The sequence below is a fragment of the Notamacropus eugenii genome, chromosome 2 (genome assembly GCF_028372415.1).
Source record: "Notamacropus eugenii isolate mMacEug1 chromosome 2, mMacEug1.pri_v2, whole genome shotgun sequence".
Classification (NCBI taxonomy): Eukaryota; Metazoa; Chordata; class Mammalia; order Diprotodontia; family Macropodidae; genus Notamacropus; species Notamacropus eugenii.
The window spans coordinates 425,359,809-425,503,987 of NC_092873.1; the positions used below are offsets into that span (position 1 = coordinate 425,359,809).

At 38.9% G+C, this 144,179-nt stretch overlaps 3 protein-coding genes across 5 annotated transcripts; 2 read left to right on the plus strand and 1 right to left on the minus strand.

Annotated features, from left to right (window-relative positions):
• Positions 1-14,709: 14,709 nt before the first annotated feature.
• Positions 14,710-31,160, minus strand: TATDN3 (TatD DNase domain containing 3). Of its 3 annotated transcripts, XM_072647876.1 has the most exons (10): positions 31,028-31,160; positions 28,546-28,578; positions 27,887-27,960; positions 27,444-27,528; positions 25,948-26,010; positions 22,164-22,273; positions 21,275-21,330; positions 19,671-19,783; positions 18,560-18,640; positions 14,710-15,788 (listed from the first exon to the last, which is right to left on the minus strand). In XM_072647876.1, exons 1-10 carry the CDS (start codon positions 31,091-31,093, stop codon positions 15,645-15,647), a joined length of 825 nt encoding a protein of 274 aa, XP_072503977.1. In that variant the 5' UTR covers positions 31,094-31,160; the 3' UTR covers positions 14,710-15,644. The 3 variants fall into 3 exon arrangements, with proteins under 3 accessions (XP_072503977.1, XP_072503979.1, XP_072503978.1); XM_072647878.1 differs by lacking the exon at positions 27,887-27,960 and having other exon boundaries at positions 31,028-31,138; XM_072647877.1 differs by lacking the exons at positions 27,887-27,960; positions 31,028-31,160 and adding an exon at positions 30,287-30,475.
• Positions 31,161-31,179: 19 nt separating this feature from the next.
• Positions 31,180-72,581, plus strand: NSL1 (NSL1 component of MIS12 kinetochore complex). Its single transcript, XM_072647875.1, has 6 exons — positions 31,180-31,477; positions 34,450-34,531; positions 41,175-41,305; positions 44,530-44,584; positions 69,712-69,779; positions 71,118-72,581. Exons 1-6 carry the CDS (start codon positions 31,220-31,222, stop codon positions 71,388-71,390), a joined length of 867 nt encoding a protein of 288 aa, XP_072503976.1. The 5' UTR covers positions 31,180-31,219; the 3' UTR covers positions 71,391-72,581.
• Positions 72,582-109,525: 36,944 nt separating this feature from the next.
• On the plus strand, positions 109,526-136,444 carry BATF3 (basic leucine zipper ATF-like transcription factor 3). Its single transcript, XM_072647879.1, has 3 exons — positions 109,526-109,824; positions 114,697-114,801; positions 134,976-136,444. Exons 1-3 carry the CDS (start codon positions 109,747-109,749, stop codon positions 135,159-135,161), a joined length of 369 nt encoding a protein of 122 aa, XP_072503980.1. The 5' UTR covers positions 109,526-109,746; the 3' UTR covers positions 135,162-136,444.
• The last annotated feature ends 7,735 nt before the right edge of the window (positions 136,445-144,179 follow it).

Sequence of the window (144,179 nt, forward strand, 5' to 3'; positions counted from 1 at the left end):
TCTACCTTTCTCCAAGGGAGAATATTTCCTGCTAGGAGGGGAAGTAAGAGGTAGAAGGCAGAAGATGACTATTCAGTTCTCCTTTGAGAGTGGGGATACCAGACTGGAATTGTGGTCTCAGAGAAAAAAAGTGATCTCAGCAAAAAAAGGCAGTTGTCAGAAGGACTATAGGAGAACATGCACACTAATACACTCCTGGTGGAGCTGTATAGGGGCCCAGCCATTTTGGAAAGTAATTTAGAACTTAGCCTCAAAAGTCACTAACATATGCTACCCTTTGACCCAACAATATCACTAGTGGGCTTATACCCTGAAGAGATTTTTTTTAAAGAGGCAAAGGACTCATATGTTCAGAAATACTCATAGAAGCATTTTTTTTAATAATAAAGAAGGAGAAGCAACATGCCTACCCATCAAGTGGCGAATGCCTGAATGTACGTGAATATAATGTAATATTACTAACTTACAAGAAATGATAAAAAAGACAGATTCAGAAAAGCCTGGAAGGGTTTGTACGAACTGATGCAGAATAAAGTGAGTAGAACCAGGATAATTAAAAAAAATTATTCAGTTTTATTTCTTTTTTAAATTCTCTTCTTCCCCTTTCTTCCTCCTTCACCCCTCAAGAAGATAAGAAAAATAAAATCTATCAAAATATGTATAGTCAAGTGAAATAAATTCGCACGTTAGTCATGTCCAGGAAAAAAAAGAAGCTTTACTTTGCACCCGGAAGCCATTGCTTCTTTCTCTGGAGGTGGGAAACATGTTTCATCATGAGTCCTCAGGAATTGTAGTTGGTCATTTCATTGATCAAAGTTCTTAAATCTTTCAAAGTTGCTTGTCCTTACAATATAGTTGCGATTGTGTAAATAGAAGAACAATTTATACAATTACTGTAACATTATAAAGGAAAACATTGTGAAAGACTTTAAGAACTATGATCAATACAATGGCCAATTACAACCTCAGGAGAGTAATGATGAATCATGCTTCCCATCATCTTTTGGTAGGGTGATGATGCGTGTAGCACCAATGCGATACCCACAACAGCATCTATGATATGCAGGCATATTTCCAGGGTAAATTTGCAAAATATAAACTCTCTTCCTCAAAGATGGAACCAAGATATTTATTCAGATACCAGAAAGCCAATTCACCATAGTAACAACGAAGTTTGTACACATTACCAGTAGAGGGAGGACCACTATCCCCAAGCCTTCCCTCTGTCAGGTCTCCCCACAAACAAGCTCCCTTAGACAAAATCACCCCCTTCTCACTCAGGCTAGCTACTCTGCTCTTCTCTGCCTGCTCTCTTGGCTCTGCCTTACTTTCTCTTCCTGTTTCACCCTTTCAGCAAGCTCCTCCCACCATGGGCTTCATGTGACTCAAGCTTCGGGCTGGGCCACAGCTCAAAGCAGGTCACATGGGCCTATTAAAGGACAGGGCAGATCTTCCAATTCCCTTAACATTTCAATGGGCCAGGGGGACAGAGATTTCTAGACACAGCTGCTGTTAGAGTAGCTTTATGAAACTATATTTGTTAGAAGAGTCAAAAGTTGAGGGGGACACAGAAGTAGTGACAGTGCTAATAAAAAAGGTAGAAAAGAACATTAATGAATCATTAAAAATAGAAGAGAGCAGAAGGAAGTTCATAAGGAATCATGAACAAACAGGGCAATGTTTGTATTACTATATTAAACTTGAAATATATATTTTTTAGAAAGATATTTGCCCCTTTTTTATAAAGGTAGAAAACTGAGGGTGTAGAGAACTTCACATATTATCAGACTTTTTCAAAGTATTGTATAATTTTGCTGAAATGGTTTTATATCTTACAGTCTCACGGAGTTATTCACTTTGGTTTGTACATTCTAATTTTCCAAGAGCCTGTTACTTGGGCAAACTTTTGTGTTTTTATTTCTTCTTTCTCTCTTATTCCTTGTAACAAGGGATGGCTTTCTGGGAGGGAGAGGCATATATTGGGAAATATAGGTCAAATAAAAACAAAAGATATAAATTAAAAATTATTTTAAATTAAAAAACAATAGATAGTCCAGTTCCATACCTGTAAAGAAGGCTAGAGGAAACAGGTGTAAAAGAGTTGAAATTTTGACCTAGGGTCAAAGGTCTTCCCCTGTGTTACTCCTCAGATCTCTCATGATGCAAAATTGATCTTGGCTTCTCTGAAAGCTATATAAAAGCACAAGATCCAGGAAGTCTTACCAGTCTTGAAAGGCTTCCAGTACTATTCTCATCCAGTTTATATACCCAGGAGAGGCCATGAGCACAACCTAGATTAGTTTATCAAATCATCTATATAATACTTTTGAAGCCCAGAGTTAAATTTTTTTTTGCACTGAAATGGACGGACCAAGACAAGCAAAGGCAAGAGTTAATTGAGAATTTGGGAGTGTCTTTATTAGCCAGCGCCTAACAAAGGTGTGTGTGCCTTTTAAGCATCTTGTCACTTCCCGGTACAGCCTCGAGGTTCCAATAGCACACATTTTTCACAGAACAGTTTTGACAGGGGTTCCTGGGTACTGCTAGGCAAGGGGGCACAACAGAGAGGGGGGCCCAGGCAGCTGCTAGGCAAAGGGGTACAACAGAGAGGGGGGCCCAGGCAACTTCTAGGCAAAGGGGTACAACAGAGATAGGGGCCCAGGCAGCTGCTAGGCAAAGGGGTACAACAGAGAGTGTAGCCACTAACAGAAAGTGGCTACTAGGCCCAAACCTGCCTAGAAACTCAACAGACATTTCTCAACCCAGGGGCTCTGGGGGGGAGGGGAAATAATGTCCACTTCAGCACTAACAATCCCAGGTTGCAGAGGTGGGAGTGTGAAAGCTGGAGCAGAAGGTTAAGAGTCCTAGAATTTGGAATTGGACTCAATATCAGATGCATACAGTAATGAAAATGGGGTTATAAAAATAAGAGTTGGCCTTTGTTGTCATCTACTCAGAATTTTCTCCAGGGTCTATTCTAGGTCACGGTTATTGTGAAATATGGCTTCATTGGTTCTATTTTTTTTATTGAATTCCAAAGGGAGCATTTTTTTCATATTTTTTTCTTTCCATTCTTGATCTTTCTTCTGAGCTTTTAAAAAAAGGACAATTAAAATCAAACTCTGCTTAAAAGGAAGTGAATTGTAGCCTCTCTTGTGGATACAGCAATCTTATCGGTAAGAAGAAATCAGTACCAACCCAAGGGAGTAGAAAAAAACAGGGAAATATCACCTCATGTTCCTTCTTCTACCTCAAACTTCTTGCATAGGTTTAAGGGCAGTACTGAAGGGAACAAGAAGATATAACACTCCCTCCTGTCCCTCCTCAAACTTGTATTTTCATTGGTAGATTGGGTCCCCAGAGAGAAAGCTAACTACTTGTAATGTTAATGGCAGTTAAAAGATCTTGCCCCAATCATTAAAGGGCCTCAAGTGGAGCCAATTAAGGAAAGCTTGATTAGGAGAGGTTTGATTTGTAGGAAGACCCACACCTTTTGTTAACTGCTAATGAGGCACTGGGTCATGAGGGTTGTGCCCTCATTTCTGAAAAGCTATATATACTCTGAGGTGAGTTTTTTGCTTTGGGGCTTACTTTTTGGAAGAAGGTTTGTGTGCCAAATGAGACTCTGAGTAGCCATTAAAGAGCCCCCTGGCTTTGAAAACCCAGATGTTGGTGCTTCTCTCTCTGGTAACTATGTATGTATGTAATGGTCAGACAATTGGATCTGTCTGCTGATCTGTGATGTATGTATTGCTTATGGTTAGACAGTTAGAAACCCCATCTCTTGGTCTTTATTCCTCTGCTTGTATTTTCTCTGTTGGTATTTGTGATTAAAGAAGATTGTTGGCCCCTCAAAAGTTGCTTTCCTTTTAGAAAAGCAGATCTAAGAACCTGTGCTAACAGGCCATCCTGGATGTGTCAGGGTGCTTGCTGCTACACTACTCTCAAGATTCTAAGAGCAAACCTGTGGGGCTGTGCTTCTGGTACTGTTACTCCTGAGCCCCTCCTAGTCCCATTAACAACCGGTATGAACCTGGGTAATTTTTAGGAAAGGCAAAATTAGAATAGCAAAAATCTGAAGGCATAAAACATTAACTCCCAAAGCCTAGGGCATTATTTTTGCAGAAATGAACACAAGTACATGGGCTCAAACTTGGAGTCAATGGTAGTGAGGCACTTGTTTAGGCCATATTCACGTGGTAAAGGGTAACTTCCAACTCTTGGAACTATTCTCTCTTGAGTCCACAGGCAGTACTTCTGGAGGTCATAAGTGGTCATGCTCTCTGCAGCTAATTCCTTTCTCATATAATTGACTTTCCATATCCATATCTATTCTGGATGTGTCTCTCCACTCCTGATATAGCTGCTTCCTCTGACATTTACCACTGCTCCCCAGGGACATTGCAATTACTACATCACAGGCTTTCCAGAATGCTTCCAGGGGTGGGGAGCCTGTGGCCTGGAGGTTATATGTAGCCCTCTTGGGTCTTCAAATATGGCCCTTTGACTGAATCCAAACTTCACAGAACAAATCCTGTTAATAAAAGGATTTGTGCTGTAAAACTTGGACTCAGTCAAAAGGCTGCACCTGAGGACCTAGAAGGCCACATGTGGCCTAGAGGCTGCAGATTCCCCACCCCTGGCTTAGAACCTTGTGAAACTCACAAGATCACAACCAGTCAATCTTATTAATCACAAAGAGAAAGAGGTAGCCATGTGCTCATAGCCACATGGAGGCCAGATGGTGGAATAGGCCAACTACTCCTTTCCCATCCAGCTCTTAGAAGGTGGATAAAAGTAGTCCTCCCTCATAGCCAGATTGGAAAGAATTTTTAAGAGTCCAGTAACTTGTTTCTGAATAATTCTTGAGTCACAAATTCTTCTGGCTCAACAGCTAGTTAGGGGTCTCTTTATTTTCTCATAGTGCAAGCCCCTTACTTACACATGGATAAAAGTGGGTTTTCCTAATCTTCCATGAAGTAGACTGGAACTAGGTAGAGAATATCTGTTCAAGCTTCAAGTAATGGCCCCTATGTGGTAAATTTTAACAACTGACCATCTAAAAAACAAAACAAAAATAAATAAACAAAAAAAGTATGCAACATAGATTTAAATTCAATCTGCATTATTATTTTCTTCATCATTTTAAATATAGAAATCAACAAAACAATCAAGCCCTAATTTGTAGTGTCTGTACATTTCTGAGGTATAAATACTCACATTGAAACTTTATCAATGGACTCTCATGAATTAGTCAGAACTGGCTTCAGGATATCCTTATCTACAGACAACTATCCCACATTACAAGGATAGAGGATATCTTAAGAGGTGGGTGAAGAAGAGGGGAGGAGAGTAGCATGTAACCATGAATAAATCACTTAATCTCTCAGTTTCAGTTTCCTCATCTCTATAACAATACTCGCACTAACAATACTTGCATAGGGTTATTGTGAGAAAACATTTTCATATATTAGCAAGGGTCAGGATTCTTTGACTCTGCATACAAATGTGAATTATTACGACTACTGTTGTTACTACTTTTGTTGGGATGATTGGTGGAAAAGAGGAAAGATAGATAGGGTTTGCTTATATGCTTGGAATCTCAGTTCTTCTGGTTAGCCATCTCTTTGTCCTCTCCCACCACCACCACCAATACCACTTCTAGGTCACAGCCTAGCCAACAGAGTCCCAAAAATGTGGAACCCCTGATCCAACCAGACTGTCATGTAGTCAAGCCATAGTTGCATGATACCTTAAACTAATTTTATGCCCATTGGGTTTACTGGATTCCAGTGACTTGGGAAATGAAATATTCCTTGAGTTGTAATATTATTCCCTTCATTATTAATTCCTGTAGGAATAACTACTGTTCAAAAATGCTTTCCCACTGCCCAAGTGTCACTGGATATAATGTGATAATATGTGAAAGTCCCTTTCTGACATTTTTGCTTCAAGCCCCATATTCAAACTTAGGACCCTGTTAATCCATGAATCATCTAGCTTCTTTAGAAGCTGGATAGTGATATCAAATTGAGTTTGAATATCAGAATAAACCAACAAAAAAGAGCAGGATGCGAATGCACAAAAGGCTCATATGTAATAGATGCTAATTCATAATTATGCTAAATGACTAAAATGTTTGTTCCCTTTGACTCAGAAATCCCACTGTTTAAGCACCTACCTCAAAAGAGGAAAAGGACAGAAAATCTACCCCCAAATACTGACAGTAACACTTTCTGCGGTAGTAAGAAACTCAAAACCAAATAGATCCACATTGATCCAAGAATAGCTAAACAAACTGTATTATGTGAACTTAAAAAGAATTATTTCTGAACTCTAAGAAACACTGAACCTGAAGAATACAGAAAAGGATGAGAAGACCAGGAGAAGAATAGTCAATGAGTAGAATAATGAAAATGGAAAAAACAACAAGAACAAAAATTAAGCTGAATGCTAGGTAATTATAGGGATCAAGCTTAAGGAGAAAATGTACTCCCTTTCCTTCTTTGCAGAGGTATAGAATTTTGCATATACCATCAGACTCAGTTAACCTGTTGGTTAATTTTGAGCTGCTTTTCCCATCCCTTTTCAAATTATTTTTCTTACAAGGGAAGGTGACAAAAAAACAAAATATATTTGATTAAAAAAACTTTTAAGTAAGAGCAGAAGAGGGAGATGGTAGCAGTGATCAGAAGAAGGCAGGGGTCAATAGAAGAGGCTACAATGATTGAGAAAAGGAAGAAAGAAGCAACAAAAAGGAAAGGGACAGCAACGGAAATAACTGAATATCTAACAAACACTCTCCGGCTTGAAATTGTGGAATAATTCAGTAAAAATTCATTGACACTGATTTTTCTTTTCATTCCTTTCATTTCATTCCATTTTACTTGTGGGGGTGGGGAAGGAGAAGGGATAAGAGGGAAAACCTATATGCCAGTATGATGCAAAGTGTGATGGGCAACAAAGAACAGGTTTAAATGAAGTGTGATGGGAATTTTTGGCTGGGGAGAGAGAGAGAGAACATTCTCAGTTGAACAGAAGAGCATTCCTGTGTATTGGAGGAACTTTTGTTGTTCTAACAGTTAGTGGAATTCAAAACCTTTATGTTTTGACCCTTTATCCTCTTGTGTTTAAGACTTGAACCTCCTGATGCTAGTGCTTTCTTTAGAATCCCTCTGAATCTAAGGGTAATGATTTGCCTGGTCTTAATTTGGCTCAGGAGAAGTTGAAGAGGAGAATGGCAATTGGGAAGATAATTGGAAAGGGTTTTTCCCCTCCAGTCTCAAAAAGACTCAGCAGGTGATGCTGACCATCTGAGTGGCACACTGCCTATTGCCTGGAAGGAGGAAGCAATTAATAGAATTCAGATGGCCTAGCCCTGCTAGCAGTAAGGAGTGGGGACCAATTTATTGAAAAACAAGTCAGCAGGGCTTCACAGATACCTGGGAGACTTTTGTTCAGGTGTGAGCCTAAGATAAATATTTTGGAAATATGTTGACTACTAGTTTTGGAATCTGACAACTTGAGTTTGAATATTGTCTCTGCTATTTGCTATTCTGTGTGACCTTGGCCAAGTCACTTAGCCTCAGTTTCCACATCTTTAAAATAAAGGTATTAGATGAGATGATCTCCCTCTGCCCCTCCCACTTTCCCTTCCACTCTCTGTATGTAACAAGATGTAATGAAGTGACTGTGTATCTGCATGTTGCTTCATCACACTCAGAGGATGTGATCACTTCCTGTATTGGAGTCATTTCCTTTTTCATTTCAAACATGGCTCTTACAGCACCCTCATTCACATAACCTTTCCTCTATCTATCTTGACTCCAAGAGCATCATCTAACTCTCAGTAATAATTTTACTGACATTATAGACATTGAATAAATTTTCAGTGGTATGATCTCAGACTGTATTAAAATGGTCAGGTGACCTGTGTAGATGCCATCCAAGGACCAGCCTTAGCTAAGTTCAAAGGGGTTCATGACTAGAAGTTTGGTCAGAGGCCATGAAATTTTTGGAATAGCAATCCATGATTATTATCTCCTAAGGTAAAAATAGGTTTGCAATGGTTGTCAGTGGTAAACATTGAATAAAGTTGTACTTTTTACATATTTCAGAGATCTATCCTTTCCTCAATATGACTATTTTCTCCAATGAAATAGACTTCAATGCCCTTATAATCCAGACAACGATATTCATGAGTTTTTGCAACCAAAAAATATATCACCCTATAGCCAACCCAATGATTAGTTTCACTGAACTCAGGCCAGTCCCTGATAGACATGCACAGTTCTTTGTTAGGCCAACACTTGGTGCCTTTCCAACTGGACAGGGCTGAATGAATAAAAAAAAAATTATTAAGTGTTTCCTATGTGCCAAGCACTAGGACTAGAAATAGGAAAGCAAGATGGTTTCTGCTCTCAAGGAACTCACCTTAAGGGAAGGAGTTCATTAATTAGAGAAAACTACACATAGAGAAGAGTTCAGAAGCAGAGTAGAGAAAAGGTCTGGTAATCCACAGAGGAATGGCTTAAAGGTAAGATAGAAGGGGTAAGGAGATAATAAGGGTCAAATTGGAAAGGAGGAAAAGAAATGATGTGTTGGTAGGAACATTGAGGGGAAGGGGAGATCCCACTAGGATCTAACGTCAGAGCAGGTTAGACTTGGGGGAAAGCGTTCTCCTCTAGGCCTTCTGGTATATGGTAGGATGGCGGCAGGCAGGCTGAAGCAAAGGAGGAAGGACTCTGGTGGGATCAGGGTGGAAGATATATAACTACTCTGTGTCAGAAGCAGGGCTTGAATTCATGTCTTCCTATCTCTGTGGCAGCCTTCTATAGACTGTGCATGTATGTATGATATATAAATGTATATAATATACATACCTATGTATATATATGCACACACATAAACGTATGTGTGTATATATATACACATATACCATAATGCAATGATGCCCTCATTATATACACTCTCAAGGTCCCTCTCAAGAACTTTGGATTTGATTGTACGACGTGGGAAACACTGGCACAGGACTGCTCAGCATGGTGTGCCCACATAAGAAAAGGTGCTGTGCTCTATAAGCAAAGCAGAATTGAAACAGCACAAAGGGAACGTAAAATGTGCGTATTTGGCGTAACCACCCCAAATGTTTACAAGGACTATCTGTGCCCAATCTGTGGTAGGGCATTCTGAGCTCATATTGGTCTGATCAGCCACATTTGGACACATTGAAACTTGACTTTATCATGGTGATGTCATTTTGGTCCTCGTTGAGAACGAAGGGCAACGACCAATCAACCAATATGTGTATATGTATATGTATACACACACATACACACACACACACATATATAGTATAATGCAATAATACCCTCATATACATAAATGTGTGCATATGTACATACATATACATGTGCATATACACACACACTATAATGCAATAATATCCTCATTATATACATAAAGTTTACTGTGGGAGTAGGATAGGGTCTCACTAGACATCTCCATTACCATCTCACTAATTCTCATCTCACTGATCCCTCTTCCATCCCTGATCCCATGCTGGTCCCAAATGACCTACTCTATGTGAGTCCCTAGGCTAGTTAGTGCCATGAAACTTTGAAAGGCAGTTCCCAGAGAGGGTGTGAAGGTCTTGGTTCTATGAAAAGTTTCAGCCTTGGCAAGGAGAGGGAGTTTCTGCATTGGGGTAGAAATGATATCCTTCTCCCCATATCCCTGCCTGTGGTATACCCCTAGTTATCCCATACTAGTTCTGGCTCTGGGGATATTTGCTGCCAATGATCCGTGAGTTCTTCTAATGGTACTACATGGTTGTAAATCTTAGAACACTACAAGCTTTGGGAAATCAAAGTTGTAGGTGATGTAAAGAGAGATGAAGAGATACAGGATGGGTATAATGAGGACCTGCATGTAAGAAATGGCCTGACCCACCGACACTTGGCAGATTTTAAACCTGACAATGCAAGTTGACAATCTACTCCTGCCTGGAACTGAAATGAAGTTGGGAAGATATTGGTTCCCTGCAATGTCCCTACTCTTAGTGACAATTTCCTATAGCCAAAAGGTTTGTAAGCGCAATACCAGATCTATCAAATTATAGATTGTTGGTAGGACATCCGAGGTTAAGTATAAAATTAAGCTATTAGGCTTAGGACTTTAGACCAACAACAATGTTAGGGTCCTGTAATACTTAGTAATACTGTGGAGACAATTAGGTCAAGGGCTTGTGAAGTTAGCATACATAGATATTATTTGTGTCTCAGTTGGTTAATGTTTAAAAAAAATTCTTTTGTGGTCTATATTGTAAATGCTTTAAAAAGTAGTATCACCTGACCAAAAACTGGGATTGTTTTATGTGATATGAACTGTGTTAAAAATGAAAAATAAAATAAAATTTAAAAAAATGATAATACCGATGGAGATAGATTTCAGAACACAGATCAGTGGAACATTTCCTAGAACCATCAATTAAAAGCTTCTTTAAAGTGAAAAAAAAAATGGCCTGAGAGATATCACTGAGAAGATGAATGATTTGTTACAGTGAACTGTTCTTCGGCTAGAGTAAAGCATAACAGACAGCCCAGTTTCTGCAAGAAATCTCCTTTAGGTAAAAAGACCTAAAGGAAAGATTTTAGTATGTTAAGTAGGTCCTCTTAGCAAATTTATGGAAGAATATGAATAATAATTACTCAGAATGCAAAGACTTGTATGGGTTGTAAACTGTCAATGGAAGGAATACTCAATGATGAAACTGCAAAGCCAGTCAGGCATTATTATCTGCTTCTGTAAGTTCTGTGATGGTAAGAGACCATAGCTTATCGAAACTTTATATCCATTCAGCACCATAACTGGATGCTTAATAAGTATTTAGCCACTAGAAGGCACTTCTGGTCACTTGCATACTTTTCAATAATAAAAACCAGGCACTGGCAATCCCATTCTCAATTCAGTGCCTATGTAGGTCTCCCATCACTGATGTTCTCCATGGTTCTCAGAGAAATGTTCACTTCTTTCCTCTGGGCCAGTTCTTTTTTTTAGGTAGCAGCACATTCTTATAGGGTAATCTATGGATGAAGTGTGTGGATTTAATTTATTGAACTCTTGAGTTTGCCCTCTTCTGTTAATATGTTTTAATAAAGTCACACTAGGACAATGATCAAGCAGGAATGGTTTAACTGTATATACTTCCTTATTTATAACCAAATACTCAAAAGGAATGCAGTCAAATATATTACAATAACCACCACATGAACTGCATGTCTATTGCTTCTCCCAAACCAAGGCAGCCCTTGAACCAGTTCATAGGCAGGAAGTTCTATGGTTCAGGTACTTTGAGTCAGACCTCATCGATGATAGTTACTCGCTGGTAACTAGTAAGTGTCCCTCAGATGCTTTCTCATTCATGACCTCCCAAAGGGCCAATATCCAGTCAGTGGGGAAAACTTGAGACTCAGGGTACTGATGACTCTCACAGCTGCTTTTCCTTAATCACTTCTCTGTTGGTGGGAAATACCTTCGATTCTGCTCTCTGACTGCTTCCTAGATTGACTCATGTCCTGCTATGAATAGGATTGCAATAGCTCCCCAGAGTTCCTTCCAAGTTAGTAGAATGGTAGAGTGGGCTCCAAGGCATATAGAGAGATATTTTCCTATTCCCCATTTCTCCATCTAATCATTGAATCTCATGTTTCTTGGTCACCTTAGATTGTGTCCTCTTCCCTCTTGAAATGTGCATACTCAACCACCTACCTGTGTGGTTCCCATTCACTTAAATGATGGGAAAAGGGCCCAAGGTTGAACTGTAGTAAACAAACATTTTATAACACGCAAGCTTGTTCATTTTCTGCAAAACTGTTTGATGCTGTATCCAGGGCCTTCCAACTTGCTTAAAGAAAGAAACTGACTAGTCTACCAATCTCTGGCCTCTTTCATTTCTTAATCTTGAACCATAGTCTTCCCCAGTGTCCACTTTCTTCTGGACCCTCCTGGTTTTAGAGTGATTATCAATAGTAACTGTTGCTGTTTCCTTCCCAGCCTGATGTGTTTCTTTTTCTTGGCCTCATTAAAGGGGCCATGCCCTAGCTGTTTCTTAAACAGGCCTATTCAATGAATGGGCGTTGCCTCACCCTAAGTGAGTCCCTGCAAAGACCTTGGCCTAAAGGGCCCAAAGTCTTCCAGTGCATCCTGGGTCATCTCCAGTCATCCTGACGAATATCTGGTCACTGGATTCAGATGGCTCTGGAGGAGAAGTGAGGCTGGTGACCTGCACCCTCCTTCACTCAAAACAAAGTCAAGTGCAAGTTACATCATCACTCCTCTGATGGCATGGTCTTCTTCAGCAATGAAGAACACAACAACAACAAAGTATCAATGTATACGTTGCCTTGATCTGAAGGATCTTGCCCAGCTTTTCACAGGTGAACCCCTTCATCCTCTGCAACAGCCAATGCTACAATTTTTTTCATGGTGGTTTTTTTGTTGATGCTTGTCCTAAGCAGTGCAAAACAAATGACTAAGTGTCCCATGAAATGATGCCTCTTGTTGCCTTCAGGAATATGATAAAACTAACTCCATCGAAGAACTTACTTTTGCCTCTTCAAGGAGGACATGAGTCAACCTTCTGTTTAGCTGCAATTTGTCTCTTGGTTTTTTCACTGAAAGCAAAGATGTCAATATCAATATAGTTAAGTTCCTCCTGTAATAGATTATCTATTTGATTGGTGAACAAGGTTATCTCACTTTCTGAAAATCAACATTAAATTAATGCTTATAGATGATCTAAAAACATGTAATTCGTAGCACTCTCTATTCCACCATTCCAACAATTTGCCACCATCCTTGAAGCAGAAGGGAGCTACACAGGAATGAAGGTAATATTGTATTTTCTCATGTCTTTTATAGGATGCCATGACTAAGAATTCATCCCTTAAGGGTTAAGTGATGAGCCTTTCTGTACTTTGCTAAGCAGATCTTCAGATAGCAGACAAATCTGATATTGAGACCATACTTTGCCTTTTTAGCTAGGTAGAGTCTGCCAATGCTTGCATTCTGCTGGCATCCATCAACAAACCTTTATTAAGCTCCTAGCCAGGTTCTGAGGCATCAAAGAATTAAAGTTCTTTCTCTCGAAGAGCCTACATGTTAAGGGGGAGGACAAATGTGTGTCTCTGTATGTACATACATATACACATACACATTTAGATATACTTATGCTATATTATATGTACTTAGAAATATAAAAAATGTTAACAAATGCAAAGCAAATACTAAGTAGTTTGGGATTGAAAGCACTAGTAGTTGGAGGGGATCATGTAGAAGGTAGTGCTGGAGTTGCAGCTTGGAGGAAGAGAAGCAAATTTTGAGGGGACTATGGAGGAATGTATCTTAGGTAGGCACAGGGGATGTCTAGTGAAAAGGCACAGAAACAGGAGATGCAGAGGCCCATGTGATGAAGACAGAGATTAGTTTGGAGAGTGAGCATGTTGGGCAGGGGGTGTGGGGGTATTGTGAGTAAAATGTCCAAAGAATTTGGAAAGACAAGTTGGGTCCAGGTTGTGAGGAGCCAAAGTTTATAATTTATCTTAGAATCACTAGAGAGGAGTCATTGGAAGTTACCGAGTAGGGGAATGAGATAGTCATATCTAAGCTCAAGGCAGCTATGTGGAGGCTAAATTGGAGTGATGGGTACTTGATGCAGTGAGGCCAACTGGAATGATCTGGGAGAGATGTAATGAGGACCTGGACTAAGGTAGTCACTGTGTCAAGTAGAGAAAAGATATGTTGTGGAAATACAGATGATAAGATCTGACAACTGATTGGATGTGTGGGGTGAGGGAGAGTGAGGAGTCTAAACATACTCTTCAGTGCCATGAAGCAGAAAGATGGATTAGTGTAAATCAGCATGTGATAAATGCTGTAAGGGTTTAGAGAAAGAAGTTATCAGTGGGATCTGGGATGTTCATAAAAGGCTTGAGCTGGACCATGAAGCACAAATGTAAACTGCAAGCTGTCTCTGAGCCAAATCTCCAAAAAAGATGTGATCTTATTCAATGAGGAATGAGGGAGGTCCATGATCCTTACTATTCTCTGTCCTAATGAAACCTCTGGAGTATTATGTTCAACTATGGATACCATATTTTAAAAAGTACTCTAATATATCCAGAGAAGGAAGGCCAGGATGGTAAAGAACTGGGGAACTTCCTATGTACTGGGCTGTTTATCCTGGAACAGAGAAAGCTTCTTGGAAACATTACAGCCATCTTTATCTGAAGGACTGCGTCATGTGGAAAGGGGATCACTCTTGTCTTAAGTCCTAGAAGGCAAAAGTAGAAGCAATGGGTACAGGCTGCAGAGACCAAATTTAGGCTTGACAAATGGGAAGAACTTCCTAACAATGAAAACTATCCAAAAGTGGAATGAACTACATCAAGAAGTGGTGGGTTTCCCTAAGAGGTGGTTATCTTTTTCCTCACTGGAATTCTTCATATATAAGCTAGATAATCTCTAGATCCTTCCCATTCTGAACATCCAGGATTCTATAAACACTGTCTTATGGGACTTTATGAGTGACAGTGACATCTAAAGGTTAACATAACCCATCAGGTTAATAAATAACTGATAATAAAGAACTGATGACAATTATCTTAGGAATAATCATAGTAGTAACATAAAATACAAAGACCAGAGATATCTTTTGCTCTATCAGTTTATATATAAATGTAAATTGAAATTTCTGTAGTGATTTACAAGTGGTTCACATACATATTACTTCCTCCCCGCCAGATCACTAAAAAATAAAGAGGCAGTTGAGATTACCAGAAGCAAAAAAACAGACCAAAAGGACACGATCATCTTATGTGTCCTGGTGCCAGATATGGGCAAGGCTCTCTGGTAGGCTTATTAGGAAATGGATATCTCTTATTTCTGGCACGCATTCTGTATAGAATGAGTACATATTTATATACCAATTTTATTGGTACTAGAATCAAATGGCAATTTGGCAATAATAATTTTGGTGATTACACAAATTTTGGAGGAAAAATATAAATTTGTATGTTCTACAACATATGTATATTTCATATTATAAATATGAAAATATATCATTGCTGTAGTTAATAAAAAAAGCATTGATATTTAAAATGAAACTTTTCTAAACCTACAAGAAACAAATGTGAAATGTGACAAAATTCAGACTGAAACAAAAAAGACATTTATGAGTTACCATTTGGGTATGGCACTTGCCAAGCACTAACCAAAGTAGGTTATACAGTGCCTGTCTCTCCCTGCATGAACTCCCTTACCCCGAATAAACGATACCACTCTTCCTTGAGGCACCGGGGAAAGCAGCAGCAGAAGCAACAGCAGCAGCATTTGTTTGTACCCGCTCCCTAAGCATCTCATTGACTTTTAAACAACAGACAGTAAACAATGCACAGCTGGAATTAAACCCAGGCTTCCAGCCAGTCACGTTTACTTTCCATAAAATAGACTGATATCAGTTTCAAGTTCTCAGGGCTCCATGCTGGTGGCCTCTAGCCAGACCATGGTCTTTGTTTGGTCAGAAGATCTATTTTCCTTCAATGCTGCCACCTGGTGGCATATTTTCCTGGAGGAAATCTAGTGGGTTATTTTGGAAGCATTTGCTGGAGTCTGGGAAACAGTTTCAAAGCATTCTGAGTTGTCACTTCTATAACTTCTTCCACTGAGATCCCTTTCACCTTGGCAATGAATTCTGCAGAAATGGAAATGTTCCTAGGTTCATTCCGCTCCTGTAACACAGCAAGAAAAGGCTTGATGAGCTAGGACACCTAACAGCCCCAGATTTTTGGGACCCGAGGAAAACAAGACAAGCAAAAGAAACTTCAGATATCAGTGTGCAAAAATCAAGTCATTGTCCTTTATTTTCAAACATGCTACTGCTCCTGGCAAAAGCATGCTCTGCTTGAAAACATCACTAGGGATCAGCCAGTACTTACTAGAGAATTTAAAAATAAAATGACAATGAAGATAATAACACAGTGGAAATACACTGAACCACTGTAATGTTGAGCTCTACAAAGTCCTACTTTGATGCTAGTAGAATGCAGGAACAAGCAGGTTCTACCAGACAAGCCAAGCTTTAAGTAGAGTCCCAGCAAGAGGCTGTATCTGCTTTTCAAAGGCCAGCCAAGCTAGGCACAGAGAGGCCCAACACCAGTGATCCTGGCCACTTAGCGATGAATTCTGAAGCTACGGCTATTTATGAAACAAAGTGCAAAACGACTCCTCTCCACTTCTGCAGTGATGGGGACATTTAAGACAAATTAAGATGTGGCTATTAAGAGTTATCAGATTTGTTTTTAACATATGCTCAAAGCCAACAAGAAATATCATTTCATGGAACACCTGATCATCTCATACTACAGTGTTCATGATGAGTATAAGGAAAAAATACCACATGAAGATAACTGCAGTTTTTGTACAACAGTTGTGGCAAAGAGTGAAGAGAAATTTGATCAAGAATCTAAGACGCCTTCTAATTAAATCAAAATATACTCAGTGGTTTCAATGTAAAGTTGGGTACAGGGAAGGACAGCAAAAAAACCTTGTTGGACTAAATAAGGTTCAAGGCTAAGAAATGAGAAATGTCAAAAGCTTGAAGATCACACAGAAGCTTCAAACATATATCTTTAACTATTTCTTTAAAAAGAGCTGGAAGTCATTAGACATGAGGAATATTCCTCCAACTCCCCTGTCCCCCCAAAACAACATTACCAAAAATATTCAACTCATTTTAACAGATATGAAACAACTTGTTTCTGGTTTGTGAGTCATTTATGAATCACCTATATATATATATTATACATATACATATATACAATATACAATCAGACCACTGACTTGATAAAGATTAAAATCAATACCAAATGAGAAGAAAAATGAGAAGACATATTATACAAATAAGGCTATTCTAACCCAACTTTCTGAACAAACTTTTGAAATTGCTGTTAATAAAATGGAAAAATAGATAAAAGGACATCAATATAGCCTATCATCAGTTCCTAAAGAAGTTTAACCAGTTTTTAAAAATCTATCTCAACAAGGAGGCTAAGAGACTCTAAAAGCTGGCCCATCAAGCAGGTAAATATAGAAACCAAATTAGAAAATAAATTTGTTTATAAAATTTAATGGAAGATGGTGGGAGATACAAGCAGCACTACCTCAGAACAATAAAAAGCAATGGAGAGAAAAACATAAAAAAATACAAAAAACTTGTCGATAAAACTAAATAAGCACATCATTACAGGGACACTTAAGGACAGTGGATAGATGAAAAATGAAAAACGTCTATAAATATTTCTATAGCTTTTCTTTATCACCAAAAAAGGTGACAGAGAAAATGATTCCCTATCCATAAGCTTATTTTTCCATTTTTATAAAATCTCTATGATAATAAATTACGCAGGCATCTAGAAGATCCCTGATGAGAGTATGAGAAGGGAGGTTTTCATAAATGACATTCTAAGAAGACTTAATGATCAGTCCCATAACTGACTAAAAGGTGCAGAGGCCACAAGATCCCAGAGTGTTTATGCACTGACCAAAATTAAAGCGTTTGATTCAAAAAAGTTCCACGTTGAAGGCTATTGTCTGACAAAGCATCTCCCATGTATACGTCAAAACCATACAACACTTCTCAAAAGATTTCACAGGATTTCCATGTTCCATGGCTTTCTAATTATTCATATCAAGCTCAATGTAAAAAGGGGAGCTGTATGCTTGTTCAAGGTGTTTGCCACGGACATAAAAGCTGGGCATACAGATGCTTCTAGATAGAGGGGTCATTAAATAGATGACGGCACAAATAGCCCCCATCCCCCTTGACTCTCTACCACTTCACTTAGTACACCTTGGAACTTACAAGTGCCCAGGGTCAGAATTGAGGGATGTAAACAGAAATACTCAGCAACCTTCTCGCAAGTACTTCTAGCATCCTCACCAAAAGAAACTCCACAAAGCACCATACATGAACAAATGAAGCACTGTCGGAGAACGTAAGGAGTGGCCAAAGCAGATGTGGCCTCTTTCCTGCTTCTTTGAGCCCAAAGCTGTGTTTCATCAGCTAGGGAGCACTCAGCAGAGACATGCTCTTCACCAAGGCACATCACTAACTGCTCTTGGATTTAGATTCTTAGGAGAGCTCCCTGGGACACAGAGGTGGGATGGCTTTTCCAGGGTCACAGTGCCAGGAATGTGTCGGATGTGGAACTTGAATTCAGGTCTTCCTGACTGAGCCGAGCTATCTCTCTCTTATTTCATCATGTCTCTACGGCCTTTTACAACAAGAAGGCAGAAATTCCACATGAATTAGTAAAAACCCCAGGTCATAGCAGAGCTCTCAGGGTATAATAACATGCAAAAAAAAAGGCCTAACATAACATAGAGAAACTCTAGGGTAAGTTTTGGTCCAATCTCCTCAATACTGTATTTAAACTATAATTTAAAAATACATGTGAATTGCAAATATCCCTGAGAATTTTAACATGGAAGTGTCATTTACCTGTTTTACTAGTCCAAGCACAGGTGAATCCGTTTCTAAGCATATAGAAGATAAAGGCAGCTGCTTTATAAGTTTCTGCTTCTAAAAGGAGAAACAAAAGCTAGTAACTATTAAAATATGAGAGAGTAAGGTAAATATAAGGTACACGGATCCTATGCCTGTATTGAAAATATTAGAATCCTAATATATTTATTATCCATTTTAACAGTTATTGCTGGGTAGCACTTTACTGTATGCAAAGCTCTTTTCATTAAGTTACTTCCTTTCATCCTTATTACAACTCTGAAGGAGCAGGGCAGGTGTTATATTTTACAGATGAAGAAACATGTCTAAGGTCATACAGCTATTCAGTAGTGGGGCCATGGCTAAAACCTCAATTTTCTGACCCTAAATCTAGTGTTCTTTCTGATATAGCCTAGCTCCTTGTACTAGATACTAAACAGTATTTCTCAAAGGAATAACAGGGCAGTAATAGGAAAGGGGCTCCCCTAGCGAGTCATCAAATATCACATTCCCACTGAAATATTATTTCTTCATTTACTGTCATCTCTCAGTGCTCTTTTCTTACTTACTGTATTCATAATATTCAAAGGCTTTGTGGTTTAGAAAACTACCATTCTATGGGTAACATCGGAATTGGGATTACATGGTTCCCAGGAATGATTTCTTTCTATTCGGCATCCAATTATGCTACCACAGCATGGAAAATATTATCATGTGATACACTGTTTGATAATGCTAAATTAATTACTTTTTTAAGGAATGCAATTTCCCTCTCATGGAATTTTTAACCAAAAAGAAAAAAATCATTTGATATCAAGTATTTGCTGGAAAAAAAAGACATGGAATTTTCTCCTTAAAATATGTCTAGCACTGTTAGACATAACTGCAAAATATGAATTCTCTTACAAATAATAAAAACAAGAAAATTCTTCTTTTTTCTTAATTTCTCTGTGCATTTATTTTTTAACATTAGACTCCAGATATTGGTAGACAAATATTATGCAATTTAAGCTTAACTTTCACACAGCACCTAACAATACCAGGAAAGTAAAATAAAGCTTGTTTGATAATTATAATCATCATGCTGAAGTTCAGTGAAAGAATTCACCTGTTCACTCTTTGCAGAAGAAGGAGGAATTGAAAAAAAGTATCCTGCCTTCACTCCTTCCATGGCTACAGATGGGCGGCCATCAAACGCATGGAGCAGTACCTTTTCAGCACCTATCAAAAGCAAAGATAGATACACATTCCATTCTGATTGCTTTGAAAGAGGGTTGTCCACTAATAAAACCAAAGAGATAGAGGTTTTAAGTAAAAGACGACCACAATGATAACAGGATGCTACTTTTTGATCTTTAAAACTCGAATGAAAGAATGTATAGTATTTCATCAATTATAAGAAGAGGTAATGTAGTCAATTCCTGAGTATCCCTGGCTTTGGAAAACAATGGTAGTAAGGAAAAAACCTCCAATTTTATGGCACTTTAAGTTTTACAAAATGTTTTTTTCAAGATAACCCTTTGAGGCAGCCTAAGTATAACACAAACTTTGAGCTACAGAATCACAGAATTTTAGAACTGAGGAGGTCCCAAGAGATCATCTAGCTCATGCTGTTCATTAGTTTTTTTTTTATTTAGAAAGACTTAATTACAGTTCACTGGTAACATACAACCACTTGGTGGATACACTCAGATGCAAAAAGGATACAAGGAGAATACTTTGCTTTACTCTTCCCCTGCATTTTGTCCTTGCCCTGTTCTTGAGAAGTGAAGCTGTGTGTACCATGACCGTAACCCAGGAAATCAGTCATGCCCAGACTGGAAGAACGAGTCAGAGTGGCTCAAGGTGGTTTGGGCTACCAGTGTTTTATATTCAGCAGTTTTAATCTTCTGTATTACCAGACCTTTTCCAGAGCTGCCTTCATATAACCAAATGGACAAGTATATTTACTCCAAGGGAAATGCTCTAAGTCATTAATTGAGAGATGGAGAACAAGAGAGCTAAGTGATTTAAAAACTATATTCTATTGATATAATAGAACCAAATTAACCTCATTAATGTTTGGCTGCTCTGATACACATTTCTTGCTTCCAAGCTTCCAGAGGGCTTCAAAACACACTGCTGAGAATTAGGAGAACATTGTATTCAGTAATAGCAACATTCTGTGATGATCAACTTTGACGGACTTGGCTCTTTTCAGTAATACAATGATCTAAGACAATTCCAAAAGACTCCTGATGGGAAATCATATCCATATCCAGAGTAAAAACCATGGAGTCTGAATCTGATCGAAGCAGACTATTTTCTCCATTTTTGTTTTTTCTTTCTCTTGGTTTTTCCCTTTTGTTCTGATTCTTCTTTCACATGATTAATGTGGAAATGTGTTTAATACATATAACCTATATCAGACTGCTTGCTGTCTTGGGAGAGGCGAGGGAAAGGAGAAATCAAAATCTTATACAAATGAATGTTGAAAACTTTCTTTACATGTAACTGGAAAAAAATACTATTCAAACCAAACCAAAACACTGTTAAGCCATGCTAGCTTTTGTATTATATACTTAAAGACAGATTCTTATTCTGGGGAAAGCAGGCCATACAGTACTCTGTGGTCAACAGATTAATCACCCCACTTAGTTTTGTGATGCTTGTACTGCAAATAGAAGGTATCCTTTGCTTAGAGAAACACATACTGCCCCACAACCCACTTACCTTCCTTAAGTAGGAGATTAATAGTTGGTCTGCCAGCTGAGCGTGAGTGAACATTCCTAGAAAATAAAATCACATTTCTCCTATGGCTAAAAGACTACAGAAAGCAGACTATTATATCTATTCTAGTTATACAGGCATACTTGAGAGAGGGAAAGTAAAAACTCTTTCTAAGGAGAATCCCGTTGATTACTGGTTCCTTAGCTTGCCAATCAAAGTCCTTACTGTCCATCTCTGCTCAACTTTTCCAGGCTTATTTTCTACAGCTCTAGCGCAGTGGAAAGAGCATCAGGCTTGGAGTCAGACAACCTGGTCTGAGATCTCATCTCTGTGTGACCTTGGACAAATCATTAATATCTTTAGGCCTCAATTTCTTCTTCTATAAAGTGAGGAAGTTGGATCTTTTAAGATTCCTTCCAGCTCCACATCTATGATCCTCTTCTCCTTACTGTCCTCTTCTTTCCAGCCCAACCTGCTCTCTTCTGCACATGTCCTAGGCTCTCCTGATGCTCGTGCCTTCTTTGATCAAGCTCTTCCTTGAACCTCGAATGCCCATTTTCCCTTCTACCTGCTGAAATCCTTGGAGGCCCAGCTATCACGTCATTTCTTTTACAAAGTCTTCTCTGAAGCCCCACCACAGGAGGCAGAGGTCTCTCTTTCATCTAAATTCAAAACATTTTGTTTGTACTCCTCTTGTACATTTATCACATTCTAATTTTTATTCAAGTTATTTGTGTATACATCCATCTTGGGACTTCTGCCAGACTTGTAAGCCTTTTAAAGAGGGACCATGCCTTATTTAGCTGTGAACCTAGCCCAGAATGCTGAGTGCATAGTAGCAGATGCTTAATAAATGTTGCATGCTAACATTTTAAAAACTTAATTAACATACAATGGCAAATTTAGTCTTTTAGCTAATTGGATTTGTTTACTAAAGACTTGTCTCTGCTCCTCCTTGTGCTCCTCAGTCCTGGCAAATCTGGGGGAGAAATCTAATCCCACCTGCAAACAGATAAAAGAAAAAAAATTGCAATTTTGGTGACTTAACTCTAAACAAATAAAGAAAGAAAAACCATCTCTTGTGTATAAATGGATTGCTATAATCTAGACTGCTTAAATATGAGTTCAAGAGTCAGAATCTATTATCTTCAATGCCACCAAATGATGTACATGCTTTACCCACTGTAAAATATTTATATCAGATCAGAGCTCTTCATCTGAGACTTTGAGTTTCTTTAAATTCAGTTTCAGTATTACTTATGCAGAAATCTAAAAACTGTTCTAAATTCAATAACTGACTTTTTTTTTAAAGGAAGCAAAAATGGTTAAGTATATAGAAGATGAAGACAAGTACCAGTGAAGTATTTTTTTCACCTACTGAAAGGTCTGTGGGGAGAACAGTAGTCTGCTTTCCCATCTCTCAGGTTTACTGAGGAGTTCTGCTTCACTCCTGTTCTTTCTACCAGGTGTAGGTACTACTAAAGGCTCTGTCTTTGGCCCACTACTCTTTCCATACTCTCTCTTGAATAGTCAGCTGTTTCAAGATCTCAGCTTCAACTACCACTTCAGACAGAAGAATCTCAACTGCGGCTTCCACATGTATAGTTTCTAACTCCATTCTAATCTCTTTTATGCTCTGCTCATGGGATATCACCATCTGGATATCTGACCAGGTCCTCAAACTGTGTTTATTATTATTACAGGAAGAAAGAGGTGAGGAGTTGGGAAACAGAGATATAACATAGTAGTGATGAGGGATTTCATCCAGAAATCAGATGGTGGTCCCTTTATGCCAAAAATAAGGCAGCTATAAGCTTCTTAATTTGCTTCAATGATAATTTCATTCTTCAAAGGGTAGAGGAAACAAAAAAGGGAAAATTCTATTCTGAATCTGATTCTCACTAACAGAGACAAACTATTTACTGGGAAGGAAATGATAGGAATCTTGGAAAAAAAAATGAATACTCACTCCATCCTAGAGTTTATAAAAGAAGAGAAAAACTGGTTGGAGCCTGGCAAGTACTCTCAGTTTTAGAAAAACAGAGCTCAGTGGATCCAAAAGAAAGATAGGTAAGATCTCACAAACTGAAATACTTGAGGGGAATTTACAGCAGGAGGGATGGGAGATACTCAATAATGAAATTCTGAAGATACAGTGGAAAAAAATTCCAATATTGGGAGGAAAAGAATTTGTCTGAAGATACTGGTATAAATTTATACTTACTCACTAACAAACTTTGATTTTAAAAATAAGTGGACAGAAAATGTAAGCAAGGAAAGTAACACATGATAAATGTAAAAGTTCTGTAAAAACAGTGTTAGGAATGCTAAAGTCTGAAAGAAGCTAAGACCAACGAGGGAAGCTAAGAACAATAAAAGGGCCTTTTTAGTTATGCCATATGAAAAAGGAAGATCACAGAAGGGCCAAGTCCTTTCTTGGAGTGCATAGAAAAATGACTGACAGGAGAGAAAAGGCAGACCTGCTCAATTTTTTTTTGTTTCTTTTCCCTGTAAGAGATGACCTTTACATTGAAAATAAAAGAACTAAATGACTAATGTGGAACTGATACAAAAGAGAAGTAATGAGATAGTAAGAGAGAATTTAGTTGCCCTTGATGAATTTAAGTCATCTAGTGCATAGCAACTACATCCTTGAGGTCTGAAGAGCTGGCAGATGAGATTCCAGAGCCACTGTTGATGATATCTGGAAGATCCCCAGAAAGGGGAGGTGTACCACAAGAATGGTGAAGGGCAAAGGTACTATTTTTTTTCAAAGAAGTTTTTGCAGAGTTTGCAAACTAAGGGCTAGTCAACTAAAGGGAAAACTGTTGAAAAGATCATTGATTTGAAGGTGGATGAATATCCTGAATAGGAGGCAACTTCATCAAGAACAAGCAATGGCAAGCCAACTCCATTTCCTTTTTTGACAATAATACTACACTAGTAGACCAGGGGAACGTTATGGATTAGGTTCATCTGGATTTTAGCAAGGTTTTTGTTAGAATATCTCATATTATTGTAATAGAAGAGATGGAGAGATATCAATTAGATAACAATACAGTCAGATGTATTCACAATTGGTTCAACGGATGTACTCAAAAAGATTTGGTGTTAAAGTGACAGGAGGTCTCTAGTATAGCATCTGTCCTAGGTTAACATTTTTATCAGTGACTTAGATAAAGTGATAGTTGGTATCACCACATCGGCAGATGAAGTAAAGCTGAGAGGGACAGCTAATATACCAGATAATAGAGTCAGGATCCAAAAGCATCTTCACAGGCTCAAACACTGCGCTGAAACTAATAAAATCAAATCCAGCAGGGATAAATGTAAAGTCTTGCACTTGAGTACAAAAAATCATCTCCACAAACAGAAGAGGAGGCACAGAGAGATACCAATTTTCTGAAGATCTGGAAATGCTAGTGACCTATAAGCTCAGACCATCCTAATGGGAGTCCTTTATATTCCCTTTATACTCCATATAACTCCTAGTAGGAGTCAGTTGTATGTTGTGCTGCAGCTTACTGAAACAACTGTGGGCTGCTTTAAGAGAAGCGTGGCTTCTGGGAACAGGGAAGAAGTCACACTATTCACAGTGCCCGAGCCAAACTTCATCTGGAGAACTACAATCAATTCTTGGTGCCATAGCTTTACAAGGACATTGATAAGCTGGAGAGTGTCCAGAGTAGGACAACTAGCATGGTGAAGGGCCGTGAGTTCATGCTATAGAAAGATCAGTTGAAGAAACTGGACACGTTGAGCCTGGAGAAGATTCAGGCGAGGATATAATAGCTCTCTTCAAATCTCTGAAGGGCTGTCATGTAGAGGAGGCATTAGACTTTTCTGTTCAGTTCTGCTCTTTCCAAAATGAGAAGCAGTGAGTGGAAGTTGCAAAGAGACAAATTTAGATGTGATACTAGGAAAAACTAGCAATTAGAACTATCCCAAAGCAGAACGACTTGTCTCAAGAGGTGGTGGAATCCCCCTCCTTTCAGTTCTTTCTTTAGGCTGGATGATCACTTGTCACTTATGTTACGGGGTGGCCTATGTGGTTGCTAAGCTTCCCTTCCAACTCTCAAATTCTGTGAAGACCCGACTTCCCTATTTTCTTAATGGTACCACCATTCTCCAGTCACCTATGACACAGAGTCATCTTTGATGCTTCTCTCTACCTGAATTCCCTATCCAATAAGGCCCATCAGTTCTGTCTCCAAAATATCTCTGCCATTTTAACTCTCTTTTTTATTTTTAATTATTCCGCTTTGCTTCAGGCCTAAATCAAATGCTACCTCCCTCCTTACATATTTTCCAATACTACAGCCAGAAATGCACTTTGCCTGCTATTAAATCTGATAAAGCACACACTTATACCTTGTAGATTCTTTAATTTAGTCTTTTTGTTAGTTACCTGTGTACATGTCTTAACTTCCCTCACCAACTACAAGGTCTCTGAGGGCAAACATCCTTTCCAACTTAACTCAATGCCTCTCGTGGTGCTCTGCAGTTAATAAGCATATATAGATATTTGCTGAATTGTTGAACATTGACTGGCACACCCCAAGCAAATCTGATGACTAGGACAGAAGTGAAGGAATGCATTCAGGCTAAAGATGAGTGTTTTCTGTAGGATGGGATGGTCTTGGTTAGTCTTCTTAACGAAGTTAAAGGGGTCTTACCTCTCCAATCGCCAACAAGCGATCTTTATAACCTTCTATAACTGGCAATGCTATCTCCAAATCCTAAAAAAAAGAAGACTGTCTTAAATAAAACAAATTAATAATTAAGTATTCCTATTTATCTTGAATTACTTTAATTATATCTAGTCTGCTGTTAAAGAAAACACTTCATGTCTCAGAACCTTTAGGTGTTCAAGGATTTAGCAGCTAATTTTTGCCTCTTAGAATTTTAACCTACAACCTTGACTTAATTTGTTTTTTAGTTACATGGAATTCTGCAAAATATCAAGCCAAAAGTTCCATATTCTACTCTAGCTGTTATTACGTATTAAAGATTTGTGTAATCTCAGGCAAATATTTTAATTTCTTGTAACTTACATTTTGTCCATGAATCAAATTACCATTCATTAAACACCTAGCACACGGCCAATATGGTACTGGGTACTGTAGAAATTTTACAAGAAACAGAAAGATGAAGTCTGTTTTTAAGGAACTTATGAATCAAGGGAGAGACAAAACGTATTTTGGAACAAATAAATATTAAACTCTGTGTTATTTGCATGATAAGAGCTCTGTAACTTCTATTAATACAAATCACCCGCCAGTCAGAGAGCAGTATCATTGTTTGATGAATTTTTGCTTTGAGAATCTAGGATTGTACTTATTGAATTCTTGTATTATAATTACCCGACTAAGTTAAACAGCTTTGAATTATACTTTGAATTTTAATCAGTCCATAATTGAGGGAGGTACTGTATAGCAATGATTCCTAACTTTGGGAGGAGTTGAAATATTGATTTCCCTGATAAAAACTTAAGCTTCTCAAGGGCAGGGACTGTTTGATTTTTGTCTTTGTATCCCTATGCCAAATGCTACCTGTTTCACCTCTAGCACAGTGTTTAGAATATAACAGGTACTTAATAAATACTTGTTAATGGAATATTGCAATTTAAGAACTGAGAATCACCACTGTAAAAAATAACAGCCTCAAATCTGACCTTATTCATGAAACCATTAAGAGCCTACTCAAAAATTTCCATTTCTTCACAACACTGGTTGCTGTTCAGTTTTTCAGTCATGTCTGACTCTTCATGACCCCATTTAGGGCTTTCTTGGCAAAGATACTAGAGAGGTTTGCCATTCTTTCTCCAGCTCATTTTAAAGATAAGGAAATGGAGGCAAACATGGTTAAATGACTTGCCCAGGATCACACAGCTAGTGAGTGTCTAGGGTCACATTTGAATTCAGGAAGACAAATCTTCCTGATTCTAGGTCCAGCACTCTTATCCACTATGCCAGCTAGCTGTCTCTTTTTAAATCAGAGTCAGCAACTATTTTAAAATATGGGTTGGGATCACATTTGTGGAAAAAAAATTCTAAACAATATAGAACACAAGACCTTTGGAAAAACTGTCATATCTTCATTGCATATACTGAGGAATAGATGTTACTTTACTAGCAGTCATCTGTGCATTACTCATTCCATCTGACAGTACCTGTAAAGTAACACTTCGCTGGTCTTCTGGTGGAAGTCCTTGAACAGGGTGAACACCTAGGCATGGCAGAACAAACCCCATATATCTAAAAATAGAGAAACAGGTAGTAGAGCAGGAAAAGTAAACTACCATCCTATTTTGGAGGGTACTGACAAAAAATATCGACAGTTCTCCATTTGTTCAAGATCATATTAATGTCAGTTTCACTGTTACCTTTCACTAAGCACTGATAGATTATAGATTTCATCCCTCTGCTATAACTGATCATACCTTCACTGGTTCTAGCACATCTACTTTTAATGCTAATATATATATATATATATTATATATGTATGTATGCATGTGCGCATATGTACATGAAAATTATCTATTTGTGTGTATATATAAACATATATACATGTATGTATGTACATATGAAGATATATAAATAAAAAAGGAGCTACCTTTCTGAAAGTTGTATGATCTTTTCAAACTCTCCTGAATGTTCAGCAACAGCTACAATGGCTAACACACTGGCCTGCAGTAAGAAAATATAAAACATTTAGAGTACTAAACAATATATACTTATAAGCTATGTGACCATAATCTCTGACACTAAAATGAGGATAATGACATTTCTATTACTTGGCTCTCAGGGTTACTATAAGGAAAGTGCTTTTTCAACCGTAAAGTGGTATGTAAATGGGAGTTAGTTTCATTTGTTCAAGAAGATTTCTACATTGTCTATGAATTTTAACTATCCTGGTTAACCCCATTTTCCATAAGCATGGTTTTTTGAAAGTGGCTATGACAGAAAAAGGAAAATTAGTATCTACTTTCTGCTCTTTCATTTCTCGGAGATATCCAAAGAAAGCCAGAGTTAAAACGGATCTCAAGAGGTCTTCTAAGAATTAATAATTTGTTGTTTTAATATTTTTTCTTGAAAAAAATATGTTCCAGAAAATTTTAAAATTTATCCAATATCCTCAATATAATCTAAATTTGAGACTTGATAACCAACATGAAATGCTACCAAGGTAGCTCAATCTAGGGATCAGAGAAGCTAAATTTCCTAGTTTTAAGCTGTTTTTGCATACAATTAGTATAGGTTGTAGTTACTGACCTCCTTGGCTCTCTCCAATACATCTTCAAGGTCCTAAAAGACAGGATAACTAATCTTAAATATCTTATAAAATATAAATATATGCATATGTTACATTTTAGATGAATATGTATATCAGAACATACAATTATTTTGAAAACTGGCTGAAGGACCATAAGGAATGGCAACAGATAACATTAGATAGAAAACAGGACACTTTAAGAGTTCCAAATTGGGTTCAGGTTTAGTTAACATACATGTAGAGCAACAGAATGACACATTAAACAATATATATTCATTCCAAGAACATATTAAGTTGTGTTTTCAGAATGAAGGCTAAACAAGGGGACCTAGTGAAATTGGACAGAGTGGACAAAGGCTATTTTTAATCAAAGTGGATCCTACAAAATTGATTCTGGTTGGGGTGTCCATCTTTCCCCCATACCCTTTTTTAAAAAATTGGCCAGCATGGTAAGAATGGATGGGCAGTTTAGAGGAAGGAGAATGAGTAGAATAGGGTTATAGACTGTACCTATGAATTCATTGGTATAGTGAATTCTCTGATAAAGAAACCCTTTACCAATACAGAGACTTATAGTCTTAGAGAGCTGCCTGGGTTAACTAAGAGGTTAAGAATCTTGTGCAGGGTCACATAGCCAGTATAAAACCCAAGTCTTCCTGACCAGCTATCTATCAACAGACCATGCTGCCTTGGAGTAGAACATCATGTACGTAGAATAATAAATAACCAAGCACAATACCAGTGTTATTAACAACAATAAACATCTTTCAGTCTTCAAGTTGGCCAATGTTTATACCAGTTATTAAAATTAAATAAGGCTGTTTATGTGTGATAAATATGGAACGATTTGGGGGAAATGCTTTTACATGAAAAGAAAATCAAGAGAAGTTTAAAGTGCTATAAAGAGTCCTATATCAGCAATTAGAAGACTTGGGTTTGAATCCCACTTCTCCTACTTACAATCTATATAATTTTGATCAAGTCACATAACCTTATCATGACTACTGTTTTATCCTTACATTGAGGAGGCAGAACCAGAGGCAATGGTCCTTTCCTTACAATCTTAACATTTTAAAGATGAAACCCAACAACAGCATCCTTTGCTTTTCCCTAGGGAAGGAGCCAAAGAGATTTCTGGTAGGGCAGCGTCCTGATAAGCTGAAGGATTTCTACCTTGAGAAACCAAGGGAGGGAAGTGGGAGGAATAAGCATGACATTTGCTTTTTGTTGCCCAATGTTCTTCATGTCATTTGTACTACTCCCCCTCCCCACCATGGAAGTTCTTCTATAAGCTACTACAGCATAGGTTACCTCTTGTTCAAGGGTTCATCTCACACCTCTCCTCCTCCTCCTCACTAACATTTATATAGCACTTACTATGTGCCAGGCACTACCTTAAGGACTTTAAAAGCATTATCTCATTTGATTCTCACAGCCACCTTGGGAGGTAGGTGATTTTTATTATCCCCATTTTACAGATAGATAAAGTGAGGTAGAAGTTGACTTGCCCAGAGTGACACAGCTGGTTTCAAACTCAGGTCTTCTTGACTCCAAGTCCAGTGTGACCCTAGCTGTTTATTGGAAGCACAGTTTTTTAAAGACTTCAATAATGGTCATATTGATCTAGCTAGATTCAGTTCTCTCTATTTAGATCCTGGCCTCTTTGGCTTACCCAACAGCCTCACCCAGATTCCCTAGGCCTGCCTTTCAGAACTGTGAGGCGCCCATAGCAAAGCCTACCTTATTTCAAAGACACCAAGCGGGGAGCCCTGCCTGGTAGCTGTATCCAGTTTCATGATGTTAATTTCGGGCCTTGTTATTTACTAACTCCATGCGTCAATTTCCTTCTTTGTCTCTGTCTCTAAACCACTGTAACTTGCAGAGTGTTTGGGTCAGCATTAACAGACTTTCACATGGAAGGGGTTGCTACTGCTGCCTCATTTTTTGTCTTTCTTCAAAGTGGCGTGGCCTGAACTCTTATTATTTCACGAGTGCCCTCCCTCCCTATCGCTTACATATATAACGCCTATTGGGAGTTGGAATGGGTTGGAACAAAAACCTCTCCAGCGGCCAGAGCTGTCCTTGAACTCGTGGAGAGCGAGCCTAGGAGCTCATGGGGGGGGGGGGGGGGGGGGGCCGTTTCCTTTTCGTATTCGCGGCACCCGAGGTCACAGCGAGCGTGATGGAGCTTTCTAAAGTTGCTTACAAATATTACTTCATTTTATCCTCACAGCAACCCTGGGAGGAGGATGCTAGTTTGTCCCCATTTTTCACTCCTGTCAAATGATAAGTTCTGCACAGCCTCAGAGGAGACCTATCCGATTAAGCGCGTGGCCCGACAACACTAAATAAACATTTGTGGACTGACGGTCTCAGTCCCGAACGGCTCCCCCTTCTTGCCCTTCTGCCCGAGGCCGGCCCCGGAGCACGGGCAGCCAGCGGCGGGGGCTCCTCACTCCCGCCCACTGCGGCCTCACGTACTGGGTCGAAGTCGATCGCGGAGGGATGACAGTGACAATCCACAAAGCCGCGAGTCACAGATGCCATGACTGCCTCTCCTCCAGAGCAGCGAGTAAGCGCGAAGGCACCAGCTTCCGGACAGGATAACTTCCGGTTTCTCTAAGCCCCGCCCTTCCGCTTCCTCTGCGCCGCCGATTTCGAACTTGGGGGAAAATGGCGGGGAACGAGGAGCGTCCGCCGGCTCTGGAGGAGGGTGAAGAAGCTAAGGAGGAGGAGGAGAAGCAGGTTGTGCCTACGGGGACAGTCTCAGAGCCGGCCTCGTCCACCGGCCCCGCGCAGGACTTCCGGGTGCGCTGCGCGTCGCAGAAGGCGGTGGCCGAAGTCCTGAAGTTGTGCGGCCGCTTCATCCGGGAGCTGGGGGACGTTGTGCCCGAGAAGAGCCGGGAGCTGGCGCTGAAGGACGCGCAGTGGGTATGGGCCCTTCCCCGTCCGAGCGGCTCCCAGGTTTACAGAGGGGACACTGAGGCCCAGGGGGCCTCTTGACTCTCACCTTTACCGCATCTGTCCTGTACGCCCCCTCTTTCCATGCGCAAAGCCATCCTCCTAGATGGGGCCCCTGTCACCTCTCACCTGGACTGTTGTAATCACCTTTTAAAACAGTTTTCTTTGAAAAAATGCCTTGTTGTAGCATTACCCAAGTTTCTTCCTCTAGACTTCCTCCTTTCCGAACAGATTTTTGTAAAGAAAAAAAAGAAAAAATTGAGCATAATGGATCAATTCAGAAAAAAAAAATCTGACATTTATTTAATGTCGCTCCGCTGTGGACCCTGACTCTACCAATGAGCTGGGGAGCTATCTTCCATTTGGGGGGCCCCCTCTGGCTAACCACTTTTTTTGGGTCTCCTTTGCCGGTTCTTAATGTCACACCCACTATTTGCTGCTGTCCCCTTAGGCTCTGCCTGTTCCTCTTTCCTTAAACTTGGTGTGTTTTCTCATCACCTCCTGTGGATTCAGTTATTATTTCTACGCAGATTATTCATAGGTTTGTATCTAGTCCTGGTCTGTCCTGTGCCACAGTTCCACATTATCTTTTGGATATCTTAATCTGGATATTCCATAGACATCTCAGACTTCAGTTTGTCTGACACAGAACTTAGTACTTTTCTCCCCAAAACCTTCCCTCTTCTGACCTTGCTTGTTACTGTTGAGGGTACCACCGTCCTCCCCGTCCTCCAGGCTTACCATTTCAGCCTATGACAGATCCTAGCATCTCTCATAAATGTCCCTTTCTTGTTCACATAGTCCAGACCCTCATCACCTTTCCAGTTGACTTCTGCAATCTCCTTCTAATTTGTTTCTCGGTCTAGACTCTCTGCTCAGCTCCCAAAGTGGTTTGTTTGTAGTCTAGATCTGACCATTCAGTCTTCCTGTTCAATGAGCTTCAGTAGCTCCCTGTTTACCTTCAAGACCAAATTGAAACTCTCGTTTGGCATTAAAGTCCTTCAAGGTGGCCCCTTCATATCTTCCAGTCTTAACACTTTATTCTCCTCCATGTACTTTATAATCCATTTTCAGGGATTACTTGTTCTGTCTCACACGTTATGCCCCATCTTCTAACTCTGCTTTTATAGTGGCTGTCCCCCATACCTGGAATACTCTGCTCCCTTACCTCTACCTTTTAGCTTCCCTGGCTGCCTTCAAGATTCAGCTGAAATCCCACCTTCTTTGTGAGTATGTACATAGCGGTTTACACGTCTCCCCTGTTAGGACATGAGTGCCTTGGGAAAAAGAGTGTTTTTGCCTTTCTTTTGTATCTCCAGTGTTTAACATAGTGGTTGGCACATAGTAGGAGCTTAATAAATTCTTGTTGACCAACTAGGAGTCAGCCCCATGATACAGTGTGTAAAGATCAGTGGCTCTAGAGCTTGGAGAAAGCCTGAATTCAAATTCTGCCTCTGACATATACTACTGGGTAATCTTTGGTAAGCCTAACTTCTCTAGGCTTCAGTTATCTCAGCTGTAAAATGAAGAGGGAGGTTGTATTCCATGGCTTCTGAGTCCCCTTCCAGGTCAAATCTGTGAATAAACTATTTTGTTATGTTAAGTCCCTGAAATTTATTTCAGGAGTAACTTGAGTATATGATTTTAAGTGCTTGAGTCTCCCAGGAAATTATCGACTCAGCTTGTCATTCTTATTTATGTTTTTAAATGTAGTTCAAAATAGAATTATTCAATTGGAAAACAAAACTCTTGGAAAAATAATGGTTTGGATACACAAAGAAATATTTTGTTACAAGATAGTAGTATAAACTAATAGAAGATTTAACTGCACTTTAAACTACCCAGCATATACTAACAATGTTAATTGCATTGGTGGAATAAACATTGATGTGATACATGAAAACGTTTTATGTTCACAATTAGTATTTATTGATAAGCCTGGTGTACAGTTTTTTATGACAGGTGTCCCATAAAATCCCTTTCAACTCTAAATATATGATCCTGTGATTTGCTACTTTAGAGATTTGGAATAGAAAATAAGCTAATTTATACATGTCATCACAGGATCACTGATTTAGAACTGTGTAGGACCTTAGAAATCATCTAGTCTAATACCCTTATTTTATAGTCGAGGAACTGAGACACAGAGGGGTTACTTTTTTTGTCCAATGTACCACAGCTTGTAAATGCCTGAATTGGGATCAAACCGAGATCTCTGAGCAAAAATGTAGTACTCTTTCCACTGTGCCTTGCTGAATAGGAGTTTATAATACTGACATGGTCTTAAAGCAGATTGCCTTCTGTCAGTCATCAGGTCAGAATATTATAATACCTGTCCTTTTGAGACTCTTACTCAAAGAATTTTGGTCTTCATTTAACCTTTTTATAGTTGAAGTGTGCTATGGTTTGGACTTTTGTTTTTATTTACTTTTAAGTGTTATAAAATAAAAAAAAATTACTTTAAAGTCTATGTGCCTGGCACATAGTGCTCAATAAATGTTTGTTGCTTGACTAACTATAATTTCAACTATTTAAGTGGATCCTAATTTTATTATTAAAGGGGAAAAAATATACCCAGTAGCATAATATTACTTTTCAATATTAGCCCCACCCCACAGATGGGTACATAAATACTTACTTGTTCTAATGCTTCCAGGATGATGAAGCATTTTGTTCAGAACAATTCTGTTAGATAAGTAGTACAGGTATTAGGATCCTTATTTTGCTGATGGGGAAACTGAAGCCCAGAGAAGTTCTGTGACTTGCTCAGTGCTGCAGAAGTATATGGCAGAGGTAGGATTTGAACCGGGGTCCTTGATTTACTTTTCATATCTGACTGGTCTTCGTGCTAGATGGGCTAAATTTGAAGCGTTAGTTGTGGATACTGCTTTAATCAGGTATTCGCAGTCTTTGTTATTTTAACTATTCTTAATTTATTACAGAATTTTGTAATGGCTGTGCAAGAGAATGTTAGTTTCAATGGGGAGGCCTGGCAGGAAACTTCAGATGAAGAAATTCCTGTAGGTATGTGATTGAATCCTTTATAGCCTATTCACAGAAAGTGTGACAGCTCATTTTGAATTTTAATTTTGAATGTTAATGTTGCTATTTCATCTCTAATTTCTGTTTTCCACTTACACTTAATTTAGACAAATTTAAATCAATGAAGAAAGTATATTGTATTTACAGTCTAAATAAACAAAGCAGATACCTTAGAATGACACCTTATAAATGATATTGGCAAATAAGCATTGTCATCTGGTTAATCTTGATGAAGCACTTTTGTGTGCATTCTCTCATTTGATCCTTTGAGTGCCCTATGAGGTAGGGAACTGGTGAAATTGTCAAGGCTTTTTATCAATCATGAACTGGAGGCTGAGAAGCCACCTGCTCTGCTCAGTATCACACAGTAAAACATGGAGGGAAAGAGTGCTGGAGTTAGGCACAGGGCCTGTTTTAGTGATAATTTGATGTCCTATAACCTTCATTTAGTTGAAGAAAACTTGAAAAATGACTTAAACTCTTGACTTGATGCTGTCAAAGGGTTCCTAGTGTTTATGTAGTAAGGAGAGTTTGTTTTGACTTTGTTCTGTAGGGTAACTTTGAATGTACTGTTTTGTAGTTGATAAAAGGAAAGATCTCAGTCAGTTCAGTGTTAGGTATTTCCTGAATGATTGAAGCCTCTTCCTTGTCATCCATCCACTTCACTCACTAACTATGAGGGGAGTAGCAAACTTACTCATGGGTAGGAGTAGTGCCAACAAACATCTCTACCCCTCTTTCCCTAAAAGAGACTTTTTTCTAATGATAACTCACATTTTTCTAGTGGCCTGTTTGTAGTTCTTATTCTTCTTGACCTCTGCAGTGTCTGACACTTGTTGACTGCTATCTCCTGAATATTCTTTCCTCTGGGTTTTCATGCCATTGATCCTTCTTGGACACAGGGAGTGTCCTTTCCTGGATCATCATTCATATCCCTCCTATAATTGTGGGTTTATCCCAAAGGTCTGTGTTATAGGGAAGAAATCAGTAGCAGGTGTGGGGATCAGAAAGAACTTCCTGCAGGAAGATTGGCATTTGAATGGAGTCTTTGAGGAAACAGGAATTCTGACAGGTGAAGGTGAGGAGAGTAGAGGACAGCTACTGCAAAAGTATAGAGATAAGGGAGAGAGTTTTTCTGTACAAGGAATAGCAACTATTCCATGTGGCTGTATTATAGTGTATGGAAGGGAATCATGTGTAATAAGCTGGAAAAGGAGGAAGGGCTTTAAATGCCAGAGGAGTTTACAGAGGACATCCTAGAAGTAATAGGAGCCATTATAGTTTATTGAATAAGGGGTGACATGGTGAGACTTGTGCTTTAGGAAAATCACTTTGGCAGCTACATAGAGGATGAACTAGAGTAAGAAGAGACACAAGAGATATCGATTGGAAGTCCAGGGAAAGAAAAGTGACTTTTTGAGTGAAGAGATTAACTTGTATGTGAAAGATATTGTGTTAATAGAATTGACAACATTTGGTAACTGATTGAATGTGTGGGGTGAGGAAGAATGAGGATATCGCTAAAGTTATAAACTTGAGTGACTGGAAAGATAGTGGTGCTTTCAGTAGAATTAGAGATCTAATTCTCTTGGTTGGTTTAGGGGAAATATAATGAATTCTATTTGGGATATGTTGAGCTTGGCAAAACTCTAGAAAGTTTAATTCAAGATATCCAGTCAGCAGTTTGTGACTCAGGCGTGGAGCTTGGTGGGGAGACTAAAACTTAGATAAGTAGATCTGGAAGTCATTTGAAGAGAGATGATAATTGGACCCATGAGATCTGATAAAGTTAGAGAATAGCAAGAAAAACTGACAGGGAAGTTAGAGAATAGCAAGAAAGACTGACAGGGAAGGCCCAAGACAGAATCTTAAAGTGAAATTTCAGCAAAAGATAACTGAGAGAGCCAAAACAGAGAGAGAAAATTATAGACCACTTTCTCCAATGAATATAGATGCAGAAATTTTAAATAAGATTTTAGCAAAAAGAATACAGCAACTTATCACGAGAATAATACATTATGATCAGGTAGGATTTATACCAGGAATGCAGCGCTGGTTCAGTATGAGGAAAACTATTGCCATTATTGATTATCAACAACAAAACTAACAGAAACCACGTGGTTATCTCAATAGATGCAGAAAAAGCTTTTGACAAAATACAACACTCATTCCTATTGAAAACATTGGAAAGCATAGGAATAAATGGAACTTTCCATAAAATAATAAGCAGTATTTACATAAAACCTTCAGTTCGCATTATATGCAATGGAGATAAGCTAGATGCTTTTCCAGTAAGATCAGGGTTGAAACAAGGATGTCCGTTATCACCACTATTATTCAATATGGTACTAGAAATGTTAGCTTTAGCAATAAGAGAAGAAAAAGAAATTGAAGGAATTAGAATAGGCAAAGAAGAAACTTAAGTTATCACTCTTTGCAGATGATATGATGATATTCTTAGAAAATCCCAGAGATTCAAGTAAAAAACTACTTGAAATAATAAACAACTTTGGCAAAGTTGCAGGTTATAAAATAAACCCACACAAATCTTCTGCATTTCTATATATTATTAACAAAGCCCAACAGCAAGGGATAGAAAGAGAAATCCCATTTAAAGCTAGGGTAGACACTACAAAATATTTGGGAGTCTACCTGCCAAAACAAATCCAGGGACTATATGAATACAATTGCAAAACACTTTTTGCACAAATAAAGTCAGATCTAAGTAAGTGGAAGAACATCAGTTGCTCGTGGGTAGGCCGAGCCAATATAATAAAAATGACAATTTTCTGTGTAAATTAATTGACTTATTTAGTGCCATACAATCAGACTATCAGATAATTATTTTCTAGAGCTAGAAAAAATAATATCACAATTCATCTGGAAGAACAAAAGGTCCAGAATATCAAGGGAATTAATGAAAAGAAATGCTAGGAGAGGTGGCCTAGCTGTACCAGATCTCAAATTGTATTATAAAGCAGCAATTATCAAAACCACTTGGTATTGGCTGAGAAACAGAGGGGTAGACCAGTGGAATAGGTTAGGTACTCAAGACACAGTAGTCAGTGAATATAGCAATCTACTGTTTGATAAACCCAGGGACCCCAGCTTCTGGGATAAGAACTCACTGTCTGACAAAAATTGCTGGGAAAACTGGATAACAGTGTGGTGGAAACTAGGCATAGACCTATGCCTATCACCGTACACAAGAATAAAGTCCAAAAGGGTACATGATCTTGGTATAAAGACTGATACTATAAACAAATCAGGAGAGCAAGGAAGAGTATATTTGTCAGATGTATGGAGAAGGGAAGAATTTTTGACTAAATGAGATAGAAAGCATTATGAAGTGCAAAATGGATGATTTTGATTACTTTAAATTGAGAAGTTTTTGCACAACCAAACCCAATGCAACCAAGATTTGGAGGGAAGCAGAAAACTGGGAAAGAATTTTTGCAATTAGTGTCTGTGATAAAGGCCTCATTTCTAAAATATATAGAGAACTGAGTCAAATGCACTACAAGAGTACAAGTCATTCCCCAGTTGATAAATGGCCAAAGGAATATGAACAAGCAGTTTTCAGAGGAAGAAATTAAAGCTATCTGTAGTCTTATGAAAAAATGCTCTAAATCACTATTGATTAGAGAGATGCAAATCAAAACAACTCTGAGGTACCACATTACACCTATCACATTGGCTAACATGACAAAACAGAAAGATGGTAAATGTTGGAGAAGATGTGGGAGAGTTGGAACACTAATACACGGTTGTGGTGCTGTGAGCTGATCCAACCATTCTGGAGAGCAATTTGGAACTATGCCCAAAGGGCTACAAAAATGTGCATACCCTTTGACTCAATAATATCACTTCTAGGACTGTATCTCAAAGAGATCTTAAAAATGGTAAAGGGTCCCACATGTACAAAAATATTTATAGCAGCTCTCTTTGTGGTGGCCAGAAACTGGAAATCAGTGGGATGCCCATCAATTGGGGAATGGCTAAATAAATTGTGGTATATAAATGTAATGGGATACTATTGCACTATAAGAAATGATGAACAGGAAGACTTCAGAGAGGCCTGGAAAGACTTATACGATCTGATGCTGAGAGAAAGGAGCAGAACCAGGAGAACTTTGTACACAGCAGCAACCACAGTGTGTGAGGAATTTTTCTGCTAGACTTAGTCGTTCATTGCAATGCAAGGACTTAAATAATTCCCAGTGGTTTCTTAAGGCAAAATGCCTTCCACACCCAGGGAAAGAACTTTGGAATTCGATTGTAGAACTTGGTATTATGTTTTGGTTTGTTTTATGATTTCTCCCATTCATTTTAATTCTTCTGTGCAACATGACTAAGGTGAAAGCGTATTTAATAGGAATGTATGTGTAGAACCTATATAAAACTGTATGCTTTCTCAGGAAGGGAGTGGGGAAGGAGGGGATGGAGGGGAAAAATCTAAGACATATGAAAGTGATTATAGAACACTGAAAACAAATAAAATAAAATAAAAAGATGACTGACAAAGAGTAATTATACAAATAGGAAGAAAGCCAAGAGACAGAAATACCCAGAGAAGAGAAAGTATCCAGGAGGAGGATCTAGGGCCAGGGATAGGAAACCTGCAGTCTTGAGGCCACATGTGGCCTTCTAGGTCCTCAAGTGTGGCCCTTTGACTGAATCCAAACTTCACAGAACAAATCCACTTAATAAAAGGATTTGTTCTGTAAAACTTGGACTCAATCAAAAGGCTGCACCCAAGGACCTAGAAGGCCACATGTGGCCTGGAGGCTGCAGGTTCCCCACCCTTGATTCTAGGTTACTATCAATCCTGATAACCAACTGTGATCTTTATACCCCTGGCAACTGCCTTCTGAAATACTGATAAATCTTAAGGGTGCCTAGACTTTGCTTTCCAACTTGCAGTTGAACTGTATCTTGTCTTCCCCAATTAGAGCATGTGCTTCTTGAGCATGTTTTATGGTCAGTGCTTAGCACACTGCTTAGTATATACTTAAATGCTTTTTCATTCATAAGAAACAGGCTTAGATTAAAGGACATTTTTCAGTTTTGCAGATTGACCAGTAGATGGTGCCAAGAAACCATTTTTTCTTCCATTCATACCTGTTTTGCCTTGGAGGCTTGTTTTGCAATTAATCATAAAGTATTACAGTATTTTCTCTAGGCTAATGATATAATTTCTTTGTTTTATAATTTTAATTGAGTAAATTAAAATTGTAGTGTTTTCACATTAAGAATGTTGCAAGATAAGTATTTTTATTGGGTAGGTTTAAAATATGTTGTGTATTTTAATAACAATGATAATGATAGCTTATGTTTATGTAATATTTTTGCAGTTTACAAAGTCCTTTCTTCTCAATTATTCTATGAAATAGCTCCTGCAAGTATTACCTTCATTTTGTAGATTAGTAGTTTTCAGATGCTTCCATTGATGATGGAATTGTATTAATTGCTTTGAATACTACCTACACAACTTACTCATTAGAATCCTTAGCAAAAGGAATTGGTCTTATAACCACAGAAGGGGAAAAGTGGATGAACAATGTATAGTGATCATACTATTACATGAGGTCAAGCAGGAAGCCTATTGAATCAGCCCAGTGTATCTTGGATAAATTTTGTACATGGACCCAGAAATTAATAGAAAGAAGAAATATGATTGGATTGCATTTTGGAAATTGCATGTATTTTCAGTGATCCCATATTGCTCACTGCCACAAAAGCCATTCTCTTTAATAATAATATTCTGCCATTGATATTATGTGACTGTGAACCCTAGAATTTCATGTCAAAAGAATTAAAATTACAAATAACCCAAAAGATAATCTGACAAGAGTTTGCATAAAGAACTGTAGCATGTTACCAACAATGACCGGTGTACAAAGAATAGCCTAGAAAGTGTATGTAAGACCTAAAGAGATGAGTCTGTCATGTGGTGAGAAGAGGTCTAGAGAGTGTTCAGGAAGTCCAAGCAATATATTGCCGCCCCTTAGTGCCCACCAGAAGTACTAGACGAATGCTCCTAACTGTATTGGGTAAGAAGATTTATGAGAAGTGTTGACAAAAATTGCACAAGGTAAGTCATAAAGAATTTGTGTTCTGTACTAGTGAACAAATTGGACCCATGAATGAAATCTTTGTTCTACCAAAGCACAGAAGAAAAAACTGAGGCTTAGATCAGTCAAATCCACCTATATAGTGGGTACTTAATACTGTAAATGTTTGCTGGAATTGGCCTGACTCATTTTTGTGTGACTCTTTGTAAAGTGACTAGCTTATCTCATTTTAAGGGATACCAATAACATTTTGAAAACTGATTTAGCTGGTTTAATTTAGCTAAGACCACTACCACTCACAGTACCTACTTGGATTGAATTTGGGAAATTGCATGTACTTCTGATGTTTGTATCACCTTACTATGTGGTTTATATTTAAGTTAATTAATTTTCTTTATACAAAAATTATTTTGTGTTTTTCCAGAAGTATGCTACCTTTTTTAAAAAGCTTAAATACTTAATAGTTTCCCATAGAGTATTAGTAGTGTACTCAGAAAAATATCTTAGGCATAATTTCTATTGTCTCAAATTATTTCGTTTTATGAATTTAGATCCCAAGATCAGAATTCTTGAAGATCAATTTGATGAAGTTATAGTAGATACAGCTACAAAACGTAAACAGTATCCCAGAAAGATTGCTGAATGTGTCATCAAAACTATGAAAGCACAACATGAAATTTTGGTAAGATGGGCTATCTTTATAATTATTTAAAATATGTTTATGGAAATTCTTATTGTAATAAATTCTGTTGTTGTTAGGAATGCCATGTGTTGTATTGAACTAGTATTGAAGTAGAGATTGAAGTCAGGAGACTAAAAGTTGGCCCAAGAAAATGCAAATCGCTCAACAAAACTGACTATGTGAAGTTCCCTTAGGGCAGGCCTGTACAACTTAGAGTTGCTTGAACCTGCCAAAGGATTTCAGGCAGCCCAGGAACAATGTAAAGAATGTAAAACAGGCCTGCTCAACATCCAGCCCAGGGACCGGATGTTTTGCAGGCCTGTTTTAGGGCATAAGGATGTCTTATTTGGAACAGTTTTTGGTTTGAGGATGTATTGTGTGTGTGTGTGTGTGTGTGTGTGTGTGTGTGTGTGTGTGTGTGTGTGTGTGTGTGTGATTATATATGTATATGTATGTGAGTTTACATATATATGTATGCATATATACATATAAAATTGAGGATAGTATTATAACCTATATAATATAACCTGTAGACTGTTAGTTTGCTTCATGGCCTTAAATATTGTACCAGTACAGATCTCAGTGTGAAACCCAGCTCTCCTGAAAAGGCTCCATTTAGAGCAGTCATGGAACATGTCTTCCAAAGGGGAGAAAAGACTGCCCTATTGCTTATAGGAATTTATTTAACAGTCCTCAAACACTTCATTGTTTTAGAAACATAAAAATATATCGTATATTGCTCAGAAGGATACTTTCCATCAGCTCCTTTGTACAAGGTCTCAGGGCAAAGAGTCCCTAAGTTTTTCATATCTCCAATTCTATAACCATTAGGTAAAGGGAGGCAACAAGGGAAAGTGGAAAGAACTCTAGCTCTAGAATCAGAAGATGTAGCTAATATACTACCTGTATGATCTTGGGCAAGTCATTTAAATTCCCTAAGCTTCCCTTTCCTCATCTGTAAAAATAATGGGGTGGGATTAAATGGCTCTCTCCTCCCCCTCTAGGTTTATGTTCCAAGATCTTACTCGTCTCTCTTTCTCTAAGGTTTTTGAACCAATCACACAGTAAGTTTCTTATTTCTGATCTCTGCTGTAACAGTGGGTGCTACCGGCCTTGTCCGCTCCACTCCAGGTACTTTTAGACTTTGACCAAGAACATGTACCAGTTTCCAAATCAGAAGAAAACCAAGTTCATAAGCAAAGAAAGTACCGTTTTCTTTTGAAAATGCTTGTATCTTCTAGATCAGAGGCTGACAAAATCTGCAAACTAAGAATGTTTTTTTACATTTTAAACTATTTTAAAGTTTTATTTTTTAAATGTAAAAACCATTCTTAGCTCGTGGGCCATACAAAAACAGGTGATAGGTCAGATTTGGCCTTTGGACTGTAGTCTGCTGACTATTCTAGAAGCAGAAATGTATCTTATACTCAAGTTTTAGACATTTTGATGCTTTGATGTAGATAGTTGTATACAAAATTTTCTTCTGTGGTTTTTAGGAATAATTGTAGGGGTGTAAAGTATATAAATTTTGGGTAGCAGTATATGAAAAACATATCTAAAACATTTAGTAATTCTAAAAAAAATTCATGATCCAAATTTTATCCATTTAGTAAGAGGAGGGAAGGCTATAAAGTCAGTTTTTGCCTAAAATTTTTGTTAGCTTCTCCCCTCCCTCACCAATATTAGCATATCTTTTTGTATATATGACTGGATTAATTTTTAGTGATGCTTAGGACCTTTTAGCTCTTCATTAGAACTTGACCTGAAGGAGAGATAATTAAGTGAATCCTTGAATTACTGTTGTTATAGAGTCTAATCTTGATATGTGAGAAACTTAGAGAAATGTTTGACTTGACTAGTATGAATTAAAGAAAGCTCAAGTGAAGACTTTTGATTAAAAGTGTTACTTTAAGATACCCTGGATTTTGAAATTGTCTCCCTTACTGTACCTTTTTAATCCTGCCTTTTCCAAGTCTGTGAGCATGCTGAAACGTGTTTAGAATCCATTTTAAAAGTTTTCTGTGTAGTCAGGGAGCAGCTTTTATCTATTTGTCTAAGTGCGTGTGTGTGTGCATATATAACTTCTTTCTTTTTTAAAAAGTAGTTTCGTGGTAGTTCTTGGCTTGCAAATTGTGCATACTTGAAGCTAGCTCACCCTTTTCCTGCTCTCTCCCATTTGTTATTGTCATAGGAGCTATTATGAAAAAAATGGCAGCTTTCAGACATCTGTGACCTCATAGAAGAAAGGAAGAAGCTGGGATTGAATATTTTCCTGTTTTACTTTTACATATTTGAAATTCCATTCCCCTTTAAAGTATTCAGATACCTCTGTTTGAGATATGGGGTTATATTTACACATTACTGTGAATTTGTTCAATCATATTGGTTTTTTTCCTAGCACCTAGTTGAATTCACCTACTGTAAGGCTGAAAGAAAGTAATTTGGAACCATGAAAAATCTGTGGGGTTGGCAAGCTTGTGTAGGATGGTACACTAAGAGTCTTGGGGGCAGCATAAAGGCATTCAAAGCCTACCTAGAGAGTCACCAGGAGTTGGGAAAGAGATGCAAAAATGAATACAGATGGGACAAAGTAGAAGATACATCATACCTATTTCAGAATTTGCTTACGCTTGGGAGAAAGGGAAGGAACTCCTCTTTCTCCTTCCTTACTTCTCTTTTTCCTCCTTACTTTATTCTCCTTCCCTCCACCTTCAAAACTGGGTGATCAGTGATCGCCAGAACGTAGGTTAGTCACCCTACATGTTTAAAGTAGGTTTTTGTGGTCTTCTGTTGGAAACTCAGTGACCATTTATAACATCGTGTCAGTGCCCACAGGATGTTCCAGATTCCATGCCCCTGTGACTCTTGAACCTTTGAACCTGTTCATTATCTGGGGAATGGCCGTAATAAATGCAAAACTGTTATGGTGTGTGTTTGCTTGCTTGTGAGATTGCTTTTTCTGATAATCATCTGTAGTGTTGCTCCTTAATATGAACAGTAGGTGGCAACACTGAAAGGCAGAATTTAGCCTTAGTGGAATAACTTGGTTCTCCTTTTCCTCTCTTCTAGTGGATGACTGGAGTTGGTATTTTGCAGCATAAACTGATGTTAATTTACAGTTTTTGTTTATGATGACAAAAAGAAACTCATTTTCATTTTTAAAGAAAACTTGTATTTCCAGATAAAATTGAGTCATTTTTCATCAATTCTTATTTTATGTTTAGAAGCACTACCGGCCTGTTGTACATCCAGAGGAGATCAAATCTGATGCCAAACAAGGTGAGTCTAGGGAAAATGAAGCATTAGCTCAAGATTAGTTTTTGTACTAATACATTAGCAACTGCCTTTATCATCCAGTTTGATTTTCTGCAAATCCAAAGCTAAAATGGATGGGAACAGGATAAAAGAAAGGTTTCTCTTGTGAGACAGGCAGCTTTTATTTGCATCCATTCATAACCCGAGACTTTATAGAGGACACACTGTCTACAGAAAGATTATATTCTTGGAGGTAGCTAGTTGATGCAGTGGATAAAGCTCTGGACATGGAATCAAAAACACCTGAGTTCAAATCTGGCCTCAGACTTATTAAATATGTAACCTTGGGCCAGTCATTTAACCACTCTTTGCCTCAGTTTTCTTATTTGTAAAAATGAGGATAATTATAGTACCTATCTTCTAGGTGGGTTGTGTGTATAAAATGAGATAGTATTTATAAAAGGGTTTTGCAGATTTTAAGGTGCTATGTAATAGGTAGCTATTAGGAGAATCCTTCATTACTTCTCTTTTAGTTTCCCTAGTTTCTCATTTAAGTAAATTCTTATACAACTAGTTGCTTATAACATACACTTTAAATATGAGAACCGAAAACTTTTCAGTTGAGAGCACTTGACCTTGTTATATAGTAAACAGCTTCTTTTCTAAAAACTAAATTTTCTTTTTTCCCAGTTAATATTTTCTCATCCCCAAATCCCCATTGAGAAAAGAAGAAAAAAAAAGAAAAACTGTCATAACAAATACGCATAGTCGAGCAAAACAAATTACTCGATCAGGCGTATTCAAAAATATATCTCTCATTTTGCCTCGAGTCCATCATATCTCTGTTAGGAGATGGGTAGCATTTTTCATCCTTGGTCCTCTGGAGTCATGGCTGGGCCCTGCATTGATCAGAGTTCTTAAATCTTCAGAACTGTTCATCTTTACAGTCTTATTATATTAATTGTTCTTTTGGTTCTTCTCCCTTCACTCTGCATCACTTCATAAAAGTCTTCCCAGGTTTCTCTGAAACCATTCCTTTTATCATTTCTTATACCTAAGTATTATATTTGTATGCCATAATATTCAGCCAATCCACATGTGATGAGCATCTCTTTAGTTTCCAGTTCTTTGCCACCACAAAAAGAGATTCTGTCAAGTTTTACACATGATTACTTTTCCTCTTTCTATGATCTTTTCTGAAGTAGACACAGTATGGTATAGCTGGGTCAAAGAGTATGCACAGTTTAGTGACTTTTGGGGCGTAGTTCTACATTGCTTTCCAGAATGGTTAGGACCAATTCAGAACTCTACCAACAGCATAAGAATATGCTTATTTTTCTATAGTCCCTTCAAATATTTGCCTTTTTCCTTTTATCTCATCTTTGCTAGTCTGGTGAGCATGAGAACCTCAGAATGGGTTTAATTTATATTTCTCTAATTACTAGTGATTTTTAGGGCATTTTTTCATATCATTGCTCATAGCTTGGATTTCTTCCTTTGAGAATTGCCTGAAATCTCTTTTGACCATTTATCTATTGCAAAATGGCTCATAGTCCTATGAATTTGAATCATTTCCTTGTAAATCTTGGAAATGAGATCTTTCCCAGAGAAACTTGCTGTCCAGATTTTCCCCTCAGCTATTTCCTTTTAATTTAGGTGCATCAATTTTGTTTGTGTAAAACTTTTTAAATTTTATGTAATCAAGACCGCCCAGTGATAGTCTCTGTTCCTTGTTTGGTTATGAACTCTTTACCTATCCATAGCTACAAAAAGGTATTTCCCTCATTGTTCCTCTAATTTGTTTATGACCTTTTAAGTATGTATCCATTTGGACCTTATCTTGATACATAGTATGAAATGTTGGTCTGAACCCAATTTCTGCCAGATGTGTTCCAGTTTCCCCAGTGGTTTTTAGCCAGTAGTGGTCTTGGGTTTATTGAACCCTAGGCCGCAAGTTTCATTTCCTCGTGTATATTGTATATCTACTGACTGACCTTTATTTTTTAACTGATGTCAAATCATTTTGATGATTACTACTTTGTTAGGAACTTTTTTTCATTTTTTCTCTTGAAATTCTTGACCTTTTGTTCCTCTCAGATGATTTTTTTTTTTGAGTTCTATAAAGTAATCCTCTAGTAGTTTGATTGGTGTGACAATAAATAAATTAAGTAGGATTATCATTTGCTTTCCAGAATGTCTAGACTAATTTACAGTTCCACAAACTAATTCATGGGCATAATCATGGGCATTTAGATCTTACTATTTCTGGTAAGAGATAATTTTGTAGTTGTATGCATATGGTTGCTGTATGTATGTTATGGTAGCATATTATACATTTTGTAGGTATTCTAAATAAGAGTTTCTCCTCTTTTATCTTGCTACATTTTGTTGGTAATAAAGAGGAATATTGATAATTTATGTGTATTTGTTTTCTGTCCTGCAGCTCTGCAGAAGTTGTTTGTTGTTATTCAGTTGTGTCTGACTCTTCATGTCCTAATGGACCAACTGTCCATGGGGTTTTCTTAGCAAGCATCCTGGAGTGATTTGCCATTTCCTAATCCAGTTTTATACAGACAGGGTTAAATGACTTGCTTGAGGTCATATAGCTAGTGAGGGTCTGAGATCAAATTTGAACTCTGATGTTTCTGTCCCCAGGCCTAGTGCTCTATCTGCTGCACCACCTAGCTGCCCTGCTGAAGTTATTAGTTGTCAGTTAAATTTTAGTTTATTTTCTAAGCTTCTCTAAGTAAATCATATCACCTGCAAAAAGTTATTATTTTCTTTATTCCTGGCCTATACTTTTTCACCTATTTCTTTTTCTTGTCTTATTGCTACATCTGGGATGTCTAACATGATGTCAAATAATAGTGATAAACAAATATTTGTTTAACCACAGATCTTCTTGAATAGTACTCTATTCCCGTTACATGTGATCCTGACTCTTGATTTTAGATATGTAAAATTTACCACTTTAAGATCCATACCTTGTGTTTTCTAGTGGTTTTTTTTTTTTTAACAGAAATGGGTATATATTTTGTTAAAAACTTTTTCTTAGTCTATTGATATAATCATGATTTTTGTTCTTGTTATTAATGTGGTTAAATATATGTAAAATTTTCCTAGTAATAAGCCCCACTTTCTTAGCTTAAATCCAGCCTGGTCATACTTTATAATCTTCCTAATGTTGTAGTATTTGCATATATTTTATTTAAAATTTTTGCCTCAGTGTTTATTGTTATGATGGCCTACAGTTTTCTTTTTCTCCTTTGTCTCTTCCTCGTTTAGGTATCAAGACAGTATTTGTATCATAGAATAAGATTAGAAGGATTTCTTATTTCGCAGTTTATATAATATTTAAATTGTTCTTTGATGTTTGATCCTTAATGTTTGATAAAATTCACTTGTAAATTCATCAGATCCTAAATTTTTTTTTTACTTTGAATGCTCATTTATGGGTCACTCAATTTCTTTCTTTTTTTTTTTTTAATTTAACTTATAACATTTATTTTCACACAATTTTGGGTTACAAATTTTCTCCCCTTTTATCCCCTCCCCCCCCCCAGACCCAAGCTTTCTAATTGCCCCTGTGACCTATCTGCTCTCTCCTCTATCCTCTCTCCCTGCCCTTGTCTCCGTCTTCTCTTTTGTCTTGTAGGGCCGGATAGCTTTCTTGACCCCTTAACCTGTATTTCTTGTTACCCAGTGGTAAGAACATTACATTTGGTCCTAACACTTTGAGTTCCAACTTCTTTAGCTCCCTCCCTCTCCACCCCTTCCCCTTGGAAGACGGGCAGTTCAATATAGGCCATATCTGTTTAGTTTTGCAAATGATTTCCGTACTAGTTGTGTTGTATAGGACTGACTATATTTCCCTCCATCCTATCCTGTCCCCCATTACTTCTATTTTCTTATGGTCCTTTCCCTCCCCCTGAGTGTCGACCTCGGATTGCATTCTCCTCCCCATGCCCTCCCCTCTATCCTCCCCCCCACCCTGCTTGTGCCCCTGTCCCCCACTCTCCTGTATTATGAGATAAGTTTTCCTATCAAAATGAGTGTGCATTATATTCTTTCCTTTAATGGAATGTGATGAGAGTAGACCTCATGTTTTTCTCTTGCCTCCCCTCTTTATCCCACCACTAATAAGTCTTTTGCTTGCCTCTTTTATGAGAGATAATTTGCCCCATATAACTTCTCCCTTTCTCCTCTCAATATTTCTCTCTCACTGCTTGATTTCATTTTTTTTTTTTAAGATATGATCCCATCCTCTTCAATTCACTCTGTGCACTCTGTCTCTATGTATGTGTGCGTGTGTGCATGTGTGTGTGTGTGTACTCCCACCCAGTACCCAGATACTGAAATGTTTCAAGAGTTACAAATATTGTCTTTCCATGTAGGAATGTAAACAGTTCAACTTTAGTAAGTCCCTTATGACTTCTCTTTGCTGTTCACCTTTTCATGGTTCTCTTCATTCTTGTGTTAGAAAGTCAAATTTTCTTTCCAGCTCTGGTCTTTTCATCAGGAAAATTTGAAAGTCCTCTATTTCATTGAAAGACATTTTTTCTCCTGAAGTATTATACTCAGTTTTGCTGGGTAGGTGATTCTTGGCTTCAGTCCTAGTTCCTTTGACTTCTGGAATATCCTATTCCATTCCCTTCTATCTCTCAATGTAGAGGGTGCCAGATCTTGTACTATCCTGATTGTATTTCCACAATACTTGAATTGTTTCTTTCTAGCTGCTTGCAATATTTTCTCTTTCACCTGGGAATTCTGGAATTTGGCCACAATGTTCCTAGGAGTTTCTCTTTTTGGATCTCTTTCATGCGGTGTTCTGCGGATTCCTTGAATATTTATTTTGCCTTCTGGTTCTAGAATCTCAGGGCAGTTTTCCTTGATAATTTCATGGAAGATGATGTCTAGGCTCTTCTTTTGATCATGGTTTTCAGGTAGTCCCAGAATTTTTACATTGTCTCTCCTGATTCTATTTTCCAGGTCAGTTGTTTTTCCAATAATATATTTCACATTATCTTCCATTTTTCGAATCTGCGCGGTATGTTCTGAGATATCTGTCTTTCTCATAAAGTCCTTAGCGTCCATCTGTACCATTCCAGTTTTGAAAGATCTATTTTCTTCAGTGAGCTTTTGAATCTCCTTTTCCATTTGGTTGATTCTGCTTTTGAAAGCATTCTTCTCCTCATTGGCCCCTTGCACCTCCCTTGCCAACTGAGTTAGGCTAGTTCTCAAGGTGCCAATTTCTTCAAGATTTTTTTGGTTCTCCTTTAGCAGGGAGCTGATCTGCTTTTCATGCTTCTCCCTCATCCCTCTCATTTCCCTTCCCAGTCTTTCCTCCACCTCTCTAACTTGATTTTCAAAATTCCTCTTGAGCTCTTCCATGGCCCGAGCCCATTGGGTGGGCTGGGACACAGAATCCTCGATTTCTGTGTCTTTGCCTGATGGCAAGCATTGTTCCTCCCCATCAGAAAGGAAGGGAGGAAGTGTTTTTTCTCCGAGAAAATACCCTTCAATAGTTTTACTTCTTTTCCCTTTTCTTGGCATTCTCGTCAACCAGTGACCTGACCTCTGAATGTTCTCCTCACACCCACCTCGCCTCCTGGTCCTCCCAGCCAGCGTTTGGGGACTGAGATTCAAATGCTGCTTCCCGCCTTAGGGTTTTTGGCGGGGGCAGGGCTGCTATTCAGTGTGAGAATTAAGATCAGGTGGTCAGGGGCAGGGCTGCCTCTCTGGCTCAGTTAACTCCGGGGGTTTATGCATAAACCTTCCACAATGGATCCAGGCTCCCGCCCGTTTGGGGAGCCCCTGTCTGTAGCCGCCTCTCAGCTTCTATCTCCTGGGGGGGCCTGAGCCACGGGGGCACCCCACTCCCCTCTCAACCCGCCAAAGGGACTCTCTCACCTACCCCCCTCAGTCCCCTGTTGGTGGGGGGGCTTGTAACGTCACTGGAGATCCCGTCCCCGTAGCCCTCTCGGATCTTTTCCTCACGGTGTCGCTGCCGCGGTAGGGCTGCTCTCTGCTCCCCGCCCCGGCGCCCAGTCCATGGCGCGAAGGACCCCCCGCGAGAGGTTTGCAGGTCTCTCCGGAACAGAACTCTCCCTCGCTCCAATATTCCGTGGTCTCTGGGTGCAGAATTCGCCCTGGGTTAGTCCCCTCTGCCGTTTTGTGGTTTGTGGGTTCGGAGCTATGTGTGTGTGCGTCTTTCTACTTCGCCATCTTGGCTCCGCCCCCGGTCACTCAATTTCTTTTCTGAGACTGGGTTATTTAAATTCTCTTTCTTTTGTTAACATGAACATTTCATATATTTTAAAGTGTTCAGTTTTAAAATTTCTTGGTCTTATTGGCATATAGTTGGGTAAAATTATTTCTAATAAATTTCTCAGTTTCTACTTCATTTGTTACAAATTCTCTATTTTCATTTTTGATAGTTGCTTTTTATTTCTTTGAAAAAATCAAATTAGCTAAGTTCATGCCTGTCATTGACCTTCTTTTAAAAAAAAAACTCTTAAATTTTAACTTTTTTTGCTTTCAGGTTTATTCATCTGTTTTTAAATTTTCAAATCAAATGTCAATATACTTCTGCACCCAGTTCTCTGAGTATATATATCCTACCCTTCTTTAATGAAAATGAAGTTCAGTTGCTACTTGTCCTCCTCCCCTTCTTTTTTTTGTAGTCTTCTGCTTACATTATCTGATGATGTGAGATAATGAGCACACCTTCCCTCCTTCCTTGTTTCTCCATAATATGTAATATAATACACCCCCCTACACACTTTTTCTCTTTCCTCTCTGAAGATCATTAAAACATGACCAATATACTCCAAGGCCCTGTCTTGACTCCCTTTATGACCCCTGATGATAGTATTCTAAGGGAATACTTGTATCACTGCCTCCCCCACCCCCATTAGAACATGAACATGTCATCTTTATGAAACCCCTCCTCTTAACTCCCATGTTTAAATTTCAGAGTTTTTACCCAGCTTTGCTCTGTTCATTAGGAATGCTTGAAAAGTCTTCTTTTTCCGTTAAAGTTTTGATTTTTTATTTGCCCCTGTAGAATTATAATCAGTTTTGTTGGGTAAATTATTGTTTGTTGTAAGGCTTTCTCTTTTGAGTATAGTTTTTTCCAAGCTCCCAGCTCCTACATAGTGAGTGGTAGCAGCTGATTAACCTTATGTGATCCTGTCTGTCATTCATCATACTTGAACTCTTTCTGATTACTTTGAGAATTTTTTCATTGACCTGAGATTTCTGGGTTTTGGCTATCTAGAAATCTTCATTTTGGGGAACTGGGTGTATTCTTTCAATGCTTATACTTTGAAGTGAGGCTGGTGACCTACACAGCCCTCCCTTACTCAAAACAAAGTCAAGTGCAAATCATGTCATCTCTCATGGCATGGTCTTCTTTGGCAACAGAGGATGAACACAATCCTGTGAATAGATGCAACTGGCTGAATGGGGATCCAGCTAGCTGGGTAACTCAACTTCTCTTCTTCTTTCTGCCTCCCCCTCCCCTTCCTTCTCCTCTCCAAAGAAGGGTGAATTTGGATGGCCAAAAGATGCGCAGTTGACTTGGGCTTTACTGGCCCCTTTCCTTCCCTTGCCTTCCCTTCCCTTTCTCCTTTTCTCTCCTGTCTTCTCCCAAAACCTTAAACCTACTGAACTCTGAAACTGGTAAGCCAGCGGGCCTCTGCCTAAGGGCTCCTCTGGACCCTCCTAGCTTTAGAGTGATTATCTACAGTAACTGTTGCTGTTTCCCACCCAGTCTGATGTCTTTCTTTTTCTTGGCTTCATTGAAGGGGCCATGCCCTGGCTACTTCTTAAACAGGCCTATTCAGTGAATGGGCATTGCCTCACCCTAAGGGAGTACCTGAACAGACCTTGGCCTAAAGGGCCCAAGGTCTTCCAGTGCATCCTGGGTCATCTCCAGTCATCCTGATGAGTATCTGGTCACTGGGTGCAGATGACTCTGGAGGAGAAGCGAGGCAGGTGACTTGCACAGCCCTCCCTCACTCAAAACAAAGTCAAGTACAAGTCAGGTCTTCATCTCTCTCCTGGCATGGTCTTCTTTGGCAATGAAGGATGAACACATATGCTTCTCCTATGGAAGTTATTTTTTTCATGATTTCTTTTTTTTGTGATTTATTTCTTTTAAATTATTGAGAATTTATTTTTCTTCCCTTTCACCTTCTGCTCCCATTTGAAGAAAACAAAAAACAGACAAACTTAAAAACACCAAAACTCTTGTAACAAATACACATAGTGCATCAAAATGAATTCCCCCTATTGACTGTGTCAAAAAATATGTGTTTCATTCATCGTATTTAGTTCTTCAATTTTCTGTCAGGAAGTGAGTTTCATTCTTCATTATCACTTTTCTAGAATCATAGTCTTTGCGTTGATCAAAGTTCTCAGGTCTCTCAAATTTTTTCATTTTTATAATGTCATAAAACTGTTGTGGTTTCTCTCACTTCATTCTGTTCATATAAGTGTTCCTAGTTTTCTCTGAAATTGTCTCATTACTTCATTTTTTTATTTTATTCTTTTTTATAATTTATTTATTTATATTTAAGTTTTCAACATTCATTTCCACAAAATTTTGAGTTCCAAATTTTCTCCCCATCTCTCCCCTCCCCCCACTCCAAAACGACTTGCATTCTTGCCAAGCATAGAGGCCTGAGGGCTACCCGAGTCTTCCCTTACCTCTATCGGAGGTCTTTGGTTGGCCAAACCGGATGCTCGTATGAGAGAAAGGACGTTCCAGAGTCGAACAAGGGTTGAGCTTTATTTCAGGGTCTAGTTACAAGTGCAGGGGAATTCTTCCTTAGGAGGGAGCGAAGAATCTCCCAAGGAGGCAAAGATCTTACAATAAGAGATTGGAAGTAGAAGTATAAGCGGGGAGAGAGGAGAGAGGAAAAGCGGAGCCTTGTTGTCCTGTCCGCTCCACGCCCCTCCGCCCAAGAGCACTTTCAGGCTTTCCTGATCCTACTTAAACTCTCCAGCAGCATAGTTTGCATCTGAATACCGTGCTGTTAGATAACAATAGTGTGCCCAGATCCGGGACAATCTCGAGGGCGGGGAGAGCTCTCTCCCCATCACATTTCTCACGGGAAGAGGCGGAAATACACGAGATAGCTCGGTTCACCTCAATTCCCAGTCGTTTCCTGGGGGGTCTCGTGAGAACTCTAAGATTTATAAGTTCCCACCTTTACCCGCCCGAGACTGTCCACCTGGAATTGAGCTTCCATCCCTAGCACATTCTGATTGCCCCTTCCAACAATGGGCCCTGCCTTCTAAGATCCCTCCCTTCCCTTATCCCCATCTTCTCTCTTGTCCTGTAGGGCAAGATAAATTTCTGTACCCCTTTACCTGTATTTCTTATTTCCCAGTTGTATGCAAAAACAATACTCAACAGTTATTTCTAAAACTTTGAGTTCCGACTTCTCTTCCTTCCTCCCTCCCCACACATCCCCATTGGGAAGGCAAGCAATTCAATATAGGCCATATATGTGTAGTTTTGTAAATTACTTCCATAATAGTCATGTTGTATAAGACTAACTATATTTCCCTCCATCCTGTTGCTGCCCCCCATTTATTCTGTTCTCTCTTTTGACCTTGTCCCTCCTCAAGAGTGTTGACTTCTAATTGCTCCCTCCTCCCATTGCCCTCCCTTCCATCATCCCCCCCACCCTGCTTATGCCCTTCTCCCCCACTTTCCTGTGTTGTAAGATAGGTTATCATACCAAAATAAGTGTGCATTTTATTCCTTCCTTGAGTCGAATGTGATGAGAATAAGCTTCATGTTTTCTCTCTCACCTCTCCCCTTTTTCCCTCCACAGAAAAGTCTTTTACTTGCCTCTTTTATGAGACATAATTTGCCCCATTCCATTTCTCCCTTTCTCCTCCCAATATATTCCTCTCTCACTCCTTAATTTCATTTTTTTAGATATGTTCCCATCCTATTCATCTCTCCCTGTGCTCTGTCTCTGTGTGTGTATGTATGTATGTATGTAGTCCCACCAACTACCCAGATACTGAAAAAGTTTCAAGAGTTACAAATACTGTCTTTACATGTAGGAATGTAAACAGTTCAACTTTAGTAAGTCCCTTAGGATTTCTCTTTGCTGTTTACCTTTTCATGCTTCTCTTGATTCTTGTGTTTGAAAGTCAGATTTTCTTTTCAGCTCTGGTCTTTTCATCAAGAATGCTTGAAAGTCCTCTATTTCACTGAAAGACCATTTTTTCCCCTGAAGTATTATACTCGGTTTTGCTAGGTGTCTCATTATTGATTACAGCATATTTTTCATTTTTTTTATGAAATATGATATTCAGGCTCTTTTTTTATTATAGTTTTTAAATAGAACAATGATTCTTAAATTATGTCTCCTTCATGTGTTTTCCAGTGTATATCAGATATCTTAGATTTTCTTCTTTTTTTTTATCTTTTGACTTTTTTTTTTTTTATTTGTTGGTTGTCTCAAGGAGTCATTAACTTCTGTTTTGTTCACTCTAATTGTCGGGGAGTCTGTTTCTTGGGTAAGAATTTATACCTAATGTACTAAGCTTTTGATTGTCTCTTAAAAAAAGGTCTTTTCTCCATTGTTCTAATTTCTTTTCTTACTATTTTCTCTAGAGATCTCATTTTATTTATAATGCTATTTTAAGCTCTTTTTTAAAAAATCTGTTTTTTCCAGGAATCCATCTCATGGTCAGTCTCTGTTTTTCTTTGAGGCTTTCTTGTTGATGTTTTAAGAGTGACGCTTTTCATCTGTGTTTATATATTGGAGATCCCTGCCTCTGTAATAGATCTTTTAATTGGTATCTTTTTTAATTTACTCATTCTTTCATATTTCCTGAATTGTTGCTTTGTGTTAGGGTCAGTTTCTGTATGCTTCTTGAAGGATGGTGCCTTGAATGATCTTGATATGCATACCTATGTGTACACCCACCCACCCAGAACCGTAGATTATATATGTGTGTATATATACATACATACATACAGCACACATATACACACATACATACATATATGTATATATACATATACATATACATGTATTATTTTTGTTTCTGCTGTTACATTCTTCATATCTGGAATCCTGTGTTCTTCAAGAAACTTGGGTGTGGGGAGCAGAGCCAAGATGGTAGAGTAGAACGATGACTGCTCTATCTCTCCCCCCATATCCCATAAAATACCTGTATAAATGACTAAATCATTCTAGAGCAGTAGAAGCCACACAATGACAGAGTAAAAGAGATTTCCAACCCAAGACAGCCTGGGAGGTTGACAGGAAAGGCCTATCACATTGGGCTCAGAGCGGAGAGCAACCCAGCCTGGGCCATGTGATGTTGATCCTAGGGCAGCAGCAGCCACTGTGACACAGCATCCACTTGTGGAGCTCTCAGCCTAAAGACCCTGTGGGAATCAAGCCCCCAATCTGGATCTCCGTTCTGAGTGGTGGTTCTGGGGTGAGGAAGGAGTGCTGGCATGGGAGAGCTAGTGAAAGCTCTGGAGAGGGAATCCTTCTCACAGATCCTGGGCAGAAAAGAGTACTTGTGGTTGCTCCCAGATCAAAGCTCAGGCCAGGAGAGGAGTAAACTTCTCTTCCTTGATTGTGCCACCTTGGAGGAGCTGAGAACTTACAGGTCCCTAGAGGATACCCTCCATTTGACAAAGGACTCAAAAGTCAAGTAACTGACTGGGAAAATGCCCAAAAAAGGGGGAAAATGACCATAGAAGGTTACTTTCTTGGTGAAAAGGTATTTTCTTCCATCCTTTTGGATGAAGAAGAAAAAAGCATACCATCAGAGGAGGACATAAAAATCAAGGCTTCTGCATCCAAAACCTTCACAAAAAAAATAATGCAATTGTCTCAGGCTATGGAAGAGCTCAAAAGAGGATTTTGAAAATCAAGTGAGAGGGGTGGAGGAAAAATTGGGAAGAGAAATGAGAGCGATGCAAGAAAATCATGAAAAGCAAGTCATCAGCTTGCTAAAGGAGACCCCCAAAAAAATAACACCTTTAAAATAGGCTAGCTTAAATGGCAGGAGAGGTCCAAAAAGCCATTACTTTAAAAAACAGAATTAGCCAAATGGAAAAGGAGGTCCAAAAGGTCATTGAAGAAAATAGTTATTTAAAAGTGAGAGTGGAGCAGATGGAAGCTAATGCCTTTATGAGAAATCAAGAAATTGTAAAACAAAACCAAAAGAATAAAAAATAGAAGACAGTATGAAATATCTCATTGGAAAAACCATTGACCTGGAAAATAGATCCAGGAGAGATAATTTAAAACTTAGGGAACTTCCTGAAAACCATGATCAAAAAAAGAGCCTAGACATCATCTTCCAAGAAATTATCAAGGAAAACTGCCCTGATATTCTAGAACCAGAGGATAGAATAGAAATGGAAAGAATCCACCAATCACTCCTGAAATAAACCTCAAAAGGAAAACTCCTAGGAATATTGTAGCCAAATTTCAGAGGTCCCAAGTCAAGGAGAAAATATTACAAGCAGCCAGAAAGAAACAGTTTTGAGTATTGTGGAAACACAATCAGGATAACAGGATTTAGCAGCTTCTACACTAAGGAATCAAAGGGCTTGGAATATGATATTCCAGAGGTCAAAGGAGATAGTATTAAAACCAAGAATCATCTACCCAGCAAAATTGAGTATAAATAATACTTCAGGGGAAAAAAATGGAATTTCAATGAAATAGAGGACTTCCAAGCATTCCTGTTGAAAAGACCAGAGCTTAGAAGAAAATTTGACTTTCAGATACCAGAATCGAGAAACATGGAAGGGAAAGAGGAACTCATTAAAGTTGAACTGTTTACATTCCTACATGGGAACATGTTATTTGTAACTCCTGAGACCTTTTTCAGTATTAGGGTAGGTAAGAGGGAATATATATACATACATACAGATATATACATATATTTATATTTATATACACACACACATATCTAGGTGTGTATGGGTATGTATGTATATTATATATGTGTAGGTATGTATATGTACATGTGTATATGTATATATGTGCATATATATACATAGAGGGCACAGGGTGAGCTGAATACAAAGGGAGAATACCTAAAAAATATAAAATTTACTGTTGAATGGAATGTACTAGGAGTAAGAGAAAGGGAGAGGTAGAATGTAGTAAATCATCTCACATAAAAGATGGAAGGAAGAGCTTTTACCATGCAGGTGAAGAAGGGGGAGATGGAGAGAAATAATTGAGCCTTACTCATGGGATTTGGCTTAAGTGGGGAATAACACACTCAATTGGATATGGAAATCTATTTTACACTGCAGGAAGGCAAGGGGGAAGGAATAGGAGAGGGAAGTTAATAGAAGGGACAGCAAATTGGGGAAAGGTAATCAGAAGCAAACACTATTGTGGGAGGACAGGTCAAGGGAGAGAATGGAATAAATGAAGGACAGGAGAGGACAGGGAAATGTGGTTAGTCTTTTACAACATAACTATTATGGAAGTGCTTTGCACTGTTGCACATGTATGACCTATATTGAATTGCTTGTTTTCCCAATGAGGGTGAGTGGGGAGGGAGGGAGAGAATATGGAACTCAAAGCTTTAAGAATGAATATTAAAAATTGTTTTAGCATGCAACTGGAAATTAAGCTATACAGGCAATGGAGTATAGAAATGTATTTTGCCTTACAATAAAATAGAGGGGAAGGAGGATGGAAGAAGGGTGGGTAATAGAAAGGAAGAAAGACTGGAGGAAGGGGTGGATGGGGGTGCATGTTGTCCTGGGGTGGGGGATGGGAGAGATGGAGAGAAAATTGTGAATTCAGATTCTTGTGGACGTGAATGTTAAGAACTAAGAAATAAATTATATAATTAAAAAAAGAAAAAGAAAAACTCGGGGGTGATTCAGGCCAGGGAACTGCAAAAATACACCAGACCATAAGTGGCTTGATAAAGGCCATGGTCTGATCACCCCCCTCCTTTTCTAAATTTTGCAGATTCTGGTCTTTCATTAGGGAGTTTGTAATGCAACTATAAACTTGCCCCTAAGTAGTTTAGTAGACATTTGCTTTCCCCAGGTTCTGTTAGCTCGCTGACAGGCTCTGCAGCTTCAAAGTAACATAGCCTTAAGCACCTGCTGATGGCAGTCATTTTTCCCTGGTTACTTGCCTTTGGCTTGGTTTCCTATTTCATGCTGCTGTGCTGGGTCTGTGATTCCTCGAGAACTGCAAGCTGCCCCCGCTTTCCCATCCCATAATAATCCCTGCCCTTGTCCATTCATCTGTGGCATGAATCCATGATTCCTCTCCAGGATCAGAGATGTAGCTGTGGGTTCACCCCTGGCTCAAGGATTGACTCTGGGTTCTATTCTGCAGTCAGCAAGAGAGCTGTAGTTCTTGCCCTCATCACTTTCTGATGGGCTGAACTCCCAATCACTTCTTGATCTGGTACTCTTGCATATCTTTGTTGGAGCAGATATGGGTGGGGAAGCTGGGCTGTTCTGCTTCTTACTACTAGTTGGAATGAAAACCTTTCAAAGTAGAACCTAGCAGAATAAATTAAAATCCTTTGGGAATGGGCAAGGTACACATCATCCCAGGTTTGTCATTCTTAATGTAACCTGAGATCCTGTTTGCTTTCTTGGCTTCCATAGCCATACTGCTGACTTTGTAGTCCACTACAACTTGCAAATTTTTTTTTAGAAAAATTGCTTTTTATCCACCTCATCCCACCCCATTTTGTACTTAAGACTTTACATTTATCCTGATTAAATTTCATCTTCTTAGATTTTATTGGGCAGCTTGATGGTGCAGTAGATAGAGCATGGAGCTTGGAGTCAGGATGACCTGAGTTCACATTTGGCCTCAAACACTTAACTGTCTAACTCTGGACAAGTTACTTCACACCTGTTTGCCTCAGCTTCCTTGTCTGTAAAATGGGGATAATTATTGTGCCTACCTCCCAGAATTGTTTTGAGGATCAAATGAGCTAATAATTGTGAAGTGCTTGGTGCATATCAAGTGTTATATAAATATTAGTTACCATCATCATCATCATCATCATTGTAATTATACCTGGTACTGTGGCAGTAAGCCCCCCAGTATACACAGGAGAGCTTATTGTACAGGTCCTTAGATCTGCATTTCTAAAAGGAAAGCAACTTTTGAGGGGTCAACAATCTAATTACATTCACCAACAGAGAAATATACAAGCAGAGAATTAAGGACCAACAGACAGGGACAGTTACCAATAGACAATAGTTACCAGCCAGAGAAACACCAACATCTGGGTTTTACCGAGAATCTCATCTGGCACATGAACCTTCTTCCAAACCCCCAAAGCAAAATCTCATCTCAGAGTATATATACACTTTTCAGAGAAGGAGGGCATCATGACCCTCCTGACCCAGTGCCTCATTGAAGTTAACAAAAGTTTCCCTTAATGGGCTTCAGGTGAGACCTATTAATAGGCAGGGAAGATCCTTAATTCTAATTAACATTACAGGGACTCTAACCTTTCAAGATCCTTTTGGATCCTGACTGACAATGGGTATTGTACTAGATTTTCTTTCTGAGTTTTGTGCCAGCTGCAGATATGGTAAGGACCCTGTGTGTTCCTTTATCCAAGCATTTGCTAAAAAATATTAAATAGTGCAGGGCCAAGTACAGATCCTTGAGGCATTCAACTAGAGGCCTCCTACCATATTGCTGTAACCATTAACAGTTATTCCAGCTGAACGACTGCTTCAGCTGTCCAAGTCCGAGTCTGTCTAATTATGTTATTATCTAGTAATCTCTCCAGTCTTTTTACAAGAATGTGATACTTTATCAAAAGCTTTTCTAAGATTTATGTAAATTATTTCCATAGTGTTCCTCTGTTGTACTAATTTAGAAATCTTATTTTTAAAAAGGGTTTTTTGTTATTTCACTCAAACTTTTCAACAACCAACTTTTGTTTCTCTTTTGATCCTTACCCAAAAGTTCCCCACTGTGCTTCCCTACTGAAGTTATGGGTTTTTGTCTTCTCTGTATGTGTTAATAAACCACCACTTCTATATATTTTCCCTTTTTGAATAAAGCATGCTTTTCTACTGGCATTTTAGTCATTTGTCCTAATCAAATTGCAGTGACACCTGAGGCCATACTTATCTGTTTGCAATAAGAGGTTTAATTTACCTTTGCTTTCTAAGTTTTTTGCATTTTTGGATGAAATCTGTAACTGTGAATGCTTTTAGTGTTCTTTTTGGATGTGTCTCCTGTGAATTTACTGAATACTCGTATTAATACTTTTTCTTTGAATGTCATATCTTTTGTTGTACCCGGCTTAGCAGTTATAGTGTGGGAAGTGAGTTCTTTTCCCTTCCATTCTGGCTTTTGAATGTTCATCAGACCTTCAGATCTGAAGGCAGATATATTATTCTTCATCCTCATTAAATATTTTTCATTTCTGGTCAGGAGCCCATAATTTGTACGTTTTATATATAAATTTCTTGCTTGGAAATCCAAATCCTATTCTCTGACACCATGAAAGCCAGCTTTTTACTTTCCACATCTGCTTCTCTTTTAAAGTCTCTTCCCTCAGTCCATAGCAGTGATGAAAATATCACCTGTTCCTGAAAGGTTTTATTTCCTACCCAGGATTTTATAATCCCTAGAGATAATGTCTAGATTTGTTTTGACAGTTTCATTTGTTTCCATGTGAATCACCACAGTTGGATATTGATTTTCAGGTTTGACAAGTCACTATCACATCTAAGATTCATGCTTCAGGGATAAAGAATCAATCCTTCCCAGTGACTCATATTGAACTTTGTACCCTGTAGTCACAGGGCTTTTTCTTACTCCTAGGAGAAACAGAACCTGTCAGTTATCATACAGGTCCTTGGTTTACTTGCATAGTTTTAATTTGCAATTTTAAACACATTTTTTATATAGTATTCTATATTGAAGATTCTTTATAGAAGATTTCTACATAGAAGACTCAACATGCATATATATTTATGCGTATATATGTGTATTTGTGTATGTATGTATACATATATACATACACATATACACACCCAAACAAGCACATGTATATGACTGACTAAAATACAACTCCTTTAGATGAGTGGTCACTCTAATTTGGCCCTCATTGAGCTCTACTTCTTTCTAATGTCAGTGAAGTGAGAGTAATGTTCAGGGGACTTGACAGGCTTTAGGGAAAAAGGTCATCTGCTCTGCCACCATACTCTATATAACCTAACATTCTCATTCCCCATCCCTCTCTGCTGTTCTGTTTCTAGCTGATGTTCCTCCTTTTGTAGTGCTGGTCATAAGCAACATTAAGGGTGAAGAAGAGGGCAAGATAAGGAAAGCAGGAAGAGAAGGAAAGTGGGAACCATTGTCATGATTCTTTACCCACACAGACTTTTCCTACTTAAACCTTCTCACTGCCTTTTTCTATGCCCCTTACCCCTTTTTCCCTTTGCCCTCCAGCTGAATCCTAATCCTTTTCTTTCCCTTTTGTCTTTTTATAATTCTCCTTGTATATTTCCCACCCCCAAGGTGGCCGTGCTGGAGCTCTCCTATACTTGATGGGACTTAACACTAATAATTTGGAATTGAGAGGCTTCCACATTGTCGTAAGGAAAGTAATAGTGTTTATTGTCTGACCAGCAAGGCATAAGTGTAGATAAGTCCTGATGATTCAAGTTAGGATTCAGAACATATTTTTCTCCTTTAAAAATTGTCACAAGTTAGTCTGATTATACTTGACTTTCATTTGTAAATGAAAGTACTATCTGTACTTCCTACCTGCTGAAATTGTGATGAAAGTGCTTTCTCTGCCACTGAATACTATGTAATTATCATTCCTCCACTAATACTACATGCAAGTGCCTTATTGTGATGTGCAGATGACTCTGGATTCCCAAAAATATTCTAGTGTAAACTAAGCTCTTAGTGAGTTGGGAAAGTTTTGAGTAGAGATCTAATGACAGGCTGTACTACATGTTCAAAGGCCAGGCTAGCTAAATTAGAGATTTTCATTCCCAGGTTGACCACCAGGTGAGAAATATTTTCAGCCATAGCAAAATTCACACTGGAGTTGGAGAATAGCTCTTGTACTTACATATTTGAATCAATTCCTTGTGAATCTTGAATATCAGACCTTTAATCAAAGAAAATTGTTCTAAAGATAGTTCTCAATTTTTCCTCCTAATTTTAACTTCGTTAATTTTGTTTATATAAAACCTTTTAAATTTTGTGTAATTAAAATTGGCCATACTATGTGTGATCCTTGGATTCTTTGCGATCCTCTTTGTCTCCCTGTTTAGCCATGAATTTTCCCCTGTCCATAGCTATAAAAGAAAGGGTATTTTCTTTGTTTCTCCACTAATTTGTTTATGATGTGACTTTTTTTATTGATGCCATGTCCCCTTTAGACACTTATCTTAACACCTGGAGTGAGGTGCAAACCAAATTTCTGCCAGACTTTTTATAAGCAGTTTTGTCAAATAATATTTCCTGCTGTGGTTCAGGTTCTTTATGCTTATTGAATATTGTGCTCTACTAAATTTGTTTGCTTCTGTATATTTTGTACCTAAAGACTTCTTTAACCAAAACCAAATTGTTCTGATGATTATTACTGTGTAGTATTGTTTGAGATACAGTACTTCAAGACCCCCATTTTTCCCATTGTTTTTCCCTTGAGAAAAGATTCTTGACCTTTTGTTTCTCCAGATGGTGTTCATTACTATTTTCTTAAGTTTTACAAAGTAATCCTTTGGTAGTTTTTGAATGATGTGAATAGGTAAATTAATTGATATTGTCATTTTTGTTATACTGGTGTGGCCTGATCATGAGCAATTAGAGTTTTTGTGTTATATTCATACGGTTCCTTTGTATGTGTCTTGATAAGGAGACTCCCAAATATTTGATCCATTCTCTAAGTTATTTTGAATTAAATTTTTTTATCTCTTCGCACTGTTTTGTTGGTAATTTACAGAATGCTGATGATTTGTTGGAGTTTATTTTGTGTAATAACTTTGCAGAAGCTATTAATTTTCAATTAAAAGTTTTAGTTCACTCTTTAAGTTGGTATAGTTGACAAAATTGAACTGAGCCCTCTGTTAGTATATTTGATTGAAGAGAGTTCAGTTTTCTAAATGTAGTGGTTGAATGTACTTATTGTAGTTTTGTGCAACATAAAAGTAGTTAATGAGGCATGTATTGTACAATTTACCCAGGTATTATTTTTAAAATGCAAGACTTAGGGAGCAACAGTATTTTTTTAATGAACTACCATGAGAAGATGTTTGTATGTCAGATTTTTTTGTTACTAATTGGTTTATAGATTGTTATAAAATTCACCTGGGTTATGTAGGTTCAACTCCTTCCCCAATATATTTTAACATATTGACATCACAAATAGAATAAAACTTAAAGTCACCTAAATGCCTGTAGTTTAGGTGAGAATTAAAACTTTGAAGTAAACATAAAGGAAAACTTTAAGTGGGAATTTTTTGACAGGATTTTTTTTTTTGAAAATTATTGAAATCATGGAAAATAGTAAGAGGTATCAGTTTCTTTGGAAGTCCACAATATAGTGTTTATTGTTTTGAAATTCCTACCAAGAACTGAAGATTATTCATTAGGAAGTAATAAATAATTTTGTTTCATTATCACTGGTGATGCTGCTTTCTATTGCTTATTTGTAACTTTAGTTACCACTTTTGAAATGAATCCAAAATAAATGCTTGCTTGGTCATATTAAATATAGTTGGAAATGGAAAGGAAGTACATGGTTGAGCACTTTTGCTGAGTTTATATATTTGTATAGCCTCTTAGAAATTCATGTTTCTAGTAAATGGATCAGAGAATATAACTGAAGTATATTACAAGAGCCCTTGGAGGCGGGTCATCTGATAGCCTCTCCTTGAAGGCCTCCAGTGTCCTGAAAGCAAAACTAGTTCAGTTGCTCAATCTTTCATTTCCACTTTTTCATTTCCCTTTGTTTTGGAAAGCCAATAACTGGGGAAAACAATTTTCTCAGGGGTAGCACTCAACTTCCACATTTTTAAGAACTAAGATACTTTTTAAAGTAACAGTGCATTAGTCCACTATTTAGATAGTAAATGGTAAGCATTTAGTCTTCCCTGTTAAGCTATTTTTAAGAAAACAGCTTTCATAGTCTTTAGACCCTCTTAACAGCTACTTCCATATCTTATTCCTTATTTTGAGAGTAGTAAATGAGACACCATTCTCAATCCTTAATGGAATATGTAGTGATCTATAAAGAACTAACTTGGGTTCTCAGTAATAAGGCATGATGCTTTTGGTTCTTTTGCTGATGCTGTAAACAGCAGTCTTAGAGAGAAGTCTATATATTTCCTTAATAACAAAATCTGTTAAGTCACTGATACATCATTTGCAGGCAATGTGTTATGTTCCAGAAATCTTATTTGTAAACTGATTGTTGGAGACTCAAAATTCGTTCCCCTGTAAGAAGAGTAAAAATGGTGGTTTACAAAAGCCTGTTTATTCCATATTTTTGTATGAGTTAATTCAGCAAACTTTTGTTAGTGTCTACTATGTTCCAGGTGCTAGGCTGGAAAGATGAAGTCTTCAAGGGGCTAATTGTAAGGCTAAGAGTAGGGGGCAGGAGAGATAACGTGGATGTAGATAAATAAATAGAAATTATATACAAAATAATTACAGAGTGATTGAGGGGATCATGATTGGCCCTTTGTGAGGAGGTCACACTTGAGCCTTAGAGGAAGCTAAGGATTCTACAAGGTAGAGGTGAAGAGAGAAAGCATTCCAGGCATGGTGAATAATACAATACTGTTGCATGTGCTATATTTCAGAAATATTATGAGTTAAATGGATCTTTGTGTGTTAACTTGGTAACCTAATCTGGTCAACATTTTTAATTGGAACATAACCTATTGTATGATCCTAGTTGAGGAGACAGATGCACTGTGAACATTTTTCTACCCTACCACCACCACACCAAGATAGGAATATGGCAACACCAAAAATACTTGTTCTCCTGAGGGAGTCTATCTTCTGGCATGGTATGAGTCAGATATTTGAGTATATTTAGGCCATGCTCCTAAGTTATGGTGTTAACTTCTTATATCTTATGTCTTATACTTACTTATATCTTCTTAAATAGAAAGATAGTAGAGGGTTATTTAGACTGTTTAAAGAAAGAGATTTAATGGAAATTTTCTTAATATGAAAGGTCTTCCATCTAATGATAAGTTTATACATTTTGGGCTTTTCTGTTAGAGTTTGATGTAATTATCTACATAAATGCTTTAATTGCAGAATTTTTGAGTTAAAGGATACTGTAGAAGTCATCTAATTCAACATTTAATAGTTTTGAAATATAGTTTTGTTTTTAAATTTATTGCTAATATGTAATATCAAATAAAAAAGCCATTTCAATCATTTTCTTTCAGAAAATTATAGTTTTTCTTCCAATTTTTCATTTTTTTTTGTCAAAGAAGGAATTTTCTTCCTATTTTAGCAATTTAGTCTTATTTTTTCATGGATGTGTGGTTTGTTTTTTAAGTTTGCTTGTGGCTATTGATGAATTTAAGTGAACACGTTGCTATTAGTAATATAATTCATGGAACAGTGGAATTTTGAATAGTAGCCTGTAGAACACAAAAGGTGAACCAACCTTCTCCATGTTCAGTTTTATACATGAAGAGGCTCTATCTCTCTTGCATGGGTTCTGGATTATGGACAATGCTTTTGTGTTTTCCTAGTCATGGATGGAGTAAAGTAGGGCCGTGTGCTTGTTTCCATGCTTTTTAGCATGATGTTTCCAGCAGTCTTGTCAGATGTCTTCAACAAGGACAAAAACTGCATCAAAGTCAGCTGCTGCTTTGACCTAAATTATTTAACTTGAAAAGGCTACAAGTCAAGACTAAAGTGGAGGAAGAGTTGGTGCACATATAACCATTTTTTATTTTTGTTTACAAATGATTGTGTACTCCGTGCAGCTTCTGAGGCAGAGATGTACCAAAATATGGTTTGATTCTCTGCCACTTGGGCTAATTTTGGCATGACAATTAACACCAAGACAATAGAGGCCCTCCAACAGCCAACACAACCCCATCAACATGTGGAACCATCAGTTACAGCACTTAGCATGGCGGTATACTTTCCAGGGATGTACATACAGATAATAAGGTTGATACGCATATAGAACTAGCTCAGCATTTGGAGACTCTGAAAGAATGTGTGGGAGAGAAGATAGAAGGTCTACAGAGCCATTGTGCTGACTTCATTGTTGTGTGCCTGTGAAAGCTGGACAGTCTACCAGTGCCATGGCAGAAAATTGAACTGTTTCCATTTGAATTGTCTTAGGAAGATTCTGAAGATCACCTGGCAAGGTAAAGTACCTGACACTGAGGTTCTTTCTTGAGCTGACCTGCCAAACATTCCAGCTCCACTGCAGAGTGTGCAACTCTGATGGGCTGGCCACATTGTTCAAATGCTAAATGTACATTTGTACATGGTGATCCAAAGAAGCTATACAATTACATTCTCAAGGTTTCTCTGAAGACTTTAGTATTGATTGTGAGACATGGGAGACACTGGCACAGGATCATATTTTTATGAGAGATATATATATGTGTGTGTATATATATATATATATATATCATATACATAAATTATGGCATAAAATGCCACAGGATGGCATTTCCATATCAAAGATGGTGCTGTACTCTATGAACAAAACAAAATTGCAGTAGCTCAAAAGAAACATGAGATGCGCAGATTGAGACTTTTCCCTCCCAAATGGTTATATAAACTGTTTGTGTCCAGCCTGTGGTAGAACCTTCCAAGCTTGTATTGGTATGTTCAGCCACAGCCAGACACTCTATACATTGACCCCAACATCTTGATGTGATTTTGATCCTCTTCAAGCACAAAGGACAAACAACAACAATTTGAAATTTAAATGTAATTATAAAGCACTCACTTTTGGTTGTTCTCATCCACTTCCTTTTTTTCCTTAAGTGTATATCTAGGCTATACAGGATAGAGACTGATGGAAGAGAAAATAAAACATAACTGGTTTCAGTGAAAGAATTTGTTTTGATCATGATCATGCTAATTTTTCTTGACCACGAATGTGCTCATAATCCACCATTGTCTATCTTTCTATTTCATATTTTTAAAGTCATCGGTCAGTTTTTCCTCTGTTTCTCTAATTTGGCTTTTAAAATGGTTTCTGAGCTCTTCCAAGAATGCTCTTTGTGCTTCAGACCAGTTTGTATTCCCTTTTGAAGTTTCAGATGCAAGTACAGTCTCAATGCTGACCTCTTTGGTACTTGTGTTTTGGTTCTTGTCCCCATAGAAAGATTCTGTGATCTTTTCTTTTCTGCTTTGTTTCTTACTCATGATAGTCACCCTTTTCCAGACTTTTAAAGTAGACCTCTGTGTCTGGGGCACAAGGAGCTCTATCCCACAGTTCTTATGCCTAAAACTTGAAGCTTTGTGTGTTGTGACCTCTGGTTCTTTCAGCTAGAAGCTAAAATGCTGCAGCTTACATGATGCTGAGCTGGCTGGTGTTGGAAAGCAAAGGCTAGGTGAGGTCTTTTTGGGGATTTTTTTGGGTTTCCCTGCAGTAACCCTGGAGCTAGCTCATTAAGTGTGGGGGAGGGGTGGTCTGGCCACAGGAGGTCTCCTCTGCAGAGCTAGAGCACAGGCAAGCTCAGCAGTTGGTGATCCCATCTGCAGTAGTATCTTCCCGATTCCCTTGGGGTGCTGAGGCATGCCTGGGGTTCTGGTGTTGGTAGTTGCTGGCTTCACCCCCCTTGGGGCTCAGTATCTTTTCCCGGTTTGCTGAAGTGGGGCTGTCTGGGACAGCTCTGATCCTACACTGGTCCCCTTTGGCCACAGCAGGAGGGACCCTGCTTAACAACCTTCCTAGCCTCACAGGTTAACAGACTGTTTACCCCTTCTGCTGGTCCTACTGTTGCAGGGTTTTTGCCAGGGAGATATTCTCTGGGCTCATCAAGGTCGACAATGGGAGGGAGATAGCCATTACCGATCACTCCACCATCTTGGCTCCCAGAAGCCTTGTCTGTCTTTCTAAAGAAGTTTGGAGTCAGAGAGCATTATTGCTTTTGGTCTTTTTTTTTTTTTGGTCTAGTCCAGAGGGTCTCAAGTTGAGCATCCTCAACAAACTTTAGCAGTCTATGGGTGAAACCTATAGACCCTTTCTCAAAAGAGTGTTTTCTTTGGGATTTTGTTTTTAAAATCATAATTGAAGGAAATGATAAATTTTAGTTAAAAGTTAGTGAGAATAAAGTTGTAATTTTTTTCTCATCCAAGTTTGTGGACCAACTTGAAATGTATTAAGATAAGGTTAAGATCTTCCTCCTACCCCTGTCTAGACCAGCTGCCTCAATTTACAGATTTCATTCCTTCAGTAAACAAAATTACAATTCTTGTTATGTGCAAGGCATATTGATGAGGAACTTGCAGCATAAAGAGGTGATAAGTTGTCAAGACCTAATAAGTGACTAAGTCGAGACAGAAAATGTAAGGGGAGCGAAACCTGGCCTCGGAATTAAAAAGAAATTTAGACACTGAAGGACAAGGAATAAATAACTGTTAATGTAACCATAAAATTCTGCTCTGTGTGGGATTTTGTACATCAAATTAAAATGTTGCTTAGTATTATTAATTTTTAAGTGTAAGGAGTCTGTATATATGGAAGGAAAAGACCAAATTTAAATATTATTACTAATTTTAACTCATATTTTAGCATATATTTCCTTTAAAATATGATCACTCTTAAGCAGTGTTATATCATTACCACAGTGTGCTGCATGTTCTAATAACTTCTGTTTAAAAAACATAAGACTGATTCCCTGTCCTTTTATGTGTTTATATTCTAAATTTCTGATTTTTGTATAACTATTACAATCTGCCACTTGTGTTTGCCACTGTTGATTTTATTATGAGGACATAAAATCTTTTGCAGCTTTGGGTGGTTAATTTTTAATTTAGTCAATAATAGCATTGTAAGAGATAATCAAATTAAGGTAAATATCTATTAAGAAATTTCCCAATCATCTTTTATTTTGTGTGTTTTCTTTTGGAAAAGAAATGAAGTGGTGTTTGGGGTTTTCTTTGCAGAGTCTCACATGGAAAATTTGAAATGCAGAGGAGAAACAGCTACCAGGCAGATTACTGAAGTAATGAAGGTAAAAGCCATATGCTCCTTTTAAATGGAAGATATGTGGCTTGGTGGTCTCTTTGAAAATTCATGAAAGAAGAAAATTCGTTAGAGTCTATTTTAGTAGAAATTCTCAGGAGTTTTTTTTTTTTACTTGATTTTTCTGCATTTGTGTAAGGGGGAAGATGGGGAAAGCAAGGGAATAAGCATTTAAATAGCCCTGATTATATGCTAGACTCTGTGCTAAACATTTTACAAATATTTCATTTGATCTGGGTTTATTTGAACCCAGGGAAGTAGGGGCTGTTATTATCTCTATAGTTGAAGAAACTGAGGCAAACAGAGTTTGAGGGACTTGCCTAGTGTTGCATAGCTAGTAAGTGTCTGGGGCCAGATTTAAACTTAGATCTTCCTGTTTTCATGCCCAGGCCCAGTGCTCCATCCCAGTACCACCAGGTGACTCTTACAGGAAGTTAAGGTTTGATTCCATGGTCAGTGGTCATTCTGAAGGGTATTGATTTTTGGTTGGTTTTAGAGGCTCTATTCAAATTTGAAGTCTTCACAATTCTGTCATAGTTTGTATTATTGAATTACTTTATCCAAAATAAAAAAAAACCATCAAAAACTCCCTGGAACTTAAAATATATAAAATAAATTGAAAAGTCTTTTAGATAATATTTTATTACAAATTTTACTATTCAGCATCTCTCCTGGTTGAGTACGAACTGTTGCTTCAGTTTGCGGCAGCTTCATAGGTTAGCTTTAAATCTTTTAATTTTTGATGTGATTTAAACTGATTGCCTGAAAAACCATGACTTCCTTTTGGTGCTTGAATGCAGTGGATTAAATCTCTTAGATACCCTGTTAACTAAATTGAGGTTGTTATCTTAAACACCTTTCAGATTACATACTTTTGGTTCTGAAATTTTTTTCCTGCCTGTATTGTTAAAGAACAGATGCCCATATTTCCAGTGGAAAGTTGTAAAATGCGTCTTCCCAGTAAACTAAGTATTTCAAGATTGGCATTACCTTTGGTTTTTGTACTTTCATTGATTTCTTCCATGATTATGTTCCCAGGTCCAAAAAAGTACATAGTGTATATTTTACCATAGTACTTTATTAGGGCTGATTTTTTATAAGCTTATTTTCAAATACTCATTTGTCAAGGTTTAATAACTTATTACTGAAGTTTCTGAGCTAGCGTTGATGCAGTTTCTTGATAGTTTGAAGAGAGTCTCCCCTACTCGTCAGGACTCCCATCATATTTTTTCTAGAATGGTTATAGCCTGATATGTATGGCATCTAGGGTATTGTGTTTTTATTTCACTGAGAGTTAACTTGAAGTATCATTGTTTTGTTTTTTAAGTCCTTGCCAGCGTTGATTGAGCAAGCAGATGGGTTCTCCAAAGTTCTAACGATGCAACCCATTCTACAACTTCAGAGGCTCCACCAAGAAGTTTTCTCTGGTAGACACACGCAAGAAGATGTAAAACCTGAGCACTTTATAACTCAGATAGAAACTACCCCAACAGAGACTAATTCTAGGAAAACCACTGACATAGTACTGAAGAGAAAGAGATCTAAAAACTCTCCACAGAGAAAACATTATCCATTGCTGCAGATGAGAATTGATTCATGAGATGCTCCTGTTGGTCTTGGAAGTGGTAAAAAGACTTTTATCTGTAGCATTAAGCCTAGTTGGAACTTTATGTAGAATAGGAAATAAATTAATTTTTTCAACAGGTCATGCAGTAAACAAATATAATAGCTATATGATCAACCAGTAAATGTGATATAATGTATATATTTCTTAATTCACCATTTCATTTACAATAAGATGAAAATTTGTTTTGTTTGAGTTGGGGTGTGATGGCACAGTGATGGTGCAAATGTTCCATATTCTCAGATACCATCACTTTTTTGTTGTCATGGTCACTCTTATGGAAGTTTATGGTTGAAGTAAACTGTTATGCTTCCATGAATTGTATCTTTTTATAAAGATAGCTTAACAGCAATTTACTTGTTTAACCTATTGAATCATCAGTTATGAGCAATATATAATTTTGGTGTTACAAATTAATGTCCAGGTGAAAAAATGGTATTAATAATAGTGTTACTCCTATTCTACTTAATTTGGATTTTTTGGACATAATGAATTTATATTTTTTGACAGTATTCTTGTAAATAAAAGACAATTCCAGTGTTTTCCTGTGCTGCATGTATATTTTTATATTTCATAAAGCTTTTAATCTTCAAACAGCATTTGACTGGGTACCAGATTTCATATTTGTGTTTCGTTGTAGTTGAGGTATTTGTGTCAGATTAATATTTTGACAAATAATTTTGAAATATTGTAGAAAATGTATATGTAATCGTACTGAACTACTTTATATTTACAGATCCTACTATTATATATATATATATGAAAAATCATTGTTAGATTGACTACCAAGAGAATGAACAGTCCTTTATCTTCCACAATTTTCTCGAGTGAGAGCCTTTAACTAACATTTCCTTATTTTAGCTTTTAGTCATAGTATAATGAAAATCGTGTAATTTACCAAATGTTTTTTCTTTTGATAACTGACAGTACCTTCAATTTTCAAAGGATTTTACAAAATTGTGAGACTGGAAAATCTACATTTATTGGTAATCATACTCAGTGTCTTAATCATAAATATCTGATTTTTACAGGATTAAATTTCCTAAGTGAAGATAATTGTAAAGATATTTCAGTATTTTGTATTTGTTTAGTATTTGTGTACCACATTTGTAATCTGTATATTTGTAAATAGAAATGTAGTTTATATTAAAATAATACACAAAGAAAGAAGTCATGTTGCCTTGAGTATTTGTCAGTTTAGGAGCTATCACATAAGTATTTTTGAGTACTGGTTGTGCTGTACTTGATGGGTCTGTTATCTTAATTCATTGGTTCCTCACAACACTCATCTTTTACTTAGAGATATCTATAAAAATTTGCTTTTAATCTACAGAATGTACACTATTTCAGCTCCAGGTAATTTTGTTTCTTTATAGCTTCAAAATGTAGGATGCTAAAAATTCACTTAATATGATAAAGTCTTCCTTTTCACAATTAGAAGCCAGGTTTAAAATGCAAGCACATATAAAGGAAGTGACTTTTTGACTTAACTTCCTACTAAAGTACAAATGATTGTTATCAGATGCTCTTGAGCCCTTCAGGAAAAACCTGTATACAAGAAATGTAGAGAGAACCCAAGAGAGATTATTGCATCTACCTGATAAGAAGGGAATACCGTGGGACTGTACAACAGAATTAAATTTCTTCCTTGGCCAGAACTAAGGGAATGAGAGGTAAGGATCTTCACCATTTGTATAGGTAGAAAGTATTTTTTTTAAAAAGAGTAGAAAATCATCTGTCCTGGATAGTTCAGATGTTTATTACCTGAGTGCTAAGTATTAATATCTGTTTTCCAACTCTCGAAGTTATAAAAATTAAGAGTGACTGTCCTTGAGAGAAAACTGAAGTAAAAACTAGTATGCTATAGGCTAGAATTGTAGAAACTGTATCCCTAGAGTGGTTAAGCTCAAGGATAAATTAGAATTCCTTTGAAAGGGGTAGAGGTCATCATACATCTAGGGTAGTTAATGAATAGATAAAAGTTAAGAAGATCCAGAATTCATTAGTTGTGGAAGGCAAAAACTGTTCTGATGATCTACATGGATCAAACCACATTTGTTTTCCTGCTATAGAACTTCTATTTGAAATAAGTGCAGAATAAATTCATACTAGAGTCGAATATAAAAGGGCAGGAGAAGCCCCTTTCTACTTTGCAGCTAATAATCAGCAAAATGTTTCCCAGAAGGATGATAGAAAAGGCTCAATAAGACAGAAGACAATGACTAACAGAAAAGAAGAGAATCCAGACCAGATGGCAAATAAATACATAAAATGATAAAGGTAAAAGAACTGTGTAACAGGCATCAAGTCCTCAGGCCAAGAAGGCTAAGTCTGACGAGAAGAAATCACCATATATGCTGTAGAAAGATAAGAATTCACCAACGTCAACAAGCATTCATTCAGTGCTTACTGTATGCCAAGTACTATAGTAAGTGCTGGAGATAAACCCCTGCCTTCAGAGTTCACATTCTAATGGGGAAGACCATGTGAGCAATGTTACGTATGAGTTGTGTATATATTCAGCATAAATAGAATGTAATCTCAGTGAAGGAACCAGCAGTGCTCAGGGAGACTGGGGAAGGCTGTCTCCAGAAGGAAGCATTTAAGCTGACTCTTGAAAAAAACTAGAAGGTGAAGGTGAGGGGAGAAAGCATTTTAAAAATGGGGGACAGATAATGAAAAGGGATGAAATTGAGGGATGAGAGTGTGGCATGAGAAGAACCTCGGTCTCCTCCTGAGCATCAGTCCTCACATAACCCATTGCTTATTGGACATTTCAAATTGCATGACCCAGAGACATCTCAAACTCAAATCCAAAGTTGAATCAGACAAATAGATGGATAGATATTTGGGAATCATCTGTAGAAATGTTAGTTAAATCCATGGGAATTTGCCAAGAATGTAGAGGGGAGAGGGGCTAGATTAGAACCTTGAGAGACACCTACATATATGGTGCACGGTAAGGATGATGAGCTATCAAAGGCAATGAAAGTGATATCAGGTGAACCAGGAAGAGTGAAGTCATGAAAACCCAGAGGAGAGAGCATGCAGGAGAGGGTGGTTACCAGTTTCTAAAGCAGCAGACAAGTCAAGAAAGATCAGGACTTAAAAGAGATCCAATAAGATTTGACAATGAAAAGATAGATCATTGATACTTTGGAAAGAATAGTTTCCACTGAGTGAAGTTATAAGCTAGAGTATAAAAGGCTGAGGAGTGACCTACAGGAAATGAAGTGGAGGCAGTGAGGATGGAAATCTTTTTCTGGGAGTTGTCTGATAAAGGGAGGAGAAATAGATGATAACGTGAGGGAATATTGTGGTCTAGAAAAGGTTTTTAAGGATATCAAATCTTCAGTCTCCTTATCTCTGGTTCCTTCCCTACTGACTTCAAACATGTCCAATTAATGTTAAACTATGCCCAAAGGGTCATAAAACTGTGCATACCCTTTGACACAGCAATACCACTTCTAGGACATATCCTAAAGAGATCATAAAAATGGGAAAAGGTCCCACATGTACAAAAATAGTTATAGCTGCTCTTTTTGTGGTGGTCAAGAATTGGAAATTGAGGGGATGCATGTGGATGATGGATGGGAGGTGTTTGAAGCAGGGAGACCAATGAGAAAGCTATTGCAATACTCCAGATGAAAGATGAAGAAGGCTTTTAACTAGGCTTGTGACTGTGTGAATGAGAGAAGGTGCTGGATGCAAAAGAATATTGTGTGGCAATAAACAGCAAGATTTGGCAACTGACTAGATACGTAAGGTGAATACAAGTAGAGAGTTTAGGATGATAGGCTGAAAGTTTGGGTGAGTCGAAGGATGGTGGAACCCTTGATAGAAAAAGAGAAGTTCTGAGTGATAATTTGGGCCCCCAAAAATTTGTAATGAGATTTACTATTTATATCACAGTCATTCATCCTGGTATAACTCATTCTGTCTCATCCAAAAGAAAAAAAGGGGAGGAATAGAGGTAGAGAACATAGTTGTATTGGACAAAGACCTATAATTAGTTACAGTGGTGAGGATGGGATATGACCCATTTTCCCATTCTCTTGATCAGCTGATCACATAACTCTTGAGGTCATGCCATAGCCCTCTTTGGTACCATGTTGCATCTCCCCATCCTACTCCAAGGGCCAAGACTTCAACTTTGGAGACCATTCTTCCGAAACATCAAGCAACTTGCCAAGGATCTCACAACAAGTGAATATGTCAGAGGCACTTGATTTGGCATTCTGTACATTTGAGCACATGCTATTTCAGTCCTCTGTACTCCTCACTTGCTTGTTCTTGCTTCTCTGTGTACATCTTTTAGAAACATAATCTAGTCAATGAATACTGGTCTCTTTAGATAGCTCTGTGTTATGCTGAATAGAATTATTTCCTCATCAGAATCATTTGTATTTATATCATAAGCACATCTTCTTGAGTATATGAGCCCTTTAGAATTTTAGACCATAGGATCCTAACTTTTTTTCTGAACTCTTTGAACCCACTCTCCCAGAATCTAGGAAATGAGTCATTGTATACCTAGCATTCCTCTCCTTATCAATCACAAACTGAGATGAGATGGTCACTTCCTCCCAAGGTTCCCGACATTTGTATTTTGGCAAGCAGTTCCTGCTTAGTAGTCTAATTCAATTCCAGAAAAACAGTTTCTTTCTAATATGTGTCAGACACCTGCCTGGGGATGCTAGCATTCTTCTTATCTATTCACATAAATTCATCTTATCTCCATTTCACCAGAATTCATTTCTCCTTTCTATGATAAGAACTAGGTAGTCTCTCTTCTGGCAACATCTGTAAATCCAAATCTTAATTCTATGGAATGAGGAATAATGTTCTACCTTTTATGTAAAGAGCTCCAAACTGATTTTGTAGTTCCAATGATTCTGTGGCCCTTCTTATCTTCTTTGTATCTTGTTCATCTTCTGTCCAACCTTCTGGTCCTCTATTGCCATTTCAGATTTTTGGAATTTTCCCCTTGAAGGATTTCTTCTGTCTTTAAAGGAATGTTTTTTTTTTCTTTGTGATAAACTATAAAGAAACCTTGCTCAAGACATTTCATCTCCTCTAGTGGAAGACTGAGGTTACTTGTTTAACAGTAATTCTGGCAAGGTTTGGACTAGATACCCTGTGTGGCTGTTTAAGTCACTAAAAATTCTGGAGGTTGAATGTCCCCCTAGCTCTAGAAGAGACAAAGCTATCATAGGATCAGAACTAGAAGGTGGAGTTTTCCACTGCAGCTGTAATTTTTAAATCTATCTGGAGAGAGATTTAGAGATCAAGTTGGAGAATGAGAGGCAGCAGCAGATGGAAGGTATTTTCCAAACAATTTGAAGCCTAGTAGCTAGAACCTTTTATTTTCTCTGGCTCTCTATTTAGCTTATTAAAAGAATGCAGTAGAGCTTTGTTAAATTATTATCTATTCATGGAGGCCATTGGCACAATGATGAATTTACTCTATCCTTTGTTTTTCCCTTCTGTTTTGTTGCTGGACACAATGGATGACATGGTTCATTTAGGTGTGTCTCTGGTATTATAAGTTTTACTTACAGGTTATATGTTGTTTTTAACAAAGCCTTTCTAGATAAAGATCATTTAACCCTTAGTTGGTGTTTTTGCTATAAGTTCTGTGTTGGAGGTAAGGGTGTGATTAAATCCAGCTGACTATGAAGTCTTTTCAGCCTGACAATCAAATGAATTTTGCCTAAGAGCTCAGAAAATTTTGAATTGTATTAATCATCTGTATTTTTAAGCTTTCTAACTTTGCAGAGAAGAGAAGTAACTTAGAGCCAGGGTCTTTGCCCTAACTTAAACTTCCTAGCTAATATTATCTCCAAGCAGACTGGTCACTTGGCACCAGAGACCTTTGAATTTTCTCCATCCTAAAAGGTGAGAGAGGGAAGGAGGAATAGAGGTGGAAACTTAAAAAGGAAGTCGTACACTGTGGGTGGTGACAGATGTTGTCAGAGAGAATCAATCAAATCTCCCTTTTGGAAGAATTGGGTGGAAGTGCCCCTCATTCAAAGTGCCTTCCACAGTGATGTCTGCTGGGTATAACTTGGCAGAATATAAACATGAAAAAACAAACCCAAACCTCCCAGAGACATGGCACAAATATGTTGGTCCTTAGAATATTTTCCCCATTTGCTGAGATTCTCAACTTCCAATTAACTTGATACTAAATCCTGTGAGTAATTTCCTGGAAAACTTTCCTATTTATTGCTAGAGATGGTATTGATGATGGTGGTGGGTTAACCGGAATAAATTTTTTTTTGTGGTGAATTTTTCTGTCCATGGCTGACATGCAGCTCATGTTTGAATAAGTAGCAGATTCCTGTCAACACTTTCATTCCAGTAATAGCTATCCTCAACCAGGGCTTTTTTTTCTTTATAAGGTCTTCTGTAGAAATCCGATTTCAACTTCTCACCTCTTTTTCTTTTCTCCTCTTGTGGCTTTCTCTATATTGTTCCACTGCTGATTTCCATTTGTGAGATGGGAATCTTACCTATCATACAAAAGGAAAAAGCTAATCTCATGGGTAAGTAACCTATGCCATCAGGCACCAAGCAGGTGAAAAAATTAAGGAGAGAACACAGAACTCATTTGACCAATCTTGTATTGGTATGCACTGAATATAGGAGCAGTGTTTTGTTTTTTTTTAAATTTGGAGATGTGAAAGTAAGTTGGGTGAGCCAAGACACTGCCTGTGAATGTCATCGTTAGCAGCATTCCTCTTGCAAACCCAAATCAGAGTGGATTTCTAGATTTCCTTCCTGTTCGACACAAGTTCTCATTAACTTGCCTTTGTTCCAGATTTAGTTTCCAAAGCATCGATTCCTGCAAGGCAATTAAAGATAATTTCAAAAGTTCCTTTATCTAGTTCCTGTAAATGTTTTATTTTAAAGTTTCCATCTCTAGTATGAATTGGAAATGTGTTAGATGGAAGATTGGTTCTAGTTTGTGCTCAGAAAAAAATCATTCCCAATTCAGCACTATTAATCTTCTCTACAAGAGCCAGAAATGAGAAAATGGTGGTGAGGAACTTGGGAGGAAGTATATTGGTGGAGTTATAGAAGGAAGTGCATTGGTGGAGTTATATTTGGAAATCTGGACATTGGGACCTTTGTGCCATAATCTGTTTACATTGTTATTACATAATAGTATTTTTGTGTGTCTATTTTTATCTAGGAACTAGATCTAAGTGGTGTAGTAGAGAGAGTGTTGGGCTTAGAATCAGGAAGACCTAAGTTTAAATCTGGCTCAGACACTTATTAATTGTGTGATCCTGGACAAACCATTCAACTGCTGCCTGCCCCAGTTTCTCCAAATATGAAATGGGGATGATAATAATAATAGCACCTACCTCACAGGGTTGTTGTGAAGATCAAATGAAATATTTGTGAAGTGCTAAGCACAGTGACTTGCACATAGTAGACACTTAATTAACTTGTTTTCTTCCTTCCAAATGTGTAATCATTCAGGGTTTGTAAAATATCCAGATGGAGGACAAGCTAAAGTACTGGATTGCGTTAACTTGGAAAAGAGAAAGATGAAGCAGGGATAGTCAGAAAAAGAGATTGTAGGCTGGTCTATACTCAGACTGCAGATAGTTCAGATTGTTGCTGAAGGGACTGGGAATAGACATCAGAAAGAATTTTCTAACTATAAGAATTATAATTCAAAACCATTAGAGGAAGTGCAATGTTCTTTGAGAATTATTTTTTTGAAAGAAGACTCTTGTCTTTTGCCATAATATGAGTACACTATCCCTTGGGAGAAGGGAAAATCTAATGACCTTCCAAAGTTCCTATCAATTCCTGATTTTATTATACAGTAAAGGACCTAGAGTATTTCATGTGTGTGTGTTCGTCCTTCATTGCTGAAAAGACCATGCCATCAGAGAAATAACGACATGACTTGCACTTGACTTTGTTTTGAGTGAGAGAGGGCTGAGAGCATTTTATAATGACTTGTGGACTGTGGGCTCTCCAGGATTACTGGTCAGTACAACAGGATTTTTCTTTCCAAAGCTGTGAACCCCATCCCTTGCCACCCTTTTCAATGTTGATTCTCCCATGTGTCTGATCATTCCTTTTTGTTTTTTTCCCCAAACCTCTCATTATGGTTGCCCCCATAAGAGTCCTTGACTGTCTTCTCTATTTAGTTACACTCTTTTATTTGACAATCTTTATCTGCTGCCATGGTTTCATTCATAAATAATAATAGTGGCCCTTTATGTAACATTGTGATTCTGAAAAAGTTTACAAAATGTTTTACCTATGTTATCTTACTTGATCCTCGGACTGACCCTGTGAGGTAGGTAGTATTATTCCCATTTTACAAAAGGGAGAAACTGAAATCCATGACCACACAACCAGTGAGAATCTTTGAGCCTGGGACTTTCTGATGGTAAGTACAACACTCTATCCAGTATATCCTTGCTTTGGTAAAATGATAACTGCTAGGCTGACACCTAAATCTATATATCTGGCCTTGATTTCTCCCCTGAGCACCAGTCTCACACCTCAAATGCTTGCTGGACATCCCCATCTATATCTATATCATCTATCTATCTAATCTATCTATCTATCTATCTATCTATCTATCTATCTATCTATCTATCTATCTATCTATCTATCTATCTATCTATCTATTACCAGCAGTTCATATTCCATAAATCCCAAATTGAATTCATCACCTTCTTCCTAAGCCTATTCAGTCTCCAGAATGCCCTAGTTCAGTTCATGGAATCATGTCTTTCCAGCCACTTACATAAAAACTTCAGAGTCATCTTGACTACTCCACTCCCCACAGCAAATCAGTTGCCAGGTTCTACTGATTCTGCCTTTACAACATCTTTCGTATCTCTTTCCTCCCGTCTAATGATATTGCCACCACCCTTTTGCAGACCTTCATTTGCTCTAACCTAGATTATTGTTGTATGTAGCACCCAGGGACATGCCCACCTCCTGCAGGAGACTTCCAGACAAAGCTATCCCAGACTCAAGATACTCTCTGGCTCTTTAGCTACTCAAATCATAGCTCATGCCACCATCCCAACACCCCCTTCAAGTCTTTACATTAACTAATTAGCCAGTCACTATTAGTTCAAAGCAAAAGCATTTTATGAAATATCATATAGTAAGACAAGTAATGGTAAACTATTTCTCCCATAAAACTGGGACAAATTCTTTCACAAATACACATGCCATTAATGGAAAAAGTAGATAACACATCATACACCTGAGACAAAATTGTCTCTGTACTTTCAAACAGGATGAGTTAGGGAAAAAAAGATAGACAAAAAGAAAACACAAATCTATAGGGGAAAATATTTTTGGAGGAGAGGGGACATCCCAGATTTTTTTCATTGAGAATATTTTTTTCTTTCAAAGCTTATCCAAAAAAGGCCTACCCTGGCAAGTTCCCTGGAACACAGAGCCAAGTCATACTAAGCTAGCTAATAAATACACTCAGGCCTAATTCTGTTGTTTTTTTGTTTTTTTTAATGTTTCTTGTTCAATAGGGCTTGGGTCTCCTCTACACATCAAGCTCTAGCTTAGGGCTAGCAAATCAGTGTTGCTTCCTGTCTCATTACAAATTAATAGTTATCTAAGTGGAGGCAACCCTTCCAGCAGACTGCCAAAGGCAGACCTCTGCCTTTTCCACTTCCAAAACCCCATTTCTCTCTCATGCAAATGAATGGGATGGGAAAAAACTCTGGAACAAAACTAAACCAAGATCCATCTAAAGCACAATACATCTTCTCTTACCTGATCTGATCACATTCCTCTCCTCATCATGCATATAGGCTCTGAGCCCATTGTAACATCCTAAAGCCCTCCTAGCTGGTTTCCCGTCTTTAGTTTCTGACCCTTCCAGTTAATCCAACAGTCACAGAGCTTTGAAAACATCGTACCAAAGTTCAGAACTTTAAAAAATCTTCAGTAGCTCCCTATTGCTTAAGAAACAAAATAAATCTCTCCTGTCTAATATTTGAGACCCTCCACAACCTGATTCCAAAGACCCTTCTGGCCTTACTTCTCACCACTCCTCTTGCTGTTCAGTTCCAGTCAAGCTGCTTCTTAGTCTCATCCTGTTGTCTCCCACCTCCATGCATTTCCCATGCCTGTGATGTGCTCCCACCTTATCCTTCTCACGGACTGAAATTCTTCAACGTTCAGCTCAAATACCACCACCCCTATACAACTTTTCTAGATAAAAGCATCCTCCTTACTCATATTTTACTGGAGCACTTTGTCCGGATATCTCATTTTGTGCTTTTCTTTAGTTGGTGGTAAGCTTCTTGAGGGCAGGGTCCGTGTTGTTTTCTCTCTTCTTGTCCCCAGTTTTTCATACGGACCCTCACACACACTTGAAATTGAATAACTGTTTGTTGAATCAAAATGACCTATGTGAAGTCAGCACTCAATTAAAATTACAGGAATACCTTACCTAACATTATTAACCTGTTTTATGAAAGCATGATCTTAAGCAAAATGACATTACAGGGAGTGGTTAGTTTCATAAGGAAAAATGTTACAAAATAAATGTGTGAATGGCTGTATTGTTAGTACGTAGCTTTATTGACTTTACTGTTGGGTTTGATTATAACATACTAATGAGGTAATTGTGAAATTATATTGGTCAGAGAGACCGTATGTAGTATATGCCTGCATTAATAATAGTAATAATATTTTTATGTTACACTATCATGGAATTATGTTGGTCAGATAGACCTTATGTAGTGTATACCTGGAGGCAGCTAGGCAGCACAGTGGGTAGTACAGATCTTAGAGTTAGGAAGATTCATCTTCCTGAGTTCAAATCTGGCCATAGGCACTAACTGAGTGACCCTGAGCAAGTCACTTATCCTCATTTGCCTCAGTTTCCTTATCTGTAAAATAAACTGGAGAAAAAAATGGCAAATCACTGTAATATCTTTGCTAAAAAAAAAAAAAGAAAAAACCCAAATAGGGTCATGGAGTTGGACACAACTGAAAAAATGACTGAGCAGTGTATACCTGTATCATTAATAAAAATAATAACATTTTAAAAGTGCTTTAAGATTTTTCAGAGTGCCTAATGTTGTCCCAATCTATTCTCAAAACAACCCTGTTGTTATTCCCAAATTCAGATGAGGAAATTGAGACTGAGAGAGGTTAAGAGACTTATTCAAGGCTATACAGCTAGTAAATGTCTAAAGGTAGGATTTGAACTCAGCTCTTTTTGACTCAAATTGAATGTCTGTATTGCCAGGCTAAGACAAATCATTTAATGTTGCAAGAAATAAACTGATATTTGGAATGTTACCTTATTCCTGCAGGGGGCATAGAAGGTAGAATTTCTGCAGTTGGGTCCTGGTGGGTTTAATAAGCTTTCCCCAAAAGGCAGTTAGACATCTGGAGCCATCTTAGAGTTTGTCTGAGATGTCACAGTTCCCCAAACCAAAAGAAAGTAAGTAAAACATGACTAGGAAAAAAAGCCTCCTGTGTGATCTCTTTTAAAAGTGAATTAAAGGGAATATTAGTTCTACAGCATGTTACCAGGAAGAGAGCTGGCAGGAAGACTGCTCTCTTTATAGTAGTTATGTCTGCCAAAGCGCTCCAGGAATGTTCTCCAGAGCCCAGTGATGAAACCACAAGCACATTATTATTTAGCCTTTGTGGTGCCAGAGAGTGGTGAAGCAACTGTTATCTGGTTTGGCTTAGGAAGACAGACTGCAAGGACTTTTGGCTCCCATGAGTTAGCACCAGTGGAATAATTTTGTGTCAGATTGATGACCGTTCCTGGAACATTGATTATAAGTCCTTGCTCAGCAAGCCAGGGCATTTTGTGTCCTGAATACATGGTTGTGGTGTTAGCATGTGTAGACCGCCACTTGCTTGGATAAGATGAAATAGATACTCTCTTTAATAGTAAGAATCTGGGAAAATGGTGAACCCAATGATGATGACGATGGTGATGGTGGTGGTACACTTAGCCTATTGATCTCTCACTTAGTTGTTTCATTTTACCAGCCGTAGCAGTGAAAAAGTTTTCTTCTTTTTTCAACAGGTAAACAAGTATTTTTAAAAATACTTTCTGTGTGCAAATTTAATTGTTGATTTATCTTCCTGGGGAGTTTAGCCCAGCATTATTAAGATGTTGCAGTGGAAGACTAACGGGTTTGGAGCTATGGTATAATGTTGGGCAAGTGCTTTAATCTTTCTTGCACTCAGTTTCCTTACCTGTAAATTAGGAGGTTGGACTAGTTGCCATTTAAGGATCCATTCATTTCTAAACTTATGACCTTAAGATGGTTTCAGGGACAGCAGTGTTCCCAGTTAAAGTTCACTTCAATACAATTCGTTGCAAGTCAACAAGACTGCATTAAGTAAATATACATACACATATTTACTACAGGTGTAGTTAGTATGCTTTGGTTTACTTTTCCAGAGTAGTCAGGCTATATCTGCACTTTAGGGGTCTAGGGTACCCTGAAGGATTGTGGGGGGAGTTCTTCTCTGTTGCTATTGGCTTGATCCCTTAGCATCTGTGTTCTAAGTTAGTCCACAAGCATATATTAAGCACCTACTATGTGTCAAGCATTGTGCTAAATTCTAGGAATACAAAAAAGGCAAAAGATTGTCCCTGTCTTTAAAGAGTTCATAATTTAAAGGGGGAAAAACACTAAAGCAAATAGTACAGACAAGCTATATACAGGATAAATAGGAAATATTAGCTCTCCTCAGCAATGCAAGGATCTAAGATAACTCCAAAAGACTAATGATGGAAAATGCCCTCTACATCCAGAGAAAGAACTATGGAGTCTGAATGCAGATGGAAGCAGACTATTTGCTCTCCTTTTCTTTTGTTGTTTTGTTACCTTTTTCTCATGGTTCCTTCCATTTGTTCTAATTCTTCTTTACATGACAACGACTGTGAAAATATGTTTATATGAATGTATAAGTGGAGCCTATATCAGATTGCAAGCCTTCTTGGAGAGGAGGGAGGAGAAGAAGGGGGAGAAAATTTAAAACTCAAAATGTTATGGAAGTGAATGTTGAAAACTAAAAATTAAATAAATTCATTTTGAAAAAGAAAAGTGATGGTTTAGTTTGATTTACAAATGCACAGTAACATGGGCAAAGAGACAGCTCTTTCATGTTGGTTCAATGGTTACAGCAGAGTGTGGTCTCATTTCCTTATTTTTCCTTCTTTCAGATGGTGATCTCAGTCTTTGGTGTCCATCAATGAAGACTAACTTACCTTACTGGTGAAATGTTGATGTGAGATGTTCTTAGTGAAGAGCTCTTTTGACTCCTTCCCCAATTTGGGCCAAGTACTAACTATTCCCCTCAGGGTTCTGGAGGTCACTCTTAAGAACAGGGGTTTCTTGTACTGTCATGAGCCTCTGCTGTAACTCCCGATTAACAGTTGGCTAGATGGTCATTAGCTTTTACAAAAGGATTTTCTGAGCAAGTGTGGAGAGAAGAGTTGGTACAAAATGTTTTCCTAGAACTGTGGTCACATTTTTTCTTGAAAACCAATGACAGTGAGGCACACATATAAAGATATTTATGGCCTTGGAGTACTTCCCAATCCCTAGTCCTAGATGGCCTCTTTTCCCTTCCTACAGTCTCCCTATGTGTCTCTGCTTGGGGGTCATCTGCTGCTAGGACAGACCTCTCTTCTGTTATTGGTGCTCTTTCTTTCCCTCTGCTTAGGAGTTGGGGAAGGAGAAGATGCTAACTGCTGTCCAGCTACCATGCTGGCTTCTCGTTGGGCTTGGCTGTTTCTGGGCTAGGCCATTCAGATGCCCAGCTGTAATTCCTTCAGACCATGCAGTGCCCACAAGACTGCTACCTGAGCACATCTATCTCCAGGCTGCTTCTGAGTCATCATCCAACCCTCTTTGCTACTAATGACACCTACCCAGGCCAGTTTCTGTTACCAGCTCCAGTAACCAGTATGGGATGGGGCGTTAGATCTCCCAAACTCATATGGTCACTGCCTATGTGTATTCACTTTTGGAGTACTCATTTGCTTATTATCAAGAAAGAATACACAAAATTTTAAAAAATATGACTGCGATAGAGGAATATGGCTAGCTGTCCTGCCTCTACTTGGCAGTTCAAAGCAATCCTCACTTGACACTAGAGAAAAAGAAAACTGAGAAATGAATCCCTTTTGTGTGCATACTCAGTTCTACTTCTCTCAGTCAATAAGCATTTATTAAGTGCTGACTATGAATCAGCAATGGAGATACCAAGATAAAAACCAAACAGTCCCTGCCTTGAAGGAGCTCATGTTCTAATGGGGAAGGTAACATGTAAATGGCTCAGTATATACAGGAGTATATATATATGTATTTGTATGTATGTACGAGTGTATGTGTGTGTGTGTGTATGTATACACAGAGTATTGCGCCTCATGTTCTTCTTGTTCTGCAACCACTCCAACTACCAACCCCTAGGTCTTTCCTAGCCATATATTGACTCTCCCTGTGGTTTCTTCTTGGACAAATTGTATGTGCTCTAAGAATTGCACTGTACAGTAAGGTCCCACTTTTTTTTATTGCTCTGGAGAATATATGCTTTCCAGGTTAGTTCTAGGGCAGGTCTTTAGCCTACTAGAGATTGCAGATGGTTTTAATATGGTTAACAATGCCAAATGGTCCATGGAAATTTTCTGAGTTGTTTGAATCAAAGTAAATTGGAGGTCAGGGAGGCACATTTGGTTGACCCTATGCTTAAACAGAACACAATTGTCTTCTGCCCTGTTTTTCACAGCTCCAGTTGCTGTGACCTTTGGGCTATATCCCCCTTGACAGAACTTGACTGGCTCAGGGGAATCCAGATGAGATGAGCTGACTCATTTGACTGTCTTCCTCTCAGTGATTTCTGTATGGGATAGTATCTGCCCTTTGTGCTGCCCGCATGAGGCCATCAGAAGGCTTTGAGATTAACTGAGCTGATCGTGGGCATAAAATGGCTCCAGAATGCCAGAATGCCTCTGAAATTCTGTTAAAATCCCTCTCCTTGACCTTCAAAGTCCTCTACCTATCGCTCATTCCTACAACTTAGCAACTCTCCTATTCTGAGCTTGTTCTCTCTGCCCATCTCAGAACCTTGACTCTGACTTGGAAAGACCTCTTTGCTGAGCCTTGTCCTTCCCTTCTGCCAAAATCATTCATTTCCAAAAACCTATTGGGCTGTCCCAGACTAACCTTGTCAGCTTGAGGTGATTCTTGTCACCTCATTGTAATGTGGGTTGGATGGGAGCATGACCTGGGGAGAAGGGCACACACACACGGGGTCCATAAGGAGGGACACGTGTGTCCTTTACAAGAAAGCATGTATAACAAGAGGCTCCTGACCACCACACTATCCATACATGGAACCATCGGTTCCAACAAATGGAGAAGTTTTGAATGCTGTGGATGAGTTCACTTACCTTGGTAATGTACTTTCCAGGGATGTACACATTGACAATGAGGTTGAAGCATGAATTGCCCGAGCTAGCTCAGTGTTTGGGAGGCTCTGAAGAAAGATTTGGGAGTGAAGAGGTATTAGACTGACTACCAAACTGAAGGTCTACAGAGCCATTGTGCTGACCTCATTGTTATATGCCTGTGAAACATGGATAGTCTACCAGCACCATGCCAGGAAGCTGAATCACTTCCTTTTGAACTGTCTTAGGAAGATTCTGAGGATCACCTGGCAGGATCAGGTACCAGACACTGAAGTCCTTGCTTGAGCTGAACTGCCACATATTCAAACTATGCTTAAGAGAGCGCATCTCCGATGGGCTGGCCACATTGTTTGAATGCAAAAAAAAAGAAAAAAATCAGTTACTTTAGTGATCTCTTAGCCTTCACAATTCTCCCTTATCATTGCTCCAGTTACATTGGCATATGATATGTTTGTAACTTGTCATAATGGCTAGAGGCCAGTTTTTAAGTCAGAAAGGACTGGGTTCAAGTCTTGCCCCTGACACATATCATCCATACTCATCCATCCATCCATCCATACACATATACCTATGCATTGATGGAGGGGGTGATTTTACCCCTTGTTAGCTGTCCCTAAGAGGCGGAGTAGAAAACGGAAGAGACAAGGTTAATATCAGTACACTTTGCTCCTGTAGTAACTCTAATAAAAGGGTATAGGAGAAAGCAAAAAATCATTTCATTTCACTCTTATTTTCCATTATTTATGTTTTACCTGATACCTTACCCAGCTATACCACAAAAGTAGGATGTTACACCGATGAACCTTTAACCATTTAAATTTACTCATCCTGTAGGACAACAATTTGACCCACAGTTACTGCGCCTCATGAGCTTTTCTGACCACATGAAATCCAAAGTTATAACTATACATTGGGACAAATGTTGGAGTGGGGGCGGAACATTCTAGTAGTGTAGAAAAATCTACATTCCTTTCTGGGGATATAAAGTTCCTTCTAGACAGACAGAAGATGTTAGGGCATTTTCCTAAGCTATGGAGTATGTCCCCCTGGAGGAGTGGGGATAGAAACACCCTTGGGGGTGGTGAGGGAGAAGAAAAAATCAGTGATCAAAATCATTGGCTGTTTTCAAGTACAACTTCTGCAGAAATACATCTACTTTTTTCAATGAAAATTCGAATCAAATTCAACAAAAGTGACATTCATGTAAGAAATTTGTTTCAACTGAGAATGAATACAGAAGCAATTACAATTACTTTATGTGCTATGTGCAGAGGAGCTCAAACCTGAGTTGGTACCTATGGGATCCCAACTGTAGATGGCTATAGATGCACGGCACAGATTAGACATGTCATCACTCTTCCTGTATTTAAACTTGAAATTTACAAACTCAGAGTCAAATAAGTGCATGGAGGTTGAGCCTATAATATCTACTATTTATTTCTCAGTGCCATTCCTTTTAGTAAGTACAATAAAATACAGAAGCCCTCAAAACACTACAAATTTAAAAAAGTGGAATAACTTTAGAATTATTATAGTTAACCACTTGAGATTTTCAATAATTAAATTTGTGGTGTTATAAAATTATAATGAATTAGTAGTTTTATTTGAATAAATAAGAGCTAAGAAAAATATTTGCATAGTTGCTTCATGGCAAAGGGACCTGAAATTTTTTTGATGAAAAAGAAAAGCTTGGAAACCACTGCACTAGGGTAAACTGATAGGTTTTTTTTAACATTTCTGAGGAACTAGCTACTTGCAAGAAGCTGTTTTGGCTTGTTTGGGAAGCTGCGTTAGAGTAGTAGGAGTTTCCTGTCACTGCTGGCAAACCAGAGTGCTTGCTGCAATTTCTTTTGGCCATGAGCCAAATTCAAGAACTATTATTTTCACAAGTTTTCAGATCTGACGAATGGTGACTTCTCTGGAAACAAAGACCTTACCTGAATTATCCCTCATTTCAGTAAACTCAGAAGGGTTAGAAGGAGACAAAGCTGAAGACATCACTGGCTTTTGTCCACTAGCGGCAGAGATCTATCTTGCTCCCTTCAGTGGGTATTTTTTTTTCCAACATGAACTTTGGTTACTGAGTGCATAGCTTAGTATGTATGTCAGTGAGAGAAGCAGAGAAGAGATAAATCAAGAAGTGAGAAAATAAATAAGTTCTAACTCTAAACTTTTCTAGAGAAGAGATGGCACAGTCTGTGTGGATAAAATTAAATCATGCAATACAATTTACAAATAGCCTTATTCCTGTCTCCCTCTCCCCCAATCTTAGTGAAAACCATTGATCAGAGCTTCCCACTAAGGACAAACTGAACAGACCCTTCGAATTCCAAGTTGCATATTTTCCCTACATATATATGTATATATGACACATATTTTTTCCTTATATACTCCTTCAGACTTCTTTAAAAACTTCAGTAGTTTTATTTTTAATCAACCGCAAGTATCAGATTCAATGTAGATATACCTATAATTCTACTTTAGTTCACTCATTTCTAGAGCAAAGCAAATACCCAAAGAAGAAAAAGAATTTTAATTCCAAATGGCACATTGAATACCTGTCCGTGCAAACTAACTAAGGTTCATCTGAATTAATGAAAAGTATGAAAGAATGAATGGTATAGAATATACCTCTCCTCTCCACCTCCTCCCTCCACCGCTCTGGCCAGTGAGTTTTGTTTTTAATCCTAAACAGTTACTGACACTATCGCCTCTAAATGGAGGTTTTATATAGCTTACTTTAATAAATAGATAGGACTCATTTGTAATTAATAGCATCATTTGTATACAGGTATATTTAGCATAGGTTCCCAAAGTGGGAGATACTGCCCCTGGGGGTCACTGGAATGATGGGGGGGCAGTAGTAGCCTCAGGTGGAACTGGGGGGGCCATGAATAAAAATAAGAGGGCTGTGGAAGCATAAGGAAGAACCGAAGATAAGAAATTTTTGAAAAACTTGGTACTTGTTTTATCCATTGTGTTTTATCCATAGTTAAAATTGTAGTGATTACATTATTTTTCAAATGAACACACAAAATGCAAGTTATAACTGATCAGTGGTCAAGTCCACCAACAGATCTTAACAAACGAGTGCTGGCAGGCAAGTGTGTCTCTCATTGTTGGGAAGCCCAGCATGCATTGTCAGGAATATGTGCGTGTAATGACTGGCTTACAATATAATACTATGTACAATATTACTAATGCAATATTGCATCATCAAAATTCCAATGCAGGAAAAAAATCCATAAATTTACAATGAATTGTTAAATTTAAGATATGTCATTTCAAAAAAAAATTTGTAGGTTTTGACATGACACAAATTTTAAAAAACTGTTAAAGGATTAAAGAAAGTAGCTTTTGGGGGGGAACGCTGAATAATTTTTTTTGGAAAGGGGGCAGTAGCCCAAATAAGTTTGGGAACCTCTGATTTAGACTATACTTAGACTTACCAGCAATTTCCTCATTAGAACTAAGCGAATTCTGAAGAACAAGTGTGGTCTATATTTGTTGGGACTGGATGCCTTTATATTGTCAGTGGTAATCACCCAATTGTCTGATGTGGGGGTGGGGGAAGGACTTCTGAAAAAAGTTCCTCTCAGCTTTAAGGGAGTCATATTTATGTAAATTGTCTGGTTTTGCATGACTGTTTAGAAACAACAATACAACTGAACTACCAGTCCTGTAGTTGTATATGGGGTAAGTAGGTGGTGCACTAGATTGGTATCAAGAAGATTCATCTTCATCAGTTCAAATCCGGTCTCAGATATTTACTAGTTTTGTGACCCTGGGCAAGTCACTTAACCCTATTTGCCTTGCTTTCCTCATCAGTAAAATAAACCGGAGAAGAAATGGAAAACCACTCCAGTATCTGTGCCATGAAATCCCCAAATGGAGTCATGAAGAGTATGACATGACTGAAACAGTTGTATACGAGCAAAACTTGCCATTGAGAGGCAGCATAAGGAATTCCAACAGTGAGAGAATGCAAACCAAGGCAAATCCCTGGAATTTTAGAATTGTCTAACAATTGTGCTGAGGAAACTGAATTTTATTTAGTTTTTCAACATTTGCAATTTGAGACACCAACCATAAATTTTTCACATGGATTATTTAGATTTTTTGGTGAAAGCCATTGTAGAGGGCATTTGAAAGGACAATGCTAATTTCTCCCTAGGAGCCTGGAGACATTTCTGGAATTAAAGATGTGAACAAAAGTGCCAGTTGAACCCTCATTTAATTAGCTGAGGACAATTAGGGGTAGTATATCTGTTTTTAAAGTTTCCTCTCTCACATCTGAATTATAAAATGTGAAATTGAGCTTCCAGTGAAAGACCCCTGAAGAGCATAGAACTCAGGACCCAGGAGCATTTATGGAAGCCCACAGAAATGTCTAGTACTTGTACTTGGGAAATAGAGCCTAGAGGAGTCTTCCTTTTTTTTCTTTTTGTATTACAAAATGTTTTTCCCTGGCATAGGATGGTGGAGCCAGGCCCCACAGAAGCAGAACACTCATCACTCCCGTCAAACAAAGGCAAGCAGAGGCTGGCCAGGGGATTCAGACCCCAGTGATGGCAGTGTCATAATTCTCAGGCCTATAGGAACACTGTCTCAGTGTAGCAACAGCAGTTGGTTTGACCTAGTACAGGAGTACAGCAATGGATCAGATAGCAGAGGAGGTGATGGGTAGAGATGTGGGCTCCACTAGCAGGGGGTAGAGACCAAGTCCCTAGGAGCAGCAGATGGTGGATTAATTTCCTAGGAGTAATGGTATAAGATTGGGCACTGGTATGTGGCAAAAGACAGGCCCACTGCTATTTACTTTAAAGTAAAACTTTGGCCCTATTCCATTGCTGCCAGTACAAAAACCATTGATTGTTGTATAACTCCTCTCCAAAGAGGGCTTGGGGCCCTCCTTAGTATTATTAGGAGGTGGTACTATTGGGTGGCATTATTAGGAGGAAGCTTGTTTTCTGGCAATAATGGGGAGTCAAAAGTGTCTAACCAGTCCCCCATAGGTTCCTAAAGTGGGAGATACTGCCCGCTGGGAGTGTTGAAGCCACCAGAAGGGGTGGTAGTAGGCTCTGGTGGAAATGAGGGGCTTTGAATAAAAATAAGGGGGCAGTGGAAGCATAAGGAAAGAAGAAAAGATAAAATTTTGAAAAGCCATTTGTACATGTTTCATCTGTTATGTAACAGAGTTAAAGTTGTAGTGATTACATTATTTTCCAAATAAACGAACAAAATGCAAGTGATCAGTGGTCAAGTCCACCAACAGGTCTAAATGAGCAAGTGTTGGGAGGCAAGTGCGTCTTGATTGTTGGGAAGTCCAGCATGCATCAGCAGAAATATGTGCGTGTAATGATTTGTTTACAATATGATACAATGTAGTTACACAATGCAACATTGCATCATCAAAATTTCAGTGCAGGAAAACCCCCATAAATTTACAATAAATTATTAAATTTAAGATGTATCATTGAAAAAAATCTCATATTTTTTGAAATGATACAATTAAAAAAAACTGTTAAAGGGTTAAAGAAAGTAGATTTTCAGGGGTGCACTGAGTAATTTTTTTTAAAAGGGGGTGTTAGGCCAAATAAGTTTGGAAACTTCTGCAGCAACCAAAGAAGAATAAGAGTGGTCCCTCTGAGGCCTCTTATGTGGCAAAGATTTTGTACTTTATCCCCCCTACTCCTCTAAGGCCCTGAGGGAAATAGAGGAACTTTGCAGTAAATGTCATCTTTACTGTAGCCCTGGTGTTTCTGGTCCTGCTGCTGTCTATGGTCACCTGTTTATATTGATAGATCCACTGTGAACTGCAAAGATTTGGCATCACCATAGGGACCTGATCATCTAGACTTGGAACTCCATCCTTCCTGGGATTCTCCCATATTCAATTACTCTTTCAGAGAACTATTACATTATTTGCTTTGTTTTTGTTGGGTTTCTGTTTTAGTTTTTCTTTTCCTACTTTAGTGCTGCCTGTATCAGACTTCTTGAATACCTGAGGTTAGGGCCAAGTAGTAACAGCCATTTAACTTATGTGAAGTGTTTTAAAAAGTCATTTAAATGTTGAAAGGTTCTCTAGAAGACCTTAAAGACCTTACCACTAAGGGGGTAGAGTGTGATAGGAGAAATATCCTTACTCTTCCCTCCTGTGTAGGTGAAGCTAGTTTTCCTTAAATGTTTCATAAGATTTGTTTGTCTCAGGGAAGTAAGGGGCTCAGGCTGTTGTGGTCACTTTCTCATCACTTGAGTACAGATTAGCTTCATGAAGTGTGTGGGGGTTCAGATGTCTGGCTGGCAGATTGTGATGGGAATGCTGCTCAGCTGAATTAACTCAAGATACTCTCAGTGTCTATCCTTGTTGAATATTGTTGTTCTGATTGTTTAGTCATACCAATTGTGTCCAACTCTTCATGACCTCATTTGGGGTTTTCTTGGCAAAGATACTGGAGGGGTTTCCCATTTCCTTCTCCAGTTCCTTTTTCTTATGAGGTAATTAAGGCAAATAGGGTTAATGTGCCCAGGGTCACATAGCTAAAAAGTGTCTGAGGCCAGATTTGGATTCAAGTCTTTCTGACCCTAGGCCCAATGCTCTATTAGCTGTGCCACCCTAGCCACCCACACACATTACTGTATTACTTTAATGAGCTACCTAGTCAGTTCTATGTCATAATCTGGACAACAGAGGCAACTTGATCAAGTGGTAGAATTGCAATCAGGAAAACCTGTATTCAAATCTTCCTACTGACCTTGGTCTGATATTCTGCCCTGAGGGCCTTAAAGGGAAAGGACTATTTAGGCTCATATGAACCTGAATATATCTTGGGAAGGCTGACTTCTCCTAAAAGGGGAAGGGAGGTTCTGGTTTCTTTCTCTGGTTTATTATGAATCTACCCTAGAGTAAAACTCCAGGGAAATCTCTAAAGCAGAGATTATAGTACCCCTAAAATGTGGATGACATGCCCAGATTAACAGAAGAGGAAGTTGAATACTTAAACAACCCCTTCTCAGAAAAAGAAATTGAACAAGCCATCAATGAACTCTCTAGGAAAAAATCTCCAGGGCCAGATGGATTTACAAGTGAATTCTATCAAACATGTAAAGAACAGTTAATTCCAATACTATATAGACTATTTTTGAAAATTGGGGAAGAAGGAGTCCTCCCAAATTCTTTCTATGATCCAAATATGGTTTTGATACCTAAACTAGGAAGAGACAAAACAGAGAAAGAAAATTATAGACCAATTTCTCTAATGAATATAGATGCAAAAATTTTAAATAAGATTTTAGCAAAAAGAATACAGCATCTTATCATGAGAATAATACATTATGAGCAGGTAAGATTCATACCAGGAATGCAGGGCTGGTTCAATATTAGGAAAACTATTAGCATTATCGATCATATCAACAACAAAACTAACAAAAACCACATGATTATCTCAATGGATGCAGAAAAAGCTTTTGACAAAATACAACACCCATTCCTATTAAAAACACTGGAGAACATAGGAAGAAAGGGAACTTTCCATAAAATAATAAGCAGTATATACCTAAAACCTTCAGCAAGCATTATATGCAATGGGCATAAGCTAGATGCATTTCCAATAAGATCAGGAGTGAAACAAGGATGTCCATTATCACCACTATTATTCAATATGGTACTAGAAATGTTAGCCGTAGCAATTAGACAAGATAAAGAAATTGAAGGAATAAGAATAGGCAAAGAAGAAACTAAGTTGTCACTCTTTGCAGATGATATATTTAGCGGATCCCAGAGATTCAAGTAAAAAACTACTTGAAATAATAAACAACTTTGGCAAAGTTGCAGGTTACAAAATAAACCCACACAAATCTTCTGCATTCCTATGTATTAGCAACAAAGTCCAACAGCAAGAGATAGAAAGAGAAATTCCATTTAAAGCTAGGGTAGACACTATAAAATAGTTGGGAGTTTACCTGCCAAAACAAATCCAGGGACTATATGAACACAATTACAAGACACTTTTTGCACAAATAAAGTCAGATTTAAGTAAGTAGAAAAACATCAGTTGCTCATGAGTAGGCCGAGCTAATATAATAAAAATGACAATTCTACCTAAATTAATTTACTTATTTAGTGCCATACGAATTAAACTATCAGATAATTATTTTCTAGAGCTGGATAAAATAATATCAGAATGCATCTGGAAGAACAAAAGGTCCAGAATATCAAAGAGACTAATGAAAAGAAATGCTAGGGAAAGTGGCCTAGCTCTACTAGATCTCAAATTGTACTATAAAGCAGCAATTATCAAAACCACTTGGTACTGGCTAAGAGAAGGGTAGACAAGTGGAATAGACTTAGCACTCAAGACACAGTAGGCAAGGAATATAGCAACCTCCTGTTTGATAAACCCAAGGACCCCAGCTTCTGGAATAAGAACTCACTGTTCAACAAAAATTGCTGGGAAAACTGGATAACAGTGTGGCAGAAATTAGACATAGACCCATGCCTGACATCATACATAAGAATAAAGTCCAAATGGGTACATGATCTAGGTATAAAGATTGATACCATGGATAAACTGGAGGAGCAAGGAATAATGTATTTATCAGATTTATGGAGAAGGGAAGAATGTTTTACTAAAGAAGAGATAGACAGCATTATGAAATACAAGATGGATAACTTTGATTACATTAAACTGAAAAGTTTGCACAACCAAACCCAATGCAACCAAAATTCAGAGGGATGTAGTAAATGGGGAAAGAATTTTTACAGCTAATCTCAGGGATAAAGGCCTCATTTCTGGAATATATAGAGAACTCAGCCAAATGTACAACAATACAAGTCATTCCTTAATTGATAAATGGTCAAAGGATATGAATAGGCAAATTTCAGAGCAAGAAATTAAAGATATCTATAATCATATGAAAAAATGCTCTAAATCACTTTTGATTAGAGAGATGCAAATCAAAACAACTCTGAGGTACCACATCACACCTCTAAGATTGGCAAACATGACAGAGCAGGAAAATGATAAATGTTAGAGAGGATGTGGGAAAGTTGGAACACTAATTCATTGTTGGTGGAGCTGTGAGCTGATCCAACCATTCTGAAGAGCAATTTGGAGCTATGCCCAAAGGGCTACAAAAATGTGCATACCCTTTGACCCAGCAATATCGCTACTAGGACTGTATCCCCAAGAGATCATAAAAATGGGAAAGGGTCCCACATGTACAAAAATATTTATAGCAGCATTCTTTGTAGTTGCCAAAAACTGGAAATCAAGGGGATGCCCATCAATTGGAGAATGGCTGAATAAGTTGTGGTATATGAATGTAATGGAGTATTATTGTGCCATAAGAAATGATGAACAGGAAGACTTCAGAGATGCCTGGAAGGACTTATATGATCTGATGCTGAGTGAAAGGAGCAGAACCAGGAGAACTTTGTACACAGCAATGACCACAGTGTGCAAGAGTTTTTTCTGGTAGACTTGGAACTTCATAATAACACAAGAACTTAAAAAAAAAATAATTCCCAATGGTTTTCTAAGTCAAAATGCTTTCCACACTCAGAGAAAGAACTATGGAATTCATATGCAGAATGTAGCAGATCATGTTTGTATGTGTGTGTGTGTGTGTGTGTATTATGTTTTGATTTGTTACATGATTTCTTCCATTTATTTTAGTTCATCTACACAGCAGGACTATAGTGAAAACGCATTCAGTAGGAAAGCATATGCAGATCCTATATAGAATTGTATGGCATCTTGGGGGAGGGGTAGGTGGGGGGGGTTAAAATCTAAGCTTTTTTTGGTAATGATTGTAGAATGTCAATAAATAAATAAATGAATGAATGAATGAATGAATGAATGAATAAATGGATGATGTGGATGACAGGGTCCCTTCTAGGAAAGGTGCTAAAAGTAAGTATGAATATCAGATATAGGGCAGTGGTTTGTTTCTTCTACCTCAAAAAATGCTTAACACATAAAAAAATGGAAAGCCATGCCTAGACAGATACAGAAAACATGAAAAACAATCTTAAATAGCCCACAATACTTATACTCCCTCTGAAAAGTAAAGACAGGCTATTTGTGGGACATTTGAAGAGACATCTCACATTCACTCCAAACCTGCCCCATTTTAGTAATATCAACTGCACCAAACTGGCTTCTAAGCTGTGGCTAGCCAGAATCAAAGAGAGCAGGCTAGAGATGGGAGAGTAAGGAATCAAATAGAAATTTAATTTCGAAGTGAAGAAAATGTCTTACAAGCAAAGATACATGTGCTGGAACCCAGCTCCTAGTGGGGGGACCCAAAATAGTGTGGGGAGATCTCAATACTTATACCAGTGGTTGCACAGTGAGCTGTAAGCCCTGACAATGTGACAAGTTTGATTCGTATCAAGGTTTCCTGACCAGAACACGGGTATTTGTACAAGCTTGTCTGGTGCTTGTCCTAGCTCAGAGTACACCCAGTGCTGGTCAAGGCAATATAATAATTATATGATTTTGCCAAAGGGTGGGATCATCTAGAGGCTGAGTGCAAAGGATTGTTGTTATGCCAAGCTCAGGGCACAGCTTGCTTGCTGGGCCTTAGCTCTGAAAAACAGGGTATCTCCTAATATCTTGATAATAACAAACAAACCCCAGCTCTCCTACCCATCCAGGGCATGGCTTGAGATTTCTTTAACTGATCAGCTATTGATGAGCATCTCATCCTTTGAGAACATCTTCTGATTAGCTGACACTGACTCCAGAATTCTGGAACTCTTGTTTGATGAGGCTACCACCAAGGTTGGAAAAGTCTACTTCTCAGAATCTGACCTTGGCTCTAGGAAGAAAGTAGAAGGTGGTTGTTAGAGACTCAGGCTTAGTTAGGCAAGCACATGCTTTTGGTGTCATATGGATGTAGCTATCTTAAGAGGTGGGGGGTGGTTAAGGAGAAATGGACCAAGAGAGAGAAAATATGGAAACTGAGAGAAGGGCTCAAAAGAGAGAGACAGAGACTTTCTCCTCATTCCTTTTGGAGACTACTCAGTACAGGTGGTTCCTTATAACTCTAACTTCCAACTCAACTACTTATCAACCCTCCCTCTCCCTTATCCATAGTCATAGAGACCAAAGGACCACTCAGGAGGTTCTGCATCATTTCAGCAAAGTTGATATCTCTCAGCAAGAGGCCCTGATCACCCCTTTGTGATCAACCACGGACCACCCATTCTTTTGTTTTCATCTGTACAATAAGAATGAGATTTGGTTCTTATCTGACAGGGTTTTTGTTTGGTTCCACTGACAATAATGTTTGCAAAATACTGTAAACTTTAAAGATGCTATGCTTTTGGTCAAATTTACTTTTGGTTCAAATCTCACATCAGACACATGTATTAGCTGTGTGACCTTGAGCATGTTATTTAATCTGTTTGCCTCAGTTTCCTGATCTGTAAAATAGGAATTAGAATTGCTCCTACTTCCGAAGGTTGTTGTGGGGAACAAATGAGATCATAATTGTAAAGCACTTAGCACACAGTAAATACTACAAAAATGTTAGCTATTGTTATTATTATCCATTTTGTGAATGTTTAAATAAATACATTCTTTTAATCAGGTTAAATTTTTTGCTTATAATCTTTTCGGTACATACTGGTTAATTTGCATAGCAAACTTTTCCTTCATAATGCAAATATAAACTTCCAACTCCCTTGGAATTATAAACATTACAAATTCTAACTTGGTGGAATCCACATTAATGAGGATTTTTCCATTGTTTTACCACAAAACTATGTATGGATTTTTTAGGGGTAATCAACAACCAAAAAGACTAGATTTTTAACTGCCTTCTCCTGAATATACTACTTTTCAAATATTTCTAAAAAATTTAAAATCCAATGCTAATCTTATTAGCATGGGAGTTCCCTAAATGGACACTGATAACAACCTCTCCATTTCTCAATATCTAATTTCATTAATTTCTAGGGCAAAAAAAAAAAACAACGCTATTCCCTAGTTCCCAATCTTCTGGCAATGGTTCTGAGTTTCCCAGTCTATTGTTGATGTTCATCCTTTGTTCTCAAAGAGGGTCATGTCATGTCAATCCTGTGCTCAAAGACTTTCCAACATGACAGGACCTGCCAAAATACCACTCAAGATCACTGCCACACCATGATGAAACATCAGAGTAGGGCCAATTAAAAAAATTATCTGATAAGCTTAAGTTCTTTCCTTTTTTATAATTATGAAAGTAATAAACCTCAGCAAACATGATCAATTCCCTATACAGAGTGGAAGGGAATAAACCATTCATAATCACTACATTAGTTTATAGTTTTTTTCTATGTATTTCATTTTTAACATGGTAGTTCCAACATTGCCCTGCTCATCTTTATCTCTATACTTTAGTTTCTTTTATGTATTTTAAAATTATTCAGTGAGTTTATTTCTTCCCTTTTGAAAAATATCATTATTACTACCCATTTTTTTTGCTCTAATCCCTCCCCCCCCCAAATAATAAAAGCCAATTAAAAATCTATATGTTGACCTTGTCTACAAATATATTTCTCTATTCTACACCTCTAGACTTAACATCTTGGTCAAAAGGTGCTTTTTCGTTAGGATTCTAGCTTCATGCTTGGCTATTATATTAGTCAGCATTTTTAAGACTTTCACATTTATTTTTCTTTACAATTTTGTTATTGTTTTATAAATTGTCCTGAGAGTTCTGCTCACTGAAATCTGCATCAATTCATACAAATCCTCCCAGGTTTCTCCAAATCTGTATTTTTTTTTCATCATTTCTTACAGTACAATACTATTCCATTATATTCATTGGCAGAACTTATTTAGCCACCCCCAATTGATGGGCATCCCCTTAGTTTCCAGTTCTTTGCTACAACGAAAGTGCTGCCAGAAATATTTTTATACAGATGAGTCCTTCCATCTGTCTTTGCTCTCTTTCTTTCTCTTTCTCTCTCTTTCACTCTCCCTGTCTCTCACTCTGTCTCTCTGTCTCTCTCCCTCTCCACCCCCCCCCCCCATCTTTGGTCTCTTTAAAGACTATGCTGGTAATGGTATTGCCGGCTCAAAGGGGTTTAGTGATATTGGGGATATTGTTTCAATATGCCCTCTAGGAGGGTTGACAGAGTAAGATTCTTGTTGAAAATAATAGTAGCTCACATTTATGCATGACAGTGGCTCTCAAAGTGTAATATGTGTGGGATGTAAATGAACATTTGTCAAGCCCCTAATATATGCCAGGTAAGGCAGCTAGATGGCTCAGTAGATAGAGTGCTGGGCCTGGCGTCAGTAAGACTCGAGTTCAAATCTGAGCTCAGACACATTAGCTGAGAGACCCTGGGCAAGTCACTTACCCTCTGCTTCAATCTACTGGAGAAAGAAATGGCAAACCATTCTAATATCTTTGCCAAGAAAACCTTATGTACAGCATTGGCGCTGTATGGTCCATAGGGTCACAAAGAGTGAGACACAACTGAACTACTGAACAACCACAGCCTATGTCAGGTACTTTGCTAAGCATCAACAAGAAAAAGAAAGATAGTTCTTGCCTTCAAGGAGCTTAAAATCTAATGGGAAAAGACAATATGCAAAAGGAAATTGAAAAGGGGAGGAAGGGGGTGGTGGGGGGAGAAGGTACCAGTGCTGGGGTATGATGGTGGTGGAATAATGACCATGAAGTCATATCCAAGGAGTGCACTTGGTAGAGCAGTCCTGAGCCCTCTTTAAATGAAGGCTTTGGGAGGAGGTTTTTGCTCAGCCTTCCAGTCAAGGGACAGAGGTTACTGATGAGGTGTGAGTACCAAAGCTGATTCGGTCTCCAGGGTGATAATCTTTTCCTGCGGGCATGATGATTGTGGGGTCGAATCCAAGGAATGCAGGCAGTGGGAAATGGCCAGGCTGTGAGCCCTCTTTAAACTTCACAATAAGGCTAAGATATTTTCATTTTTAATACAGTAAATATCAATAGCTATAGCCCACGTAAGCAAAAGCTCTTTGAGTATCCTCAATAATTTTTAAGAGCATTTAGGGGTCCTGAGACAGAAAAGTTTGCTAATCAATGATGCATTGCTTTAGCATTTAATTCCTTTACCACACTCCTAAAAGATTATACAGTATTATTCCCATTTTGAGGGGGACCAGATGTGGGAACTTGCAGGCTAGAAATTCTACCCATGTAAATCATCACCTTCTCTGCATTTTATAGTCCTAGAGAGTTGCCAAACCACTGACCAAGTTTACAATGCCAATACATATCAGAGATGGGACTTGAACTCAGATTGTCCTGACTCCCTGTATTACTTATGAGGAAATCAAGGCTCAGAAAAGTTCAGTAACTGCAGCCCCAAGGCTGCCCAGTTAAAGAATGAGACCTGGAACCTCAAGTCCAGTGCTTTTTACACTAATACTTTAAAAGGGTTTTCATAATTTCATTTTAATTGAAAGCTATGTGACCTGGGTATGTCACTTACCACCTCTGAACTGCAGCTTCCTCCTCTGTAAAAGGCAGATGATAGCCTCATGGGGTTGTTGTACAGATCAAATGAGATTATATAGGTAAAACTCTGCTAACCTTCAAGCTAATTAATCACAATAACAAGATTAGTTATAGTGTCTTAAGGTTTCCAAAGTGCTTTTATATCATCATAATCATTCACTGAGGCAGGTGCTATAATTATTCCCATTTTACAAATGAAGAAAGTAAGGCTAAGAAAAAGAGTGGCATGTCAGGATCACAGGATCACATGGCAGAGGTGGGATTTAAATCAAGGTCTTTCTGACTCCAAGTCCAGCACTGCACCCTTCATTGGAATGTTGTGTTCAGACCCTGTTTTAGAACAGATGTTGATAAATGTCTCCAGAGAAGAACAATTCAAATGGTAATAAGTTTTAAAAAATTATGTCACAGGAGGATTAGTTGAGGGAACTAGGTAGGAATAGTTAGCCTAGGCAGAAAGAAAACAATAGCTATTATCAAATAAAGCCTCCTGATGTGGAAGAGGAATTAAATTTGTTTGCCTGTACCCAGAGGGTTGGACTAAGATCAGCAGGTAGAATTGTATATTTCAGCTCAATTTAAAGAAGAGCTTCCTATGAATTCAAATTCTCCAAAACTGTCATGAGCTGCTATGGGAGGGTGAGGGCTCCTTATTACTGGCAATGATTCAAGCAGAAAGCTGATGGAGCCCTTGCTAAGTTGGGTAATTGAAGAGGGGATTCCCATTTCAGGTAAGGGTTTGTCTTCAAAGAGCCATATATTTCATCCATCAATCACCAAGCATTTATTAATCAACTGCTATGTACCAGACACTCTGTTCAGCTCAGAATTCAAATACAAAGAATGAAACAATCCCTCCTCAAAAGGAGTTTACCTTCTAATGCAATAAAGTGTATTTATTTGTCTACAATTACTCCCACATAACAATTCAGAAAAAAACAATCCTTGTGAAGTAAACTAATAGCTTGTTTTATTTGTGGTTTGGTTAAATGTGTAATTAAGGGTTATCTTGTTTAATTTAGAAGCTAGAAAGGGGAGGTCTTAAGAGGTCATCTTTCATTTCAGAACTGATAGAATTAAAACTTTTCAATGCAATTACTATTAAAATGTCTGGCTAGTAATATAAACATTACTGGAAATGTGGAAATTGAGGTTCTCTAGGCAAGTTCTGTTCAACCACATTTGAAGTCATTGTTGGTACTGAAATTTATTAAATACCTATTCTCACATACACTACGTGATATATCACCAGATTCCTTTTTGAATCTGTCATTATAAGTGCAGAACCACTGAGTACCAGAACTTGCTATCTCTGGATCACTTTTCCCCACTCTGTCCAACCACTGGCTTATCTCATGGAATTTTTAGTCTCCTGATTGTCTATTTATGATCCAGTGGGCTCCAAACTGTTTGTTGGGCAGTGTAGCTAATGTTCATCATCCTTGATCAGCTCAATGTCACGGTGAATAACATTTTCTATGATCCATCAGCCAGTCTTCACCTTTGGGGTTTTTCATTTGTCCTATGGACCCACAGCAAGGCTCTGCACGTCTCTCTGTTGAAGGCACTCTCCCTAAGTTTACTGATATGCCTTAACTCCCGATAAATCCAATGGCCTTTTCTCAGGTCTCAACCTACTTGCCCCATGAGAAGCTTTTGACCTTTATGAGTACTATATTCTTCTTAATACTCACTCATCCCTTCATTTCTGTGACACTGATATATCTGGGATCTCTTCCTACCTGTCCAACTTGTTTTCTCAGTCTTCTTGACTGGGTCTTTCATCTCCCACCCTCTTAGGATGTCTCCCTGAAGAACTCCCTGAATTCTGCCTTGAATGTTATTTAACGTTTCTTCCTTATCTACATTCCCCCAGTGAATCATATATAATCTCTACTTAAAGGACCCTTAAATGAGTCTTAATCTCCTGAACTCCAATCCCATATTATCAACTGCTTATTTACTATTAATAGCACCTCAAAAATTAATATGTCCATAAAGGAACTCATATACTCCCACTGTGGAAGCAGAGATTCCCTCTATCCTGCCTATTGGCAACATGTGAACCCATTACCTTCCTGCCTAAAGTTTATACTCCTTCAAACACCCCTATTTCAATCGAAGGTGCCACCATCTCCCAGTTTCTCAAGTTCTAAACTTCAAAGTCATCCATGACTCTTCCCTCTTCCTTAACTCTTCCTTCCACATTGATTTCAGAATCTCTCCCCTTGCCAATCTAGAGTCCACACTGTTGTCAGAAGAATTTTACTAAGGCACAACTATAACCATTTCACCCTCTGGTTTAAAGTCTCTCAGTGGCTCCTCACTTCCTCTAGGATCAAATACATTTCCTCAGTTTGTCTTTTAAAGTCTTTCACCATCTGGTTCCAACCTTCCCATCCAGCCTCATTTCACACTACTCCCATTCATTATTTTTACATTCTAGTTAGACTAGAGCATTAGCTTTTTCCCACACTCATCACTTTATCTCTGGTCTCTGTGCATTCCTATAGATGGCTGCCCAAGCCTAGAATGCACTCTCGCCTCAACTCTGCTTCTCACAATCTTTATATTTCTTTTAAGGCTCAATTCAGAGGTCACATCCAGGTCATGTTAAATTATCTTGCATTATCTTATTGTTTTTATCTTTATACAAGTAGAATGTAAGACCCTCTAACAGTTCTTGTAGGTCTATACATCCAAAGAAGATCAAAGAAAGAGGAAAAAGACCCCAAAGGACCCCGAAAATTAGCGAAGCTTTATTTGTAGTGGCAAAGAAATGGAAATGAAAGGGGTTTTCATCAGCTGAGGAATGGCTAAACAAATTACTTTATAAGAATGTAATGGGATGCTATTGTGCTGTAAGAAAGGATGAAGGGGGCAGTTGCACAGAAATCTGGGAACACATATAAACTGACACAGAGTAAACTGAATAGGACCAGGAGAACAATTTATACCACAGTAACAACATTCTAAAGACAAACAACTTTGAAAGACTGAATAACTCTGACCAACCATTATTCTAGAGGACTCACAATAAATCGTTCTACTCACTCCTTGACAGAGAGATGATGGACTCAGGCTGTAGACTGAGACATATTTTTTGGACATGTCCAAAACAGGAATATTTTGGCCTTGACTATACATATTTGTTATAAGGATTTTTTTCTTTTAGAGAAAGGGAAAGTAGAAGAGAGAGAAAATAGATTTTTTTCATTGAAAAAATGTTTAAGATGAAAAATGTAAGTTTCTTGAAGACAGGAATTACTTAGCCTTTGTCTTTTTCATTCACTCATTTTATAGCATCTAGCGCAGCACCCTACACTTAGCAAGTAGAAGGGGTTTAACAGATGTCCGTTTGCATTGAAAGTGACACATCTTCCTAAAAGATGGTACCACTGTGTGCTCATATTTCTTTCTTGTTATAAATAGCTTTGGAGAATGAAAGTACTTTTGAAAATAAAGAACTCATTGATTTTGGAGTTTTTCCTTTTGTGTTAGTCATTTTCAGGCTACAAACATAAGGGGGTTAATGTTTAAATCATAGAATTTTAGAACCAGAGAATTTTTTTTTTAAGGACTGGAAGTGACTCAAAGGTCATTGGATCATAGATTGAGAGCTGGAAGGGGCCTTACAGATGATGGAGTTTAACTCATCTCATTTTAAAAATAGGAGACTGAGGCCCATAGGTACAGTAACTTGTCCAAGGAACCCTGATTCCAAATCCATCACTATTTCCCCTATGCCAAACTGCCTCCTATCATTTAGTCCAACTCCTGTGTTTTGTTTGGTTTTTTTTAGATGCTGCTCAAGGAAATTAAGTGATTTGCTTAAGGTTACAGAGCTGGTTAGTAACTTAGCTTGGACCAGAGCTAAAGGTCTTCAAACTTCAGTCCAGGGTTCTTTCCACTACAATATGATTATTTTTTTTTTCCACAAGCATATATGGTGTACCCATTGAAGGGCTACAAAAGAAACAGGGAGTTTGCTATTTCATTGTGGGAGACAGAATATAATTCAATCAATAAACATTTATTAAATACCTGCTATATGCCAGGCACTGTGTTAAGAACTGGAGATGATAAAAAGAGGCAAAAGACAGTCCCCGCCCTCAAGGAACTCACAATCTAAGGGAGAGACAAGCAAACATACACAAAAGAAACAATTACGTAACTCATAATTACAAAGCAGGAAGAAGGGGACCATGAATGAGGGTCAGGAGAAGGGAAGTAGGGGAAGAAGAGTTACAAAAGAATTGGGACCATATGTGACAAAGTAACTCAATATAACTCAATCTGCTCAGGGCAAGAAAAGTTCTGAACTGAGGAGTCAGATAAGACCTGATTTTTCTCATTGTTCATCCTCTTCACAATATTTGGATCTCTTGGTTACCTCTTCCTGGATACTCTCTCCTCTGTGGGTTTTGGGTCATTATTGTCTCTTGGTTTTCCTCCTATATGTGTCTCCAAGGCTCTGTCCTGGGCCCTCTTTTCTTCTTCCTTTCTCCTGTTTCACTTAGTGATCTCATCAGCTCCCATGGATTCAGTTACCATCTCTATGCTTATGGCTGCCAACTCTATATATTCAGGCCTATCTTCTGAGCTCCCATCCTATATTTCCAATAACCTACCAACATGTTGAGCTGAATATCTAGTACATCTTTCAAACTCAAACATGTCCATAGCAAAATTCACAATCTTCCCTCCAAGCCCTCCTCTTGTCCATATTTTCCTGTTAAGGGCACCCCTATCATCATAGTTCTCAACTCCGGTTCTCAACCTAAGGTGCCGAATCATGTCCCTTCTGCCTTCTCAACATCTCTGATGTTCCCTTCTGGTCATTTATACACCACCACCCTAATTTAGGCACTCATTACTTCTTTTGTAGGCTATTACAATGGCCTTCTAATCATTTTCCCTTCTTCAGTTCTCTCCTCTCTCCAATCCATCATACATACAGCTGCCAAAGTGATTTTCCTAAATCACTGCTCATGTCGCTTTGGGGATAGCTAGGTAGCACAGTAGATAGAATGCCAAGCTTGGAGTCAAGAAGACTCATCTCCCTGAGTGCAAATCTGGCCTCAGACATTTACTAGCTGTGTGACCCTAGGCAAGACTTTTAAACCCCATTTGCCTAAGTTTCCTTATCTGTAAAATGAGAAGGAAAAGGCAAAGAACTCCAGTATCTTTGCCAAGAAAACCCCAAATAGGGCCACAAAGAGTCGGACAGGACTGAAATGACTAAACAACAGGTCCCTTCTTCACCCCACCTCTTTCCAACAATAAACTCCAATTGTACCTTATTACTTCTAGGATTCAGTAGAAAACCTTCTAGTATTTAAGGCACTTTGCAACCTGATGCCTTGCTACCTTTTCAGTCTTCTAACTTTAATCCTTTCCATGAACACTAAGTTTAAACAATACCAGCCTACTTAACTGTTCCTTGAACATGACACTGGATCTCCAGTCTCCTTGTCCCTGTCTGTCGCCTGGGCCTGGAATGATTTCTCTCTTCAGGTCTGTGTCTCAGCATCCTTAGTTCTTCTCAAGACTCAGACAACCTTTTGTAATAGGGTCTTTCTCCATCTGCTTGAGCTTTCCCTTCCTAGGTTCCCTTCCTTTGGCTCTGTATGGATCTTGTATTGCTCATTCATTTCCTTGTTGTCTCCTTTCTTGCAATGTGAGCTTTGTAAGGGTAGGGACTCTTTTTGTATTTTTTACTTTCTTAGTATTCCCGTAGTACTAATCTCACAGGATTGTCATGAGGCTTAAACATAGTGTCGGTAAAGTGTTATTATTATTATTATTAAAAGCAAATATCACTTCATTTTTGAAAAAGACACATGGAGATAATAGAGCTGTGGAAGAAAACACTAACAGTTCTAGAATCTTTTCCACAGTCAGTTTTTAGTTCTGCCCATGTTCTTTCAGTTGAGACAATGCCTTATAAAAACTAAACTTTCTCATCCCTATTTCTGATCTGTCTTAGTTAGACAAGTCTATATACTAGCCAAAAAAGCCTATTGAATACTCATTCTGTGGTTTATTTATTTGAATCTGTATTTTAGAAACTAATCAGAGAATTTTGTTGTACGGAGGAAAACACTGACCAGGAAATCAGGAGGCCAAATTCTAGTTCGGATTCTGATACTAATTATGTGATGGTAAACGATTCGCTTAAATTCTCATGCCTCAGTTTCCTCATCTGTAAAATTAGAGTTGCATTAGCTTTAGGGCTCAAAGGGTCCTTAAAATTCCCAGTCCAACCACCTCATTTTCAGACCAAAGATCACACAGGTACTAAGTGGAAAAAGCCAGAATTTCAACCCAGATCCTCTGATTCTAAATTCAGTATTCTTTCCATTATACCAAGATGATCCAACTCTAAAAATCTCCTGTCTTCTCCACTTCTCTTGGCCTCTTTCCTTCTGTTCATCATATGCTTAAAGGTATATGTATATATATACACTGACATGCCTACATATCTTTATATAATACACCTATACATACCTGTAAATGTGATATACACATATGTAAATATTGTAGATATAATGTGTTCGTGTATATGTATGGATGTATATGTATGTGTACATATAGGTGTGTATGTATGTCTGTGTATAGATATATACACATTCATTTATGTGCATATAAATATCTAAACATTTATAAATATACATACACATCATACATACACACATATGACAAACCCCAAACACTGCACGTATTGCCAGTTTTCTGACCTCATTTGGTAACTTAGTGGACCTGCAGAGTCACATTCAGTTTTACAGGCATACTTCGCAGCTCTTTGGACATTTTCAAACATTCCTTCCTTATACTCAAGTGGGCATAGATAGGCCACAGGACACAGACCGGCTGTGTAACCAGTTGAACATTTCTCCTTTGCTGGGATAAATTTCTTGGCCTTCTTGAAGCTAAAGATGTGAGTTGTAGGGTAGGGGAAGAGACCAAGGAGAAAACGGTCAGAGAGAAGCCTGTAAAACTATTTCTTCCTCTTCTGGTTTAAAATGAACCGAAATCCCGTTACTAAGAGATCCAGTCAATGAAAGCCTGAGGAAAAAGAATTCTAGCCTGTTGAATGTGTGGAGTTCCTTTAACCTGTTAGTGGATACACTGAGCCGGTTACATCTCCGCAAATCAGCCACCCCTCCTTCTCCTCCAGCCTTGATACAGAGCAAGCGCTAAGGTGAGGAAAAAGAAAGGATGGACAGACTCTTCTGGTAGCGTTAGAAGCCCAAAATGGACTGTGATGCGATCTGGGAGAGAAAGCACGAAGGAGAATGGGGATGGCATCGAAAGTCTGGGAATAGAGGGCAGCATCCCCGCCTCCATCCCCCTTGCTTTCCATCCTTTACTTAAAAACGTAATTCTCTTTTTGCAGATTTTCAAGGGGACCCAGGCTAGACTGAAAGAAGGTGTCTTGCAAAGCTGTGGCTTGGTCCAAGCTCAGAGAGATTGGCAAAAAGGGGAAAAGGAAGAGGAAGAATGGAGAGCTGGGTCACTGGGATCCTTAAATTAGGGAGGAGCAAATACACCCCGAGGGCAGAGATGACTGTCAGTTCCCTCTGAAGTCCCCAGTCTCTTCAAAACTGGCAAAGGGTGAAGGGGTGAAACTGATGTGAAATTTTTGTGATGATACTTGGGGGAAAAAAACCAACAAAAAAACCCTCCAACTCCAAACCACCCACTTGTTTTTATCTACGTCTGAGAGCTGAGGGTCTCTAAAAGTCCTATGCTCTAGTTTCCTTACTCCTACCCCCTTCTCAAATAACCCCACCTTGTGGTCTCGAGTTCCCTCCCAAGTTTCGAAGACCAACACGTGATTTCCATTAAGCCGGGGGCCCCCCCAGACGAAATGCCTGCGAGGCGGAGAGGGGGGTTGGGGCGGGACTCTGCCAATGGGACCTCGGGATGGGGAATCTTCGTGGAGTTGGGGACTAAGTCAGGGAGGGTAAGGAAGTAAATCAGCACTTGGACAGGGCGGAGAGGGGCGGGATCCCAAGGGATCAGAATTTGGGGAAGGGGTTGTGATCGGGAGCTGGGCAGGGGGGTGGGGAAGAGAGAAAGACCTGCAGCGGAAGGAAGAGGGAGAGTAGAGTGAGAGTGAGATCTGGCAGCCCGAGGGGGAGGAGGAGGTGTGCCTCCAGTCTGGCCCGGGAAGAGAAGGGAGGAGGGAAAAGTCGGCTTGCTCCAGAGCAGGGCCAGGTGCGCTGGCGCGAAGGATGCCCGCGGCCGGAGAATCTCCGTAGGCTGGGAAGGGGCGCGGCGGGCCGGGCTGGCTGCTCCTCCCCCGGAGGCTGCGCCGCGCTGCCCTGCCGGGGGCGGGTCGGGAGCAGCGGAGCTCCCGGCATGTCGCAAGGGCTCCCGGACACTGGCAGCGTCCTGCAGAGGAGCGTCTCTGCCCGCGGGAACCAGCCACAGCCGCAGGTAGCCAGGGGAGGTGGGCAGGCGGGAGGGAGAGGGAAGAGGCTCGGAGAGCCAAAGTAAGTGCCTGCGGCCGCGGCAGCTCTCCAGGCTGCGGTGCTGGGGAGGGACTGGGCGGAGAGGGCCGGGGACAGGGCAGGAGGCACTGGCTTGGGGCAGCAAGCGTGGGGTTGGCGGCGATGACCAGGCTGGAGCCCGGCGGCCGAGGAGTGCTCGCGGCTGCCACCTGAGCTGTCACTTTACCCCCGGGGCTCGGGCACCGGAGCCCGGCGGTCTGGCTGGGGAGAGTCCTGCCTTCGCACGTGGGAACTCAACTCCGGGAGCTGCTCTGTGGCCAGTCGCCAAGGCCTTCCCTTTGCCAGGGCTCAGTCGGGGTCCCTGCTTTCCCATCTCCCAGCCGTAGGGGCAAGGGGACTTTCAGGACCAGTAGTGGAGGAATGGAGGGCTGGGGAGAGGGGTTCCACCCTTGCCCATCCTTCTTCCTCTCCTGCTCTAGCTTCAGAGAATACTGCTCTTAGGGAATGGAGGCTTAGTCCTAATGCCGGGGGAAAGTGGAAGCACTCCGCAGACTGGAGAAAGTCGCCTTAGAAGTCCTTTAGTCAACACCACTCAGTACCAGTAAGGATAAGTGATATGCCTTGCCGATAAAATTCCTGGAAGGATCTCACCTGGAACCTAGGTGCCTTGTTGCTGGACCCAGTACCTCTTCATATCCACTATGCTAACCCCAGCAGCAGGCTTCACGTGAAATACCAACCAACTAGGTCAGCTAACTAGTTTTGTGACGCTGGGCAAGTCGCTTAATCTCTGCCTGCCTCAGTTTCCTCCTCTGCAAAATAAGGATAATTAATAGTAATAGCACCTACCTCCCAGGGTTGTTGTAAAGAACCAATGGAGATAATATTTGTAAAATATTTTGCAAACCTTAAATTGCTTTAAATGATAGCTATTATTGTGATTATTATTAGCTAACTCTCAAGCTTTTTTCCCCTGTGGTCCAGGTCCTCATCCCCTTCAACACACACACGCACCCACGCACACACACAGACACACAGACACAGACACAGACACAGACACACACACACACAGATACACGCACACACCCTGTTTATCTGGCCACCTTCATGGGAAGTAAGTGAAAAGACCACTAGAAATCAGAGCTCAAATTCAGCCTCTAACGGAAGTTAGCGAGAGGACACTTAAGTAGCAGGCATATCTTGAATCCAAGTTCCCAAATATCACAGTAGCCCAGTCAGAATGTGGAATACCCTCAGCTCTGAATAAGGGAGCTAGAGCTCATTTTACAGATAAGAAAGTCCAAGCTCATTAAGTAACTTAATTTATATTAACTCCCTACCAACACAAGTAGTAGGCATAGAGGGTTTGGGGGTAAGATTCAAACCCAGGCCCCCTGATTCCCAAGCCAGTGCTATTTTCATGTATCATGCTGGTCAATATAATTCAGGGGACATTTATTAACCCTTCAAATCAGCACTTATTTGCTTTAATAAATGAGTTTATTTTATTTTTGGAGGCAATCTGGGGTTAAGTGACTTGCCCAGGATCACACAACTAATAAGTATCTGAGGACAGATTTGAACTCAGGTTCTTCTGACTCCAGAACCAGCACTCTATCCACTGCACCAGCTAGCTGCCTCTTAATAAGTTATTTAGAGTGATGGTGATGACAGTGAATAAGCTGGTATGATTGTGTGCGCAGCATAGTATAGACTTTTTTGTTGTTCATACCATTGATTTCATTGGTTTAGAAAACTCCAGGCGAGGAATTTCCTTTTACCAGTGCAGATGTGGGACTTTTGTAGTCTTGGAGAGGGGTCTGAAGGGACCGAAAGGTTGTCCATAGCTGAATAGTCAGAGATAAGACTTGAACCCTGACTCAAGAAATCTGGAGTCAATACTAGCTTGTCTGCAGCAATGTGGGGAGAACATCTCAGACTTGCTTCAGATCTTTTTAGCACAGAGTCATTTTCTTCTGGACGTATGTGCATGTGTTGGAGTGGATTGAGTACTAAGCAATGAGTCAAGAAATTCTGGGTTTAAATCCCTCTTAGCATCTGTGAGACCCCAAGCAAGACATTTAAGCTCTATGCCCTAGAGAACTCCCACTAATTACCTACTGACATGTAGATCTTTGTTATAGGTAGTGTAAGTTCCAATGCTCGGAACCCAGAAGGCTGACAAAATCACTGAGTCTTCTGGTCTTATTCTTTTGGGTGAATGTGTGTGTGTCCAATTCCTTGTCCTTTTTTCCTTGTTAGATGGTAACTTCTTCAGGGAAGACCATAACTTCTCTTTCTTAAGTATCTTCCCATGAACCCCAGCATAGCAAATGCCCAGTCATTATTTTACTAGGTTGTGTTTTTGACCCAAGGTCGTGAAATCTCTGTTTCAACTTGACTATTCAGCATTTCACATTAATTGGCTTTAAGTGTTTGTTCTGTGATAAGCTTTGAGGGATTTGACTGACGTACTATTGTGTACCACCAGAGAGTTTCAAGATGTATTGGTTTAGTCAGTCATCTTCTAAGAAAAGGACTGATTATTAAAGTTTCAAATAGCCATATCTTAGTTTATAAAATTGAGGATTTTTAATGGAATTTGACATGTCAATGTAAGTTACAGGGAAGTATGAGGCATACAGAATGACTAATAAAACCTGCATTTGTGCATTTCATTATTATCAAAAGTTTTTGGGTATCTTTTTGTGTGACACTATGTTGGAGTCTATCCAAAAATAAGTTATACAAAGTCCTTAGCTTTCTGTGAGTTTAAAATCTAAGTCAAGCACCACCACCACCACTGGGTGTTCTATGCACATATCAATTCGATAGAATTTAATTTATCACCATAGTATATAAAAGGTCCTGTCTACATGCTGGAAATATAGAAGCAAAATTAAAAATATTATCTGCCCTCAAGGAGCTTCTACTTTTTTTTTTTTGAGGGGGAGGGACAAAGTTGTACAATATTTACAAAGATAAGGAAACGCTAAATAATTTGAAGAGGGAAAGAATACTAACAACTACAGGGATTGAAGGTGGTTTCCTACAGTAGTTTGTACCTTAGCTGAGCTTTGAAAGAAACTAATAGGGAGAGAATTCTAGGTATTCAGTCAATGAACTGTCTTGAACAAGGTAAAACTAAGTGGCTGTGTGACTCTGGGTGACAGAGTAGGTGGATGGGGATAAAGTGCAAGAAACTAAAAAGGTATGAAAAGTCCAAGTTATGAAGGGCTTTGAAAGCCAAACAGAAGATTTTCTATTTGATTCTAGAGATAATAGGAAGCCACTGGAATTTCTTAAATTGAGATGGGGATAGGAGTAGGGGGTGAATTTGACATGGTCAGACCTATATTTTTGGAAGATCAATTTGACCACTTGATGGAGGATAGATACCAAAGAACTGGAGCAGGAAAAATTTTCAAAAAAAAAGGAGAAAATAGTCTGTAAACTATAAGCTACTGCTCTTGACATCAATTCCTGGGGAAATTCTAGAACGAATAGGAGATGGTTAGTGATTATCTGGAAAAGGAGGCGAGGATTACAAAGAAGGTTTCATCAAGAACAGATCATGCCAGACTATTCTATTTCTTTCTTTTTTTCCTTCTCCTAGGGTGACCAAATTGGTAGATAAGGGGAATGTGGTGAGTTTAATTTACCTAGATTTTGTTATAGCATTTGAAAAAACAGCTTGTTATTTTTGTGGAAAAGAACATTAGATAAATTGGTTGAACTCAAAGAGTAGTTGTCAATAGCACAATGTCACCCTAGAAGGAGGTGTACAATGGAGTCCCCTGTAGGTCAGGGCTTGGCCCTATGCTATTAAACATTTTTTACCAATGACTTGGATAAAGGTGTAGATAGTATGCTTCTCAAAGTTACAGATGACATAAAGCTGGGAGAATTAACTAACATGGTGGATGACAGGGTCAGATTCCTAAAGTATCTTGAGAGACCAGAGCATTGGGTTGGATCTAACAAGTGAAATCTAGTAAAGATAAACCTAAAGTCTTACATTTGGGTTCAACAAGTTATTTCACAAATACAAGACAGAGAAGGCATAGTGATTTGTCTGAAAAAGATCTGTGTGTTTTAGTGGACCTCAAGCCAAGTATGAGTCAGTGCAAGGATGTGGTTGTCAAAAAACCCTGATATGAACTTGGTTTGTATTGAGAGGCCTAGTTTCCAGGAATAACGAGGTAACAATCCCGCTGTGCCCTGTCATAGGCAGTCCAGATCTGGAGCATTTTGTTCAGTCTTGCCCAGTATAATTTGGGAAGGACACTGATAAACTGAAAAGTGTCCAGAGGAGGGAAACTAAAATGGTGAAGGGCCTTAAGTCCATGCTGTATGAGAATGACTTTAAGGGATAAGAGAAGTTTAGCCTGCAGAATAGCCTCAGAGAAACATGATAGTTGTCTTCAAGTATTTCCTGGACTGTTTAGATTTGTTCTTCCAGAGAACTGAACCAGGAACAATGGATGGAAGTGGCAAGGAGACTGGAAAAAAATCCCTAAAAATTAGAGCTATCCAAAGAGTGGAATGGAGTGCCTTGGGAGATGCTGAGTTTACCCTTCAATGCAAGTCTTTAAGCAGACACTAGCTGACCACTTTGGGAGTATAGGTTGGACTAGAGGCCCATTGAGTTTCCATCCATTTCTCTAATTCTGTAAAGACTTATGAGCAGGGGAATGACATCAAATAATGTAACAAGAAGTGTTTACATTTATTACAAACAAAGGGTGATGGATGCCTAGGCTGCTTGGAAGAGGGCGAATGAACAACTCACGGGAAGGATAAAAATGCAAGACTTCATTACCCGTGTTGTCACTCACCTGCTCTTTTTCCTCCCTAGAGCCCTGAGGATGATGACCGGAAGGTCCGGAGGAGAGAAAAAAACAGAGTTGCTGCTCAGAGGAGTCGGAAGAAACAGACACAAAAGGCTGATAAACTTCATGAGGTAAGTATGTGATGGTAGCTATGGTGGTGGAAGGTGCACGTAGAATACTCACTGATGACCCTGAAGCAAGATTTTGCCATCATCCTTGCAAAACTCGTCATAAATAGGAGTTATTGTGGTTATTATTATTATCAAAGATATATCTTATCCTGAATGTCAGTTGGTCAATAATCACAGATTCTGAATACCCACTGTGTGTGTGATCATTAGGTTGTATGCCTGATATACAAACAGCTAATATTTTTTCAAGGCATAAGTCCATTGGCTATATAATCATAATGGATATTTTTCATTCATCAAACTAAAGAAACTAAAATTTAACTAATTTTATATTTTAACTAATTTAATATTTATATTTAAAAAATAAACAATTAAGCTTTACTTTAAATATATAAACAAAAAATGAAGGGCAAAATTCCAGTTTGGGGGTTTTTTTTTGAGATGTTAGGGTATGCCTGGGCACACTCAGCACACTTTGTACTCATCCCTAACTATTTGTGCCATCGCTCAATCCACTGCATAGAATTCCTTCTTCTCTTCATTCAGCCAAAAGTCATCTAGAGGCTATTATGTCCATTATGAAAAGCAAAATGGTGTAATGGATAGAAGACTGGCTTTGAAGTCAGGAAGACCTGGATTCAAATCCGACCTCGGACACATATTACCTTTAAGAACTAGGCAAGTTGGTGTCCAATAGAGAATTTTTCTCATTGATATTTCCCCATACCATTGAAATTACAGGTCTGAGCAACAACAGAAATGCCCAATCATTGTGCTAGGTTCAGAGAGAGATACATGGGGGTAAATAAGGCATATTATTCCCATTATGCTTGGAGTTTGCATTCTAATGGGGGGGGATTAAGCATGTTCATTCACAAGTGTAATATAAATGAAATCAGATGAAGGACAGCTTGCTCTCAGTTGAAAGGTTCAAGGAAGCTTCTATCATGTGGAAATGGTGGGAGAGGTAGAAAGAAAGGCATTCCACATATAAGGAATGGTGTTAGCAAAGGTGGGAAGAGTGGGAACACAGGATTATAGCTCTAAAACTAGAAAGTAGTTCAAAAGTCATTTGGTTTAGCCTCTTTGTTTTACCATATGAAGGGACTAAGGCCCAAGTCATCATGGCAGTATTCATCAGAGGCAGAATTGGAACCCGGTTCTTAGACTCTTGTGGTCCTCCACTGGGGAATGGCAACTATCTCTATTTTGTTTGGAGTATTGAATGTGTAAAGTTAGAATAATGTGAAATAAGATAGGAAAGGAAAATTGGAGTAAGATCACAGGGGCCTTTAATTCCAGGATAAGGCACTCACCTAAGAATACACTGGATTAGGTCCAAAGTGTTTCTGGCCCAATATTTACCTGTGTTGCCCTGGCCAAAGGACAGTTATGTGACACAGTGGATGGAGTACCAGGTCTGGAGTCAGGAAGACTCCTCTTTGTGAGTTTAAATCTGGCCTCAGACACTTACTAGTTGTTTGACCATAGGCAAGTCTCAAACTCTGCTTGCCTCAGTTTCCTCATCTGTAAAATAGCTGAAGAAGGAATGGTAAACCATTCAAGTATCTTTGCCAAGAAAACCCCAAATAGTGTCATGAAGAGTCTGAAATGACCAAACAACAATGAAGAATTTATGAGCACAGTTCTTTTACCTGGAGACCTGGAAATGTCCAAAGCAGTCAGGCCAGGTTGAATGTATGCATCCTGAGGAGAATGGGAGGATAACTGACTCTCCTCCAGGACACGAATAGAGGGAAACGATATTTTGTTCATGACTTTTTCCCTTGTTCCCAGGGTTAAGTATGCTTTGGTGAGGGCAAACTTGATGAGGAATGTGGGCAAAGTCTGAACTGAGTAAAACAGAAAATTTTCATAATCATACCTGAATTTAAAAGGAAAATCAAGTTCTAAGTAGATTTTGTTTTGGGGAGTTTGAGGCTTGTAATTTCATTTAAAGGGAGCCTTTCACTCTGAAAAAACTTTCCACTAGTGTAGATTGACAACTCATCCATGACTTAGAATCTTCAAGTATTGCCTGGGACCCCAAGAGCTTAAGTAACTCACCCAGAGGGAAACTGACAATATGTGTCAGCGGCAGGACTTGAACCCAGGTCTTCTTGACTCCAAAACCATCTCTCTATGCCATGTTGTCTATCATTAGAAATGTCATGAATATTCTACTTCATTTATGTGCATAAATCCTAAAATGTGAACTGTCAATGAATATGTTTCTGCCTTGACGACTTCTGTTTAAGAGTCTGCAATCTCTCTGTTTCTTAGTGTGTTCAAATCCTTTCTCTTTCTTCATTCAGTCATCCTGCAGAGGCAGCTCAGTGGAGAGAGCACCAGGCTTGGAGTCAGAAAAGCCTGAGTTCAGATCCAGGCTCAGACACGTACTAGCTCTGTAGTGACCCTGGGAAAGTCACTTAACTTTTGTCTGCCTCAGTTTCCTAATCTTTAAAGTGGAGCTAATAATAGCACCTACCTGCCAGGGTTGTTGTGAAGATCAAATGAGACAATAGTTGTAAAATATCGGGCACAGAGTAAGCATCATATCAGCGTTAGCTATCATCATCATCTTTTTACCACCTATTACCATTACCACCACCTATGTCTTTTTCCAAGCCTCATTCTCCTTGATCTCTTTGCAGCATTTTATGAGGCTGATTAACACTGGAGAGATGGGGGAGACGTTCCCCTCTTGTTTTGCTTCTGGGTTCTCTTTCAAAAATGATCTTTGAACTGGAAAGGACATAACAAAAATTGCTATTAGAGAGCTGATATTCAAGCTAATTTGTCTATAGTCAGAGAGAACCTACCTGTCCTTGGGGAGCTGAGTTCACTGGGTCCTGATGAACTGAGTCCTAGGGTATTGAAAGAACCAGTAAATGGAATAACTGAGCTATGAAAGAGTGTAGATAACAAGAGAGATCACAGGACCAAAGGTCTAGAGCTGAAGGGACCTTAGGAGGACATCTGGTCTAACCCATGCATTTTACAAATGAGGAAACTGAGGCCTGAGAAGGTTCGGAGACATGTCCACGGTTACATAGGTAGCATCAGAGGTGCAACTGAATTTAACCCAAACCCTCTGACTCCAGAGCCAGTGCTCTTTCTAGTATATAATAGGACTAGAGAAAAGCAAATGTTCTAGTTGGTTTTTTTTTTAAAGGAAATGAGCGGAAGCTACAAATTATAAGCCAGCAAATTTAATTTATTCCTAGCAAAATTTTAGAATGTTATTATTAAAGGGATGGTTAGTGGATATCTAAAAACAGAAGCAGTGATAAGAAATAGCCTAGGATGTCTTCTTTGAAAATAGATTCCTTTTTGAGCAGGATTAGACTTAGTAGATCAGGGAAATGTAAATTTGGTTCATCTGGAGTTTAGCCAAATATTTGACAGAGATTCTCCTGGTATTCTGGTGGACAGGTTGGGAAGAGATGAGTTAGACAATAGTACAGTTAGGAAGATTCTGAATTGGCAGAACATCTAAATCAAAGAGTAGTCACCAATGTGTCAATGGCAGCTTGGAAATTTTTTCTGGCCCCATTCTGTTCAACATTTTTATTAGTGATAACAAGAGACAGTGTTATGAGGTGGGAAATGGAGAGGAGGTCTAGGAGCTAGGGTGACTTACATTCAGATCTTGTCTCTGACACGTATTATCTGTCTGACTCTTGGGTAAGTCATTTAACCTCTTAGTGGTCCAGGTCAGAGGTATCAAGTGATTCACTAGACTGCATGCAACCCTACAACAGTCCTGTGTGGCAGAACCAGATTAAAATATAATTAGGAAGTACTTAACAGTATAAATAACCATACAATAGAATATAGATAATGTTAACATGTGGTTTTCTAAGTCAATATGTGGTCCACAGAGATCCTTAGATACAGATTTATGGTTCCCAATTTCTATTTGGGTTTGACACTACTGGTCTAGGCAATTTTCTAAGACTTTAGCTGTAGAGGAAGTACCAAACTGCCCTGGTAAAGGGAGTTTCCTAACTTGGGAATTTTCTAATAAAATTAAATTTATTAGAGAGAAATATAAACTCTTACATTTTGGTTCGAAAAAATAATTTCCTAAGTCACAACATGGGGGAAGGATGGTTAGAGAGCAGTTTGAAAAATATCCTGGAGTTTTAATAGACTGTAAGTTCTTTTGATTCTGTCCATTTTAAGCTCTCCTTGAAACTCCCAAGGCCCCATTCTGTTCGAACCTCCTTACACAATTCTTTTCGAATTTAGAGGTATTTGAGTTTTTCTTTTATCCTTCCTATTAGGTTGTAAGCTTTTCGAGGACAGAATCTGTCTTATTCTATAATTAGAGAAATAGTGGGGTATGGTGGATAGAATGTTGACTGAGAGTCAGGTAGGTTCAAATCCTGTCTATGGTATGAGCTTAACATGCATTAATCTCTTAGTCTCTCTGAAGGTCAATATCTTCTTTAAAACAGTGATGATAACCTCTACCTTGCTGGGTTGTTGTGACAACTGAGCTAATGTATGGAAAAGGCTAAAGTACAATATAAATACCATTTATCTGGATATTTGAATTCCCCCATCACTTAGCTTAACGCCTTGCACATAGTAGGTTTTTAATAAATGTTTGCAGATTTTGATTTAAAAAAATCTTTGTGTCTACTCAGCCGCGTGGGATTGACTGGTTGAGTGGATACAAAGATTTTTGCGTTGGCCCTGAATGGATGTCAAGGCTATGGCTAGAAAGGATCTGTTGAAATTCCCATCTCAAGAAGTCTCTATTTCATTGTCATTGTGGGGGACAAACTAGGGGACCACTTAATGTCCCTTCTCACTCTGGATAGTCCCTTGATTATTTTTTGGTAAAGTTTTTGCTATTGCTTTTTCAAGCCAATAGAATTTGAATTTGCCATTGAATTTTGCCACAAAAAAAGGATATGTTCTCATAGAATCCATGACATAATTCAACGAGGGTAGCCCAAAGACTTGACTAGGAGGTGATATTATTTTAAAGACTCTTGGATGGGTGACTTTTCTGCCCTGTGACCTCAATCTACCCTCCTCAAACACAGCCTGAAATTCCTTTAAGCAGGGCTCTCCTTCCACAATGGTGGGGCTAGGAAAGAAGGCAGACAAGGACACTGGGGACATCCCAAAGCAAACTTCACTTCACCCTGGTGCCTGGGGCAGGGAGGGGGTGGGGGTGAGGGGCTAGACTTTTTTCTTTTTTTTTTAAAGCATAAAATTTACCATGACCTTCTGTGGGGCAGAAACTCCCAGAGCAGAGCTTTCAGGGTTTCTCCAGAATTATGTTAGGGGAAGCTCTTTCCCAGCCTTTGTGTAGTTTTATAAATTTCCACAGAAGGATTTTGTGAAGCCCCATGCTTTCTTCCTCACTTTTGTCACTATTACATTTAGCAAACAGTTCTCAGCTTTGTGTTACTAAAATACTACGGCTAACAGGAATTACAAGCAGTCAGCAAACACGCAGTAACTATTACAAAACAACCATTCCGAAGAGACAAGAAAAGAATAGCCCCTGTCCTCAAGGTTTCATGTGAAAGGTAGTGTCAAAGCTCAAAGGACCCATCCCCATCTTTGCTCATAGCACTGGGCTGCAGGGGAGCTAAGCCACTCAGATGAATATAGGACCCTCCCTCTAGGGGCTGTCAGTGGAAGCCAGCTGCATAGATAGACTCCTATGAAGAAACACGAAAAAAAGTTGAAAATGACTGTGTGTGTATATGTACTTAACCAGGGTCACACAGCTAGTAAGTGTCAAATTTGAACTCAGGCCTTTCTCACTCCAGGTCCAGCACTCTATCCATTGATCCACTTTACAAATATTATTTTACAACACCCTAGTAAGGTAGGTGCCATTAATTATCCCCTTTATACAGCTGAGGAAACTGAGGTAGGCAGATATTAAGTGACTTGCCCAAGTCACACAACTAGTAAGTGTCTGAGATTGGATTTGACATCAGTTCCTCCTGATTCCTGGCATCTACCTATTGCATCACCTACCCGCCTTAAGCCTTGCTTCCCCTTGCTCATGACTTTTAGTATATTTGGATTTGATCACTGGATGAGTCAGGAACTTAAACCTCTTTGTAATGCAGGCAGAATGCAACAGAAACTTCTTCCATCTGTAGCTGGCATGATTGACCTGTTGAAATTCAGTCCTTTTGACTGAAGTGTGAACGTGTGCTCTTGCTTCTGTCCAGTGGAGATGAAAGAGTGGAAGATACTAACTCTTTACTATTGACCACCTTTAGAGAGCGCGGTTCTCAGGAAGCAAAAATCACCAGTTCCCGCCCTTATAGGGAAATGCATGGTGAGGTGGGAAGAATGGGCTTGGAGCTACTTTCCTTATCTGCAAACTGGGGAAAGTCATAATACTTGTTTCAGAAAATTTGTGGGGAGTCTCACGAGAAATAATGTTTGTAAATAATTTTCTTTCCATACTTTAGAGTGCTATATAAATGCTATTTATTGTTATTCATTTGGCCCAACTATCTCCCTCAGATGGGGGCCGCTGGTCAAAGGAGAGTTTGAATGGCTCAGGAAAAATGCATCCTCACCACTAGACCCAACCACCAGTCAGATAGATAGTTATATTTGCCCCACTGACAGTAGAGTTAGGGGCAGCATGGTGTGGTAAAGAGGCATAAAACATGACACCCAAGACACTCCTGAGTGTGAGGAAACAAAAATGTCATTGGGAAGTACTTAACAAAATAAATAAAAGAACAGCAGAACATAGAGAATGCTAATATGTGTTTTTCTATGTCAGGATGTAGACAGTGGGGATCCTTATTATGGTTTGTTGACCCCTATTTCTGTTTGAGTTTGATACCACTAGTGTCCTCCATATGAACATTGGATATGGAGTTGGGAAGACCTGAATTCAAAACAGGGCTTAAATAGGGGACAGCTTCTCAAACCCCTTCTGATTTTAAATCTAGAATCCTATCAGAAGCATTATCAGTGCTTGTGCAAAGTATGATGTCTCCTCTACACACACACACACACACACACACACACACACACACAGAGCTCACTCCCAGTTTCCTCCTGGGTGGATTGAACCTAGGACCAGTCCCATGGTTCTGTTGGTTCTCCTGAGTGCCTAGTTCATTAAGAAGTGAACCGGAAAGTAGGAATAATCATTTCAATGGCAGCGCATATTTTGGTTGTTACAGTTTTATGATAGCAAGTTTTCAGATTCAGAAATGTGGTGAAGTATAATTTCACAGTGAATCGGTGCAACAGATTTGTTCGTATGGAAAACTCCTGGAGTCCCCAAGAGTTACCTGGATCATATCCTAGAGAAAGTGAGAGGCAACCAGTTAGTTCATAGTGTGAGTTGGCATCAAAGCTGGGGTTCTGCTAGCACATGGGAAGAAAATTGAGGGAGTCAGAAAGCAGCATCTAATGATTTTCTTGTTAAACAGATAATCACTGCAGATTTTTTCCCCTGCTATTAAATTAAATAAATATTTTTAAAGCACCACTATGTACTAGCACTAGGGATACAAAAAGTCAACAAGTACTTATGAAGTACTTACTGTGTAACAGGCATTGTACTAAGCCTGGGGATTCCAAGAAGGGTTGCAGATACATTTCCTTCCTAGTGTACTCTCAGGTTTACTCCATCTAAACACTAGCTGTGTGCTAGGCCCCTCCCCTTCTTCTACACTGGAAAGCCTGCCATGACTTCATTTGAGGCCAGAGGGATGACTGATGAATCTTAGCCTGGTATCATTGGCAGTCCCTGGCACACTGCGCACTCTCCTGTCTGTTCCACCTGCACATGGGCTTCCTTGACCTTATCTCACCAATCCCTTTCCCTTTTCCCCTGTCCACCTCCCCTTGATGGGTGGTCTTCTCCCATTGGAATATGAGCTCCTTGAGAGTAGGGAACATCTTGGTTTTTTGGTTTTCTTTTGTATCCTTAATGCTTAGCACAGTACCTTGTACATAGTAAGCATTTAATAAATGCTCTGTCTTTAAAAAAGCATGGTTCTTGCACTCCTTTCCTAGACAAAACAGTTGAAGGTAATTTGAAATGGGAATATATGCCCTGGGGGTAGGGGTCGGTATGAGAGGGAAGGCAGGAAAGGGCTCCTTCAGAAAGTAGGATTTGATCAGATTTTTGAGGAAAGCTAAGAGGCATAGGGAATGAAGCAGAATTTTCCATGAATGGAGGAAGATTCCCATGCACTTCCAGCCAGTGCAAAGGCATGGAGACAGTAGATGGAGTGATGGCTTTAAGGAACAGCAAGGAGGTCAGCGTAGCTGCATCATAGCATGCATAGTGTGGAGGAAGATTTCATAAGAAGACTGGCCAGAGCCTTAATTGTCAAATAAGAGTTTCTATTTGATTCTGGGATTCAGTGAAATCATAGGTCTGGGCCCAAACCTCTCCAGAGCCCAAAATAAATACCAAGTGACAGGAGTAAGGAGAAGTGGACACTACTATTGGAGGAATAAGGAAAGACCTCTGGTAGAGGTGGCCACTGAGCTAAACCTTGGAGGGAGCTTGGGATTCTCAGATGTGGAAATGAGAGAGCATTTCAGCCTTGGGGGATGGCCAGTGTTAAAGCCCAGAGAAGGGTCGCAGAATAATATGTACGAGGAATAGCAAATGGGTCATTTGGGCTGGAGAGTATTATATGTAATCAGATGAAAAAGACAGTCTGGAGTGAGATTTTGTGTTGCTTTATAATATTTTATATGAATTTGTATTTTCTATTAGAAACAATAAAGAATACCTGGAGCTTCTTGAGTAGAGAAGCACTGTCAAACATGTGCTTTAGGAGGATCAGTTTGACAGCTATGTGGAGGATGGATTGGAGAGGAGAGAGGTCATGTTAAGGGAGACCAATTAGGACACTATGGCAGTAGCCTAGGTGACGGGGTGAAGACAGGTCTAAACCAGGGCAGCTATCAAGAGGGAAGAGGATTACTGAAGAGCTGTTGTGGGAGTAGAAATGGTAAGAATAGATGACTTATTGCCCCTTTGATTATCCCTTCTCTACCTCTAATTTTCAGTCTTTCAAGCAAGTCTTTGTTTAGTTGTGTCTAGCTCTTCATGACTCCATTTGGGGTTTTCTTAGCAAAGGTGCTAAAGTGGTTTTCCATTTCCTTCTCCAGCTCATTTTACAGATGAGGAAACTGAGGCAAATAGAATTAAGTGACTTGCCCAGGGTCACACAGCTAGAAAGTGTCTGAGGCCAGATTTGAACTCAGGTCTTCCTGCCTCCAGACCCAGCATTCTATCCATTGTACCACCTAACTGCACAACAAGCATACCTAGATATTTTCTATCCTTTAAAAAAAATTCTTCACTTAATCCTACTATCCCCTCAAGCTATCATCCTTTAGTCTTTCTCCCTTTCACAGCCAAGCTCCTAGAAAAAGTGAACTCCATTTGTTACCTCTGAATCAAAGATGACTTTTGGATTGCAAACCAAGATGCTTAAAACTTTAGTAACACCATTGTGGCACACTAATGAACACTGATTCTCGAGTCAGAGAACCTAGGTTCAAACCCCACATCTGATACTGTCTCTTTGGGCCTCAGTTTTCTTTTCCTTTTACAGAAAGGGTTAAATTAGGAAGAGTAGTGGATTTTTTTGAGAAAGATGATTAATCCTATTTTGGACACATTGAGTTTGAGATGCAGTTGGATCCTCCAGGTGGAAATGTCCAAAGTATAGTTGCACATGGAGGACTAGAGCTCCAGAGATAGATGAGTGCTAGATATGTAAATATGGGAGTCACCTACATAGAGATGGTAGTTGAACCTTTGCAAATTGATGAGGTCACTAAGAGAGTATAAGGAGAGGAGGGAAGAGAGTCCAGAACAGAATCCTGGGGTACAGTCATAGACATGAATAGTGATCCTCCAAAGGACTGGGGAACAGTTACACAGTGACATCTCAAAAACTGAAGGAAGAGAGAGTATCCAGAAGGGGTGGTCAGCAGTGTCAATCACAACAGAGAGAGGAGAAGTCTGAGTATCGAGCAAAGACTGTTGGATTTATCAATGAAGAGACCACTGGTAATCTTGGGAGAGAACAGTTTGCAAGTAGAGGTGAGAAGCCAGATTGAAAGGGGTTCAGAAGACAGTGAGAGGGGAAAAAGTTGAGTCCACAAGTGGAGACAGCCTTTAGGAGCTTGACTGTGAAAGAAAAGAGAGCAAGAAGATGATATCTTGAGGGGATAGTAGAATTAAGTGAAGGTTTTTTTAGGGGTGGTGAAGATCAGAGCCAGTGAATAAGGAAAGATTGAAAATTGAGGCATATGGGAGATGAGGCAGCTAGAGAGTACAATGGAGATTGTGTTTGAGTTGGAATCAGAAAGATCTGAGTTTAATTCCTACCTCAGACATTTGGTTACATGACCCTGGATCAAGTCGTTCAACTTCTCTGAGCCTCAGTTTCCTTGTCTCTAAAACATAGCTAATAAAAGTACCCACCTTATAGGATTGTTTTGATCATCAGATGGGATAAAGAACCTTGCAAAATTAAAACAATTCTGAGATACCTCCTCATACCCATCAGATTGACAAAGTAGACTTTTTAAAAAGGGAAAACAACAAATGCTGGATTGACTATGGGAAAGCAGGTACTATAACACATTGTTGATGGAGTTAAGATGGTCCAGCTGTTGTGGAAAGCAATTTGGAATCATGTCCCCAAAGCTTTTAAACTATGCTTACTCTTTGACCTGCTAGTAGGTTTATACCTTAGAGAGATCAAAGAAAGAGGAAAAGGACCCATATGGACAAAAATATTTATAGTATCTCTTTTTGTGCTGGCAAAGAATTGGAAACTGAGAGGGTGCCCATCGAATGGGGAATGAACAAGTTATGGTATATGAAGGTGATAGAAATAATTTTGTATTGTAAGAAATGATGGTTTTGATTTTGGAAAAACCTGGGAAGAAATATATAGAACTGATACAAAGTGACATGGGCAGAACCAGGAGAACAATTCATATAATAACAATTTTGTAAAGCCATTCTAAATACATAAGAACTCCGATTAACACAAAGATCTGCCACAATTCCAAAGAACCCATGTTATACATGCTATTTACCTCCTGATAGAGCTGATGGACTCAGAGTGCAGATTGAAGCATTTTTTCCTTTTTTTTCTTTTTGGATGTGACACATGTGGGGATTTATTTTGCCTGACTGTACACGTTTGTAACAGGTTTTATTTTTCTTGTCTTCTCCAATGATGGGAGGAAGAGAATTCAGAATTAAAAATAAAATTGAATTAAAAAACAAAGAACTTTGCAAACCTTAACGTGATTGAGTGCCAGCTATTATTATTATTTTTAATTATTATTATAAGAATCAAGTGCCCCAAGAAGACAGGAGAAAATGAGATCAAGGACACAAGGAGAGGGTTTGGCATTAGCAAGAAGGGCCGTCTTTTCTTCAAAGACTGGAGCAAAGGAAAAGAGAATGTGGAGTATTATGGGGAGAGAATTTGACCTACAGAGTGAGGACAAAGTAGCTTGCTGTCTTCAATAATTACCTAACATCTTACAATTTACTAATACCCCTTACAGCAGCCTCTGATGCTTATATTTGCCTATGGACCGTAGTGACCTGAGTCTGTCCTCATGGAATGAGAACCCAAGTTTAGGATCTCAAAGGTTCCCTGAGAGTTCTAGCTTGGACACATTCTGCCTACCAAAGGATTTTAAGAGTCAAAAAAGTCTGAAAAGAAAGACAATGGCGTCATCCTGAAGGATTCCACTGTCACATATGGTCATAGAATATAGAGTAGTTATTGAAGATCTCTCTAATCTTCATGCATTTCATATATTCACTGATCACGGTATCTTCTTCTATATCTTATTGTCCTTGAAGGCCGCCATGGCATAGTTTTTCAGCATTGAAATATAACAGTCAGTCAGTCAACAATCATTTATCAAGTGCCTACCATGTGCCAGGCACCTGGAGATATAAAAAAGGGCAAAACACAATTTCTGCTGTCAAAGAGCTCACAGTCTCTGATGGGGAGACATGCCAACAACTATGTACAAACAAAACTTAGATAAAATAAATAGGATATAATCACAGAGGGAAGGCAGTAACAGTAAGGGGATTGGGAAAAGCCTCCTGTAGAAGATGGGATTTTAGCTGGGACTTGGCTTGATAATAGACCCACCGATATAAGCTCAGGAGCCTTCAGGATCAGTGTCACCGTGCCCTCCCTGAAATTCTGCTGCCCCTTTGCCTGAGGTTCAAGTGGCTCTGGGAGAGAAGCTTAGCTGCCCAACTCCAAGGCAGTAAATTATATGGGGAATCTGGGTCCAAGGTACCTTTGAAACAATGACAGAAGCACTATATTACCATGGCGAGTGAAAACTGAACTCAAGAGTCAGGGGATCGGGGTTCTAGTCCTGGTTTTGCCATGAACTACTTGTGGGAAACTGAGACAGTCCCTTCACTACTAAGCTTTCTAAGGTAAGTGATTGCCTTAAGGTCACACAGCCAGCGCCACCTCTCTATGGCAGAAGGATTACCTCCACTGTAAAAGGAGGAAGATGGATTGTAGGATTATAGATTTAGGGCTGAAAGGGGAAGTTGGAGGTCACTTAATCCAACCTTCTTATTTTACAAGTAAAGAATCTGAGACTCAGAGAGATTAAGTGAGATTAAGTGATTTGGTTTAGAAGGTTGAGGATTTTTTAGAGGAAAATCCTATTCAATAATGTCTTGGACCAGATCACCTCTGCTGTACCTTCCAACTTTGATTTTCGGTGGTTGGATAATTTCTACAGTCCAGTCCAGCTCTGCCATTTTCTAAATCTGATTGCAGTAGTTTTGCCCTTTCTCTTTCTTGTTATTCCTTCCTTTTCCCACTTCAGCTACCCCCTCTTCTGTCTAATTATCTAATTTACCTCCCATTAAACCAGCCCCAGTGAAGCTTTAATAGCTTAAAACTGAATTAAGACTTTTGGGACACCAGGTACTCCAGTGAATCTGTGAGCTCATTGATGGCTAGGTTCTCTCCAACATTTCAGATGGCAGCCTGCTCATCGTGGGGCATTTGGGGCCATGTCGTCCCTTACGTTCACCATAGGGAGTCCCCCTAGTGTTCTAGAGACTTCCCTTGGGAACTAGGGGAACGCAGTTGTCTACCTGTCACCTCTGCCTCTTGCCATGGGACAAGCCTGTCTTCCCTTTCTATCATACATATCCTTGATGACATTTTTTTTATTCCTATTATTCTTCTTGGGAGGTTTAGAAAAGACTTACAGAGTGTACTCTTCAAAGCCACCCTTTGAGGCGACTGATACAAGTACCATCTCCTTTTTATGCTCTCACTCATCCTATGTAGCCAGTCCATTCACTAAATCTTGTCATTTCTCCCTTCCCAACATGACTCATATACGCCTCCTTCTCTCAGCTCACAGCCCCAACCTGAGTTCAGGCCCTCATCACTTTGGGGCTGACAGATTAGGAAATTATGTCTCAGCTAGGGTGACTTGCCCATGGTTTCCTCACTTCCAAGTCCATCCTTCTTTCCATTATACCATATATCCTTTACTTAGTCCTGATGACCTGGTCTGTCCCCTTTCTTCACGCCGCTCCTCCTAGCATAGTGTCCGAGGAGTAGAATCCTGGACTTGGGTAGTAATTTTGGTGTCTTTGGTCTCATTCTTTTCTTTGGAAAGATTTCCTAGCAAACAGAAAAATGAAGTAGGATAATGGCCTCAAACCCTGCTGTGGCAAATGGTTTAGAAAGTCAGTGGGAGTGGATGGCATTAAATTTGATAACTTCTTTTTTTTTTTAAATAACAAGAGGACCAAAGTGTTTTGCCTATGTACAGGTAATTTCTTCTAAATATGAACGTGTGCCCTGGTGGTGGTTGGTTTTTTCCCCCTCTTTCTCTGTTCTCTTTTGATATTCTCTAGGTTCCAGCCCGTCTTTCCCCTCCCAGACCCTCTTGATATTCCTGTGGTTTTCAAACAATCTGGGCCTCCTGCTAGCAGGTCACACAGCAAAGAGAATACCACTTCTTGTTTACTTTCTTATTTCCTCTTTCTTACTTTCAGCTCAGACAAAGGCCCCTCCACAGGCTGGGGAGCCAAACTAGACCTCCAAGGGAAAGGAATCCCTAAGGAAAGCATGGCTGTGTGGCCTGTACATTGCCTTCAGTGACAGATGGATGACTCTGAACCCAGCGTGGTAGAGTAAGCCAGGAGAGAGGAGTCGGCAGGCTTGGATGGGAAACCACTGAGAGGCAGCATGTGTTTAGTCTGTCACCAACAGCTGATTAATCTCAGGCAATTCAATTAATTTCAGCAAGCATTGATTAAGCACCTATTACCAGCAAGGCATTGTGTAAGGCCCTGCCTGCAAAATGACACACTTCTTGCCTCTGCCTTCAAGCAGCTTACATCCTACTAGGAGAAAGATAATAGAATACAAATAAACCTAAGGCAAAAGTGTACTGTGATTGGGGTAGAGGAGGAATCTAACCAAAGTGATGGAAGCAAAGTGGGAAATCATTTTTGGTCTGGAGAGATGAAGATATCGTTGAGTGGGTGGAATTGAGCCTGGGGATTTTGCAAGGTATTCCAGGCATGGAGTGGCCTTTATGAATAAATACATAGAGGCAGGAGACACAGTATCAAGTCAAGGGAACCTCTAGTATTTCGTTTCAGCTGGAATATAGTGTTTGGTTCGTGAGAGGAAAAGCTCTATGACCTGTGCAGAAGGGGCAAAGCTTGTTGGGAGCTGGGATTGCCCCATCCTTGGAGGTCTTCAAGTAGAGGTTTTAGGAACACTTAGGACTGTTATATCAGAGATTCCTTTTAGATGTGGGTTAGACCAGCTGGCTCCCTAGGCCCCCTTACAATTCTCAAATGCTGTAGTTTTATAATTCTATTGATGTAACATGAAATCTCTGCAAAGGTAGGTAGGGGACCTTAAATGCCAGACTAAGGATTTTGTAATCTGTCCTACTGGCAGTAAGAAGCTATGTCAGTCACTGAATGTCTCCAAGCCTCAGTTTCATTATCTTTAAAATCGGCATGATAATACTTGTACTACTGATCTCACGGAGCTGTTGTTAGGAAAACAGCTGGTAATACTTTAGACTTAATTCAGTATTTCAGTGGATCTTTGATCTTAGCCATGTGGGCAAATTAAAAGCCTTTCACATTCTCATCCTGTGTAATTCTTGTCCGTTATCTCACAAAATTCTTTTTCTTAAATCTACACCTGGAAGTCTTCCTCTAGACAAAGGTTCCTTAGCAATTTTTTTTTTTTTTGGTTATCCTGTACCCTTTTCGCAGTATGGTAAAGCCTATGGACCCATTATCAGAAAATTCCCTTTTAAAGTTTTGTAAGGTATTTTGTTTTTGTGTTTCTTACATTTACAGATCATTCCAACTTTGTGAGAGAGCTCTTGTAACTAAGTAAAATCGTTAAATAAAACTCAACGTATAGTGATCTCATCTGAAACTGTGTGCAGCATTTCATATCTGAAACCCCTCCCCACCTCTATTTAAAAAAAAACAAACTAATAGAAATCTGTTTTCTCTCCCTTCTACTTGCCTATCCCATAAGAAAAGCAAATTTCTTGTAACAGATGTACATAGTTATGCAAAATAAATTCCCTCAGTGACTGTAAACACAAATATATACTCATTCTGTGCTCTAAAACCATTACCCCTCTGTCACGGAAAGCCTGTTTCATCATCCTTTGGAGCCATGGATGTCATTGGATTGATAATAATTCATAAGAAAGCTATAAAGTTTTCCAAGTTGTTTGTTTTTACAGGTTGTTATGGTGAAAAAGGAGGTAAGGAGAAACAGGAGAATAATGTTTTTAAATACATAAAATCAAATGCATAGGATTGTAAAGGAACCCAGTTTTATTGAAATACAGTAAACTATTTTTTCCAAGCCCATAGACCTCAGATTGATTCCCTGCTCTGGCTCTTATAAACACTTTGCAGAAACCAGTCCAGTTCTCAGTTCCTGCCCCGGGGTGGTGATGACTTTTATTTTCAATTTTATTATCCAGGCTTAGTAGGCTTTAAAACTGTGAAGTACCTTACTGATCAACTTCTAAACCAACCCCTTTATTTCACAAATGAGGAAACTAAAGACGAGAGAGGTTAAGTGATTTTTCCAAGGTCATACAGGTAATAAGTAGCAGAGGTGAGATTTGGAATTGGGCTCTCTGTTTCTAAATCCAGCCTTCTTTCTACTAACACAGGCCTGTACAACTTGTAGCCTTCTGGCTGCTTCCTTGGTCATGAGCAAGTGGCCACCGAATGCAGCCTGGGCTGTAAGTTGCTCAGGTCTGTACTAATATTTTAGTTCTAGAGCTAGAGAAAACTTGAGAGGACACTTAGTCCAGTTTTCTTATTTATTTTTATTTTTTGAGGGCACATTCTGTCATACGGACACACACCATCAAGGGAAAGAGTGAACACACAAGAGAGAATGCCAAAGCCAGCACATCAGTGTGGATCACATTTTAAGCCTCTGACACCGAATAGCTACTGATGTTTTCTGGTAACGTCATCAAGCTATTCCCCAGAGGCCTTGCTCCTGATTGGCACTAGGAAGCATGCAGCCTCCAGGGTGGATAGTCTCTCCCAGTGTATGGGTATTTCATTGCTCCCAGTTGGAGGCTTCTGCCTGGTCATGGGCCGTTGTTCCCGAGGTCAATTCTTGTCATTGTCACTGGTTGCTTGACTGTTAAGATGTTGTCGTGTCTTCTGCCAGCTTCTGGCTTTGCATAGAGTTTCATTGAGTTTTCAGCCTCTTGCCCATAGGATATAGAATGGACTCTGCCCATCTTTCTCAATTAAAGATCAGGTAACTGAGGCCCCAAAATGTTAAATAACAATGGTTGTGTCACAGATTTGAGATTTGAATCCAGACCTTTCTACTGGAGCTGCTTTTTGTTTTTAATGTGTGTGTATGTGTATGCATACACATATGTATATATGTGTGTGTGTGTTAGTACTCTTGCAGCCCCCTCTCCTTTCTCATCTGCCCGTCTTCTGCCTCTGCTGCCCTCCTGTGCTCCTCTCCACTTCCCTGCTTTCCCATCCTGCCCTTGATGGCCCATGTTGCGGCTTATGCCATTGGTTTATGATAGTCTGACCTCAGAACCAGATAAAATAAGTTAATCATTGGGAGGCTAGTTGGGGGACAAAAGGAGATGACTAGTGTATGAAGATATTTGGCTGTTCCTTTGTGATCTTGCATCAGAAATTCAGAGAGAATGTGGAATTGCTTGCCTTCTCAGTGTGGGGGGGGGGGGGGAGAAGGAGGAAGGAGGAGAATTTGGAACTCAAAGTTTTAAAAATGAATTGCTAAAATTGTTTTTACACGTAACTGGGGAAAAATAAAATACTAAAGAAGACTAAAAAAAAATACAGAGAGAATAGATGATAATTCTGAGTTCTGAGGAATAGACAAGGGAGTTCACCTTAAGGTGGAGTTTACCTTAGATTGTCTCATTGTTCTCAGTAGAGTGAAAGGCTTGGAGAAAATTCTGTTGCAGGGAGAGGATAGAAGAGAAGTTCAGTAACAGGTGTTATGGGAAATAAGTCAATAACAATAGAGCTGGGTTGTCAAGCAAGCAGCAGAGCCCCAGCCAAGGTTATAATCATGAATTGGCTGATGACAAGGACATCTTTATTAAATGTTCAGATGACACAAAACTGAGAATGGAGCTGGTGGATGGATGACACATCTGAGATGCAAAAAAAAAAAAAAAATATAGACAGAGTGCAATGATGAACCCAAACCAACCTCTGGGCTCCTACCTCCAGCTTACCTCTAAACCACTTGAAACAGGAGTAGCATCTGATGTTTTATTTCTAGCTCCCTCATCCTTTAAGCCACCGCAACCTCAAATCTGTCTTTACCACTTTACGAACTATTCTCACCAATGATCTTCTGATTGATCAACCCAAATGCCTTGACTTAGCTCCCAGTCTCCTTGATTTCTGCAGTCTGCGTTCTCATTGATCACCCCTTCTTTCTCATCCCTTGGATCCCAGGATACCATAGTCTCCTTGTTCTTCCTTCCTGAGTCCCAGATTCACATTTTCAAGAGCCTACCAAGTATAACTAATTAGATATCTTGCTAGTACTTCAAACTTGACATATTCAACTCTGAATTTATTATATTTTCTCCCAAACTCTCTGGCAGTAAAACTACTTACCCTCCAGTAATACATGCTTGAAACTTCAGTTATCTTTCATTTTTCCCTCTCCTTCATTGCCCAAACTTCCAAGTTCTGCCAATTCTACCTCTAAAATATCTCTAGAATCTGTCTCCTTCATTCTGTTTTTACTGGCATCTCTCCCACTAAGGTACCCATTTCTGCCCACCTTAACTATTAAAATAGCTTCCTACCTCCTATCTCCCTCTTTCCAGTATCTGTGCTCTACAATCTCTCCTTTGCTGTCCTGGCAGACTGATCTTCCTGATGTGTAGACTGGATCATGTCACTCTGGTAGTCAGAACTCTTCAGTCGTTCTCTATTGTCTGTTGAATAAAGTTTGATCCGGTTAGCCCCATACTAAGACCCTACATAACCTCCCAGTATCCTAACTTGCCAGCCTTATCATATCATATTTCTCCCAATTATATATAGCAGGCATTGAGTGTATACTCTGTATTCCATCCAAATTGCATTATGATGCATCCTACATACTTAGGATTCTGTCTTCTTCTCTATCTTTTCGTGCCTTAAATGGCCTTCTCTTGGCCTCCATCTATTGAATTCCTACCTAGCCTTCAAAGAGACCCGGATTAAAAATTACTTTCTCACGGAAGTTCCCCCTCCCCCGTTGGAACTTGTGTTCTCTTCTTTCCTTGGACCTGATTGCATTTTTTCTATCTGCTTGTTCTATTTTGTATTATCATTATTTATGCATATTTCTCATGCCCACCTAGATGTCATCTAGATAAACGTCATTATGGGAAGAACCCTGGGAAGAACTCTTTAAGAATACATTATCTATAATGTATATATATATATGTATACATATATGTGTAAATATCTGTATCTATTCCATATCTTTAGCATACCATTTATTAACTGTTGAATTTAATGGAACAGAAGTCAAATGCACAAATAAAAAATTAGCTTGTATTTATTGTATGTAAATTCTCTATATATTGTATGTCAATTCGGTATATAACATGTGCATATGGTATCTTTTCTGACTGTATACCCTCCCCCTCACACACTTAGATGGTAAATGCTTGCTGATTAATTGTAGGATGGGAATCAGTGGGCCTAACAGTAGTTCATATAAAAAAAACCTATGGGTTTTTAGTTGACTGCAAACTCAATAAAATTTGACAGTGTAATGATATGTTTGCCAAAAAAGTGCAATTTTGTTTTAGGCTATGTTAATAAAAATGTAGTGTTTGAACAAAGAAGGTAAGAGTCCTGTTGTATTCCACACAGGACCACTTTTGAAGTATTGCTTTGCATTCTAGGTGCCACCCTTCCTAAGGGATGTTGGCAAACCAAAGCATACCTAGAAGAAAGTGAAGATATTAGATGAGATAATAGTTGAAGGAACAGGGAATGCTTCATCTGGAGTACATCTGCTTCTAGGGTACTAGAGAGGATTCTTGCATTACATTGGAGATTGGACTAGATGAACTCTAGACTTTTTGAATTCATGGATTTTACATTTCTATTGTAATTGTTATTTTTCAGTTATGTCTGACTCTTTGTGACCCCATTTAGGATTTTCTTGGCAAAGATACTGGAGTGGTTTGCCATTTCCTTCTCCAGCACATTTTACAGAAGAGAAACTGAGACAAATAGGGTTAAGTGACTTGCTCATAGTCACACAGCTAATACATATCTGAAGCTGGGTTTGAACTCAGGAAGATGAATCATCCTGATTCCAAACACAGTGCTCTATCCTCTGTATCCCCTAACTGCCCATCTATTATAGAGTACTACAGAATAAATAGATAAATGCTAAGGGGATGCCCCGTGTCTGAGTAAGACCTGCATGGTTAATCATGGTTAATTGGAACAGTTTTATGGAGGAGGTTAGTTTTGAAGTGGGGAGAGAATCATCAATAGCCCTAGAAATGATTTTTTCATCATTGGTCCCAAGGTTTACCCCAACTCCTTTCTCTTCTTCCAGGAATATGAATGTTTGGAACAAGAAAACACCTCCCTTCGGAGAGAGATTGGGAAGCTGACAGAAGAGCTGAAGCATTTGAATGATGTGCTAAAGGACCATGAGAAGATATGTCCCCTACTTCACTGCTCTATGAACTTTGTACCTATGGCTCGACCTGACCCCATCACCAACTGTCTGCCCCGATGAAGCCCAAAGACTGTCCTTGCCACAGGGTGAGGGAGGAGGCCTGGTTGTTTTCAACCAGTCTGAGAGGCTTTCCAATTTATGCCTTCATGTACAAGGCTCTGTGACCAGAACTCTTTAGCCATGAGGTGCTGGTGAAATCTAAAGCTCTGAACACTTAAGTGGATCAAGTCTTTTGCCCCACTTTTTGTCTACTTTGGCAGTTAGTACCTTTTAGCTGTCACTCAAATATTAGATGCCTTTTCCTCAGTCTTTTTAGAATTTGGTTAGTAAAAATGATTCCTATGTCTTCCTCAGCATCTCATTTGTCTTAGGCTTCTAGTCCTAGAGAATGTGACTTATATGAGTTTGGGTTTTCCCTTTCTAGATAAAGCCCATTAGCCTTAGTCATAACTTCCTTGTTTCTTATCCAGTTTGATTTCATTTTTTGATGTTTTAGTTTGATGATTATTATCATCATTCCTATTGAATTTCATAGATTTAGAGCTAAATGAGACCTTAGGAAATCATCTTGTCTAGGCCTACTTTTTATGAAAGAGCTTTTTAAAAACAATTATAAATGTCATGAACATCAGCAAATATAAGTGTTTCTATATACAAAAACCAGAAAAAGATTATGTATGAAACCATGAAGAATATCTATTAGGTATATAAAATTATATACTAAATTTAATATATACACACACAAACACACACACACATACACACACATATATGTCCTATAACTTTTTTACAGATAAACTGATACCCATACTGCATATCTCAGATTAGTCTCCCCTTTTTGGTCACAAGGTGGGCAATTGTAGTTAACTCAGGGCTAACCCATCCCAACTAGTGGAGAGACAGTTGGAGCTTGTGTCCCACCAACAACTGTTTCATCTTTGAGTACAGAGAATGTTACCATCAGGGAATGGAAAGAGAGGGTGTTTAGTAGGATTTCCCTTCCCATCTGCCTCTCCCCTGGGAAGGGAGCAACCAAAATATGTCCTTAGGATGTGCAGAGGCAGCATTTATCTGGTAGTATACTTGTTGCTTGAGTGGGATGGGGGAAGATTGCTTAAAATCTGGAAAGAAAAATTATCCAAATAAGTTCCTGGAGCACAGGAATCATGCAGCTGAAGCTCTGTGGGTAACTCAGACAATTTTCATGAGCATAGATGTTCTGGGTAGTCTTGGGAAGGCAGTTAGGATGGGGCAATATATGTATTACGTTTATGTCTCCCCACAGCTTTCTGACAGATTTTGATTGTGTGAGGCACCTGCCCTAGAATAATGGCGGGGGGGGGGGGGGGGGGGGCGGTAAAGAGGGCGGATCAGCTCATCAAAAGGGTGTTTGTGATGTTATACTCATTTGGATTCTATTTCGGATTCTATAAACTATGTATATGAAAGTAGTTGAGAGTTCTCCCTATCCTTATAGGGATGTATTTGAGAAATCCAGATGTTTTTAGCTCTACTGGGATAAGGATCTGTGACCAGAACCCATTATCTATGAGGTGCTGGTAAAACCTGACCATCTTCCTAATTCTCTAAACACTTAAGTAGATCTAGTCTTTAGTCCCACACTTTTTTGTCCCTTTTGACATTTAGTAGCATTCAGCTTTCACTCAGGATACTTCCTGCCTTTCCTTATTGCCCCAGAGGGGTTGGCATAAGCCTTTGCTTTTTTTTCTTTCTTTTTTATAAGTAATGGGTCACTAGGTAGTGGAAGAGAGGGATATATTTAGATATAAAGGGATCTAAAATATTTATAAAAATGAAAATCAATGTGAATTTTTTTTAACATAACATATCATAGTTATTTAGATTTAGGGATTTTCAAATGATTTTCAAATTGTGACCACTAGGATGGAGTCCTAGAAAAGAGGGACCTACTCTTCACTATGACTGCTAGCCTGTTGCTGCACCTGTGGGTAGCCTGACCTCCCCACCTCCCTACCCGCTATAGAAACACCACCCATATTTAAGGGCAATGGAAATGTACACAGGTCCATTGATGGCCTTACACTTTTGTGACATATTGGGCGCTTTTGTGATAGAACTAGTTCTACCCCAATTAGTAAGCTTCCCTGATGGAAGTTGGAAATTGGAATGAATTAAGGGTGGGTTTTTGACTATGCTTGGGGAAGCATATCAGAAAGTTGATTCAACAAACTCTATTCTAGGGAATATGCCTAGGAAAGTAGTCACTAGCAGTATCATAATGATAAGAGCAAGGGGGAGGAAGTTCTGCCATCACCTTAATTCTTGGGGTTACAGAAGGTTCTGATACCTCAGTTCAATCAGTCATCAGACATGATCAGGCTTTAATGTATGAACAAGTGATATCAAAGAGAATCAATCAATCAACAGGAGTAAATGTTTTAAAATATTCCTATAAATGTATAAATAAGTCAGTCATTAGACAGGATGATAGAATGCTACAGCCACTGGATGAAGGCCAATACTACCACCTAGGGAACATCTTGCTATCAGCTGAAAGAATCAGACACATACTTCCTCCCTTCCCCCCAGGCTTGGCAATGGACCAGTCCAGTAGGGAAAAATTTCAGTTAAGAGAATTGAGAGGTCCCAGAAATACTAGCCATACCTTCACCATTGTTTATAACCTACATGCACTCATGGATTGGATGCCCATATCCGAGAACCAATCTATTAGATGGGTTCTGTGGGTGACCCTGTGAGTCTATATACCTAATGCTTCAGCTTATGACTCACCCACCCCTCCTCATCTTGAGCTTCCCATTGATGATCAATAGAATGATTTTATATATATGTATATGTGTATGTATATACATATACATGTACATACATATATATATGAATACACACACATATATATGAATATACACACACACAAACATATATATATGCCTAATGGTAGTCACTTCTAGTGTGGGGGTGGAGAAGAAAAAAAGGGAAAAAAGAAACTTACATGATAACTTCATTGTATATTTGGAAGAAGCAGCAAGTTGTACATGGTGGATTTGCAGTTTCATGTGCAATCACCCTTTTTATTGTATTGTGCTATGGAAATGCTCGTTTTGTTCCGTGAATTGAAAATAAAACAGACTTTTAAAAAACCTATCAAGTAGACTCAGATCTTATCAAAGTAGTTGCTCAGTTGTGCCCAACTCTCCGTGACCTCATTTGGGGTTTTGGCAAAGATATTGGAGGGGTCTGCCATTTCTTTCTCCAGCTTATTTTTACAGCTGAGGAACTGAGGCAAACAGGGTCAACTGACTTGCCCAGGGTCACACAGATACCAAGAAGTCAGATTTGAACTCACAAAGATGGGTCTTCCCGATGCCAGACCTGGCACTCTTATCCATTGCATTTACTTGAATGGCACCGAAAGAACATAGTTACAACATTTCCCTTCCACCCATATGGGGAGCACCTTCTTATAAATACACATGGGAGGAGTATGCCCAGAGTATTATGGCAATGAGGCCCATGTGTGAGCCTTGTGGCAAAAGCAAGGCAACTCAAAACCATCTTAAATTCAGGACCTGGAAGTCCCTGTCTCTTAGTAGTGTCCTTGTGTTAGGTTCCCAAGACCTACTGCTTTCCATGGCCTGACACATTCCTTGAAGCTGCTTCCTCTCTCAGATAACCCTTTCTCTGTATCCATGTCTGACATTTGTATCTCTACCCTAGAGATAGCAGTGAGGTGGTGCCATAGTGCATAGAGTACCATGCCCGGAATCAGGAAGATTCATTTTCCTGAGTTCAAATCTAGCCTCAGATGCTTACTAGTGTCTGAGTGACTCTGGGCAAGTGACCTAACCCTGCTTGCCATCTGTAAAATGAGCTGGAGAAGAAAATGGCAAACCACTCCAGTATCTTTGCCAAGAAAACCCCAAAAAGGATCATGTAGAGTTGGGCATGACTGAGAAAAAGGATTAAACACACCTTATACATGCAATATACTCTACTGATTAATTAGCGCCTTTTCAAAGCTAAATGGCTAGGAGTTGAGGGGTGGAGAAGAGACAGAAATTTCCTATCCCTCCTCCTCTGAAGGAGTATCCTCCACAGGTAGCACCTGGCTTATACTATTTTCCATTGTCCATCTTGAACTACTCTGAGATTTGACCACCTCATGCTCCTCAGGATTTAGCTCTGTAAGCCCTCTGAGTGTGATTCATTTTTCTCAATTATTCCTGTAATTCCCCTTTTTGACTCAGAGCAGAGATGTGGTCACATCTGTAAAATGGGTTAGCAATCTGTCTTCCCTCCACAGCCAATTTAACATTAATACCTCATGATTATATTTTGAACCTTCTGTGACTGTATCACCTAAAGTGGAGATGAGGAAAGGAATCCTTACCCTTAGACAAGGAAAAGACTGTGATGGTCCAGTAGATCTCCCCCTTGATATGTTCCCTCCATCCCCATAGGGACAAATTTAGACATTAAACGACTAGGAGGAACTAACACTGTGAAAGCACATTTGAGTCATAAGAGGGTACAATCAACTTTCAGTTGATAGTATAGTAGTAACATTTTTTTTTTTACCTTATCAAGGAAGATGAACCATACTCCTACACTGATTACTTAGGCCCAAATGAAATAATCCTTTGTGTCTCACTATCATTGACCTAAGATTTTTAGAAGAATGCAGGGGTCATAGACCTAATAGGAAACTAGATTTACCAGAAGTTTGAAACCTTCTTTGAATTAGAGCCAAGGATGAATGGAGAACAGACTTTCAGGAACAGTTTAGATGTTATCGATACCAGTTCATGACTTCTCAGTTTTGCCCCCATACTTATGACTTTCCAATGAGGTTCTGGTAGACCTCAAATTAATATTGAAGCCAGGAGACCTGAGAATCCAATCCCAACAATTCCCCACTCCTGCATAGTCTTTTGATCATTTCACTTACCTCTTAGAGTCTCCATTTTCTTACATGTGAAAAGAGGGTAATAATATTTGTACAACCTGCCTCTTTTACCTTGAAGAACCATAGAAATGCGTTCCGCCTATTGCAAAGACCATCAGACTTAGTTGTTTTGTTGGTTAGTTTTGCTTACCAGTTTTTTTCTCTTCCTTTCTTATATAAGGGATGGTTCATGAGGTAGCAGAGGAGACTTATGTGCTTAGAAATGATTGCGGTCTAAAAAAGATATATTAGTAAAAATAAAAAATGTGAATCTTACCTAACACACCATAGTAGACTAGAAAGTAGACTGGACTTGGAGTCAGAAGGTCTTGGTTAGTATACATATCATGGTCTATTAAGGTAATACTGCTGATTTTTCTCACAGCACTTACAGGAACATATCTTGTAGGTTCAAGAAATATTAGCCATAATTGTTTCCATTTGCTTGTGTTTGACTAGAACAAGTTAATCTTGATTATGTTCTGACCTAAATAGACTCATCGTATATGGGCGTTGTAAAAAGACTTGCATCACAGGCAGACGTTAAGGCCTTAGAGAATTTTCTAGGAATGGTAAATTTCTATGAACATTTCATTCTGTGGTATTTCGGGGTCATGGGACCCCTCATTTGACAAAACAGGGGAACCTTATGATATAACCACCAGGTGGCGCTGAGGGCTACTCCCTGAGGAGCCCCAAATTCACCCCAGCAGTTTGTACAAGCCCCACTTGGTACAAGCTCTACTTTAGAGTTACCGGAAAGTCAGAGACCTGTTCCTCACATTTATAGGGTAGCACTGAGATACTTGTCTAAGAGTGTGTGAAGTGGCAGGTCTACCCAACAATAATAATGATGATAATGACATGTATACGGTGCTTTAAGGTTTACAAAGCATTTTATGTATATTATTAGCTTTGGGCTCCCACCCAGTGGCTAGCCTACCTCTAATTGAAACTTCTCCCTCAAATCAAACATATATGCCAGAATGTTAAACGGCAGTGATTCTACACAGCACAGAATCAATCAATAAGTAAGTAGTATGTAATAATTAGAATATAATGACTAATAAAATATAAACATCTACCATGTAGCTTAGCTGTAAGTTTGCCATTTTCTTAAACCCCAGAGGTCACACTTAGGGTCAATCTGAACATAGGAATTCTAGGACGTATTCAGTTTGAGTCCTCCTTCAAGTAGACAAAAGAGTAGAAGAACAAAATTCTTGCAGAACTTTTGATTCATACTGTCATAGAGCTGATGTCATCTAGTGCAGATGTAAGAACCCTGGAGTCAGAGTCTTAGCTTAGTCACAGTATGGGGCCAGATTGGTGGCACTGGGTGTGACACTAAACTCAAGAGAGTTCATGGTTTGTCCAGTAGGCTTTTAGGTGGCACAGTGGATAGAGTGGTGGGCCTGGAATCAGGAAGACCTGACTTCTAATCCAGCCTCAGACACTTACTTGCTTCACAATCCTGGGTGGATCACTTCACCTCAGTTTCCTCATCTGTGAAATGAAGATAATAACGATACCCCCCTCCCAAGACTGTTGTGAGGACCAAATGAGATAATAATTATAAAGCACTTAGCTTTATACCTGGTACCTAATAAGTGCTATATAAATGTTAGCTATTGTTATTAGAGAAGTCCTCTGACCTTATCTGGCCACTGTTAGCCCATCGTGTGGCATGGTTAGTGGAACTGGCAGTCTGCCTGGCTAAGAAGCAGGGCCGCCATTACTTTTGTGTAGTATACACTCTTGAGTTAACTCTCTCAATTCCCACTCACATTGGCAAGTTGGGTCCCAGAGGGTGGCTCAAAGATCTCCTCAGGGTTCTAGGGACAAGCCTGAAAGGTTGGGGGCAGATCTTCTAAGTCTATCATTCACAGGCCCCTATCAATGTTCTCCCTTCCCACCCCCAATGATATTTAGGTGATATCAATTAACCAGCCAGATTTAGTTAACTTTTAGAAGTGTGTATTTCCTATGGTAGTATACTTGATACAAAACAACATCCCTTTTCTACAAAAGTGTGTAATATCCTCTTCCAGAAGTATATACAAAATTTAGGGGAAAGTGGACTCAAGCTAAGACCACACATGGCAAAAGGTGTAACTCACAGACTCTGGCTGTGGAAAGTCCTTTTCTGTTTTTCATAAGCTACTCATAAAATTCCCCTTAGTTATGATGTAGCTCTTCTGCTGGGCTCCTTGTAGTATTTTGGTCTATCTTTCTTTATCTGATCTAGTTTATCCTTAGATGTGTAGATATAGATATAGTCTTTCCCAGTCTTTTATATAGGTATAGATATATAGACATATATCCTTAAATATATAATATAGACATAGTCATTATCCAACTACTGATTTCCAGGGACACTCCTAGGATACTGTTGAAAAATCCAAATCTTCTGGTCCTCCGAAGTTTACAGATCCTCTTCCAGCCAAAGGCTGGGAATTGATTCCTCCTTTCCTATTTCTATGCCCATTTCCATTCCCAGCCATTCTCCATTCAGGATGGTGAGGGGCAGCAGAATGAGAGTGAGGGGGAACTCTATCCACTGGGCAATCAAGCAGGAGGGGATCTTTTTGACTCTGAAGAAGAGATTCATGACCTTCTTTCTTATGATATCTAAACCCAAGATGAGTTTTTGTGCCATTGTGGAGCTGGTAGCATCTGTGGTAGCTACTGGGACAGCATTGATGCGAAACATGGTGTAAAAGGAGGAGGGATTAATGTAAGGAAAGCTCTCCACCCTCAAATACTTATTGCTCCTGTCTGTTGGCTTTAGTGGAAAGGAACTACATCACAATGAACGAGGAACTATTAGCTCTTAAGTGAGCACTGTAGGGAGCTAAGTACTCAATTATTCCTAACCATCTACAAATCTTCACTGGCAAAAGTAGGAATGACCTAATGATCTAACTATGGGAGGGAACCCAAAAAGAAAGTATAGACCTTGGACAAAAGTAGGATCAGTGCTATTGCCCACAGGCATGGCCCGTGACATGTGGGAACTGGAAGATTTTCCTTGCCTCTTCTTGGATAAATTTATAGGACCATAATTCTAGAGCTGGAAAAGGTGTTAGAGGTCATCTAGTCTAATACCTTCAACTTACTAGTGACAAAATTGAGACTCAGGGATGTTGTGACCTGTTTAAGACCACACATTATAATCATCCTAGGTGAGTTTTGAATCCAGATACTCTGACTCCAGAGCTAGTGTGCTTTTGAATTTACCACACATTTTACCATAAAAACATGAAGAGTCCCTCCTTCCTTCAGAGGAAGAGCCCTACAAGGTTAGCATGGTAACTATGGTTACATCTTGAAAGGAGTTTTTCAGTGAGTTCCCCAGGATTTGCACTTGCTCCTGGGCTGTTTAACATTTGAATCAGACTTAGATATAGGCATGCACGGTATACTTATCCAATTTTCAGAAGACATAAAGCTGAGAGATAGCCAATGCATTGGATACCAAAGCCAAAATACAAAACATCTTGATTGTTTAGAACAGTGAACTGAGTCTAAGAAGATGAAATTCAATAGGGATAAATGTAAAATCTTATACTTGGATTCAAAAAATCAACTTCACTAGTACAAGGTGGAGGAGGCATACTGAGATACCAGTTTGTCTAAGATGTAGTATTTCAGTCAGCTTCAAGTTCAAAATGAATCAGCACTGTGATATGACAGTCAAAAAAAAATCAAATGTGTTCTTGCATTGAAAGGCCTCAATTCCAGGAATAAGGAGATGGTAATCCTCTGTACTCTGCTCTAGTCAGACCATACCTAGAGTGTAATTCAGGAAGGACATAAAGTGAAGAATGTCTAAGGCCTTGAGTCCTTGCTATTACCAGTCGATTAGCATTTAATTAGTGCCTACTATGTGCCAGGCCCTCTGCTGTGTGTTGGGAGTCTAAAGGTATGACTGTCCCTACTCTCAAGAAGTTCACAGCCTAATGAGGGGGACAACATGTAAAATGTTATGTACAAAAATACTATATTCAGGATAAATTAGAGATAATCAACAGAGGGAAGGCATTAGATTGAGGATGTTTAGTCTGGAGAAGCAAAGATTTGTGGGTGATTTGATAGTCATATTCAAAGCGTTTGAAAGGCTGCCACATGAC

Coding starts and splice junctions, on each gene's coding strand:
- TATDN3 (XM_072647876.1), bottom strand. CDS start 31,093: ATGGCATCTGTGACTCGCGGCTTTGTGGATTGTCACTGTCATCCCTCC. Junction 28,579..31,027: donor CCGCGATCGACTTCGACCCA/GTACGTGAGGCC, acceptor CCTGTCTTTTAG/GACCTTGAAGATGTATTGGA. Junction 22,274..25,947: donor GCTTGTTGGCGATTGGAGAG/GTAAGACCCCTT, acceptor ATCTGTTTGCAG/GTGGGATTAGATTTCTCCCC.
- NSL1 (XM_072647875.1), top strand. CDS start 31,220: ATGGCGGGGAACGAGGAGCGTCCGCCGGCTCTGGAGGAGGGTGAAGAA. Junction 34,532..41,174: donor AGATGAAGAAATTCCTGTAG/GTATGTGATTGA, acceptor TTATGAATTTAG/ATCCCAAGATCAGAATTCTT. Junction 41,306..44,529: donor AAGCACAACATGAAATTTTG/GTAAGATGGGCT, acceptor TTTTATGTTTAG/AAGCACTACCGGCCTGTTGT.
- BATF3 (XM_072647879.1), top strand. CDS start 109,747: ATGTCGCAAGGGCTCCCGGACACTGGCAGCGTCCTGCAGAGGAGCGTC. Junction 109,825..114,696: donor GGAACCAGCCACAGCCGCAG/GTAGCCAGGGGA, acceptor TTTCCTCCCTAG/AGCCCTGAGGATGATGACCG. Junction 114,802..134,975: donor AGGCTGATAAACTTCATGAG/GTAAGTATGTGA, acceptor CTCTTCTTCCAG/GAATATGAATGTTTGGAACA.